The sequence below is a fragment of the Meles meles genome, chromosome 19, assembly GCF_922984935.1.
Source record: "Meles meles chromosome 19, mMelMel3.1 paternal haplotype, whole genome shotgun sequence".
In the NCBI taxonomy this organism is placed as follows: domain Eukaryota; kingdom Metazoa; phylum Chordata; class Mammalia; order Carnivora; family Mustelidae; genus Meles; species Meles meles.
This window is the reverse complement of record NC_060084.1, coordinates 34,159,362-34,290,850: the sequence shown is the minus strand read 5'-3', so window position 1 is coordinate 34,290,850 and position 131,489 is coordinate 34,159,362. Positions and strand designations below refer to the sequence as shown.

Genomic DNA, 131,489 nt, shown 5'->3' with positions numbered 1-131,489 from the left:
TCAAACTAGATAGTGGTCATTGTGACACAACTTTATGCATATATAAAAAACCACTGAGTTGCATTCCTTCAAAGGAAGAATTTTGTTCCATTGAATGACACCTCAGTTAAAAACCAAAACAACAGAAATAGCTTTGTATGCCAAGAATTAGAGATACAGAAGGATCCACCAAAAGTCAGAGCTGAAAGTGATTCCTTCTTAGAAGCAGCAGTAAGAACAAGAAATAATTGCTTTTCATTATTAGTCCTTCCATATCCCCTGATTTTCTTAAAAACATATTTGTATTACTTCAGTGAACTTTTAAAGAAAACTTAAAGGGAAAAAAAAGTGACACAAGAATATTTCTTTCTTTGTGGACTTGACTAAGCTAGAGGCTCTAGTAAGGAAGAACTTTTTCTCTCATTTCCAGGCATGTTGCCAATTTAAATCCCCTTCCTTTCCTGCTGGCCTCTGCCAACGTGGTGTCAGACACTGAGAACTAGCTTCGAAGTAAGAAAGCCTCTAAGAAAAATAAAAAGCACATTCTTGACTAAAATCACACGTTTATAATTCTTCAGGCCCATGACCAGCACTTTATTTTTAAAGATTTTATTTATTTGAGAAAGAGAGAGAGAGAGCCCAAGTGGGAGGAAGGCGCAGAGGGAAAGGGAGAAACAGACTCTCCACTGAGCAGGGAGCCTGATGTGGGGCTTGATCCCAGGATCCTGGGATCGTGACCTGAAGTGATGGCAGCCAACTGACTGAGCCACCCAAGCACCCTAGCACAACGTTTTCTCTGAGAGAGAAAAATTGAGGAGTATCCTAACTCAAAATAAACTCCCAGTCCCTTTGAGAGCTTTTCAACAAGAATAAGAAAGAAATGTGTTTGATAACAATCACCTGTCCCATCAATCCAGATCTCAGCTCCAAGCTAGTGGGACCCCTGTATGTGGTCATTAGAGTCAGAACTCTGGAGATCCCAAAGCAGAAGTTTCTGCCCATAGGTGGGCAATCTATTTTTCTGGGGACAGTCATACTTTGCTCCGCAAAAGACTGTACAGGGCCCGCAATTCCGGACTTTCAACCAAGAGATCCCTAATGAACCTCCAGCCCCAACTTCTTATAAGATGCACTTCTAGCTTAGAAGACCTGTTTTCATTAGTTGCCCTTTGATTTCAGCACCTGGTTGCATGGCTGATGGCTGAGAGTGGCCACACAGGGAGGTGGGAACCTGTCTCCCTCAGCCTGTACCCCAGCTCTAATCTCCCTGTGATTGCCACCAGGTTCATTAGCAGAATCTAAAATGAATGGAATCAGAAGTGCAGTTAACTTCTCCTGGCTAGTTTTGGGGGTTAACTAACCCCCAATATGTTCTTTTTCATATCCTCTTGTGCAGCACAAACTACTTCTTGCTTAGAGTAAGAAGGCAAAAACCTCTGGCTTTCAACATAGTCACTAAGACTCTTTTGAGTCAACCTGTACATTTTTTAATTCTTTAGGCCCAGCAAGGTCTTCTCCCATTCAACCTGCTTTTTCTAGACTCCCATGTTCTACTTTCTACAAGCTTCCTAACCTGCAGGTGCTTTCACTATCCCACGCACCCACAGGGATCTTTTTTTTTTTTTTTAAAGATTTTATTTATTTATTTGACAGAGAGAAATCATAAGAGAGGCAGGCAGAGAGAGAGGAAGGGAAGCAGGCTCTCCGCTGAGCAGAGAGCCCGATGTGGGACTCGATCCCAGGACCATAGGGATCTTTTTTAATAGGCTCAAGGACTTACAGGGATAGACAGAAGCACTTGGATGCCGTCCATTGATGCCTGTGCCAAACTCCCTGGATTCGTAGCTCCTGCCTCAGTGTTATGTTCACGAAGCCCCACAGTAAGTGGGCCCAGATGGGAGGATGTGGGTTGATTTTAGCTGTTAACCCATACAACGTATCCCAAGGGCTTTGCCCTTGTGAGTCTAGAAGGCCTACAGAGCCGAAGGAACAATCATGGTGGGATTTCCGATGCTGTGGTTGAGCGGCAGGTGGACTTCGGCTCTCACGTCACACACCATCCCCCATCATGAGAAAGAGGGGGCTGGAGTTGGGGGCAGGATGGCTGCCAACGGGCTCACCTCTTGCTGGCTTCATAATATCCATGAAAAATAGTTCTCTTTTTCAATAGTTGAACAAAAAAGTCTCGAGTTAAATCTCATTGGCCTGGTTTGATTCACGTGCTCACACCCTAACCAATCACTGTGGCCAGCTGAAAGGAATCTGACTGGCCATGACTCCGGGGCACGTCCACCCCACCCGGAATAGGTAGACTGAGTGTTGGAGAGGCGGACTGGCTACTCAAAACGAGGAAAATGACCATCAGACAGATAAAGACGGTGGTTCAGGACAGATGTTTGTGCAGTAAAACTGGGTCAAAAAGTAAGTACATTTGCAAAGTACATTAATACAAATGACTAAACCGTTCCCAGGAGGATTTCGTCAATGTGTCCCACATACAGTGCCCTGCCGTGAGCCCTTCTTCCCTACCCCCTACCCAGAAAACTGTCCTCCCGCAGAAAAGGGGGCTCTTCCCAGGAAGGGATCTTCAGGGGGCCTGAACCTCCAGCTCCGTCTTGGAGGCTGACAAATTGAGAAGGCTGGAAAATGCGCCCTTCACACCCTGTATAACCTCCTTGGGAGAGGCCCCACAGCCCCTTCTGGTGTCCTCCTCTCTTGCTCCCCTCAGTTGTTGGCTGGAGGATTAAGGCAGGACCTGACAGGGCCATCTACATTTTAATGACAGGGCCTGGGAGGACTAAGGGGTGGAATTTCAGGCAGCCACCTGCCCTGCCGGAAATCCCATCATTTGAGACTAAGCTGACCTGAGTTTGATTCCTAGCTTTCCCACATACGAAGTATGAGGCTTTGGGCAACATACTTAACCTTGCCAAGCCTCCAGTTACTTTGACCCTTAACTTAAAAGAACAACTGTATTTCAAATACCCATCAAAAGAATCTGGTTAAAATCAGGCATCCAGTAAACATAAGGTTACTATTATCATCAATACATATTATTGATTTGTTGTGTGATGCACTGGGATCAGAAACCTACTTTGCTTGCTGACCTCTTTGCCAGGTCCTTGCCCCTCTCTGGAGAATGAGGGTTGGACTGGATACTCTGCCTGCTCTGAGAGCCTGTGATTTCCAAGTGGAGGGCATGATGGAAGTCCGATGCCAGCAAGGGGCATGGTGTGCATGCACACGTGTGTGTGTTTGGCAGGGAGCATGAGTATTTCCGTGTCCCTTAGCATTAGATGGAAATATTACTCAGAACCCAAACACCCATGCAGGCAGAGAGCTTTCAACTTTCTGCCACCAGAGCCCTGTGGCAATCACTTGCTGTTTTGGAGAACCTGAGAGGCAGGCAGAGAGACCAGTCTGCAGGGAAGAAAGGTTGTGTTACCAGTGAATGCTGGTCACTTACTCTCCCTCCCCAGCTGCTTAGAAGTCACAGGGGGGGCTGGATAAGCACAGTGAGTCGTTAGCAACCCTATCTCCGTGGAAAACAGAATGGCAGGCTCAGAGCCTCCTGAAGGGTGCTGGCTGGGGGCCAGGACTTTCTGTCAATGCTCCATAGCTAAATTGGATCCAGCTGTGGCTGTGGAATCTGATATTAACAAATGTGTTCCTGGGGCAGCCGGTGCTTCCTACTACTACTACTCAGACCCCCATCGCAGCCCTGATGGAGGTTTTGGAGGGGCTCTAGGCTGATGGGACCCCCATCGTTTCTTCTGTAGGGTAGCAGGGCTAATTCACAGCCAGGTTATCATAGTCATGAGGTGTCTAGTCAAGACGCTAGGTGGGGTCTCTTGCCAAGGTCCTTGAATCTTGTCTCCCCCATCTTGGGAGTCAGCTTCAGATCAGCTTGATTTTTCATGTATTAAATGTGCTTTCCTTCACATGAGACTCTCTCTTCACCAGGCCTGGGAGGGTCAGGCTGCTTAGAGCCAGGGAACAAGAAGAGCCCAGGAGCTCAGGGACAGTGCCCCATTGCCCTCCGCCATTTTGAGCTCTACTGGGCATCACAGACAATCAGTCTTTCCTCTCCCTGGCTCCCTTCCTTCTTCCAGGCAGACCACCTGCCCGAGAGTATCTGAGGAGATTCTCACAGAGCCCGGAAAGGCAGGTTCTATTATCTGCTCACAGCAGCTGTGAGATAACCTGAGAAGGTCCCAACAGCAGGGTGGGCAGAGCCACAGATTAAGTCAGGTCTAGCTGACGGCCATGGAGGCTTCTCCCCATGCTTCCATGGCGTACTCACCACGCAGTGGGCCTGGCATAGAGGATAAAGAGATGGACTAGAACCCCTGTTTCAGAGAAGCTGGCAGTGCAGGGGCACCTGGGTGGCCCAGTGGGTTAAAGCCTCTGCCTTCGGCTCAGGTCATGATCCCAGGGTCCTGGGATTGAGCCCCGCATTGGGCTCTCTGCTCCGCGGGGAGCCTGCTTCCCTTCCTCTCTCTCTGCCTGCCTCTCTGCCTACTTGTGATCTCTATCTGTCAAATAAATAAAATATTAAAAAAAAAAAAAAGAAGAAGCTGGCAGTGCAGGGAGAGGAACCAACCAAAGGAGGCTGGAAATGCTGGTGTAGATGCGAACCCTGAGCCATCCGCAGAGAGGTGATGACCTGAGGGTGGGCACCCTTGGTTTTCCGAAGGGGAGGATGTGATGACTCAGCGCAGCGTAGTGTGAGATTCTGGGTCTGCCCTTGGATCAGGGGGAAAAAAAATGCTTCAAAGGACATTAATTAGGGCAATGGATGAAATTTGAGAATGGACTGTATTTTACGTAATAGCGATGGTACTGTATCAATGTAAAATGTCCTTAATATTTAAACTGTGGTCATGTAAGAGAGTGCTCTGCTTTTAGGGGATTCAGCAAAATATTTCAGGACGATGGGTCGTGATGGCTCCAACTTTCTGTCCTGTGGTTCAGCAGTTAATCCTACTAAGTATACATACATAGAGGTAAAGCTAAGTGGCAAAATGTTAACAATTGGTGAATTTAGATGAAAGATACAAGGGTATTCATGGTCCTGTTTTTGCAACTATTCTGTAGACTTGAAATTCTTCCCATTGAAAGGTTAGAGAAGTGGGAGCAGAGGAAGGAGGTGGCAAAAGAGAAGAGGAGGGGACAGGGCAGGGTCCTGGCCATCAAAAGGGGATGTGAGTCCAGGAAGGCATCAGAGATTGTGGGAAGGTGGAGGTTGGCAGGGACATAGGGGTGGTTGAAGAGACATTTGGGAGGCATGGGGAGGATGCTGCCAGTCTCTGAGGTTAGGGGGTGCAGGGTGGTGTGTACCCTTTCAACGTTTTCTCCAGCGACAGCATGGAGGACAGGTGGACAAGCAGGGGAGCACAGAGAGGTTGGGCCAAGCCTACTTAGGTCAGAGGCCTGAGTCCTTATCTAGGACGAGGGGAAAAGGCTGATGGGGACAGAGAATTGCTGGAGAGTCAAAGGAGCCCATGTCTTTTTCTGTCTGAGCTCTTACCACATGTAGAATTCTCCTGTCTTAGGTACTCATTATCTGCTGGTTCTTTCCCTCCACCAGGGTGTAAGCCCATGAAGCCTTCTGTTAATCTTCATTGCTTTATTCCTAGTCAGGGGCTCAGTATTTTTGAATGAATGAAACAGGGCGGGGGGCATATTCATTTGCTAGGGCTGCAGTAACCAAGGCCCAGAGATGGGGCAGCTTAATTGATGGAAATGTATTGTCTCACGGTGGAGGCTGGAAGTCCACAGTCAAGCTGTTGGCAGAGTTGGTTCCTTCTGAAGTCTGGGAGGAAGGATCAAGCCTCTCTCCTCGGTTCACAGATGGCCATCTTCTCTGTGTCTTCACGTCGTCCTCCTTCTGTGCATGTCTACGTCTGTGTCCAAATTTCCCCTTTTGATAAGGACACCAGCCATACTGGATTAGGACACACCTTACGGCCTCATTACATCTGTGATGACCCTGTTTCCAAACAAGGTCACATTCTGAGGTACGGGGGGTTAAGATGTCAACACACGGATTTGGGGGGACGCAACTCAACCCATCACAGGCGGAACAGGAGGGGGAAGAGGGAGGTTAGGGGGGAAGTTGGGGTGGGAGGGCAGGCAGGGCCCCGGGGAAGGTGGTGCTGGAGATGAAGCAGAGGCTGTTTGGGGGTGCAGTGGGGCCACCCAGCTGAACATGAAGAGAAGTGAAGAAAGTCCTTCTGTTCTGTGTGGCCCAGAAAGTTGAACTGCAGCCAAAGGGTGGAGGTTTTTGTTCTGTGAAGGGAAACTTGTATGTTAAGAGATAAGAGGTCCAAAAGGAGAAGGGAGGTGCTCCAGGAGAGGGAAGTGAGTGTCCAGCTATAGGAAAAAGGTGAGATTGGTGGCACCCCAGGGCAAGTACAGATGGCTTTTCAGCCCCGGGGATGGGGGGTTGCTCTGGACTGATATATTCCTTCCTTCTCTGTCCTGTGAGCAACTGCCTTAGGCCAGGCTTGGGACTGTGCCAAGGAACCCCTGAGGACTGGAGAGCCCCCAGCTGTCTAGCATCCAGCGAGTGGCTATCCTGGAAGTCCTTTCTGGACCCTGTACTCCTGCAGAGGTCTGGGGGCAACCCGGCACCGGATGCCAACCCCACAGGGCCCAGAGCCTGGCAAGACTCCGTACGCACACTTTCCCTCTGAAATGCCACCGGGCTGGGCTGCTTGCGAAGTGCTTCCCAGGCCGCACCCCAGGGCCCCAGTACTAGTCCTGCCCCCAAGCTGGCCCTGGGCATGATGCCAGATCAGGGCACCCGGGCTTTGGTCCCAGTTCTGTTAGGTGATGACAGGCTGGGCCTCTGAGCACTGAGGTGCCTCTCCTCTATGAGCCTCTGTTCTTCCCCTGCATGAGAGCAGGGTTGTACGTCAGGGCAGGTCGATGACAGGGTCATAGAGGGCACTGAAACGCAGTTAGGGCAGAGCTGGGTTTGCCGCTCTGTTTTCTCCCTTCTCAACCTTGTGACTGGGCAGGTCATTTAATCTCAGTGAAGCTATTCCCCATCTGTGAAATGGACATGAGGTCAGGCCCCTCCAGGGCCTCCGGCAAGAGCTTGGCCCTGGAGCAGCTCTTCCAGTGACTCATTTTGTTATGAATAATCATCTTCTGTAAACTCCGAAGGGTTGCAGACATGCTAGTCATAGTTTTTAGTAATCGACTTCAGACCATGAGCTGGAATCCTTTAGGAAGGAAGCCTGGGGGTGGACAGTACATTTGGGGGACCCCCCAGTCTGGCTGCATCCTCTTTCCTCATCATCACTGGCCTAGGAAATCAACCTCATGCCAGAAGAGTCTGTAGGGGCCAGACCAGCCCCTCTGCTTAAGGGAAGGACCAGGCCTTGCCTTTCCCCCACATACAAGAGGCCACCCTTTCCCACGGGGCCCAAACCTGCCTCATACCCTCAGTTGAGGAAAAAATTGGGGCAATCCCAGTTGAGGGACATTGTGTAAAATATATGACCGATTCTCAAGACTTTCAAGGTCATCCAAAACAAGGGAAGTCTGAGAAATCGACACAGGCCAAGAGGAGCCTAGGACACAATGACTAAATGTAGTGATGCCCTTGGGGGGCTCCTCGACCGGGAACAGGACAATTGGGTAAAACTAAAGAAATCTGAGTCAGGTATAGACGTGGTTAATAATAATGTGTCAGTATTGGTTCATTGGTTGTAACAAATGTATTACACACACCTGAGATGTTAATGATAATAGGAGAAATTGCTCGTGAGGTGTCAGGGACTGAATGTTCCGTCCAGCCCCCAAATTCCTTTGTTGACGTCCTAAGTCCCAATGTGGTGGCATTGGGAGGTGGGGCCTTTGGGAGGTAAGTCAGCCATGAGGGGAGGGCCCTCAGAAATGGGATGAATTTCCGGATAAGAAGAGACACGGCTTTGTCAGGCTGTCTTCTCTCTGCTGAGTGAGGATACAAGGAGAAGGTGGCCATTTGCAAACCAGGAAGCAGGTTGTCACCAGTCGTTGGAACTGCTGGCCCCTTGATCTGGGGCTTCCCAGCCCCCAGCACTGTGAGAAGTGAAGTGTTGTTGGTTGTTGTTTAAACCGTCCCATCTGTGGTATTTTTTTTATAGCAATCCACACTAAGGGGAGTTTATGGGGGGCTGTCTGTACTCTCTGCACATTTTCTGCAAATACACATCTATTCTAAAATTAAAAGTTTGGGGGCACCTGGGCGGCTCAGTCAGATAAGCGTCCACCTCTTGATTTCGACTCAGGTCTTGATCTCAGGGTCGTGAGTTCAAGTCCTGCAATGGGCTCCATGCTGGGTGTGGCACCTACATTTAATTAATTAATTACTTAGCTAATTAATTAATTAAAGGGTTTACTTTAAAACATGCCTGTTTTCAAAACAAAAAGATTGTCCCTAAAACGGTAATTATCTCAGGGAGTGTGGGAGTTTAGACATCTTTGTTTTCTCCTTTAGTCTTTTGGGTAATTTTTGGTATTCGTTATGATAAAAATTTTAAATTTGAAGGAAAAGGGTGGGAGGGAACAAAGGAGGCAGAGCAGGGAGAGAGAGAGAGAGAGGAAGGAAGGGGAGAAGGAAGGAGGGAAGAAAGAAAGGAAAGAGCAGAAAAAGAAAGAAAAGAAGGGGGAATCTGGGTGGCTCAGTCGTTAAGCGTCTGCCTTCAGCTCAGGACATGATCCCGGCGTCCTGGGATCGAGCCCGGCATCCGGCTTCCTGCTCAGCAGAGAGCGTGCTTTTCCCTCTGCCTGCTGGTCTGCCTACCTCTGCTGTCTCTCTCTGAAATAAATATATTTAAAAAAAAAAAGAAAGGAAGGAAGGAAGGAGAGAAGAGACAGAAGGAAAGAAACTCCAAGGTGCATTGGGCAAACCAACCAGGGCAGCGATCAGCTGTCTAGGGGTGGGATGTAAGGGGGGTCTGGGTACCTTCTTGCTAAATGAGAGCTCAGAAGGGCAGGGGTGTCTCAGTCTCCTGCTGCGACCTGGGTTCTTCTCAAACACCTGTGCAGGTCTGCCCCAGGGCCTGAAGAAGGGCTTGAGCTTCCAACTGTGGCGTCATCTTGGGCCTCCGTTTCACCCAGGAAATCTGCACCCTTGATGGCAAGGGCAGGGGTCCGGCCAGTGGCAGGTGGGTGACTCCGAGGCACTGAGAGGACCAAACTATCCCGTTGCCTTGTCTTGGGGCTTTTCAAGTTTCTCCCAAGCCCTCAGTGAATCACCTCCAACCCCGGTCACCCAAGAGAAGCAGCTCAAAGCTGTGTCACCTACTGTTGGGGAGGGGTCATCTGGTCTCTGGGGTCCAGACAAGACTTGAACTCCACTCTGCTCTGAGGAGTCCAAAGTTCTTCCCACAGTTTGGGCGGATTCCCAGAGGCCTCACTATCTCATGGCTGGTCTGGGCCCTGGTTCTTTCTCCTGCCTTTGCTGTCTATTCGGCACCTCCGGGATCCTTGAAGAAGCTCAGCACCTTGGTCAGTGTCCGGTTTCTTAAAAAAAAGCCAACCTCACCCAAGTTCACGAGTGAAGGCTCATCTGCTGTGTCCGGAGAGAAGGTCGCACTGTGGACTGCACACCAAAGTTTTCACCAACCCTGTAAAATAACCGAGGGCTTTCTTAGGGCCTCTCCCTTCTCCTCCCCTGCACTGTCTCTGCTTCCCCTTTCCGTGCTCTGCCCCCCGCTGTTTCAGAGCACGCCATCTTCTCCGTTACTCTGCCAGCTGGGGGCTCCCCCGAGGTCCTGTTCTCCCATTCCCCATCCAAACTTCTCGAAGTGCACCGGAAACAGCCCAGCTGCTGGTTCAATGGAAGTCACTCCCTGCTGGAGGCTGCTGCATTTTATTCAACCTTTTATATGAAATGGGTCATACAGAGGGAAGAGGACACATGTCCTATGTGCATTATTTGAGGAATTCATAATTTATAATCAATGCGTATGTTATGTTACTAGCACACTGACCAAAAGATAGAGGAGCGCCAGTACTCAGAAACCCTGCTCCTGACCCTTAACCCTAACCCTAACTCTAACCCTAACCCCAACGGCTGTCCTGACTTTGCCTGGCTCTGTTCTTCCCATCGGGGGCACTCACACCCTATGTGCTCCTCCCTGCTCTTGGTGAGGCTCATGGTGCTGTGGACCGTGCATACCTTAGCTCTCAATGCTGGGTGGCGTTTCGTTATGTGACTATATCCCACTTGATCTATTTGACTCCTGATGGGCGTTGGGGTGGTTTCCAGTCTGGGGCTGTTATTGGGAGTGAATCAGCTGGGCCAGGGGATCTAGAATAGGGGATCTGTTCGCCGTCTTCCCTAGCGGTTCAGCAGTTCACACTCCTGCCGTCAGTTTACGGTGCAGAGTTCCAGTGGCTCCACATCCTCACCAACGCCAACAGGTTCTTTTCCATTGTGGCCCCTCTGTTGGTTATAGTCCTGGAGCTCTGGAAAACACTTGTTTCTTTTTAATGCCTTTTGACCTTCACCCATGTCACCCCCGACCCCTGCTCCCTGCCTTTGGCAACCACTAATCCGTTCTCTGTGTCTACGAGTTTGGCTTTTCTTTTCTTTAGATTACACAGATAAGTGAGATCATACAGTATTTGTCCTTCTCTGTGTGACTTATCTCACCTAGTGTCCTGTTTCCAAGATCCATCCCTGTTGTTGCACATGGCAGGATTTCCTTCTCAGAGAGTCACAGCTGAGTCACATCCCGCTGTATCTCTCTACCGCATTCTCTTTATCCTTTCACCCATCCGTGGGCACTCAGGTTGTTTCCATGTGGTTGCTAGACATGCTGATATCTGTGGTTTTAAACAGCAAATATGATTTTTTGTTATCACCACAATGGCAAGAACCACAGAGTAAGCACTAATCGTGAGTGGGCATTGTGCTGGACACTTTCTGTGCTTTATTGTCTACAATGGACAATAGAACAAGTCTGAACTTGCCGTGGCCCGTTGCTCTGGCCCCTGCCTTGCCTCCACCATGCAATCCCAGGTCCTTCCTGGCTCTCTTCTACTGTTCCTTTCTGCCACCGTCCCTCCTGCCACAGGCTATTTCTTTCCCTAGACCAGGCTTCACCTCTCCACCTCCCAGAAAAATCCTCTCACCCGTCAGACTGCTGGTCACATGTGGCTTCCTCGGGATTCTTTCGTGCCCCAAGGAGGTCAAGTCCCTGTGCTGTTTACCCCCTGGCATATTCGTAATTTTTCACTTCTGCATCTGCTTTTCTAATTATTTCTTGCCTCCATCGGAAGCTTCAGGAGGACGGAGACTGCATCTGGTTTGGCTCTCCATATTATCCCCAGTACATGGCTCTTGCATCAGCTAGGATTTGGTGTGGCAGCAATGACTTACAGAAATACACGTTGAGTTTTGCCTCATTAAACAAGGTCCAAAGGTAAGGAGAACCATTGCTCACCCTGTGACTATGGAACAGGGGACCCCGTGATGATCAGGAACTCAGGTGTCTTTCACTTTATGGCTCTGCATGGTCTGCCCTTGGCTCTGATGTCATTCATGGTCCATGATGGCTGTTCTAGCCATCCCTGCCAAATTCCAGCCAGCAAGGGGAGGGATGCTGACCCTGCTTCCTCATTGTAAAGATGCTTCCCAAGAGTAGCATAGACCACTTTCAATTACATTCCCAAGTCCCATTACTATCTGTAAAGGAAATGGGAGGGATGTACTCCTTTCCAGGTGTTCCCAGCTAAAAGCTTGGGTTCTCTTTCCAGGAGGGGGATGATAACCAGCAGTGTCTATTGTGGCTCTCAATAAACATTATGGAGGGATGATCTCTATTTAATCCTCATGAGACCCCTCTGAGGTAGATGTTATTATCCCCATTTTATAGATGAGTGCACTGAGGCTCAGAGAGGTTAAATCCACCTCTGAAAGAGAGTAAATGGTGACTCTGGAGGCCTGGTACATGCAGTCACAAGTTCAGATGACTACTGGTCTCCTGTGGCACCCTGGACATTGTCTTACCCACTCTGGCCCTATCCTCCCATCTGTACACTAAGCCTATGTACATAGGTCCTAAAGGACCTATGGGTCCTTTCTGCTCTGACCTTCTGGGGTTCCCATGACAAATCTGAGGTCACACAACTGAGAAGAGCCAGAACCTTCCAGTTCCCAGCATGGAGCTCCATCCAGGGGATGGCAGAAGTCTAAGGTGAGCTCGGTAATGGCCTGTCCTCCATCCCCTCCTCTGAGGGCTCTGACTACCCTGGGAAGACCTGTTCCTGACATCAGCCTCCCTGGCCAGGATCCTCACTCCAAACCTCACTTAGAGCTCCACAAGCCTCCATCATCCTGCTTAGCTTCCTAGAGCTTGCTCTCCAGGATCCCAACCTTCCCCACCAACATGGAGCCCCAGACCCTGGGTCAGAGGGCCTGTTTCTGCCCCCTGCTTAGAGGCTGTCTGTGAGTCAGGAACTACGGAATGCTGACTGGTTTCTGGGTATCTGGTCTGGACAAGCTGGTCAGGACAAGCCGGGTGTCTGGTCCTCCCACTGTGCCTGCCTGCTGCCTCGCTGCCTCCCTTTGACATGAGCTACTGACTGCAGCAAAATGCCTCCTTCCCCTGCCACCCCAGGGCACCCACTACAAAACATGCCTTTGCATAATCCACAAGGAATTTGGCCTCCAGGTGCAGGATTGTCTTCCTGACGGTCTCCCTGGAAACCCAGTGAGTTCATCCCCCTAGGTCACTGCTTCCTCACCCCAGCTACTGTGTGTGTGACATGGCCTCCTGCACACATCTGGATCCTGTGCTGGCTGAGGGACTCCCTCATGCCTCATCATCCTTTCAGCCATTCGAATATTTATTGAGCACCTACTGTATGCCACATTGTGCTAAGTGTAGGGAATGCAGTATGAAAAAATGAGTCTTTGTGGCCTAGAGGGTGAGTGATAAGATGGACATTATACACAGCATCCAATGCATATTTCATTACAGTGGGAACCACACCCACTGAAGGAAGGGAACATGGTGCCATGAACTCCTTTCTGCCACAAACATTCATTGCAGACCTTCTGTGTGCCAGACCTTCTGTGTTCCTTGACAGTGTTTCAGAAAGCCCCACACTAGACTGGGGGCCACGTTGCCAGAGTTATTCTGGAGTTCAAGAGGACAGTTAGGAGGGTCCCCAGGTGAGCTGGTGGGCTGGGCGAGTGCATTAGACTGAGTATGCGCATGTCCTAGAACTCAGTGGTGCCTCCAGCAGGAAGGCAGGGAGGCCAACGACAGAGAGGAGAGAGAAGTGGGGTGGCTCTGGTTCCCTATGCCACCTCCTAGTCCACGTCCCCAGTCAAATGTAATCTCCCCAATGTATGTGCTTCACGTCCTGCCTTTGGGGCCCCAGAGAGTCACCTGCATGGGCCTGTCTGTGAGTCGGGGAAATTGCTGGCAGGCAGGCAGGCATTGGAAGGAAGGGATTCCTGTCTCCGGTCCAGCGTGCAAGGCGCTTACAAGTCACCACTCCATCAACAACAAGCAAACCGCTGAACAAACTAAAAATCAACAACTCTTTTTTGATCTGTCAGAGAAGTAAGATCACCAGGCAAATTGCTGCCCCCCACCCACACTGGGGAGACAGGCAGGCTGGATACTGGGCATCACTCAGCACGAACCCCTGACTGGACTGCTGGGGGCTCCACGAGGACAAGTCTGAGAATGAAAAACCCTAGGGGGACCCCATCATGGGGGTTCCCAAGGCTTTTGTGAGTTTCATCTCCAAATACTCTGCCAGGTTCTCACAGGGACCGTCAGAGAAAAAAATTCCCTCGTGCATATGGCAGGAGGATGGGGAAAGGAACCGTGTCGAAATCTTCCATAGCACTCGGTTCTCGACAAGCTGGGAGAAACTGCTTGACCAGAGCTTCAACCTTCGGGATTTTGTCAGAACCTAACCAACCTGGGTGAAGAGATGCACAAACTCCAGCTCCTTCCATCCCTCCTGTCCCACCTAAGGAGGGGACAAACGAGAAGCCCCGCCAAGGTTCACAGTTCAGTGGTGGGAACGAAGACAGGACAGGGTGTGCGGGAGAGAGAGGGGGTGGTCTTTGGGTCCAGACAGGCCTGAGTTGATTTCTGACTGTGGGTCTCCCCCACTGAGCCTGAGAGTCCTCCTTGGTGAAATGATTCCGTGAGACCTACGTGGCTATTCTCTTATTGATCATCAGACACACGGAGATGCTCAGTAAGTGAGGAGTTGTTGCTTGGTCCCAAGACAGAGTCTGAGCCTGCTCCATTGCCCGGGGAACCCACCCCCACCCAGACCCCAGCCCCAGGCGGCTGCGGGAAGGGAAGACTGTGACTTCTGGTTGAGGATGGAGTGGGAGCATATACAGGAGAAAGCAGTCCCCTAGAGTGCGGTGATAGTGACAGATGGGAGGTCAAGAGAAGAGAGATACCTTGGGCTGTAAAGGCTGCTTGGAACCTCAGAGCCCATGCAGGGCCCTATGAGTCAGTCTTAGCAATGAGGCTTGGCTGGAAGGCCAGAGCAGAACTCTAACTGGGAAACTTCACCCAGCTTTGGTGAAGCCACGTGCTGTCCTGGCTCCCACCAGGTCAAAGCCAGGTGACTTAGAGCACCTGGGGTCTTAAAACCCACCCCCTTCATCCACGATCCAGATCAGCCCTTGGCTTCCGGCCAGATTCAGGTCCTGAAGGGCCAGGATCCTTCAGGTTTCATTGGCACCCACCGGGTGACTTGCTGGGGCAACCAGATGGCTGTGAAGAGCATGTTGGGTTTTGTTTTAGAAGCACATGTGGGGAGGCAAGCAAAGGCAGCCTTTGTAGTCTCCCTGGGCGGTGGCTGTCTGCTGTTTTGGGAGTAGCTGGCGGGACTGTCTGTCAGGCCCTGCCCGCAGGCCTGGGAAGGGGGCTCCCTCGACGCTGATGTGGTTGCGGCTGAATTTGGCTCTCTTTACCTGGACTCTCGGAGTAGCAGGGCGGGAGGCGCCCGCAGAGGCAAGTTAAGGCATCTGTCCCTTCCTTTCACTGAGGGGGAAACCCGGCCTTGCCACACTATTACCTGCGGGCCATGCAGCAGAATGATTTACTTAAACGTGTTCCTGGGGTCTACTTTCCATGGCTGTCAACACTGCAGAATGTCAGAGTGTCCCCGGGAATGCAAAGGTCAGATCTGTGACTCACCTTAAGCCGAGAGGAAGAAATGAGTTGCTTGGCTGGTTTCCAGGCAGATCTCAGAGAAGCTTTGCTTGTGAACATGGGGACCCAGTGGCAGGACTGCACTGGCTAGCTCAGGAGGGGAGAGGATGAGCTGTGGGCCTTGAAGGAGGAAGAGGGGAGGACCCAGCATGAGAAGCTGGGCTTGGGGGGAAATGACAGTTTTCCACATGGGAGAGACTCAGAACCAAGACGTGGCTGGTCTTGGGTGGCAGGAATGTTGGGATATCCTGTCCTTGGCAGCACTGACCACACTCCTGTGGCCCATCTGGGCCTAGAGAATATATCTTCAAATGGGTCTCTTCATTCCGAACCCAGATCCCTAGCATGGGACACCCCAGCTGAGAAGTGGGGTCTTGCCTGCCAGATCCTAGGTAGCTGAGTCCTGGAGTCCTTGGATGGCCCCAGGCAGGGGAAGAGGCCACCAAACCATGGCTGAATACCATCTTTGCAACCTTGGCAAACAGGGTTTCCAAACGGATTGTATTTTATTTAGAAGGACTAAGACATGTTATGGAGAAGTGCCAAGAAACAAGACATTTACTGTGAGGGCCTCGGGAGGATTGGTACCTATTCTTCATAATTCGTAAGGTTCCATCAGCACATCAGGGGGCTTCTCAGGGCCAGCTCTTTGCTCGCAGTGGCTCCTGTCCCCCTCAGAGACAGCTCTCCCTCTTTCCCTGGCAGCACCCGCCATCCACCCGCCTTCTCCCACCTTGCCTTTTTCATGCCCCCGAAGCGGGTCCTCCTCTCTCCTCCGTTCCCAGGCACTCAGGTTCTCAGACCCATCTCTCGTCATTCATTCACTCTTACCCCTTCCAACCCATTCTCCAGACAGCAGCCCATTAAGCGTTTTAGAATATCTGCTTGATCAAGTCACTTGGTGGCTTCACAGTGCCCTTAGGTGCAGAACTTAAGCCCACTCTGGCTTCCAGAGCCCCGCACCCTCTGGCCCTGCCCACGTTTCCAGCCTCACTTTCTGGACATGTGCACCTTGTTGTAAGAAACAGGTCTTCTCTTCAGTGCTCAGATATGCGGAGCATCTCAGAGTGGTTCCCCTGCTATTCTCTCTGCCTGCAATGCTCCTTCCCATAACCTGACGAACTCCAGCTCATCCTTCAAGGCTGAAATAAATGTTGCTTGCTTCTGGGAGGTAGTCAGTATTTTCCAAAGATAGCTGCCATCCCCCATGCTCTTACAAGATGGCATTGATGTTCCTCTTCCAAGAGGTAGCATCTAGGTTTCCTATATGTCATAGTCCCACTAGATCTTTGTAACTGGCCTGATAGATAAGGAATGGCCGAAGTGACTCTGGGTGACTTCTGAAGCCTAAACAAAGCCATATGGCTTCCTCCTTGTTCTTTCTCTCTTAGAACTCAGCTACCACATTTTGAGGACTCCCAGGTCACATAGCGAGGCCACAGGAGACTGCCTTGGATGACAGCCCCAGCTAGACCGCATGGAGGTCAGTGAGCTTCCAGATGTCAGGGGATGCAGTGGGTGCATCCCCACCCAGGGGATCAGCTGAGGGCAGATCCCAATAGCCATTGGAGCAGGATAAACTTCAGACTCGGGTTCTCTGTCAGATGCTGGTCCACTTGGCAGCTCTTCCTGCACGCTGGGGCGCCCTTGGGTTCTTCCCATTCCATAGGACGCAGCTTGCTAATTCCTGCAGAGGTGCCAAGGCCTCCACCACCCACGGTCACTGCCACTTTTCAGGCCCACTCCCACATGTTTCTCTGCTAGGAAGCCTCCCAGGATGGAGCCCCCTATATCTTGGGTCACGCTTCTCACCTGTCACGTTAGGACTTAGGTACCTGGGGGCCCCTGCTCGGTGAGGCCGTGTGACAACCTTAAACCACCTCAAATGAATATAAGTTGACAAAAACTTGTTGGGTGCCCAACAGAACCAGCAAATAGTGCCTCCCCAACTTCTTCCCCAGGAGGCATTTTCATGGTCTGCTCAGTGGACCTTCTCTCCTCAACACTGTAGCAACCTACATCTGGTGACAAGCCACAGAGGTGCTGTAGGGGGACATCAGATCTCCATCTGCCCTCAGAGGTTTTCACCTCCTCTTCTGGGCATAAACCGGTCAGCTGCCCGGCATAGCCCTCCTTCTCCTTCACTGTCCCAGCCGCCTTTATTCTACTTTTCTAGCTTGCCAAAGACGGCACGTTTATGGCACTGCAGGGCGAAAAGGAACTGAGATTACATTTTGCAATTCTTGAAACAGTTTTGGTGTCCTTTGGACATTCCAGGAGTCATGGTCCCCACTCTGCCCTTTCCCTACCCATAGTCCGTGGTGGCTCTGTCCACAGATGAAAGAACAAAGGAGGGTCTTGCTGGGGACTGTGTCAGGGACTGATCTGGGGAGTCAACCAAGGCAGCATAGAACTAAGCCCTCCTTTAATCTGGGTGCCCAACACCCTCCACTGAGCTCTGGTTTTGAAAAGTACCCCTTTGCACCCCCCTGTACAGAGGTTGCTAGGGGGTCCTTGCTGACACTTGCTTGGATCATGAGCCACCCTGTTCATTTACTTGAAAGTTTTCCCATCTCCTGGTCCCTGCACAGCTCTGGCACGCATAGGTGCCTGTGAATTTACATCACCCAGGGGTCCACTGGCCCCAAGTCATCAGTGGTGACTATTTCCCTGGAGGCTCTTCTTAGGGATGGGCCATGCACTTCCTAGGTAGCCTTCTGCACCCAGCCCACACCTGTCCTTGCAGAGTTGCTTTCCAGCCTCCACAGCTGGGGCTTCTGGGTAGCTGCAGCTCCACCGGGCTTGCAGTCCCAGCAGCCTGGCAGGAGCTGGTGGTCGAAGCAGTGATGACCTAGGAGGCACTGGAGGGCCACAGGGAACCATGAAATGTGGGTGTGGAAGGGACTGGGCCCTTGAGGGCAGCAGAGGAGGTCGAGGCAGAGAGAGACCGACGTTCAGTTATGTCCATCACTACACCTATACAGTGACCCTCCTGTGGCCCTACCAGGAGGTGGCCATGGCTGACTGTGCACAGAGGTGGGAACGGATTAGAACTGGAGTGAGCATTGACCCTGGACTGGGCACCCATAAGCTGCTCAGCCACCTACAGAAGGGCTTGGGGCAAAATACTCTGACCCATGGGGGTGGCATTAGCTAAGCCAGTCAGGTTTGGACCAGACTAGAGAATACAGAGCAACTGGGCTTTGGGAGCAAGAGACCAAAGGGAACAGAGAGGCCACCAGATATCCTAGAGCTGAGCTGTGGCTGTCTCCATGCTACTTTAAGCTGCTCTGACCTCAGGTCCTAGTGGACCACATTTGTGCTCTTTCTCCATCACTGTTCCCATCTACTCCATGGCTCTCATTGTGGTCACTGCCTGTCCAAATATACCCAAGTTCAGGTTTCACCCTCTATTAGGTTTATGGTTTCATATTTAGACCTATGATCTATTTTGAGCTAAATTTTGTGAATGGTATGATGTATAGGTGGTGAATCATTTTTGGCTTACGGATTTTATTACTTTTCTATGCTGCATCATAAATCGCCACAAACTTAGTGACTTAAAACAATACACATTTTATTATCTCATATTTTCTGTCAGAAGTCGGGGCACAGCTTAATTGGGCTGTCTTTTTAGGGTTTTATTAGGCTGCAGTCTGGGTGTTGGTTGGGCTGCGTTCTCATCTGGAAGCTTGACTAGAAAGAATCCTCTTCCAAATTCACTCAAGTTGTTGGCAGGATTCCCTTGCAGTTGTGGGACTGTCCGCCCTGGCTTCTTGCTGGCCACCTTCAGCAACTAGAAGGTCCAAAGATCCTTGTCACATGGACTTTCCAAACACAACTGCTCATTCCATTAGGCCAGCAAGGAGAGTGTCTGGAGCAAGTGGGTAGCAGGATGGAGTCTTATGCAATGTAACAGTCATGGGAACAACATCCCACCACTTCACCATAACCGCTTCGTTAGAAGCAAGTACTAGGTCTTACCCACACTCAAGGAGAGAGAGTTACATGACCAGGAAGTGAGGGTATATGGACATACCATTTCTGAAAAGAATATCCTTTCTTCATTGAATATCTTTGCAGTTTTACAAAAAAGAAAAAAAAAGGATTATATATATGTGAGCCTATTTCTGCATGCTCTCTTCCATTTCACTGATCTATGCATCTGTCTTTTTGTCAAACTATAATGTCCTATTCTGATCTTTATACTAAATCTGGAAATCAGGTAGTGTGAGTCTTCTTTGTTGTTCTTTTTAAAAATTGTTTTTGGATATTCTAGGTCCTTTGCTTTTCTGTATAAATATTATAACAAGCTTGTAAAGTTTACAAAAAATCCTGCTGGAATTTCGATTGGGATTGTTTTGAATTTATAGAAATTATTTTAAAAATTGAGTCATGATTTAAAAATTGATTTGAGTCTGCATTTTAAAAACTCCAGAGTTCTAGGTTTTCTTGGAAAGCTGGATGATCAGGTCATGATCTCAGGGTTATGAGATTGAGGCCCATGTTGGACTCCATGCTCAGTATGAAGTCCGCTTGAGATTCTCTCCCTCTGCTCCTTCCCCCACTCATGCTCTCTCTCTCTCTCTCCCTCTCTCAAATAAACAAATAAATCTTTTTTAACTAAAAAAAAAAAAAAACAAAAAACCAAAAAACCAAAAAACCACAGGATGTTGGGGCAACTTTAGGCCTGCAGTCCTGCAAGGCAGCAATCACTTTCTCTCTATGCAGATGGGCCTTCTATGCTCAGTGCACCTGAGGTCCCCACCACTACAGTGACTTGGGTGTCCAAAACTCTACCTTCCACCATTGCTGTTGCTCACCTGGCCTCTCCTAGACACCTAATTTTGTGATTATTGTTTCAGGTTCTCTATGTTCTGGCTTTCAGGGCAGGATGCTCTCACGTGTACTTTTCACCTGGTTAACATCTTCTGATCATTCAGAACTCAGTTCTGTACTCATGGCCTGTGAGAGGCCTTCCTGGACACAAGTGATGGGGGAACCCCAGGCATGTGAACTTGGAGGTCCCTGTGCTTCTTCTCAGACCATGGCCCAGGGGTGAGGTGCTTTTTGGTGTGATTAATTGTTCAATGTCTCTGTCTGCCATAGATCTCCATGAGAGTAACTCATGGACCTTGGTCATTGCTGTATCTCCGGTGCCTACCACAGTGTCTGGCATATAGTAGATGCTCAATGAATGCTCAAAGAATAAATGAGCCCTTTTCCCAGGCTGTACCTAATGATCTTATAAGCTGCTCCTCATGTCCTTCCTCCCTGCTCATCTCTACCCCTATGGTCTCCTCCCTTAATGAAATGCCCATGAAAGTGGCCAGTAGGACCCTTGGTCCATGGCCTGGAAATGGCTAAACATTAACAAGACAAACAGGCTCCTTAGAGGTTGGGGCAGGCCTCAGCTAGCAACCGAGGACCAGCTTCCCTGTGTGGCTAGTTTTCTCTCTTCCTTTTTTAAGTTTTTTTTTTTTTTTAAAGATTTTATTTATTTATTTGACACACAGAGAGAGATCACAAGTAGGCAGAGCAGCAGGTAGAGAGAGAGGAGGAAGCAGGCTCCCCACTTAGCAAAGAGCCTGATGCGGGGCTCGATCCCAGGACCCCGAGATCACGACCTGAGCCAAAGGCAGAGGCCTTAACTCACTGAGCCACCTAGGCACCCCTTTTTTTAAAGTTTTAATTAACTTTTTAATATTAAGGTATTATTTACATGTATTAAAATGCACAGATCCTGGGCGCCTGGGTGGCTCAGTTGGTTGAGCAACTGCCTTCGGCTCAGGTCACGATCCCGGACTTCCAGGATCGAGTCCTGCATCAGGCTCCCAGCTCCTTGGGGAGTCTGCTTCTCCCTCTGACCTTCTCCTCTCTCATGCTCTCTCTCACTCATTCTCTCTCAAATAAATAAATAAATAAATAAAATCTTTAAAAAAAAATGATCCTAATTTTTCAGTGTTCTGACAATTGTATGCACCTATATAACCAGCACTCAAAGAAGATATGGACATTGCCATCAGCCCAGGAAGTTCCCTCTGTCTTCTCCCCTTATCCACTGCTTTCTGACTGCCATTCCCATAGAGCACTTTTGTCATTTTAGAACTTCATATAAATGGAATCATACAGTGTGTACTGATGTCTGGCTTTCTTCACTTATCTGTCCCTGCTGTTGTGTCTGTCTGTACAGTTGGGATAGTGTGGTCCAAGTACCTATTGAGTAATTCCGTCATATGAATGTTCCACGATTAGTTTATCCATTCACCTCTTGGGTACTTGGGTTACTTCCAGTTCGCTCTTGGGAATAAGGCTGCTGTTAATATTCTTGTGCAAGCCTTTTTGTGCACTTATGTGTTCATCCTCTTTGGTCATTACCTAGGACTGGGATTCCTGGGTCATAGGGTAGATATGCATCTCACTTTGTAAGAAACTTCTGGTTTGTTTTCTAAGGAAGCCTCAGCTGTTCTTCCTACTCTTGGCCTCCTCTGCTCTGGATAAGAAAAAGAGATTACAAGAGATAGGAGAGGTTGGAGCTGGAGGAGCTTTCAGAGGTCAGCCCTCCATCCCTCATCCTGAGATAGGGACACAGATCCAGGGAGGGGCAGTGTTCCTCCAAGGAACCTTTGTGAAACCTGGACAAAGCCAGAACCAGGACTGGTGTCTAGACTCTGGCCCAGTGCTTGGGAGACAGAGGGATCATGTCTTTCCAAGAGGAAAGTCGCCCCATTTACTGGAAATAAACCCTAACCCCGGCCTGGTTGGTTTAAATCATAATCATGTGTAGCAGAGTGCCCTGTCAAGAGATTAAACCTGGTTTTACTCTTTCTTTCCCCCATTTAAGACATCAAAGAGACCCTCTTCCAGGGGTGTAAGAGATAGTAGACTTGGGAGAGTTAGACTGCCTTGGTTGTCCACTCCCATGTGGACGGTGCTGGCGAGGTGAGGGTCTGCCTTCCCTGCCCGCGGGGCCTCAGCCAGCTCTGCTGTCCCAGGCTCTGAGATCCCTCAACAAAGACCTCCTGCAGGCCAAGGGACTCATGCGGCAGCAAAGAAGGAGCAGCAGTGGGCACGTGACCATGGCAGCCACTGTCCTGCCCACCTGCTCCACCGGAAGCTTCATCCTGACAATGTAGTGGAATGGTCCCTTAAAAGTACAGGTAAGCTTGATGACACCATCTCGTCCGGATGGGGGGCATTCCTTGGGCTGTGGTGTACTCCTTAAAGCAACAGCTGCTCTACAGGTAGAGGGATGGAAGTTGTTATGGCCCCGTCCCTTCCAGTGAGCTACTTCAGGGCTCAGGCTTCCTGTCCTCGTGACTTTCCACTCTTGAATCTGGAGATCCTGGCTCCCATGGCGGGTGGTGCTTCCATTAGAGACACAGTGAGAACCCTACTGACTTCAAGCTGTGGCCACCATCTGGTCACTTAGGGCCCTATGTGCCCAGGGGCCTGCAGGCACAGAAAGGAGTTAGCGTCGCTGTAGAGGGGACATTCCAGCCCAGGGGTCTCGGGGAGGATTTAGTCTTGACCATTTAGTATCAGGCCGCCACGTGCCACTGACAGGCCGGGCCTCCTGAGACAGGCTCTTGGGGGCCTAGTGGTGATCGCTCAGGCACAGAAGGTCTCCAGTCCCCATCCTGCCACCCACTCTGTTCCCCACAGGAGTGGAGATGGATTCACAGGAATCTTAGGCTGCCCTCCTGTTCCAAGAGCCGGCGAGGGCTGGACCAAGTGTTGTCTGCCAGGCTCAGACATGGGCCACCACCAGAAAAAAAAGACAGACAGAGCCAAACCCTCCTCCCTGATCTTCTCCTGAGTCCCTCTGCCTGGCCTCCCTTTCCCTGTGCTGTCTCCTCTGACAGGGGCAGTCCTTCCCATCCACAGCTCCCCTGTCCCCGCTGGCTGCCTCGCAGTCACCCCACTCACACTTCTGCTCACTGGCTCTCTGGCCCTCATCCCTCCTCCCAACAGAAATTCAGAATCGGGCAGGTCTGACTAAAGACTGACGCCGGTGGGTGAGCTGGACACCCAGCCGTGGTTCCTGAGCCGTCGCGGGAGGGGCTGAGTGCAGAGGGTTGGCTTCAGGTCTTGGCTCTGCAGGTCACAGAATGGTTCTGCCTCAGTTTCCAGGCGTGCAAGTTGGAATAACCACTCTACCCACTGGCTGCCGTGGAGTCGGTCCCAGTAAGAGGCTGGCGAGCAGCTCTGGCTGAGACTGGGAGTAGCCGTGAGGGACACCTGGAAGGACCGAACAGAGGGGGCCTGACCTCCAGTCTGGACAGGAACTTGTGTCAAGTCCCTTGCTGCTGGGACTTGTTCTCAGGCCCAGTCCCTGGCCCCATCATGCAGAGTTCCCTGGTGATTGCAGCAGACGGACCCAGGCCTGGGTGCCGGAACGGCGGAGGGAGACTGCCTCTGCTGCTGAGGCCATCTCTGCTTGCAGGAGGGCTTCTTCCTGGCAGCCATCCCAGGGGGCCCTCCCAGGGCTGGGGATCTGGGACCGAGGAACCAGGGCACTGGGGCAGTCACTGTCCAACATCCCCACCCCAGGGAACCCTTGGCTCAGGCCGGTCCTCCATGCCAATGCTCCTGGGCGAGGGTCCCTGGAAAATGCTCTTCCAGGAGGCAGTGGAGAGAACCAGTTGAGTCTTGCTTCATCCAATGCCCGACCGTCATGGGAACCCAAGCCAGCCGGCCTCTGTACACCTTGTGAAATAGGAATCCTCCCAGGCTGGACGACTCCTGTCCTTCCTGACAGTGTGTACTGCCCCCTTGGGACCCCCAGGCCCCGTCTGCGCTCTGCTGGACGGTTGACTGGGCCCTCAGGGGTGTGCGTGATGGGCAGCGTGAAGGCACGGGTTTGGCAGAGAGCAGCCTGCATGCTTCGTGGGGGACAGGCGCCCCTCCCTTCGTCCTCCTTCAGAACCTGTCCCGGGATGTGATCGGAGCCAGCTTCTGCCAGGAAGCGGATACACAGCTGGGCCGAGGGTGGGGGAAAATCAAGGTCAGTTCTGCAAATAGGAGGATGCTGGCAGGGGCTCCTGGGGCTCCCCTAGCTCAGTGCTTCTCATGGCGTCCTGCCTCAGCAGGGTCTTGGGTTTGAAAATCCCCAAAGGTAAGACGAGGCCTCGAGGAGGAAGCCTTACTGGAGCCGGAGCTGTGTGCATTGTGAGGGGCACTGACAGGCCTTCAGGGTGCATTCCTACCAGTGGGGATCAGGAAAGAGCAGCACTCGCCTGGGGGCCAGGCCGCTTCGTGGGGCTTCATCCCGGCTGCAGCAACTCTCTGGGAGGGTGTCGGTTCACAATCTGAGGGCACCCCGGGGTCACCTGGAGAGGTACAGAAATCCAGATCTTGGTAGTCTGGGGCGTGGCCTGGCCACAAGCATTTTAGAAGCTCTCCCTACAGCTGACTGAAATGTGCAGCCACGGCTGCAAGACGCCATCTCCAAGAGCAACAGAATCATCTCCATTCTGATGAGGAAACAGACCTTGAGGCTGAGTAACCTTCTCAAGGTCACACAGCAAGAAGGGCCAGAGCAGGGCCCAAGCCCTCGTGGCCAGGCCAGGATTAGAAAAAGGGCCGTCTGGCTCTTCCCCCTCCCCCACTGTCCCTTGCACACACCGGCCACTCAAGGACTGCCGGTGGACAAGGAGCTGCGGGAATCACATGGCGGGGGGGTGGGGGGTGGGGGGGGGGAGCAGAAGCAGGCAGAGAAGGTGCGGGTGTCCGAGACTCCCGCCCCACCTCCACCCCTCACGAGCCCTGCGTCAGACTCCCTAGCCACATGCTGGGAGGAAGCTCAGCACCCTGCCCATCCTGGAGGGGACCAGCGGGGTGCTGGGCTGGCCAGGGGAGAGGGACCTGCTGCTGCAGAGACACTCTGGTCCGGGGATGGCATGGGGCCCAGCAGCAGCTTGCTGCGGGCTGTGGGAGGCCCTCTCCTGCAGCCTGGTCTGGTGTGAAACTCTAGACGGAAGCTGGAGCCAGACAGGCGGGCAGACAAGCGCATTCTCTTCAGGGCGGCCTCCTCCTCTCTGGGAACAGGATGGGGAAGGGCAGGGCCTGCCCAGGCTGACCCCAGACTGGGTTTCAGGCTGTGGGGCCCAGCAGGGCTCCCTGGGGCCGTGGTGGGGGTGGGAAGGAAAGCCCCCAAGCTGGAGTCTGAGGCCTGTGCCGGAGTCTAGTGGGAGGGGCTGAGTCAAGAAGTCCCAAGGCCCCTGGGCTTCCAGCTCCAGCACTGGCCATGGGCACTCCTGCCTTGTTTCTGGCAAATCCCTGCTGGCCAGTCACGGCCACCTGCCCCGGAACCACGATGTCAGAGGACTGGAGCTGTGAAAAAGACTTCTTTCAGGTTTCAAAACTTCTTGAAGTTCCTCCTACTGATCTGCGTCGCCCTAAGTGAAATGGAAGGTGGTGTGATGCACACGTGGGCTTACTCTGGACAATGCTGGTCAACTTTTCCTTTCTGGAACTGTGCTCTTGGTACAGGAACAGTGCTGGATATGGGCTTCGCTGCGCAGGGAGAGGGGAGGCAAGAGGCAGATTCCCGTGGACCCCCTTCTGTTCACCGGGTGGGGGCAGGGGGTCCATCTCAGGGGCCATTCTGGCTGCCACGTCACCTCTGGGGAAGGTGACAAATCTGGGACACGCTGGCTTGGAGAACTGCAAATCTCTTTGTAGCCCTGTGTTCCAGCTCCTCCCAGAGACCCCAGAGGAGTGTGGTGAGGATCACAAACAGAATTAGGCACAGTGAGTGCTTGGCGCCAGCTGTCAGGGTCTGCCTTCTCATGCATCCTGTGGCCAGGCCGTGGCTCTGCCTGCTTCCCTCTCTCCCCGCCTGGGGGTGATATCGGAGGGGCCCTCCTGGCTGCCTAGCTTTTAGGAGCAGTGTCCTAGAGAGGTGACAGCTGGACTTCATGGCCCTGTTGAGGCTCTAAGGGAGGTCTGGTCCATACTCCTAGTGAGTCAGCAGGCACGGAAGAGCATCAGGAATCTGGAAGATAAGCTGAGCATCTGGAGACAAGCTCTCGAACCCCTGGTTAGATGTGGAGCGAACTGTAAAGGTGTGAACAGTATGGGTGTCTTAGAGGGGTTGTGCTGATCAGCCACAACGGTGGCTCTGAATGTCACCAAACGGGACCCAGTGTCAGGCACTGTCATGTATGCTTCATGGGTATGAACACACCTACTCTTCACAATGTCCCTGGCGTAGGATGTGGGATTCCATTACATGGGTTTTACAGATGGGGATGTGGAAGGCTACGGGAAGGGCGGGCTCCAGACAGGCCTGGTGTCTGCCCCGCTGGGGAACTGAACAAAGAAATTCACATCAGGGAATTTTTCCAGACAGCCTCAAGAGGAAGTGGGATGTTGAGAAGGAAAAGCAGCACCAGGAAACAGCCTGCTTGAAGGTGGGGGCGGAGCTCTCCTCAAGGTAAAGTTTCAAATAAATCAGAAACTGTCAGCCTCTTACCATTTTCTGACTGGGGTGAACACGCCTAAGTTCTGTTTGTACCCGTCTTTGGGATCTTTCTAAAGATACGATGGGCCTCTCTCATTTAATCTGCCGAGTCTGGGAGCCGTGATTCCCATTTTACTCAAGACTCTTGATTTCAAGGGTTGTAAACCCAACTTGAACTAGCTTAAGCAAAAGGAAGTGCGTTTCTCGACATCTGTGAAAAGGTTATGGGTGCCATCAGGCTTCTGCGACAACAGCAGCCTGGCCTTCCTGCCTGGGAATCCGGCTGTCCTGCTCCTGCTTCTGCTTCTCTACCATAGTCAGCTTCCCCCATGGCAGGAAATGGCCTCCAACAGACCTGGGCAGGACATTCCTCAGTCCCACCAGCAGGGGGAGAACTCAAGAAGTGGCTCCGACTGGCCTAGCTTGGGCCAGGTATCTGCCCCTGGCCCATCTGTGGGCAGAAGTTAGAGTACGTGGCTGGGCTCAACCTGTCCGGTGCTGACCCCTGGGCCGCAAGGTGTGTTGGGAGCCTTGGAGAGAAGGGGAAAGCCAGGCAGACACCTCCCCCCACCCTTGCGGTCTATCAGAGTGGAGTACGGATTCCCTGGTGCAAATGCCGACAGTGTGACTTCTGAAGGTCTTACGGCTGCCACGTACCGCATAAAGAAGGCACTATTGTCCAGTTCAATTGAGCAGACATTTATTGAGCACCTATTAAGTGCAAGGCACTGTGCTAGGTGCCATGAGAAATACAAAGAGTGAACACAGACGGTCCCTGCCCGCGAGGAGCTCACAGTCTAGAAACGGAGGTGAGACACAGTACACAATCAGCTGCGGTGACACCAGCCAGCGTGGCAAGTGCCAAAAGCCAGACACAAGTGCTGTGGGTCACAGAGCGCCATGGCGTTGCTTCTGGTCAGAAGCTTGGGCAAGGGTACAAAGAGGATGCAGGCTGGGCCTCTGAGGGGGAAGCCATTTGGGAGAAAGGGCATCTTGAGCAGAGCAAAGAGGTGCACGCGGAGGCAGGAGCCCACAGGTAACTGAGGAAATGTGTGTGGGCTGCAGCAAGCGTCCGGGGAAGGGCTATTCCAAGTGGGGCAGTCACACGTGGCCACGAGGTGGATGGCACAGATACTACACTAGGGAGCGCTGAGCTTGGTGCTCTGGTCGCGAGGCACTGAAGCACTGAAAAGAGATGAGGGTGTGACCAGTGGTGTGGTTCTGCAGGATAAATCTGCGAGCACTGTGGAGTCTGGGAGGGGGAGGTGAGCTGACTAGTCAGGGACCGTCACCCACAGGGAGACCATGAGAACATGACTGGTGGGCAGTGTCAGGCCATGAACAAGGGTGGATGGAGGGGACTTTGTGGCAGGGTGGGGTGGGGGTGGAGAGCAATGACAGATGTAGGCAGGGGGTCTGGGGGTGGAGTGTGAGGATAGCACAGGGCTTCTAGGTGAGCTAGAAACATGCTCCTGCAGGGGAGGCCTAGAGGTGGGACTAGAAGTTGATGCCCTGGGTTGGGGAAACACGTTGAGCTAGAGAAGCTAGGGAGGAGGAAGGCTGAAGTTAGTGAGCCCTAAGGGAGAGTGCACTTTCTTGCCTTGTGGTCCCCGGATAGCCTGCGTGGGAAACACCCAGGGAGCTTGATGAACTCTTCAATTTCCACGCTTTACTCCAGGGCCACCGAATAAACAGCTCTGGGGGCTGGCTTTGCCCAGTAATCACAATTTTTAGTAAGAGCTGCCCTCCCCACCCCACCATGAATTTCATGGCTGGTCCAAAATTTGAGAACCACCTGTCAAGAAAGAAAAGGGTCTCAAGGACTGGCCTTTCAGTAAAAGAAGAGAAAGGAATGAAGAACATTTGGGAGGGAAATTTCAGAAAATGGGGAAAATAAGGGCAATAATATCAAATATTCTGGTCACCGAGGATTAAGAAAAGGCCTCTGAATTTGGCAATTACATGGTCTCTGTGACTTTTCCTAGACTATTTCCATGTGGTGGGATGAAGGCCAAGTTTGCAAAACAGGAAGTGAAGAGCGGAAAGGTGAGGGAGAGCAGCAATGCATGGAGAGGATTCTTAGATCAGGTGATGTTCTTATTGGATCTGAACTGTAATAATGGGGAATAATGGGGAGGTAGAGCATGAAGAAACAAATGGCATGAGGCAGAGTGGCTGACGGAACAGACCACGGCTGGGAGAGGAGAGGGACACAGGAAGGAGGACAGGGGAGGACATGGCAGTGCTGGTGGAGAGCTGCGAGTAGGAAGGCCACATCTCGGAGGTGCCTGGAGGGGGCAGGCTGGAGCTGAGGGAGCAGACCCAGGCCCAGACTCAGGAGGCCCAGTGCCTGGGGCATTTCCTGTGATGGAGAAGGGTACTTGGGAGCATGGCTTTCTCCATGAATCCTCTTCCACAAATGCCATGACAAACCTAAGGAAGCAAGACCGACCCTAGCCCTGCTCTCAGAGACCAAACACTGCAACAGGCCCGAGTCCCTGGCGACTCTGCCAAGCCACAGCTGAGCCTGCCAGACAAAGCTGACCCGTCATCCAGGATGGCTGAGATGCCTTCCCACTGTCTTCTAGCCCTCAGCCTACAAGGTCTCAAAGACAGGCTACCGTACAGAAGAGTCAAACAAGGTTTTTTTCTCCCAGGGAAGGCAGCCGGGGCCTGGGGCAGAAGGTAAATCCGGGAATCATTCCATATCACCATTTACTTAATTCTCGAACCCTGGACAGACTCTCAGGGAAGCAGCCGCCTGTCTCCTGAATGAGGTGGCATCCCCTGCCCTGCCACCTCCTTCTAGGAAGGCCAGAAGTACAGGATGCGGAGCCAGGGCACGCGAATGCCTGAGGAGCTGCAGAGCGAGGAAGCACTGCTGCGACACCACCGCAGCGGTTCAGAAATCAACCACTGGGGGCAGACCGTCAAGCAGCATTTGAGGAGCGTCAACACTCAGCACAGTGTAAGAGAGGGCTGAGAACAACAAATGACCTTTTTTTTTTTAATGGTTTGAAAATTGGGTTTTTAAATTTTCAAGTTTCAGAAAGAACTGTGACTTTTGTATTATGTTGCAATTTATCAAGGCAAGTAACTGACCCACTTAATTTCCTGCATCCTTCCTTCCTGTACCCTAGAAAGAGGAAAAGGGGCAGGTAGAGCCCTCAGAAACAATGCTAAAAATACAGAGGCTTAGATAACCCAAAGGTCAAGGGTCAAGTCACTTCTGGAGCCTAGGAAACTCTGCAACCCCCAGTCTAGCCAGGCCCACCTGGTGTCACTTGAGGCCTAGTCCCCTTCCAGGAAGACCTGTGTGGCTAAGCCTGGGCCAGTAAGGTTTACCACTGAGTCCTTCTCTGCAAATAGGAGAAATACTGGATTGGGAAGGCTCTCAGACCAAACCTCAAGCCAGATCAGAGTCGGTATGAGACAGCGCTAGCCCTCACACATCTGCCACACTTTTATAAACCACCAGTTCTGAAGCTGAGGCACGGGCTGTGGCTGCATCACTTCCTGCCCGCCCCAAGTCTCCTACCTCCAAACCCACAGCTGGTGGGTGACTCTGGCCACCTGCCCCAAAGCGGCAGCTGACAACCAGTTCCCCATGAGGAGGCATCTTAAAGGCATTTAGAGAGAAAACATGATTGAAAAACACAAGTCCAGCCACCTGGAGGACTCTGGATTCATCCCCTGAGGGAAGCAAGGGTCGTACACACCGGGAGGGAGGATCCTAGGGAGGCCCCAGCTCTGCTCGTGGCCAACAAAGTCCCTTCACCATGAAGAACAGACTGGCCCCGAGTCCGCAGCAGCTGTTTCTGGGGGCTGGGAGGGGCACGACCCACAGGGCAGACACAAAACTGACCGTGAGCAGCCAGGGAAGAGAAAGGTAGAAAATACAAAGCCCTTTGAAAGTCCAGAGAACAGTAAAGATGTCACGTATAATTACCCAGGAAAAGAACTTCACTGACACAGAATTTGAGCACTGAAAACACAATACTAAGATACCAATGCTGAGACAGACTCACTGGAAGGACGGCTGAGAACACTAAAAAGACAAATCCAGGAGAAATAAATAAGGGGCTGAGCCCCCACGGCAGCTACTAATGCTATTTATTGGCTTGGGTCATTATTGAGAATAGAAAACCACTTTTTGGCAAAGCTGAATGAACGCATGGAGGTTGTGGACAAAAAATTATGTGTAACAGTGGGGCTCTTCTTGGAATTTCCTCACATCCCACTATTATTTTCAGAGGCTAAGACATGACTTCTACTCAATAGTGAGGCCTCAGTCTGGTGAGCGTGTCAGAGCACTGGACAAAGAGTCTGGTCCCTGCCCAGCTGCTCCACAGCTGCGGACCTGGGCTGTGTGGACGCAAGCATGCTGAGCCTCAGTTCCCTCTTCTGTTGGGGACGGGGGAAGTAGGGTGGGACTACATGAGTTCTAGAATCTCTTCTTGCCCTGACATTCTGGGAGTCTAACTGTGCCCTGGTCATTAACGACGGCTAGGCACAGGTGCCATCTAGTGGCACCTCCTGCCCCCTCTCACAAATGGCTCCAACAAAAGACTCACAGGAGCAAAACCTACTCCTATGACTCTAATTCAGGGGTGAGGACAGAGGAGGCTGGGGGTGGTGAGCACACTTCATGTTAGTGGACGTTACATAGTCATCTCAAGAAAATATACTTTAAGAGGTCTTGCTTTCCCTAAGAAAGCAACTCTTCTTTTTTTTATTTAGAAATGCTAATCATATCCATTTGTCAATATTTTCAGCTTTAAGGAAAATAGTTTAAAAAACATAAAAATGTAGATACACTCAAGAGTAACTGCTATTAAACAGTTCTGAACAGGCAGAAAATGTACTTTCCTTTTACAGAAAATGTTAAATCTGTAATAGCAGCATAATTTATATATAGAAAAAGCTGGTTTTGAAAACCCAGATTTTTTTATACATAAAACATCTGTTTTCTATATACTACGACAGCATTTCCACTGGGAAATCGGTCTCTTCACATTATGTTGTTTCCTGTTGCCACGTGCAGACACGAGCTAGAGTGTGACCTTCAGTCCAATACCATGGCAGACAGTGCGTTCAGGTCTTTCATGTACGGATGGGCCGCCAGTATCTGGTCAATTTTCAGTCTTTGTTCTGAGTCAGGGAAGATCTTCAGAAGGGCTTCCCTCAGCTCGCTGGTTTCCGCAGGAGACCTCTGTGCCGGCATGGGCACACTCTGCTGCATACTGGGAAGGTTTGGCAGAACTGGAAAGCGGGGCTGCTGAGGAAGCCAGTGGCTGGGCGGGGTGCCCTGAATCCGGGCGGGAGGCTGGTGACTGGTGCTGGCTGCCTGGGTGCCAGGGACTCTGAAGCTGGGGTCAAACATGCCCACATTTGGCAAGGCATTGAGTAGGGGCTGCATATCTCTGTGAACAGAATAAGTCTGGTGAGCTGGGTTAGAAAAGATGAGAAAGCTGTCAAAAATGACCTGCTGCTGACCTTGAGGCTGTGCTGCTCCACGACCTTTGAAGGCAAATTGCCCACAGATGGGTCCACGGGGATGACACCTGTACCACCCCCGACGGGTCATGACGGTGAGTGATAGCTCTTCACGAGCTACCCCACCATCCCAGATCTGCAGTGACGAGAACTGACCCCAGCCAACTGCTGGCTCTAAGCCTGAGTTTCTTCCCGGGACTCTAATTCTGTGTGGGGCCTTGGATGAGAGGGCTTAGAAAAAGGGACTCCTCTGGAGAGAGGCAGCCACTTCCGATTCCTGTAGTCTCCACCCCCTCCCCCATCACCAGTCTGGGCAAGGTGTTGGCATGCCCACACCTACATGTTCTCTGGGTATGTGTGTGTGTGTGAAAAGGGCATTTGTCTCATTAAGCAGCTTCCCAGGTGACTTGGACTTGCAGCCAAGAAATGAGGCTGGCTGAACACTTTTCCCAACTTCAAAAGCTAGACCCTTTGTGAGGGGTTATTATTATTAACTTCTCACTCAATTAGTTAACACACTATAAAGAACAATTAAGTGTGCAGGCAGGACAGACCCTGCTGCCAAGCTGCTGAGGTGTGGAAGGAGTCAGAGAACTGTCTTCCCGTGAAGTCTGATCCATGGGCCACGATGCCTGCACACAGGTACCAGGTCTTAAAAGCCCAGCAGCAATGCAACAACACTCAGTGGATGTTAAAATGGCTGTTATTCCCTTGGTGTAAGGAGAGAAGCAGAACCTTGTAAGTAAGCCCTCATCTGTGTAATAAAACCCAAAGGCTCAAAGAAGAAATGATTTCTCAGATCAAGGAGCTAAAATTGCATTGGTCTCCTCTGCAGAAGTACCTCTCTGTGAACTACCCCCAAATCCAAACCTAGAACCCCAAAGGGATCTGGTTATAAATAAAAAAGATAAGCTGTCACTGGATCATATTATCTGCCAGCTGGGCACACAGAATACTTTAGTTAACAATGTCCATTACCTGAGAATTCTGAAAACAGAAACAACCACGAGCAACATATCTTTAAAAAAACAAAACAAAACCCCAAACTACAACAAAGAAAACCCACACTATCAAATCAATTTCAGAAGAATATGAAATACCGGCTTCTCCATTCAGTTGAGATAAAGAGTTCCCCAGATAGTGATTCCCGAATAGGAAGTAAATTAACAGCAGCATAATCAGTTAAAAAAGCAAATGGTTTTGGAAAATGAATTTATAAAAGAATATTCACATGTCAAAACAAACCTACGTGGCATTTGCTAATAAGTGACTGCCAGCAAAATCTGCGGTCTTTTTAGACCTGTCCCAGGATTAAATTAAATTAAATCCTGTCCTAGGATTAAAACCAAAAGGATCACAAATGAAGAACTGGTCTTTAAGGTGCATGCTTGATTAGCTTTTCAAATATACTACACCAGCACCAAGTATAAGGCTAATAAAAATTTTAAAAGTACCATCTTTAGTCCTTTAGAGACATCACTTACACTAAAGCACAAAGAAGTGAAACAAGTATGTAAATACAAAACAGTGTGAAAAAGCAAATACCTAAGGAAGACTTCCTTCCGAAGAAAGTCTTCTAATCGAGGTCCACTTCTTCCCAGAGGGTCATCAGGAACCATAAATATATCCCCAACGAAGGTATACTGAAGCAATCTACGACAGAATATGATTACAATGCTGGAGGAAACATGAAGCTTTTACTGCTGCAGGAACTGAGAAGAAAGTAGCAGTGGCCACCTAATTCCAAGGCAACAGTCACCTATAAAATTATAAGGCTGCTTAATTGCCTAACGGAAAAAAACAACCAAGTTAAACCACCTGAATTTCTCTTGGATACAAATTCAATGAAGTAAGAAACTTTAATCAGCTGGCCCTCACATTTCTTAATGAGACTTGCAGACTTTTTTTATCTGGGCTTTTGGAAGCAGCTTCTCCTAATACAACTTTGAAAACAAGATTAAAGACTGTCAGCTTAGGACACAGCAGGTGCACAACAAAGGTTTTACTTTTGTTTTGAACAGTTGTGTCTACAGGCAAACCCACTGAAGACAACCTCTTAAAACAACAAAACAATATGATCTACGAGGAAAGAAAATCTGAGATCAGTTCAGTATGATTTAGTAAGTCTGGGGCAAGATGTAAGAAAGAAAAGAAGGCCAAGTGCTTGTGTTGGTTGTCTAGACCCCAGTTTCTGTCTTGTTTTGTGAGTTCTGAAGGCAATGGGTTGGTGTACAAACATGAGTCCTGACTGCATTTAGACCTTTCAGACACAGAGGAGTGTCCAATAAATACTGACAATGAGTCCAGGGCAAAGATCCAACAGAAACATGTCCTCAAAGATTGATGGCTTGTTAAGTGTGCCCAGAAGGTCAAAGACCAATTCTCAGTTCAGCTCTCATGAACAGCATATTAACAGCATGTGAGTCAAAATGCAGAGGGTATTTAACTCACACCTGGGCATTTACAGTAAAGAATTATTTTCCAAAATCCTCTAATGATTTAGCAAAGTACAAATATCAGACAAGGGGCAACTGTGAAACCCCAACAGAGGTAAATACCCAGTTTTTTAGGTGTTACACACTACTAATAACACACAGCTTGAGGTATGCTGATTTACGCTTTTAGATTTGTGGCATACGGGCCTCCTCCGTGGCACCATCACAGACTGGTGCTGTTAGGTAACTCGATCAGATGATGCCTGTTAACGAGAAGTTCTGGAACCCAGTGTTCACTGATCTTCAGGCAGGTGGACACATTCAGAGTATCATCATAAATAAAACATGTCTGTGAATGCTCTACTCTTGACTTTGTTCCAGATGATAAACATAGTTTCATATGTTTCAATGTACGCGATTTAATTATTGTGGTAAAGGGTCAGAAAAGCATCACAGATTAAAAAGCACAAATATTCTTCCCACTCCCAAGAAATAAAAACTCAATCAGCAGGTTGATTTTGGTCCTGACCTCTTGCTGGAATCACAGCTGTCATTAAACCCAACCTTTGTATTTCATGGTTGGTCAAGTACAGATGCCCAGTGAGTTGCCAAAGTCTCCCCTGGCATCCAGGGCAAGGCCAAGGTAGGGGCCACTTCTGCTCCACTACACTGTTAACAAGAGTTAACCGCATCATAAACATGGACCTCTTGCCTCCTGTCAGGGAACACTGATCTCTCAAAGACACCCTGCAGCCACCACAGCGTGCCTATACATCCCCTGCTGGTTTTGTGGCTTTGTACTGGGACCCCCACTTACCTAGAGGGACCAGCCATAGTACGGGATGGGAATTATTCTTATGTCCCTATACTGCTTTCTGCAGGGCCAAGGTGGACACGAAACAAAACCAACAATGAACAACAAAAAACACTTTACCAAAGACAAAGAAGAAAATATTACCTTTTTGTAATAATTTCTCTCCAAGAGAGTGACTCAGTCACAAATTCTCTGAAGTTATCATTTGTTACAATTATGCCACCAGTTTTGTCCGCTAAGTGTAGTAGAAACCTATAGTAATATAAGAGGTTAAAATGGGCAAGCAGGCATTCCTGGCTTACAGAAGCTAGTTATAAGAAAACAGAAGGACTTCCTCTTCATAGGAAAATCACCAAAGAATTTAACTATGGCTAGGAGGTAGAAAAGTTAAGTCCTTGTCAGCTGAAGATCAATCTGAAATACTGAATACCTCTGAAATTATTAGTGTGATTATAATGGTTTGGTTTTCATACAATATTCTCTTTTTTAAAATGATCTCAACCATGATTTACACATTTTTCTAGAAAAGTTGTATTATCAACAGATAGCAGTCATCAGATGATCCATGAGGACTAAAGTTGAGAATAAATTCGAGCTGACAAGCCTGTGAAATCACTATTCAAGTTTTGGTTGCTAAGCTACAGTACTCTGGTTCTGAGGTTAGCTGCTTGGTACAATCAGCCTTGCATTAAAAAAACAAAAACAAAACCCCACAGGTTCACATCTTCTGCTCGGACTTGTGATGTCTAGAACTATTATTGTCTTTAGCCCAAGTTACAGATTCACTCAAATGCCATTTCCGAGAAGCTGCACTGGTGATAAGGAAGGGTAAGAATTCAATATTGAGAATTCTATTTCATTGCGGCAGATTACTCATGCTCAAACCCTCTTAATGAGATTTGTGAGGATAATAATGTTGAGTTTTATCCCTCAGTCAGGGTGACCGCATCTGTCTAAGGCAATGCAGACAAAGACGACAAACAATACATTAAGAGAGTCATTAGAATCAAAGGTGCGAACAACTGCTTTTATTAGTGAGAGTGAAAACTTCAAAGGAATTAAAAAACAAGCCTCATTAGTTTCAGAAGTCTTAGGATGCCTTGGAAAGTATGAATACACATTTTGATTTATTATTGAATATTTTATAAACTACTCCTAGCTGGCATGAATTTTAAGTGATGAGGTTCACTCATAGGTATTAACAAAAGTAGTTAAGGCTTCTGAGTGCATGTGCTGTGAATCAAGACATAGATCCACGTCTGCTAAAAACCCAGAGTCATAACAAATTAAGCACAAGCTTATTTAGTCTGCATACTTGCACAGGCCTTCAAATTCTGCAGGTGTGCAGTTACAGTGTTAGAGATCTGAAGGCTCTTCATGAGCCCCGCAGCCCACCTGACCCTCCACCCCAGTACTGCAGGGTCTGAGGCCAGTATCACGGAACTGGAGTGGGACCTGTTCTCCCAGTACTTCCTCACCCCTGCCCCACCCGAAGTGCTGTTCTCCTTCCACTTCCTCTCATGCTGTTCTCTCACATCAACTCTGATTCTTCTCATCTGATTTGGCCTCTCATTCCAGCCTGGAGAAGGACAAGGGCTGTCAGTGAGTAGGCCCTCTGAACCTTTTGCTTAAGGAACATCTGCTGTCATCCCTGTCTCTCCCCCCACTCCCTACTGCCCGGCTCTCCTCTTTTCATCTCTCACCCATCTGACTATCATTCACTAGTTTGGGTTACAAGCTAAACACGGTCTTCAATGTGGGGGAACCACTTTTACTGAGGCAAAACCACCAGCACACTTTAAGTGCTTCAGGCCAGAATACCATAAAGGGGGTGAATGCAGGAGTGGAAAGAACAAGAGGCCACTACTTAGGTTCCCAGATACTGGTAGGGTTGCTACTTCTGAATTCACTCCAAAGAGGAAGGTTTGAAAAACTGGCTGTCGTGCCACTGGTCATGTTTGGGACCTTCTCTTATTCAACCACAACAACCCACCCCACCTTATTTATTTGTGTGCCTTCTTTGGATCACAAGCTCCTTATAGCAGGACATGTGTCTGAATCACGTGTCCTCAGAGCCTAGCTCTATGCACTGTACTTGGGTTTGGTGCTCAGTAAGGCTGCTAGGAAAAAATGTAAAAGGTGCAGATTAAAGCCTATTGTCTCCAATGCACTAACATCTGCTTTCTGAGTGACCCACCCACCTAAGAAATGCACCTTACTCTTATCACACCTTGCGTCAGCTGAGACCATCTTTTATTACATGGTAGAAATACTGAGGGCTCAGGTATGGCAATGACAAACTAAGTCACTGGCCAAAATCAACCAGGAGGAGATGGATCATGTTTGAAAAGCATTCTTGAGGCTGACATCCTAAGACAAGACAAACTTTACTCAAACATTACTTTTAGTATGCATCAAAAAAGAGAACTCAACGTCTGCTTTTACTTATGGATTCTCAGTTATGTTTTATTAAGAATACAAACAAGCATATAAACAAATATTCTAACCAGACTTAAGGTAATGTTCCTAAAACCATATAGCAAAAAAAAAATAATAACAACCCACTGAGTGAGTATATAACCTTAATGACCATAAACATTAAAATTCTCAAACCCCTGGATCTTTTAAGCCCTTTATGCATCGGGGTCCAAGAGCACCATGAACTGTCCAATGGAGCAGGTGTTGGGCTCCTCAGCACCCCTCACCCATCTCAGGAAGGAAAATAGCCTTTCGTACCTGTCATCATGAGAAGCAATTCTTTCTCCAAAGACCATCCGGGCAGGAGTTAAAGATAATATTCCAAGCTCCTGGAGCTGAGTTAAGAAGTGCTGTTCTGTTCAGGGAATAAGGTGAATACACATTCAGAAAAAGGCTATCTTCCCAGATGTTTAAATAAATGAAACTACCCCCAAATGTTTCACTTGGAGAGTTAGGAAAACCTTTACTGACTCAAGAAGACTCAATGTACTAACTCACTGGGTAGGAAAAAACAAAATAAAAATAAAAATAAAAAACAAGGAACATACATAACTAAGGCAAATCCATTGTAAAAACTGACCTTAGCTACTTTTTAAATATAAAAAAGTTCAACTCATTTGCTCCTGAAATTAAGAGTAGGCCATAAACCTGTATTTAATGTATCCTACCATCCAGGAATTTTTCACACTCATAACACAATCAGTAGGACAGAGAGACTGACGACACAAGTTCCAGAAAGAGGGCTGGGGTGGAACAGAAAACAGGGTTGGAAGCAGAGGGTGTGGCAGGGACACAAGGCTCTGCCCCATCCCAAGGAAGGCCTGTGTGGACCCCATTCCAAGAGTCTGTCAAAATATCCCTCTAGATGGCATTGTATCCAACCGCTGTCAGTTATCTGCACGAACCTTTACTGACTTTCATGACACAGAAGAAAATAGGGTCAAAGCCAAACTGTAGAAAACCAGTCAATGGGCAAAAGCAGCTAAACTTAGCTTGAGGTGAGAGAGTATCCCCTGCAACAGTACTCACTACTGGCTTAGACTAAAATACTGTCCCTCTCCCCAACCCTAGCCAGTGTTTTACTGTCCTAGAGAGGCACAGCATGGAGAGCTCACAAGATGCTCTCACAGGTCCTACTGCAAAAATTAGTGGCTCTGCCTTAGTCCTCAAGCACCCTCAGTTAAGACAAATATGCTCTCCAAAATGAGAGAAGTTGGGATACTTGAGAAATGTGTGGTCTTACCATTTCCACCTCAACAGTGACTAAGTTTCACTTCCTGTTCAAATGCTGGGTGAGCTCTGTACTCACCCTTTCTCTTCCCAATCTACCTTTTGTGTCTAGGCCCGCTGCTTAGGCCCGCTGCTGTGTTAAGCTGTCTGACACAGTCTGAACACTCCTCCTACTGTGATCTAAGAAACAACCTTAGGTTTCTCTGGGCTACTGCACGATTCACTAAGTTCAAAGCTCTGTATACGGCCTGCAGTCAACAGTACCACACGATAAACAGACGTAATTTATGTTAAGCTATTAAACAGACTGCTCAAAAAACACTCTCTATGGGGGTTCCCAAATTTATCAAGTGACCATTTTAAAAAAGACTGTTTAATGAGGCAGAAGCCTAGACTAATGGAAAGATAGATTTAACCTAGTTTTCAGAAAATATTGGGAAATATTTGTATGTATAAAGAACTCTAACATAACTTTCCATATAAACAACTATGTTAACTTTCCATCCTAATCCCAAATATTTCTTATGCTGTAACACACTCCACCTGGTGCTCTACTGGGCGCAACAGATTTACCATTTTGCTTTTAAAGCTGCTGTCTAGGGGCGCCTGGGTGGCTCAGTGGGTTAAAGCCTCTGCCTTCGGCTCAGGTCATGATCCCAGGCTCCTGGGATCGGGCCCCGTATCGGGCTCTCTGCTCCGCAGGGAACCTGCTTCCTCCTCTCTCTTTGCCAGCCTCTCTGCCTAGTTGTGATTTCTCTCTGTCAAATAAATAAAATATTAAAAAAAAAATTTTTTTAAAGCTGCTGTCTAAGGCACATGGCTCTGCTCTAAGTAGCATGTGTTGCAAATATAAGCCAACTCATTAAACATCTAGGAAAGGAGAAATCTGGATCAGTTTGCCTTACCTGTGACATTAGGATCACGCCTTGTTCTCCACTGTGGGACAAATACAGTGATGTTTCTGTTGCCAAGCTTCCAAAAATATTCAACTGCAATTGCAATTCCACGACACGAAAAGAACTTTTTCAGACCGTGGCTAGAGGAAAACAAAATTTATTTCAGCTTAAAGTATGTTAAGTTTCACCATGAAAAAGTGAAAAGGTGAACTCCATATATAACAAAAACAACTGCAACAAAAATTTCTGTAATACTCTTTTATATTCTTTGGCACCAAACTGCATAGTTTATGACTTTACAAAGCCAAGACAGAAGACTTTGCATGAGATGTGATTTTTCTTGTACTTTGTTCAATCTAACTGAACATGCTATTGGGATAGAAGGCAGTTTGAGCTTCACCGTAATACTTGTTTAGGGCTGCCTGGGTGGCTCAGTTGGTTAAGCAACTGCCTTCGGCTCAGGTCATGATCCCAGAGTCCCGGGATCGAGTCCCACATCAGGCTCCCAGCTCCATGGGGAGTCTGCTTCTCCCTCTGACCTTCTCTCTCTCACTCTTTCTCTCAAATTAAAAAATAATAATAATACTTGTTTATTGCACTTTTTATTCTGTTTTTGCTTTTTTTAGAGAGCCCATTCCAAAAAGTCCTGCCTGGTCATTTGACCTCTAAGAGCATTTTACACATTTTATTAAGGAACTGTTGCTCGGGGCACTGGAGTGGCTCAGTCGGTTAGGCATCTGCCTTCAGTTCAGGTCATGATCCCAAGGTTCTGGGATTGCTTCTCCTTCTCCCTCTGCTGCGCCCCCGCTTATGCTCTCTCCCTCTCTATCGAATAAATAAAATCTTAAAGAAAAAAAGAAACTTGCTGCTGAAGCAGAAGTAGACATGACTCTTCCATGGTCCTCACAACTTCCAAGGGCTACAGATGCCTCCAGCTCCAGGGCTCCATACCCTTTCTAGGGAACTGTGAAACCTACTCAGTTTATAGCTTCCCAGAGATAAGTTGAGGACACAATTCCAGTGGAACTAACTGGAGCCCATGGCAGATGCTTTTACCGAAGGAAACAGAAAGTCTGGGGAGCAGATGCAAACAAACAATGAACTGTATAGAATGTAAGTCAGGATACGACTTTCTGTAAAGGACCAGATAGGCCTTGCAGGCCATATGGTCTCTGCTGCTCCACTCAAGTCTGCCAACTGGAAATGAATGAGGGTGGTTGTGTTCTTTATTTACAAAAACAGGTGGTAGCCAGATTTGGCCCACAGTTTGCAACCCCTGGTATAGTGGATTAAAAACTGACCCCACCCAAAAATGTGGTAACAAATTTCAAAGAAACGAGAAAAAATATTTAAACTGTATTTTCCCACAGTTAAGTAAAAGTGGAGATTTAAAAAAAAAAAAAAGGGTTTTCAAAGTTTGGCATTTTGTTGGTGGTGATCCATTTTCTAACCATGAATATTAGAAAGAAAGAGAAAAAAAAAAACCTCAACCCCCCCCAAACTGTGAAGCTACAGTTTATGAAATGAGCATAATCTATCTTCACTATTTCAATAATCACTTAGGTTCTAGTGACAGGAAATCCTACACCTTCAGTCCTGTCTTCTCTTCATGTCTAGTGTCTTCATAGCAAAATTAACTGGTGGAGAATTCCATCACTTAGAAGTCCTGCCTCCTCAGGCACAATGTATCACAGGCTCTCCTAATTCCCATCCCTCCTCAAACTCCAGTGAGACCCTGAAATACAGCCATCAGGCCTTTGATCCTGCTCAGGGTCATCAGTGGCAGCATTCCTTTCAACAAACTCAGGGCACGGCTTCAAGGTCCCCTCCCTCCATACCTCTCTAGTCAGGAGGGATCTAGCTATCACCATGCATTATCACACTTGTTTCTGGCCAGGTGGGCTTGCCATCACCCTCTTCCTCAGCAGTGAGCTTTCTTTTCACTGCTATCTTTGTAGACCTTCTCTTATACCTTCCTCCAATGCCCTAGGCACACAATTCCAGACCTTCTTCTATGAAGCCATTTCTATAAACAGGTCCTCAATCATCTCTCCTCTTTCCTGTCTTGCTATCCTGTATGGTCTACCGGAATGACAGAATTTAGGAGATGGGATGAAGTTAGATTCCTATTAGATAAAAAGAACGAAAGCCCTGAGAGGCTGAGCAACTTTCCCAGATTGCACTGCCACAGAGTGGTTGTGCTGGGATTACTCGGGCTTCCTTACTCCTAGGCCATTGCCCCTCCTATCACCCTACACTGGGATTGTCCCCACCTAAATCTACATTCTCACGAAGGAGAAATGCGCTGGACACTCGATAAACGTCTAATACTCAGAAGAGCAGCTCAGAAACTTCTCCTTGAAGAGGCTAAAGCCCATTCTCTCTTCTCTGTGAGCCACAAATAAAGAGACTGCACCCGCATCATCTTTGCTCCAGAAAACATATGCAAGTAAACCTTCTTGATGAAGTAACTTAGCAGCGATCTGTTTATCTAAAAGCATTCAAAATATGGCAAGAATGTAGCAACAGGACATTTGCTACTGGAGAAAGGCTGGAGGTAGTTTTTGTAGGCGTCATCTTAAAAAAAAAAAAATCTTTGAAAATCATTCTAATTGCTTAACAGCAAGAACACACCCAGAGTTAAAGTCAACCACAGCCTGAACATGAAAAAAACAAAACAAAACAAAAAAACAGCCTACTGGTTCTTAGAAAAACCAAGGGGTATGTATGTTATTTAAGTCCTGAAAAGAACAATCCTTGAGAGAAATGCACTAAAAAGGCTTGTAAAGTTTGGGTTGTTCATCAGCTACAATGTGTACTAACTTTTTCACTCCCTCTAAAGCTTCTTTTGAGTGCAACAGTAGAAAGAGGGTGGAATCCAGCTCTGTCACACTGGGTACCGGGGAAAACGAAGGGAAATGCAAGTAGATACAATCCCACTGCGCTAGACCACGCTCAAACTTACAGTGGAAGAAATGGCATTTCTGGAAACATTAGCTCTGTACTAATTTCCAGTGTTATCCTCAGTGATAAGATCAAATCAATGTGGATACCTTGAAAAATCTTGAGAGCTGTTTTAGGAATAGCAGTTCAGAATTCTGGTGGAAAACACATAGACTCAGCCAAAAAATGGAACTATACAAGAAAATCAAGTGGAGCCAAATTCATGTCCTCCAAGTAAAACAGAAGGTCCCTGTTGCTCCCTACTTCAACTCCCCAACATCCTGGCTAGGCAGAAATGTGCCTCCTCACCTCTCTGCAGTCAAGTCAGAGGAACCCGTAGACAGGTAGACCCAGACCAACTATCTATTTAGACTCTGAGACAAAGGGTTTACATACCGTAACTTCTCTTCTACTTCTGGGAAGAACAAAGGTCTGGGGCTTCCAGCTCCAAATGCAGAATGAACAGATTAATAGGCCCGAGCGGCCAGGTGTGTGGGCTCTCAAGAGAGATTTAAACTCCTATTCCACGTAGTTGGAAACAAGTTACATCATTTGGTTGTTTTCCATATTATAGCAGGCATTAAACTGGAAGGAAGAATGTCCCAAGCAGAGAGGAGATGGGCAACAGATGCTTGATTAAAACTCACAGTAGTGATAGAACCAGACCGTGCAATGTAGGGGAAATGGTGAAAAAACTTTTGGCGTTATCCCGGGAAAAAGAGTCATTTCCTTCTATAGTTTCCACTAATAAAAAAAGCCATGGGACCCTGGTATAGAAGGCTAACACGAAAAAAAAAATGCTGAAAATACATAGTGCTGGCAAGTGAAGGGGCAAACCTCATCTACACGGAAAATTATCTACCCAGATAAGTCAGGTGTCCTAATGCTGAAGTTTCAAAGTGACCGAGTCTGAGTGTTATCTAGCCACCACTGTGATGTCTAGCCGTGCACCACAAACAATTTCCATTTACTCATCATTTGACTCATTCATGGTGACAAGGGGAAAAACCAAGTAGAGATACGCATAATTAGCAGTATGAAGTGGGTATTTTGGAATTTTTCACAGTGTATATGAATTGCAGACAGCATACTGGATAGGCTAATATAATAAAGGACTGGCAGACACCCAGAGATGGGTAGGTCTGAGCTGCTCCAGAGTAGGATCAAACCAACAAATCCTATTGTTTAAAAGTTCAAATTTCCTTTTTAACTACTTCCACACCAATTGGGTCAAATAAGTGAGGTTTACTCAGCAATGCTTAAGCAACTCAAGACTTAAGTACTCTATATTGCCAAGGCCTGAAAATTCCAACCTCATTTTCAATGGGAGGAGGCAGGATGTATGTATGACGGCTCTGGGAGCCTATGGGCCCACATCTCCTATCTGTGAAATCTTGGATAAGATTTGTAAGCCATTTTATGTTATAAAAGTATAGATCATTTTTATCTCACAAAATCAGTGTGAAGATTACATTTTAAAAGAGAAAAGTATCTAAAACATATTAAATCTTTCAGTTTTAAGATTTCAAATATCTGCTGAAAAATGTCTCAGTTCAACTTTAATCTACATTGATCACTGGAATAGGAAGTTATAAAAGAGTGGGGAAAAGTCATTTTAAAAATTCCAATATTTAAGTCTTTAGTTCATTCATTCAAAAGAATGTTACTGAGTGCCCACCATGTGCCAGCACCATGGACCCTGGGGGTATTTCAGTTAACAGGACACATACAAATCACTTCTTCCACAGAATATACAATCTAGAATCCACATTTACTATCAAAGTGATCTCAAATAAGGGTCAATTTTTTCCCAAATTTAAAAAATGTTGAGTTGAAATTCACATAATATAATCATTTTTAAGTAACAATTCAGTGGCATTTAGTACATTCACAGTATTGTACAATCACCACTCAGATCTTGTTCTAAAACATTCCATCATTCCAAAATAAGACCCTGTCCTATTAAGCAGTTCCCTCCAGGATAAGAGTTAATTTTAGTTACTGATATTTTCAGATCAATCTTTATCAAATTAAGTATAAGTCTGTCTTTTTTGGATAATACATCCTTATAAATAAATGTTGCTTTTAAATACAGACATCTGTGAATTCAAAGAAAACTGCAATCCTCCCCAAATAATCAGCTTTTAAAAGGAAAAGTAATGAAAGTCTGCTCGTGGTTTCCCTTAGTGCACTAATTCAGTGGTTTTCAAAAGAAATGGCACTGTACCCATGGGTGTTAGGAAATACGTGTGAAGTGTTCTGGGGTGTCATACTAAGGGCAAAGTAGGAGGGACTAGATAGGCAAAAAATCCTGTCATGAAAGGCAGTACCACTCTAAATTCCAATCGTGACCTCCCTGAGAAATACATTAGTTACTACTCCCAAACGTTTTTAAATAGTGGCATCATCACTGCTCGTTCTGTGTTAATTTACATTTCTTAGTCCTTGAACACCAATTTGGGAAATCTTTCCAGTTATAAAAATTGAAAAAGGATTACTATTACTCACAATCATGACCTAAATTTTATTATCACCACTTGGCTAAAGAAATCGAAACAATGAGGAACTGGTGCTGGGCTTGGACTGTGGGTGACTAAAACTGCACTTTACATTTTTACTTAGATAATGCTATGCGGCTGTGGGCCATTTGCTGGGTTTCCCCGAAAAGAGCTGCCAAAAAACAAAGTGAAATGACAACAAACAGTATTATTTAGAAATGAAGACAAGTATATTACGTATTTTTCCAGCCTATCTTCAAACATTAACATAGGGAATGCTGGGATTTTTCCTTCTTCCTTTTGACAGCAAAATACAGCATCAACAATTCAGTCAAAAAATAAAAAGAATCCTTATTTTAAAAAACAGACATTAAAGTATTTAAGGATAAAATGACATATCTGAGCTTTTCTTTAAAATAACTTGGGTGAAAGACAGTAGGCGGGGGTATAGGCTCAACAAGACTGGCCATGAGCTGAGAACTATTGAAGGTGGGGGATGGGCACGTGGAAATCCCAAATCCAAAAATAGATTCATTCTACTACCTTTTTATGTATTTGTTTGAAAACTCAGTAAAAAATTAACAAGACAAAAAAATAAATATATAGCACTTATAGAATCCCTAGGAGAGAGGTCACATACACATTCGCTAAAATTTAGAAGAGTTTCACTGTCTTCATCTGGCATCCAGATGCTCCTTTTCTTAAATGACAGCCACTTAAAATGCCAGACCTTGCAGACTTCTTCAAAATCAATGGAGTGACTGATTTTGAAAACTGGAGAGAGACTTTACCTACCAGTTGTTAAAATGGCATGATCAAGGTGCCCTTTAGGACAGGGCAAAGGCAACAGATTACAACAAGTGAAACCCAGCAGAGAGAAACCTACATAAGGTCAAACAGCTGGTCCACTGCAGGGCAGAGACTCCCACTTGATCCCCTCTCCTCTTCTTAGTCATTGTATTAAACCTCCCCTTAAAGAAGAAACCCAACCTTGTACCAGATGTATAAAATACAGACTCTTTAGAGGGTTCCAAGACAGGTTAAATAGAAATGATCATTTAACTCTTTTTGCTAAAAGCAAATATACAAGCTTTTCGTAGCAGCAGGGACCATGAAGAAGCTCAAACTGATGAACTTCCTTAGAAAGGAAATTGCTATCACTCTATTAACAAAGAACAACAGAAGTACAGCACATCCATTATCACTGCACTCTTGCCTAGAACCCTAACATACTGTAGCATAAAGAGATAGAAAAATCTTTTCAGCTTTAAGCTCCATCCTCATATTCAGAACCTAATGGAATTCATGGTATTAAGAACCTAATGATTAAAAAAAAAAAGCAGCTAATGCTGTAAAAATCTCTATACTGTTATCACTGACTAGGCAATGCAAAAGTGAAGACAATTTTTCTATTATCTCTCACCCTCAGGAATTTAGGTTCAGCAAGATGAAAAGCAAAGTTTACAACTCCAGAAGATGGAATAACACAACTTTCCAAACAGCTGCTTCATGTTTTTTTTTTTCCAGGTAAGAAAATAGATCAGCTAGACAGAAGCATAGCGTAAGTTCCTTCTACTGCATGTAATTCTGAGACACTGCTTAGGGCCCTATTTGCAACTATAATATAACGTGCAAATAGTGGACTTACGTAATTGCGACATTGCTCCCATCTATAACAATGTGCTTCAAATCCGTTCTCCCTGGCTCATTTTTTAATTCCAGCTTGTAGGGTACTTTCAGAGTATCTCGGAACCTTTGAACGCCAGTGACGGAGGAATCAATATGATCAGACGGTCCTGCCAACCTTGCGTCAGTAACTGAAGGTAACAGCTGGGGCAGTGGCATTGGTGGAGAAAGGGGTGGACAATTTGGCTTAGACTGGGGAGAGCTACAACACCCTGAACGGTTTTCACAGGGAGACTTCATACTACTTGGAAGTAAGGGCTCTGCTTGCTGCTGCAAACCATTTTCAGGAAAAACTGGAATTCTGGGCTGGTGACTTGAAGCTCCTCTTGAAACAAAACTGACAACTTCTTTGGGACTTGAAGGAACAACAGAGGGTGAAAGGCCATCAGTTTCAAGGTCCATGTTACAAACGTAATTCTGGTTTGAACTCCAGATTTCTTGCTTCTGTTCTATTGGCACTGTTCTGAAAGTATTAATTTTGCAATTTGAGGTACATGGTTTTGATTCTTTGAATGGTAATTGAGAAAATTTTTCCACCATATTCTGCTGTGTGTGAGTTTGTGTTTTCTTTGGAGTGGAATCTGTTGTAAGCTCATTTACACTGCTACAAACACCTTTGTTTTTGGTTCTGTTAGTCTCTGGATACACAGTACCAGGTGAAAATTCTCTGTCTTCTTGGAACCTTTTATTTTCTTTTTCAATTTCTTCTAAGAGCAATAATGGTTCAGTAGATGGCCCATACTCCCTAATGACCTTTTCAACAATTTCTTGGGAATAGCCCATGGTTTTAAAAAAGTTTACGAGGATGTTGTATTCCATTTCCTCAGTAGTGTCCTTTACATCTGGACTTAAATTTTCAGGATCAGCAGAAGAATCGGATAAGTCAATGGTTACACTTCCAGCTAATGTCTTACCATCATGGAGAAGCTCCCCCTCTTGAACATTTTCCAAAGAAAACTGTTTCTTGGTATGCCTTTCTTCAGAATCAGAAAATCTCCTTTTGTGACAAATTCTGTCTTTGGATAATGTCTCTTCATCTGGGCTTAGACCATTTATTGGAACACAAAGTACATCTTGTGAACTAGAAAAGATCGTGTCCATTTGTTTTGTAAGCTCAGAAACAGGAGTGCCAGCTTTACTTCTTGCATCTTCCTGCAAAACAATTTCATCTCTGGAAATATTCAACCCTGTGGCAGCATTCTGTGGAAACTCTGTTTGTTTAGAATCTCCAATTTCAATAACACCATCATCTCCCGTTTCAAAGAAATTCTCCTCACCTTGTGTGAGTGTCAAAAGCTCTTTTTTCAAGGAAGTGGGCAAAATCAACAAGTCCATTGTATAGTTGTCAGCCCGAGCTTCAACAAATTGTTTAAATTCCCTTTTCACCTCGGATTCTTTCTGACTGTTGGGTAGGTTCTCATTATTTTCAAAGAGCTTTACAAACTGCTGAATGTGACTCCTAGCCATGACTACAGCTTCAGCACTTCCTCTGATGCCAAGAAGACCAATGTCCAGAATGCAGAGATCGGCACAGGTGTCCTGAATCAAGCTTTTCAGAAACAGACTCTGGGCCCCAACAAAAATGCAGTGCATGGCCTTGGGGTAACATTCTCTTTCTTCTAGTTCAGGTTCACAGATTCCTTTAATATATTCCTGTAAAGAGGAGTTAAGAAATTAGATCAATTTACAAAAGCTCTTTATAGCACCGATTATGTTACACATAATGACAAATGTCAAGCTGTACAAAAATCAAAAGCATGCTAATAACTTGGGAAAAAAAATGCCACATTCTAAATAAAAGATTCAAGATAACAGATGTATGTTGCTTAGTCGTTTCTGTTAGACTTGAAAATTTTGCCTGAAAAGCCCGTGTTAACATTTTCAATAATGTATCCTACAATGTGATCTTTGGGGTATGCCCAACTGCACAGTGGGTAAGGACAAGACTGGATTTATTTATATCTATAAAGAACAAACAATTTGCTTGCCATCAGGTATTTATCAATACAATGACATAATTAAGAGATAAGATAATCAAGTCAAACAGTTTACTCCAGAATAAACCTTGACTTTTGCTTTGCTACTATTGCCCTTAGTTTCCAGATTCTGAAAGCTTTAAAAAAATAAAATAAAATAAATCCCCCAGCTGGCTAGAACAATGCATAGTCTATATAATTTTATGTCTTTTTTTTTTTTTTAATAGAAAGGGTAGACTGTTTAAATGTAGATCTAAATAGAAAGAACCAGAGAGTGCTGGATAGTACTGCCCCCTCTCAGATAGAAAACCAGAGTTTCTAGTAAATCTGGTATTAAATAAGGCCTCAGTGAGGTAAGAAAGGGAACAGGGTTCTCCCGCCAATTAGGTTGCTCCCAGAGGCCAAAGTGTGAATGATGTGAACAATGAACATGCATGCACGCACACACTCAGGCATGGTGGGATACACTTAGTAATGTGGGCACTGGAGCCTGTTCCTGGGCTCAAACCCCAGCTATGGGGGTCTGGAGGTCTTGGTGCAGTTCCACAGCCCCTCTAACCTCATGTCCCCACGTACAGGAGTGAGAAGAAGATGGTGTGATCCCAGGTGTTTTGAGGAAATTCGATGAGATAGTAAAATTCTGACAACAATGTCTTGTATCTAGTAAGTGCTTCCTAAATAGTAACACTCCTAAAATATTAGTGCAAATTTTCTGGAAGGACATTTATAAGAAATGAGCCTGGAAACACGAAAATCAGAATGGCGTTCCCCCAAATGTTGCTACTGAAGAGCTCCGGTGAGGTTCTGTAGCCCTGCCCCACTGCCTGCTTGTTGTCACAGGGGTCACACAGCTTCAGGGAGAATTCATATACCAATGAGTACATATCCCTGTGAGTAGAAACAGGAGGAAAATGTCAGAGAGGAAACATCTGATCTAAGCTGTATCATGTTCAATCACAAGATCTTTGCTTCCTTAGGTCCTCTAGATAAACCTGGCATGTAGGTGGGCTTGGTGGTAAAGATGGGAGATGACTAGTGCAGGACAAAGGTGTGCTGGTTGTTATTAGAGCAGTCTGCTAATCTTGCGACATGGTAACTGCGTTAAACACAAAGTACCGTAACTGAACATCCTTTTCTCCTGAAGGTGTGAGCAGAGTGCTAAATACTGATGTCAGCCTCCCTGAACATGTCCAAATGGACATTTTGCTACCACTTGTTTGAAACTATGCTGCATTTAGGTTGCGTTTTTGAGTTATTTCTCTTTAAAAACATTTTTATTTTGAAATAATCATGGGTTTCCAGGAGGCTGCAAAGACAGGACATAAAGGTTCTGTGTACTCTTCGCCCAGTCCTTTTCAATCACTACTTGTATCTTACCTAATTACAGCACAGTATCAAAACCAGGGCACTCACACTGATACAGTGTGTACACAGTTCTATGCCATTTTATCACATTCAAGCAAATACCACTTCAATCAGCATAATGACTCCATCACCACAAAGATTACCTTCAAGCCACCCGTTAGTCCTACTTACCCCTACTTCTACCGGCACCATCCTGACCCCCAACAATTGCTCATGTTTTTGTCTCTATCATATTGTGACTTCAAGAATGTTACATAAATAGAATTATACAGTTTCTGCCTTTTGAGATTGGCCTTTTTCTTAAGATTTTACTTATTTATTTGATAGAGAGTAAGAGAAAGCACAAGCTGGGAGAGCAGAGCAGCAGAGGGAAAAGGAGAAGCAGGTTCCCCACTGAGTAGGTAGCTGGATGCAGGGCTCAATCCCAAGACCTTAGGATCATGACCTGAGCCAAAGGCAGACGCTTAACTGACTGAGCCGCCCAGGCCCCTCCCGATTGGCCTTTTTCACTCAACATGATGCTCTTGAAACCCATTCAAGCTGTTACATGTATCAAGCTCATTCCTTTTTATTGCTGAGTACTATTCCATGATACAGATGAACTACAGGTTTTTAACCCCTATCTACTGAGTGGCATTTTGGTTGTTCCTGTTTGGAGCCATTACAAATGAAGCTACTATGAACAATTTTCATGAACAGGTTTTCATGTGAATTTAATTTTTCATTTCTCTGGAATAAATGCTGAGCCATATGGTAGGTGCATGGTTAGATTTCAAGGAACTGCCAAACTGTGCTCCAGAATAACTGTAACATTTTCCATTCCCACAACAATGTATGAGATCAAGAGATCCAGTTTTTCCTCATCCTCACAAGCAGTTGACAGTGCTACTATTTTTTATTTTAGCTGTTCTATTAAGAATATAGTGTATCTCATCATGATCTTAGTTTGTATTTCCCTAATGGCAAGTGATACTGAGTATCTCTGCATGTGTTATTGGCCATCTATATCCCTCCTTTGCGAAATGTCCGCTCAATTTTTTGGTCCATTTTCTAACTGGAATATTTGGGTTTTATGTTGGGTTTTGGGAGTTGTTGATATATTCTAGAAAGATAGGAGTCCTTTCTCAGATGTGCAGCTTACAAATATTTTGTTCTCTAGTTTGCTTTTTCATCCTCTTAACAGGGTCTTTTGTGACAGGAGACAGTTTTTAATTTTAGGGAAGTTTAGTTCATTGGCTTTTTCTTCACCAAGCCCCAGATCCCAGATAGTTCTCCTGTGTTAATCTTCCAAAAGTCTTACATTTATATTTACAACCCATTTTGAGTTGGCTTTTGTATAAGACATGAGATTTAGGGTGAGGTTCATGTTTTTGCTTATGGATATCTAATTGCTCCAGCACCATTTCTGGAAAAGAATATCCTTTCTCTAATTACTTTTGCAGGTGTCAAAAATCATTTGGTCATACTTTTGTGGGGCTATTTCTGGGTTCCCTATTCTGTTCCACTGGCTTAGGTATCTATTCCTTCATCAATGCAACAGAACAGAATCTTTTTTTTTTTTTTTAAGATTTTATTTACTCATTTGACAGAGAGAGAGAGCACAAGCAGGGGGAGCAGCAGAGGGAGAGGGAGAAGCAGACCCCCCCCGCCCCCCTGCCAAGCAGAATGCCTGACGGGGGCTTGATCCCAAGACCCCAGTACCATGACCTGAGCCAAAGGCAGAGGCCCAACTTTCTGACCCACCCAGGTGCCCCAATGCAACACAATCTTGATTACTGTAATAACAGAAGGTCTTGAAACTGGATAGTAACAGTAATTGCTATTTTATTCATTATAAAATTGTTCTTAGCTATTCTAGTTCCTTTGCCTTTCCATATAAATTTTACAATAATCTTGTTTAGGTATCATTTAGCAGTTTTGTTAAACTAGCAGACTGACTTGAGGATAACAGACATTTGCTGAGTCTCCTGCTATAAGAATAAAGTCTATTTCTCTAGATCTTTGCTTTCTTTCATCAGTGTTTTATGGTTTTGAGCATACAAACCCTGTACACCCAAATACTTGATTTTTGGAGTGACAGAACACGGCACTCTATTTTGATTTCAGTGTTCACTGCTAATAAATAGATTTTGACCTTGCTAAACCTATTTCTAGTTCTAGGATTTTTTTCTTATAGACTCCTTGGGATTTTCTCTTTTTCTCTTTCTTTCCTTTTTTTTTTTTTTTTTTTAAGATTTTACTTATTTATTTGAGAAAGAAAGAGTGAGCACACACAAGTCGGGGGGACCCTGCGATTACAACCCAAGCTGAAGGCAGAGACACTCAACTAAGCCACCCAAGCACCCCTTTGATGTTAGATTTTTATATATTAAAAAAAATCATGTTGAGGAGGTCATCCTGTATTCCTACTTATCTAGGAACAGGAATATGAATAGGTATTGAAACTTGTTAAATGCTTTATTTACTGTATCAAATGTTCTCACGTGACTTCACTTCTTTAGCCTGTTAATATGGTAGTTGCACTGACTGATTTTTTGAATACTGAACCAGTCTTGTATCCCTGGAATAACTGCCACTTGGTCCTGATATATAAATATTTTGATGAATGCTACCTGCTAATATTTGTTAAGAATTTTCACATTTTTTGCAACTATATTCATGAGGAACTTTAGTCTGTAGTTTCCATTTGTACCATCTTTGTCGGGTTTTAGCATCAGGATAATAATGAGTGACTGAAGAAGGTATTCTCTCCTCTTGTATTTTCTAGAAAAGATTGTGTAGAATTGACATTAATTCTTTTCAAAACATTTTGTAGACTTCCCCTGTGAAACAATCTGGGCCTGGAGATATCCTTTATAAGAATTATCAAATTATTAATTCAACTTCCTTAATAGCTATAAGTCTATCCAAATGATCTATCTAATCTTGGGTAAGTTATGGTAGTTTGTACTTTTTGAGGAATTGGCCCATTTTTACTAAGCTGTCAACTTTATACGTGCAGAGTTGTCTGTAGTGTTTTCTTATCTTTTTGATGTCTGCAGGGTCTATTCTACAGTTGATACCCTGTTTCATTCCTGACATTAGCAATTTCTGTCTGCTTTCTTAAGGGTTACTAAGAGGTCAATTTTATTGATTTTTTTTTTTTTCAAAAAACAAGCTTATTATTTCATTGATTTTTCTCTATTCTTTCAGTTTTCAAATTCATTGACTTCTGCTACTCCCTCCTGTTGCTTGCTTTGCACTTATTTTGCTCTTTTTATTTTTTTCTCATTCCTGTAAGTGGGAGCTTCAATTACTGATTTGAGACTTTCTTCTTTTCTAAAGTAGTTATAAATTTGTCTTTCAGCACTAATACTTTATTTAAGCTACATCCCATACATTTTCATATGCTGTATTTTCATTTATTTAGTTCAATGTATTTTTAAAATTTCTCTAGAAATTATTCAATATTCAGAGGAATGTTGCTTAGTTTACAAATATTTGAAGATTTTCTGGTTATCTTTGTTATTGATTTCTAGTTTGATTACTTGATAATTAGAGAACACACTCTAAATAACTTCTATTCTTTTAAATTTGTTGAGATTTGTTTTATGGATATGGTCTATCTTGACAGACGTTCTGTGGATACCTGGAAAGAACGTACATTCTGCTATTGTTGGGCAATGTTCAAAAAACAACCATTTGGATCTGTCTGGCTAATGATGTTGAGTTCTTATTCTTGCTGATGTTCTGATGGTTCTGTCATTTGTTGAGAGGATGCTGAAGTTTCCAATTATAATTGTATCCTTTTCCCCTGTCAGTTCCCCCAGGTTTTGCTTCATATGTTTTGTAGCTGTACTATTAGGAATATACATATTTAAGCACTGTTAAATCTTCTTGGTGAATGGACCCTCTTATCATTATGTAAATATTCCTCTTTGCTCTGAAGGCTTTGTCTGACAGTAATATTGTCACTCCAGCTCTGTTCTGATTAATAGCTGCACAGTATGTTTTATTCTCATTTGAACTTAATCTGTATCATTATATTTATTTTTTTTTTTTAAATTTTTTATTTATTTATTTTTTTATAAACATATAATGTATTTTTATCCCCAGGGGTACAGGTCTGTGAATCGCCAGGTTTACACACTTCACAGCACTCACGATACCACATACCCTCCCCAATGTCCATAACCCCACTCCCCCTCTCCCAACCCTCCCTCCCCCCAGCAACCCTCAGTTTGTTTTGTGACATTAAGAGTCATTTATGGTTTGTCTCTCTCCCAATCCCATCTTGTTTCATTTATTCTTCTCCTATCCCCCTAACCCCCCATGTTGCATCTCCACGTCCTCATATCAGGGAGATCATATGATAGTTGTCTTTCTCCGATTGACTTATTTCACTAAGCATGATACCCTCTAGTTCTATCCACGTCATCGCAAATGGCAAGATTTCATTTCTTTTGATGGCTGCATAGTATTCCATTGTGTATATATACCATATCTTTTTTATCTATTCATCTGTTGATGGACATCTAGGTTCTTTCCATAGTTTGGCTATTGTAGACATTGCTGCTGTAAACATTCGGGTGCGCATGCCCCTTCGGATCACTGCGTTTGTATCTTTAGGGTAAATACCCAGTAGTGCAATTGCTGGGTCATAGGGTAGTTCTATTTTCAACATTTTGAGGAACCTAAATGCTGTTTTCCAGAGTGGTTGCACCAGCTTACCTTCCCACCAACAGTGTAGGAGGGTTCCCCTTTCTCCACATCCTCGCCAGCATCTGTCATTTCCTGACTTGTTAATTTTAGCCATTCCGACTGGTGTGAGGTGATATCTCATTGTGGTTTTGATTTGTATTTCCCTGATGCCGAGTGACGTGGAGCACTTTTTCATAATCTGTATCATTATATTTGAAATAACTTTCATGAAGACACCATAGTTTGGTTATGTTTTTTAAATCCACTCTGACAATCTCTTTTAATTGGTGTGTTTATACTATTTACTTTTAATGAAATTGTTTGGATTTAAGTCCACCATTTATTTATTTTCTGCTTGTTCTTGACTTTTAATTCCTTTTTTTCCCTACATGGCCTTCTTTTGCACTATACAAACATTCTTTAGTATTATAATTTATTGTATTTTTTACCATATCTCTTTGTATAGTTTTTAAAGCAGTCATGCTGTCAATTATAACATACCTGATCCACTTCAAAGTCATTATTTTATCATTTCAAGAATGTATAAAACCTTATCATCTGCACTAGTCATGCTTTTATTTTCTCTATCTTATGATGCTCTGACATCTTAGGGGGCCTGTCAGACCTGAGAAGAGACTTACCTCTAATTTCTAGCAGGGCTGAACATGTGTCCAGATTGAATGATCTAGTGCTATGCCCCCACACCCATCTCTTTATCTAACTCATACACTAACCAGTATTTCCCTTACCTTGTATCAAGCCTGGGCCAGGAACCAGACAACTAAAACCAGCCTTTATGCCCCAAAGTCACTGAAATTACCCAAAGTAGTCAATTCCAAATGGTTTATTCTATCCTGCCTTGCCCTCCCCCTTGCTCCTGCTTCTGCCTCCTGACCAAAGCCCAATGCTTCACCTACAGCCCAGCATAATGAAGTATGCACCCTTCTCCCAGAAGATATAATCAAAATCTTCCTGCAGTGGCACTGACTTCTCTGGGTCATCATTCAGTCACTTCCCTAACTTAAAGCCCCTGGGTATAAATTTTAGAACATCACTATCATCCTTTACCTTGGTCTCTATTTTCTCTGCCCTCCCTTGTACGTTACAGTTAATCACATAAACTACATGTATACACATTTGAAATCCCATCAGACTACATTATAAATTTTATTTTCAACAATTAACTCATTTTAAAGAACTCAAGAAGCTAAGGTAATCTATTACATTTATCCACGTATTTATCATTTCTGTCTGAAGAACTTACCTTACCAATTCTTTTGGAACTGGCTACTGGCAATGATTTCATTTTAGTTTTTGTTCAAATGAGAATTTTTATTATGCTTTATTTCACTTTCATTCTTGAAGGATAACTTCACTGGATAGGGAATTTTTGGGTAACATTTTTTTGTTTATTTTTTACCACTTCAAAAATATTGTGTCATTTCTCTGGCCTCTGTAGTTTCTGATGAGAAACTGTACTTATTCTAGTTGCTGTTATTCTACATGTGTTTTTCTCTAAATGCTTTCGTAATTTTTCATTTGTCTTTAGTTTTCAGCACTGTGGTTATGATGTCTGGGTTTGGAAGTCTTGGAACTTAATCCATTTGTGTTCACTGAGCTTCTTTTTTTTTTTTTTTTAAAGATTTTATTTATTTATTTGACAGAGAGACATCATAAATAGGCAGAGAGGCAGGCAGAGAGAGTGAGAGGGAAGCAGGCTAAGAGAGCCCAATGCGGGACTCGATCCCAGGACCCTGAGATCATGACCTGAGCCGAAGGCAGCGGCTTAAACCACTGAGCCACCCAGGCGCCCCTTCACTGAGCTTCTTAAATTATGTTTACATCTTCTGCCAGGTTCTGGAAATCTTTAGCCATTATTTCTCCATATCTTTTTTTTTTTTTTAACGCCACACTCCTGTCTCCTCTCATTCAGACTAGATAACTTCTACTTTCTTTTTTTAAGATTTTATTTATTTGATACAGGAAACAAGATTGTACAAGCAGAGGGAACAGCAAAGGGAGAGGGAGAAGCAAGCTCCCCACTGAGCACAGAGCCCAACGATGGCTTGATCCCAGGACTCTGGGATCATGCCCGGAGCCAAAGGCAGACGCTTAACAATCTGAGCCAACTGGACACTCCTAGACACCTTCTTTTTTCTGTCTTCAAACTCAGTGACTCTTCTGTCATGTCCATTTTAAAATCAAGCCTATCCAGTGAGTTAATTTAGGTTACTGTATTTTTTACTGCTAACCTTTCCATTTGGTTCTTTGTATCCTCTATTTCTCCGCTGAAACTTTCTATTTTTTAATTACTTTTAAGAGTATTTGTGATTGTCTGCTGGAACATTTTTATAATAGATGTTTTTCAAGTCTTTGTTAGATGGGGCACCTGGATGGCTCAGTCAGTTAAGTGTCTGAGTCCTGATCTCAGCTCAGGTCTCTTGATCTTGGGGTCATGAGTTTGAGCTCTGCACTGGGCTCCACAATGGGTGTGGAGATAGGACAGACAAAGGATGCCGGGGTGGCTCAGTCGGATGAGGGTTGATTCTGGGAGGGATGAGCTCTCAATTCTGGTTCAGGTGATGATCTCAGGGTTAGGAGATCCAGTCACAGGTTGGGCTCTACGCTTTGCAGGGAGTCCGCTGGAGAGTCTCTCATGCTGCCCACCCCCCACTAGTGGGCATGCTCTCAAATAAATAAATTTTTTTAAAAAAGTCTTTGTTAGATGATTCTAACATCTGTGTCATCTTGGCATTGGTGTCTGCTGTCTTTCCTCTCAGTAGAGTTGATATTTTCCTTGTTCTTCGTATGCCAAGTGATTTTGTATTGTATTCATTCTAAATATTATGAGACTCTGAGTCTTATTTAAATCCTAGGATGAATGTTGATACTTCTGTTCTAACAGGTAATTGACCTAGTTAGATTCAGACTGCAAGCTGCAACTTTTCTTCAGTGAGCTGTGTTTCTAGTGCTAATTCAGTTTTTAAAGTCTCTGCAATGTTATCCTTATCTGTCCCACATGTGTGCTACCAGAGGCCAGTCTGGGACCTAGATGGTAGTTTTTCTGTTAGTTCAGTTTTTAAGTCTTTGTTATGCTGATGAAAAGCAGATCCACACATGTGTAGCTTTGGGATAAACCCAGGAGATCATCAAAACTTTACAGAGTCACTTTTCTGAGCTCTACCCTCTTTGCCATATTTTTATGGTTTCTTTCTGGTTTCTGGTTCCCTGAGGCTCTTTTCTTCAGTCTTCCAGTTACAAAGCTGGGGCTTTGATTACCCTACTTTGCCTTGCACTTCTACAGCTCTGCCTGGGTCATCCCAGAGATACACGCAAAGTAATGAGGCTGGCCCCCATCCTCTTGGGACCACAACTGCACCAACTGGAGAGGAAGGTTCTCCTCCCTCAGAACTTTGGTTCCTGCAACCTCCCCCTGTCACCATCACAGGATTGGCTGGAAGCTGGTATGCACTGGAATGAAGAAAAAGGCCTTTGCCCTCTATTAGGTGCTCCCTTTTCTGCCCCTGGAGCCTAAACCAGAGGGCTTCTCCTACTGCTCTTTTCATGCGCTGGTGATCATTTCCACCTTCAGGCTGAGTGACGCTGAATCAGGATAAGGGACCAAAAAGAGGAAAAAATGGCAAACTCACCACTGATTTGGTGGTGCTCTGAATTCTGGTTTTCTAACCCAGTCTGCCTACTATTTAATTTAAGAGCCCTCGTATTAGCTGCTCCATGGATTCTGTCCAGGTTTTCTAATTATATTCAGTAGGAGTGACAGGGTTGTTCTATCTTACTCAGAATGGGAATCTCCTGGCTACCTGTTAATATTTAAGTAATACTGCCTGTTTAGCATAAGTGCACGGTTGAATTCTTGAGTCAAATACTGTTGAGACTACTGTGCAGCCACCAGATGAGAAAAAGCTGATCACACCCACTCAGTGGAATGCCAGCAATTATTAGCCAACCCAGAGAGAAGAGGTTTCTTCTCCAGATAAAAAGCTTCTGAAACAAGTATCCTCTCAAATAGGGGTTCTCTCTCCAATTGATCCAATTTGTAAAGCCCACATATCAGCAGATCCTGCCCAGACACAAGGCTTCCAACTAGTTTTTCAGATTCCATATGAAATATAAAAAGGACCCCTGCCAGATTAAGATCTCAAATATGAAAGTCAGGTACCAACAGAGTAGAACATAAACTAAAGGGAAAACAGGTAATAAATGCAGGGTAGCAAAGAAAAGTTCAACAAAAGTTTAATTAGTGCTTTCAAAAACATATAATCTGATAATGAGTTCATCTAACAGAAATCAAGATGCTAAAGAAAGACAAATAATCAAAGTCAGAATACTAGTAAATTAAGGATATGATGGCCAAAATACAAGTCAACAGAAGAATTTCAAAGACACAGTGGAAGAAACCTCTCCAAAAGTACCACAAAACAAACGGAAAAACAGGAGGGAAAAGAAACTTTAAGGGTCTATCTAGGATATCCAAAACCCAAATAAGTGACACTCCAAAACAAAATCAAAATTAAAACAAAAACAGAATGGCAATTAATAAAGAAGTAAAACAAATAATTTCCCAGATAAGACCCCATGTATGATTAGTGAAAAAATTACATCAAATCCTGTTTGGGAACTAAAGCACACAGCTACTATTCTGAAAGGTTCCAAGGAATATCCAAGCATGATTACTTTTTAAAGGCCCACAAGAAAAAAATCCTGGGGGCAGGATGGGAACAGGGCACATACAAAAGAATCCCAATCAGAATATCAGAAATTCTCAACATAGATCTGGACAACTGGGGGAAAAAAAGGATAGCAATACATTCCAAATTCTAAGGGAAAGTGATTTTCAATCTATAATTCTAAACCATTCATATTAAAGACATTTATAGATATGCTAAAAGCCAACAAAATCACTCTCTCAGTTTTTTGAGAAACTATCTGAAGATGAAGGCCACCAAAAATAAAGGAGATGAAGTAATTAGTAAATCCAATCCAAGACTGGCAAATAGAAGTCCAAAGACTATAGCTGTGCAGCAAACACGCTGAGGAACTAGCTGAGTGGAGGAGGGAAGGAGGCTCAAGGAGTGTTCTCCTGGAAAAGGAAGTTCAATGAGTATCTGTACAAAACTAAGGGTGTTTAAATCATATTTCACAAGTAAATGAAAACAGGGCAGATAAATTACAGTAAAAATTAAAAGCTGTATCAGAAGGAATACATAATGTAATACAATACTGGGCTTTGCAGTAATATTTACATAAGTCATAAAACTATATAAACCTTGCTTCTTGCTTTAGTTAAAAACAAAATAACTATATAGGTATCTTAGTCCATTCATACTGCTGTAACAAAATACCAGACTGGGTGGCATAGAAACGACAGAAACTTCTGACAGTTCTGGCAGCTGGAAACCTAGGATCAGAGTGCCAGTGTGCTTGGGTGAGGGCTTTCTTTCTGGGTACAGACCTCCTGTTGTATTTCCATGTGGTGGAAGAAGCAAAGGAGTTCTCCTGGGCCTCTTTTATAAGGGTATTAACTTCATTCAAGCCCCTTGTGGCTTAATCACCTCCCAAAGGTCCCACCTCCTAATACTGTCTTTTTTTTTTTTTAAAGATTTTATTTATTTATCACAAATAAGCAGAGAGGCAGGCAGAGAGAGAGAGAGAAGCAGGCTTCCCGCCAAGCAGAAAGCCCTATGTGGGACTCGATCCCAGGACCCCGAGATCATGACCTGAGCCGAAGGCAACGGCTTTATCCCACTGAGCCATCCAGGCTCCCCTCCTAATACTATCTTAATCAGGCATTGGGATCTCACCATTTGAACTGTGACAGAACACAAAGATTCAGACCATAGCAAATGGGAAAATGGAGGGTAGTTTTTGCTTCATTGATTTTTTTTTGGGGGGGGGGAGATTCTATTTATTCATTTGAGTCAGACTGAGAGAGTCAGTTTGAGGGTGAGGGAGAGAGAATCTGAAGCAGACTCTACAATGAGTGGAAAGCCCAGTGAGGGGCTCCATCCAGAACCACGAGATCATGGACCCAAGCTGAAACCAAGAACTGGATGCTTAACTGATTGAGCCACCCAGGTGCCCCACCTCATCTATTAAGGAAAGTAGATAATGCCTAAAATTTATAAGAAACAGCAGTATATTATTTATAATTCTTTAGGTAACCATCAAAACAAACAGCTAAAAACAGTAAAAAGTAGTTGCCTTTAGGAAGTAAGGGACTGTTACTGTTTCTTACAAAAACCCTCAGTACTATTTTAACCATGTGCATATATTATTTTGGTATTCTCCTTATTTCCTAATTTAAATAAAAAATATTTAAAATGGATACATAACACACTGAGATGCTACATTAGTGATAGCTTTGGTGTTTTGTTTTGCTTGATTCTTACCTGACATTTAAGATAAGAAATGTTAGCAGTTTTGAAATATTTTGAGTGATTCATCTGTGAAACAAATATTTCCCACTATTTCTGGAGTGGTATAATCTTCAAGAAGAGCCATAACTAATTAATTGTAATTGTACTGACTAATTTAGGATGTTCTCAATGCTATGCAACCAAAAAAAAAAAAAAAAGGAAAATTAAACTGGATGCTGACACAACAGGTAACTGCAAAGATGAGTGATAATCCTGACTTCGGTTTTTTAAAAAAGACTTTATTTTTTCAAGCAGTTACAGGTTCACAGCAAAATTGAGAAGGTACACAGATTTCCCACATATAATTTGTTTAATGATGATCACAGAAGTCTGTATGTTTTTATCAACTTCATCGATTTTATACATTTGAACCTACAGAAAATACACACTCTAGAATTATAAATCTGATGTGTTATTTACAAACAAATCAATTTACATTTCATTGCCTATGCATCATTTCACAGCAAGAAGTATTCTTGGGGAGGTATCCAGATACTATTTAGATTACCATCTTTCAGAGAAAAAAATTAAGTAAAAGTTAGATCCTCTGAAGAGATCATAGAAGGCCTCAGGAGAGCTCCGGTGGCTCTCAGTGTATAAGCACCAGGACAACTGGCAGAGAAATGCCCAATACAAGCAGTCATCTGACATTATTCCCTAAGAAACTAAAACTATTACTACAATATTAAATACATAGTTTTGAGGGACAGTTGTGCTAAGAGCTTGTTACAGCTTCACATGCACAAATCTGGGTGTACTCCCCAAAGAAAGGAATAATTATCCCTTGAGATTCAGACTCCCACTTTTTCATTAATAATTTACTCTTGTGAATTACTAAGTAGCAACAATTGATTTTTATGTTCAAATTCAGAAGTGAACAATAAAGCATACAAATATACAGTATTACCGCAGTCTAGATGTCGAGCCATCAACTGCATGGATAAGCATCTGTGGACCCAAGTATCCATTATTTGCATTTGGCTGTAACTGGTTATCTCAACATTTGAATGTTAGTCAAAAACTGTCTCCCCCACCTTGCAATATTCATATGCTATTTACTTGGGCTTTTTAGTAAAAAAAGGTGGGGAGGAGGCAGCATATATATATAATAATAACTTTCCTTTCATATAGTAAAGTGACTTTCTATTATTCTACCCTCTACAAACCAGCTCTTTTCAACTCTATTCTAACATTTCACAAATCCAAACAGAAGTTCCTGGCAACCTGTGCCATTCAGAACATATCTAAAACCAGGAAAGATCAGAGTGGCTACTTAAGAGTCCACAGGTTTGACCGGGGAAAGGTTTCTCTGCACCACTGTTCACCATCTACCATCGCTCACTATGGGCGCACACGTGAGGGGCTCTGTCAGCTTGTCTCCCAGGTCACATACGGTTTGAAGCAGCTGGTTCAAAGTATAGAAGGAACAACATGGGGTACTACTTGCAGAGCCCGTAACAGCAAATGACAACTGACAGCACAGGTGCAAAAACAAATTTAAGGAAGACATAATGGTTAAAAGCCACAGCAACTCAAGATCAGGTAGCATGAGTGCAGATCTAACACATTTTGGCAGCTGCCGGGAGCATAACTGTGCTAACAGAAGACACTCAAGTGGACCACAAATCATCAAGGAAAAAGAAACTATGCAGTCAAGGAGGCTCTTAATACATTATAGAGATTCCTATAATGTTTTGAAACACTTCCCATCTCTGGCTGCACACTTTAGGATTCTAAAGATTTCTTATACTTAGGAGACTCTTACATAAATGGTGCTGTATATTATCTCTAAGAGAAAAGAAAGGAGGAGTAATATGATTTTTAGATACTGACACGCATCGCACAGAATATGTCTAAGTTCAAAGCACCATATAAGACTTGGGAAAAAAAAGAGTTTTAACATCATTAATCTACAAATTTGTAACAGATCCATTTTAGGTCTCTACCTGGTTATCTATATTAATAATACTGCTATAAAATGAACCACCATATTAGCCATTTTTCCAGTGCATTTCCAACATCTGCTTTCTGTTCCATCTTTCTCTTCAATCTCATTCTAAAATGTCTACCAAGTGCTCTCCCAGGAGGGGTGCCTTAACAGCTCCACAGGTTAGAACTTCCTTCGTACTCAATCTTGAGTGTACTTCTTGACTCAGGGCCAGGGACCATACTCAGTATTTACCCCTGACTTGATCCCCATTCCTGTAAATCTCTGAAATTCCTACAGCTTCCAAAACTCTTAGCTCTCCTGGTCAATTTATTCTTCGTTCTTACCCAAATAATATCTTCAGGTACCGAACTTCATTTGTTACTCTTCTCACTCTTATTTTATCACAGTCCAAAGCCAACATTGTGAACGTCTTCAACTGCCTCTCCTTTTTTCATCTAAAAAATTCTACCTTTCATGACTTTGTTTTCTCCTTCCTTCTGCTTCAAAGCCATGCCTCTTTCCCAGGTCTTGATTCATCATTCTTTTACTCACCCTGCCCACATACAAACCTGTGTGGGTTTCCCTGATCCTACAGAACACTTTCTTCAGCCTTACTGCCTTGGCATAGGATTGCTCCACCTCTGTCTTTATTGCCACACTTTTTGAAAAAAGTAGCTTAAACTCCATTTCACTGCCAACCCTTTGAAATCTGGATTCTGCCCCCATTCAAACTGAAACCACTTTCCTGAATGCCAACAATGACAACTATTGTCAAATGCAAAGACCCATTTTCTGTACTCTCCTACTCAGGCTCTCTGTAGCACGATGTGGTTGCCCAACTTCTCCTTGACAAGTTATTTCCTCTCCATACTTTGGAAATACCGCTAGCTGTCCACTTCCTATCTTTCTGACTACTTCCCAAAATCCTCTGCTGCCACTTCCTACTGCACCTTAAATCTATGCCTTCCCCAAGGTGCCTTTCTTATCTTCTCCCTCAACTATACTCTCAGAGACTCTTCAGGTTCCTACCATAACTTTTATTTCTATGAGGTCAACTCCAAGTCTCCATCTCTAGCCCTTAATACTATTAAGCTGCAAACTATCCATCCCCTGGACACTTTTACCAGACAGTGCCTCAAGTTTAATGATCTGCATCAGAGCTCAGAGCTCTCCACTTGTCTTTGGTCCAAGTTCCCTTGAAAATGAAACGCAGTTGCCTGGATTCAAAGTTTTCTTTCCTTCTCATCACCTGCAATTTTTCACAAATCCTGTCTCACGTGAATATTACTGCAACCAACTCTAAACCCTTCTTTCTGGGTCTTGTCAGACTCCACCCCCGGGGTTAACAGTATCAGAGACATGTGAAAACCTACCTGTTTCACTTCCCTACTCAAAAACTTTCTAAAGATCCTCACTACAGAGCATTAATGTTCAAGATCCTCAGACCCATACTGAAAGTCCTCTGTAGTTTGGATTTTAGTCTATCTTCTTATTTCTGCAGCCTAATTTAACCTTTCCTTCCTTATATTCTTCCAAAAACATTTTCCAAGAACCGGGTGAGGGAGATGTTAATGTTTTCTATGCACATCAGTTATCTCATTATTTGTACTACATCATTTATACAACGCGAAGAGACAGTGTGGGGCCTGGCCTTGGTTATTTAACACAGTGGTTCTCAACCATGGATAATTTTGCTCTTCCTGGGGGCACTGACAATGTCAGGAGACACTTCTGACTGTCACACTGATGGGGTGCTCCTGGCATCTCGGGGGTAGAGGTCAGGGATGCTGTTAAACATCCTAGAAAGCACAATATAACCGAACAACAAAATATTCTCAACCAAAATGTCAACAGTGCCACTACTGAGAAACCCTGAACTGAACAATAAACGTTGAAAATATGCACTCAAACAGAAATTAGGAAGTTTGAGAACACAGGTTGACATCCAGCCTAGTACCAATGACTGGGTAACACTGTCAAAGAGAAAATGGCCAAGATGACCAAAAGGAGGTGGGGAGTGAGGTGTCCCATTTTAATAGTTTGTATAATGTTAAGAAAAGTTCTGGGGTGCTGGGTGGCTCAGTGGGTTAAGCCTCTGCCTTCGGCTCAGGTCATGATCCCAGGGTCCTGGGATCGAGCCCCGCATCAGGCTCTCTGCTCAGCGGGGGGAGCCTGCTTCCCCCTCTCGCTCTGCCTGCCTCTCTGCCTACTTGTGATCTCTGTCTGTCAAATAAATAAATAAAATCTTTAAAAAAAAAAAAAGAAAGAAAGAAAAGTAAAGTTCTAAATACTCCTAAATAAGGCAAAAGGATAGCCTTTCAATCATAATGGAGCACTGTCTTTGGCCCACCCACAGAGTATTTAATTCTCTGGGAAATTTAGTTTTGTCTGACACACCATTCATTACTCATCTGGGCCTAAACCAGGATGCTACATATTAAAATGTAGATTTTTTTTGTCCAGCAGAGATGTCAGTATCTCCATTTGACTGAAAAAAATATTATGATTATACTGCTCTGAGAGATATAAAGCAATCTGTATCTCATCAAGTAGTTTTACTCCACTATTCTTTTAGTGCAGATCCATACTCAGATCCTCAAATGCTCTCTGAACCAGTTTTATGTTCCTGCTGGTTCCCTCACTCATGAGTTATCTACCTGAAAGTCATGTTTACAGCTTTTTTTTTTTTTAATTTACACTTTGGCAGTTTATAGGACTCATGGAGATGTCCAAGTGGACTCCTCTGCCTAGAGCTATTAAACTGAATGGCCCACAAAGAAGACTGCATGGTTGTGTAAGCCCAACCATGTCTCATTTTGGGTCCCAGAGTGAATCCCAGCAGGAACAGATTTTTATGGGTGCTCTTTCCTTGTTTTTTATTCTTCTGATTTTGTTTTTGCTTTAGAGTTCTTGGCCACATATCCCTTTCTATACCTACACCGTGGTTACATACTACCAGGTCAGCCTCAACTACATCCTTGGTATACACAAACCTAGACTACAGGAATCTGATTTTACAGTGTCTGACCAAGGGATCTGTCAGTGGATAATGGATCTATTTTCTGTTGGATGAGAGACTACAAGAAAATCTGTTCTTTGTCTTTTCAGTTTTTCTGTTTGTGTAAAACATGTCTCAGCACCAGTGAAAAAACAGCCTTTTTGAAATCTGTACCAGTTTCGTGTCTTTGGATTACTTTTGACATATGTCTAACACTGTGGAATCAGAACTGAAAGCTCTCTGAATGCTTGTATCTATAAAATGAGAAAAGCCTTTATTTCTCATGGTGTGAGTATGAAATATATTCCCACCTCCAGGGGTATTAATAAATTAGATTAAAAAGTTTCCTAAAGAACCACTGTTCTAATTGGTTTATACAGAGTAACAAGCTTTTACTTAAATTCATATACCTAGAATTCCTAGAAAATAAAGGAACTAAACATCTAATATTTATGTTAGTTTTTTAAGAACCAAAAGAAAAAATCCCACAAACTCACAGAAACTGACACTTCAAAAGAATTTTTATTTAAGAATCCCATTCATGTGGGCGCCTGGGTGGCTCAGTGGTTTAAGCTGCTGCCTTCGGCTCAGGTCATGATCTCAGGGTCCTGGGATTGAGTCCCACATCGGGCTCTCTGCTTGGCAGGGAGCCTGCTTCCCTCTCACTCTCTCTGCCTGCCTCTCTGCCTACTTGTGATCTCTCTCTGTCCAATAAATAAATAAAAAATCTTAAAAAAAAAAAAAAAGAATCCCATTCATGTAATGAAAATAATCCTTAGGTCAGTTTGATTTGATAATTCTAATGCTAATTTAAAAACAGATATCCTTTTCCTGATTTCACCAGTGTAGAACACAATGCACTCATGTATTTTTTTTTTAAATGTATTTTTTTTTCCTATGAAGAGACACATCTGAACTTTCTAAACTTTGCTGGTTTGCTGGTCAGATAAGCTATATTACTCATGATTACTCACATTTATAATTATGAAAAACACAAGCTTGGGCGCCTGGGTGGCTCAGTGGGTTAAGCCCGCTGCCTTCGGCTCAGGTCATGATCTCAGGGTCCTGGGATCGAGTCCCTCATCGGGCTTTCTGCTCAGCAGCGAGCCTGCTTCCCTCTCTCTCTCTCTGCCTGCCTCTCTGCCTAGTTGTGATCTCTCTCTGTCAAATAAGTAAATAAAAATTAAAAAAAAAAAAGAAAGAAAAACACAAGCTTATATGTTCAACTAAATTGAATTAGAACACTGACAACTTTTGTAATATCAGAAGTTATATGCTGTTCAGTCATCAGCATATGCATAATTTACAGTATCCTCAGTTACCTTTATCTTGATTAGACTAATAGTAAATGATTAACTAAGGTCCTCTTCAGATACATCGTTAAATTTCCAAATGAGTCAGACACCAAATGCAATGTAAGCACATACATATACAGGCTTTCTAATATAGCCACAATGTCATTACAGCACCCAACAAAATGAACAGTGATTCCTTAGCACTGGTAATACTCAGTCTATGTTTAATGTCCTTTTCCAGCTGTTCTGCTCTAATTATTCTATTTTTTCACAATAATTACACAATTTTTTGCCCTATCTAGTCTTTCATACATATAGAATTATCTTATGTAAATCTTCTTTCACTCGACTTATCTCTGGAATTCATCTACATTAGTACTGTGCAGTATACCACTCTGAAAGCATTAACTCCTAAATTATCTCTGGGGTTTCCCAAAGGTCCCCAGCAATCAGTCACCAAGATTTGTCTTTTACCTTCCAACAAGAAGGATGCTAAAACTATTTCTTACGTGGGGTAACACCATTAATTCATGTCAAGTCAAAAGGGAAGTCTGGTTTCTTTTACTTTTTCATGGCAATGTAGTCATTTGCGTAGGGATCAGTGACAATCTGTCCTCAGTTTGACTAGGATAAAATTAGACAAATTCAATATGCAACCCAGGCCATAACTAGAATGTCATATTTACAAATCCTGCTGAATCATACATGGCAACATCACTATTACAAAACAAGGACTGTAGTTCATGCATAGAACCAATGCTTAGGAAACTGCTGTGGTACCTGTTCTGTGGCATACAGGGTCCCAGCCTTACATATAGTATAAAGAGAGTGACTTCCTGACAGGCCAGAAATGTTAGCATATTTTGGGAACCTTGGGAAGAGAAGAATTCATGCAAATGTACAAATACTATAGGTGAAATATGAAGACATGACTTTCTTGATTTTTTTGGAGGTCTGCTTCCTCACTTTAGAATAAAAGAGCCATAAAAGGCAATTAAGAACAAAAACCACCTGGCTATTAAAAATGCAACAGAAGGTTCCTTATGAAATTTTCTCAGAGGATAATTCTCCAGGTTTACTAATTGCTAATATCTCCTATCATATTCCAAATACAATGAAGCTAGTCCGTATTCATGTGTCTCTATGATCAAGAGTCCTCCTTGGAAGTTATGATTACAAGGGACACAATTAACAAAAATTACAGAAATTCAGGAAACAAGGTAAAAGGATGGCTGCATGTCCTTTCAATGTCATACCAGAGAATTGTCAGGGAGGCCCAACCAAGGATTAGTTCCTATCTAGGGTGGCACGGTCTGACAGAACTTCTGGACAAAATAGCACAAATGTTCTATAACTGCACTGCCCACACTGGTAGGCACTAGTTACATGTGGCCACAGAGCACCTGAAATGCAACCGAGGAAGTAAATATTTAATTTCATTGAACTCTGGCTAACTTAAATAGACACATGTTGTAGTGGCTACATACTGGACAGTGCAAATACAGCTTCTGGACAATTTCTGTGTAGTCCCCAGGATAAGAATCGTTTTTACCTTCAGAAAGGTTGTAAACAAGCAAAAACAAAAACAGAGTATGAGACAAACATTGGGTACAGTCCACAAAATCTAAAATATTTATTATGTGGTTCTTTATCAACTAACATAAATTACTAATCCTCTCAGTACTAAACTGAACAAAACCCTCCAATTTGAAAGGAACCTCATAAAATAACAAATAATAATTCAGTTTCTTTTTTTTTTTTTAAAGATTATTTATTTATTTATTTGACAGAGAGAGAGATCACAAGTAGCAGAGAGGCAGGCAGAGAGAGAGAAGGAAGCAGGCTCCCTGCGGAGCAGAGAGCCCAATGCGGGGCTCGATCCCAGGACCCTGAGATCATGACCTGAGCCGAAGGCAGAGGCTTAATCCACTGAGCCACCCAGGCGCCCCTCTTTTTTTTTTTTTTTTTTTAAAGATTTTATTTATTCATTTGACAGAGAGAGAGATCACAAGTAGGCAGAGAGGCAGGCAGAGAGAGAGGAGGAAGCAGGCTCCCCGCGGAGCAGAGAGCCCGATGCGGGGCTCGATCCCAGGACCCTGAGACCATGACCCGAGCCGAAGGCAGCGGCCCAATCCACTGAGCCACCCAGACGCAGTTTCTTTAAACAAAGAAGTTTCCTATGTTGTTTCCATTGGACATAACTTATTTAAAAAAAAAAAAAAAAAACCATTCTTTAATTAATGACTCTTAAGTATTGCCCTCCCCCCATCTTTGGTTTTGAAATGCAAGATTTCTAACTTAATACAGTTACATTAATTTAGTAAAAAGCCAACACAGAACAAGAATGTTGTCCCTGATTTAATTAAAACCCTACAATACTAGCTGGTAAATGGGGAAGAGGAAACTACGGTCATGAGCAATCACTTTGACCCCAATATAACCAGTCTGAGTATCCCTTATTTCAACATTCTGGTATAACCCCAAAATATTAACCATAAAAAGAAACTGAACAAACCACCATTTCTTAAGAAGATGATTTTCACAACCATAGTGAGTTAAAAAAAATCATTCTAGGAAATGCAAAGAGGCCACCAACCTCCTTTCTGGTAAAATCAAAACAAAAACTCCATGTCATTACCCAGTATTACATCTACAAATTATTTCCTCCATGAACAAATCAACTGTTCAAGAATTCATTCATGAAACCAGGTACCAAACTCTCCTAACAGAAAAGGAAATGAAACAATACAGTGTCCATTTTAACTCTGAAGTCAATGCAGTAATGAGCCGCTTCCACTCGAATTCCCTTTTTTTTTTTAATCCTTATCTTACTCCTCTCTTACTCATAAACATTTAAGTAAAAACCCTAAGGATGACTGTCAACTCTTCATATGGCGCTCTTTCTCCCTTTCTCTCTTCCTCACAAATTAAAATGGACCAGATGTTTGGTTTACCTTAGCATAGCTTCTTAAGTGTACTGTAATTTCAATGTTTAAGATTAATCAGTCCTCCAAATACCGCCCCCTTTTTTAAAGATTTTATTTATTCACTTGTCAGAGAGAGAGAGCGCGCCGAGCGAGAGCACAATCGGGGGAGCAGCAGGCAGATGGAGAAGCAGAACAAGGAGCCCAATACGGGATTCAATCCCAAGACCCAAGGTTCACGACCAGAGCCAAAGGCAGCCGCTTAATCAACTGAGCCATCAAAGCTTCCCAGTCTTCCAAATTATTCTTTAAGTCCTCCAGACTGGTGTTCCGGCTATGGCTCATGGTGGCTCCTCACTGTCACGAGGTAATGCCTGAAACACCAACTGACAGGCAACTGTGGTTAGCAAATCTAAGCCCCCCAAAAGCTGATGGACAGTTTTGTACAAGCAGCCAAGCCATTTGTTTCCCATTATTCCCTCTTGTTTGTTAACCTCCAGGACAGGCTCCGGGATCAACCAACTAAACTAACGTTAGCACCCAAATCACTGTTATGAACCTTGCTGAACTCAGGACTGTATCTCCAGATGCCTCACACTTCCATTCATACCCAGACTACTGAGGCACCACTCCTTGGTTCTCAGAATTCCTCCATATCCAAGATTCTAATCTGAAATTCCTCCCTCACTTCAACTTCTACAATTCCCCAATACTCAATGAACTTGCCCTATCTGTATGATTCCAAGAGTCTAGGAGGGGACAGGGTCTAAGGTCTTACTCCTACCCTTGTTCTCACAGTTCATTATGCCCCTTTCTGCCTTCTCTTCTCCAGTCTGAACCTTTATGGCTGTCAGGTCACTAAAAGTAAAGGTAAGTCTTATACATTTTTGGATTATTCTAACCCAAATAATGCTGACCACTCAGAAGCATTTCCTGGGCCCCATTCTGCCTTGTTCGATTACATCTTGGATTCCTTTAGTCCTTGGTGTGTTAGCTTTACCAATACCCAAAGTGGGGGAAATCATCACCTCCTGGAGAATTTCTGGATCAAGTGATATTATAAATTCAGGCCACTTAAGTTCCCCTGGTCCTTACTTCAGTTCTAATACCTTTTTGTTCTTTTCCAATGTACTTCCAAAAGTTCCACTGCATCCACCCTAACATATTCCACCATCTTCCAGCTCTCACCCTCCCTCTGCAGGCATGAACTGGTTTCCTACTTTACTGAGACAAACTATAGGCCATTAAGGTGTTCAACTGCCCTCTTCACCAAATGGGAGGGGGGGAGCATACCTTCACTCATCCTGTCTCTTTCATCTAGAAGAGGTCCTAAAAACTGAACCTGGTCCTCTGACATGGATTTAGCATGCATGATTGCTTTTTTTCCCCCCAGAATACACACTTTCTTTTTCTTAAGATTTTATTTATTTATTTGACAGAGATCACAAGTAGGCAGGGAGGCAGGCAGAGAGAGAAGGGAAAGCAGGTTCCCTACTGAACAGAGAGCCTGATGTGGGGTTCGATCCCAGGATCATGACCTGAGCTGAAGGCAGAGGTTTTAACCCACTGAGTCACCCAGGCGCCCCGCAGAATATACACTTTTAACAAGGATACATTAGTGCCAATTTTACTGAGATATCATTCACAGCATGAATGGTTTTCAAGGCATAAATTAGTTGCCTCTTAAAAAACAAAATAGATTGGGGCACCTGGGTGGCTCAGTGGTTTAAGCCTCTGCCTTCGGCTCAGGTCATGATCTCAGGGTCCTGGGATCGAGCCCCACATTGGGCTCTCTGCTCAGTGGGGAGCTTGTTTCTCCCTCTCTCTGCCTGCCTCTCTGCCTACTTGTGACCTCTCTCTCTGTCAAATAAATAAATAAAATATTAAAAAAAAAACAACAAAAAACAAAACAAACAAAAAAAAATAGATTTCACATTATGAAATCTAAACCCCTGACTTTTCTCAGATAATGAGATATCACTGGGCCCCTACTATGTCATTGGCTAATATCAAGCATTGGCAGTCACCTTCTCGCACAGAGCATAAGCACGTTCCTTATTCACCAGGTCCTCCCTATCAACCACCTGCTTCGATATGCAGTCTTCCTACATGGACCCAGGGAGCACGGAATTCGTGCCTCCTAGAGCTAAAGGAAGAGTTCTATTTTCTTGCTCCCAGGGCTGAGATCTTTTCAGCCTCACCTCTCCCCATCACTATCTGACTCCAAGGATCCCTCTGAGGCACTGCATCTTTGATCTCTCTATGAATGAGGCAGCATCGAGTCAGTACGTACACTTCCTCTCAAAAATTCAGTCCTCATTCTCCTTTGTTTCCACGTCAGCCACCTCTGACTTCAACCCCTCCTGCTGGGTCCACATGTAGAATGCTCTCTACTGGTATTCTGCTCTTTGAGACACTGCCTCTCCAGCCCTCATGGTAATGTCACACTGCCATAAAAGCCACTAAACACTTGTCTCCAATTTTTGCCCTTACATCAACACAAACCAGCAATGGACCACACTGAGAAAAACAAGCCTAGGTGTATAAAAACTGATATGGAGAGATTTCTTAGAAATGTAAATCTGATTGCATCACTCTTGGTCTCACAACCCTCCCTGACTCCCTACTACCTGCCTGCTTGGTAAAAATTCATGTTCTTCTGCAGGCCCCAAGTGTCTGTGACTTGGCCCCTTTCTACCAATCTACTTCTAGACTTGAGGAATCAGTGATAAACTGGCACTATTTCACATCCCTGTGGCTTTACACATGCTCTTCCCTCAGGAAAACTCTTGTTTATCCTTTAACACCCAATTAGGCAGAAAAACCCTTTCTCTCCTGTATGAACATAAACACCTTGCACATACTTCAAATTGTTAACATGTATCATACTGTACTATTTGTTTCCAAGTTTGTCTCCCCTACTAGGCTGTGGATTACCTGAGGCCCAGAGGCAACCATTAATGAACTTCCTGGCACATAAATTTTCTTTAAATGTTGGCTACCTGGGCCTACCATCAGGTCAAACAACATACCCACCAATCTTCCTGACACCAAGGTTTAAAACCCCTCCCCTTAATCCCTACATCCACTCAGTTGCCAAATTCCAGTGAAAGCTTTGTCACCCACCCATGTCCAACTTAAAACATGTCTCTTCCACAGATGGATCTTCCTGCTTTCCAAGTAAAAAGAAGACAAGTTCTCCTCTCAAAAATCCTGACTCCTTACTAAGGCCCAACGGCTTAACCTGGCATTAGGGTCCCTCGAGGGTCTGACCCTTTCTGGCTCTTTCTGGCCCAGCTCAAGTACGGTTTCCCCCAATACATCTCCCTTCGACAAAAGTGGCCACTCTTCTAGAGTGTGTCGTTTGTTTTGTTTTGTTTTGTTTTTAACGTCCTAGGGCATTATCAATTTTTACCTATAGGCCCCCTTCTCGCTAGCCAATGGAGCCCTAAGTAAATCTCCACATTCTCCTCTTCCCTAGCATTAGCTAAATGTAGTAACTTAACATTTAAAAGCAAGAAAGCAGGGGCGCCCGGGTGGCTCAGTGGGTTAAAGCCTCTGCCTTTAGCTCAGGTCATGATCTCGGGGTCCTGGGATCGAGCCCCACATCGGGCTATCTGCTCTGCAGGGAGCCTGCTTCCTCCTCTCTCTCTGCCTAGTTGTGATTTCTGTCAAATAAATAAAATTAAAAAAAAAAAAAAAGGGCAGGAAAGCAAAGTAAACCACCTGAAGGGACCTGAAACAGTAACCTGCATCTTATCTTAATCAGACTTACTTACTAGTTAGCTTAAACACTTCTTATTTACTCTAAATCTTCCTTCCCGAAAACCACCTTCTCCTCCACAACTTAACTTAAAATATTGTAGATGCTGAAGTTTGCTTCCTGTTCTTAATTTTTAAGTTAATGGTTTTCTCTTCCTCAAAGGAATGTAAAACCAACTCCAAAACCAACTAACTATGGCATTCAATGCCTACCCATGAGTCTCAAGGGAAAAGAAAAGGATTGCTTACAAGTGGGAGGACTGGATTATGAGTAATACACATCACAAAGATATATGGGCAAGTGACACCTACTTCCAAGATACTGTAAGGCACACCTTTTCCAGATAGCTTATGCTAAATAAACTGCGGGGCAGGACAGGCAAGAGAACAGCCCTTGGGAGGGTCTGGCAGAATATGCTAGGGTTTTCTGTAGAGCAAAAGAAGCACTTTCCACACTCGGAATGAAAACTGAGTAAAACTGAACTGGGAACAGGTGAGGCAGAAGTAAAAGCAGTGAGACTAGGCAGAAGACAGCAGAAGTTTAAGCTTGAGAGTTGGGAAAATAAGGTGGGACTGGATTAGTAAATGTTTTGTAAATCTCCAGAGTTTAGAATGAATGAGATAGCCAGCAGGACGTCCTAGTAGTTTCCTGCGAAGGAAAAAGATTTTCTGTGGGAGGATCAGTTAAATGCAAGTTGTACTAGGGAGGGAGGGAAAGAGGGAGGAATGGAGTGAGGGCAACGAACTAAGGGAGGGGCACATACCAAGAATGCAGGTCTTAATTGCAGCAGACGTAATGGAAGGAGAGGAATGACTGCATCTAAGAGATTTTCAGAAGCACTGACAGGACTTAGTTACGTCAAACCTTTTAGCTCTGGGGAGTGGGAAGAAATTCAGTCGCCAGGGAGAAAAGAACGAGGGGCCTAAGAAGTCAAAAATTAAAAGTTAGGGGCGCCTGGGTGGCTCAGTGGGTTAAGCCTCTGCCTTCAGCTCAGGTCATGGTCCCAGGGTCCTGGGATCGAGCCCCGCATTGGGCTCTCTGCTCAGCCTGCTTCCCTTCCTCTCTCTCTGCCTGCTTCTCTGCCTACTTGTGTTCTCTGTCTGTTAAATGAATAAATAAAATCTTTAAAAAAAAAAAATTAAAAGTTAGGGGGTGCCTGTAAGCTCAATCCATAGAACGTGTGGCTCTTGATCTCAGGATCTTGAGTTCAAGCCCCACTTAGGGCATGGAGCCCACCTTAAAAAATTAAAAATTTTTTAAAAACTTAGAAAATTTAAAGTTAGGAAAAATTAACTACAGGGAAGTAAATCTACAATGTTTTAAGTTATGCTGTGAAGAAGAATCACACAGAGTCCGATCCTTCTGAAGATATTAAAACAAACAGCACCCAGGCTTTTTTTTTTTTTTTTTTTTTTTTTTCTGTTTTTTATCAAAGGGAGTCAGGAATTACAGCTTGTCCAATTCTCCAAGGACACTGTGAAATTTCTGAAGTTGGGTGCCAAAAAGAGATCCTTTTCTTTCCAGCCAGAGGGCTCATCATTTAGGAGCCGGGTATCAAGAACAAGGGCTCTAAGCCTGAATCCGGGCGCCTCCACGTCATGGACGGGAAAACCTAGAGAAACTTGCATACCTGGGAAAGGGGGGTATGTGCTTTGTTACTGTTTCTTGGCTCGGGAAGGAAGGGGAATAGTTGAAGGTGTTGCGTAGTTATAAGGCTGAAATGCTGATTCTGAGAGAAGGTGAGTCACCACTTGCAGAGTTTCAGTTTCCCCAGCTGTAAATTTACAGAGAGGAAGATAATAAAATCCACCTCACTGGATTTTTTAAGAGCTGCATTAGACAATCCTTATGAAGTGTTTAGCATAACGTCTGATGTGCTACAACCATTAAATAAATGTTAGTTGAACATAATATCGACACAATGAATAATGCTCTTTTTAAATACTATTATTAAACATCCCTATCTTTTCTTGATATCCTGTGCATTTTACCGCTAGAATGGTTTTGTCAGATTCTCAAAAGGGACTGAAATCCCAAAAAGGTTCAGAACCACTGTACTGGAGATCTGGGAAGGAAAGGTGGCTGATGTGGTTAAGAAGGCTGTGGACCCTGGTATCAGGCCCTGCGCACCGTCCTGAGGGTCGGGAGAGGAAAGATAATAGGCAACATTCGCAGCGCGCTCACCCCAAGCCAGTCACTGGGCTCTGCGCTTTACAACAGCATCTACTCCAATCCTCGCGACAGCCCTCCGAGGGAGGTGCTTTCGTCAGCTCCACTTTACAAATGGGGAAACTGAGGCGCCCCAGGACTGAACCGCTAGCCCAAGGTCACATGGCTCGAAAAGCTGAGAACGCAGGTCCGTGGGCTCTGGAGACTGCGCTCTTAACCACCGCGCTTCGCTGCGTCCCAGTACGAAGAGCAGGGAGGAAGGGGGTGGGGGCGCCCTGGGAGCCCTGCTGAGCCGAGGCCGCGGGGGCCGGGCCGCGGAAGGCGGGCGCGCGGGGGCGGCGGCGGGACTCACCTTGGCGCTGTGCACCGCCTCCTGCGCCCCGCGGAGCTGCAGCCAGATGCGCGCAGGCAGCGGTTCTTCGGTCCCGAGCGCGCCAAGCACCGCCAGGCTCACGCCGAACAGGCCCTCGATGCGGCCGCGGCTCCGCTCCAGCAGCGCCGCCTTCTCCGCGGGCGCCGTGAACTCGTCCAGCACCACCCGGGCCGCCATGGCGGGCGCGGCCTCCCGCGGCGGCGCCGGGGGCCGGCGGCGGCGACGCCCCCTCAGCGTGCTACCGCTACACCGGAGCCCGTCAGGAGGCGTCGGCCCTCGCGGCCGCCTCGCCCCCGCCCGCGCCCCGCCGCCTTCCCGCAGGCCTAGCTACACCATCCCAGCACGGCCGCCGCAGCTTGGCAACTGAGGGCCGAGAACCCCTCCGCCCCTTCGCCGCCGCTGCCGCGGGCCGAGCCCCACCGCCGCGCATGCGCCCAGCCTGCCGCCGTCATTGATGCTCGCCACCTCCGAGGGAAGGAGGGAGGGTGGAGGCGACGGAACTCGACGTCACGCGAAGTAGCCATGTTTGTTGAGGGCAAGGCGACGACTTCGGAGAGGGGCCTGGGCGGCCTTCTTTGGTGAGGGCAGAACGCTTTGGGGCGTCTTGATGCATGGTGAATCTCTGGTTTTAAGGTTGGGGAAATTGAAGCTCTGAATCAGCTGAGAGGACTAACCCAGTATCACAGGGGATTTGGCTTGTCTTCCTACATCTTGAAGCCCAAATTAGGGCTCTAGCAATTGAAGTTTTCTAGCTTCTCAGTAATTGATAGGCAGATGGTCTCTCTCCATCCCTTCCTCTCTCCCTTCCCACCTTCCTCCCTACTTTCCTTCCTCCTCTCCTCTCCTCTCTTTCCACCTTCTCTCCATCCTTTCTACCCTCTCTCCATCCCTTCCAGATTCTTAATAATTGCCAGGCAGATTTCCTTCCTCCCTCCCTGCCTCCCTCCCTTCTCTTTCACCCTCTCTCTCCCCCACCCATCTTCTTCCTTTACATTCTCTTCCTTCTTTCCTATTGCTCTTTCGGTAAAAATGGTAACAAGAAGAGAAAAAAAAATGGGAATAATAAATATGGAGAATTGAAGAGCAAAGAAATGATTAAAAAATTCAGGAGAGTGATTTCTTTTGGGAGGGAAGAAGAGGAATGTATCATAATAGAGGTACAAAAAGTGAGGGACTAAGGATGCATCTGTTTTTCTGTGGTTCTTGAATAAATATGCCCTAACCCCGCTCCAACTTTGTTTTCTCATCTATAAAATCATGGGTTTACTCAGTTATCTTTAAATAAGGACTTTTCCAGATCTTACATTCTCTAAGTCCATAACAAGAGATTGTGGAAGATAAAATGTTGGTTTCCTTTCCCTGGGCTAAATGTCATGGATATAGTAGATAGATAGACAAGGCTCATGGGAATATTAACTTCTCTATGTCTTAATTCCTGATCTGAGAAATGAGGGCAACAATAGTGCCTCCTGTTGTGAAAATTACTGCACTACCTGGACACGGTAAGTGATCACTAAGTATTAGCTATTATTATTGCTGAATTAGCAATGCATTTAAGGTTTTATTTTCATGGAAAAGCTTTGTATGGATTATACAACCGTGCTGAACTTGTGGGCCTGGTAGCCCCCTCCATCTGTGTAGATTTCCCCTTAAGGAGAAAGAAGGGGATCTAAAGATGTTACTGTTGGAAATGCCAAAGGTAAACCGTCTTGGTAAGAGGGATTACCCAAGGTAAAACCTCTCAGGGATCCTGGCTGCTGGGGTTTTCCATTTGTATCAGAAGCTTAGGCAGGTGTGGTTCCCTAGTGCCCCAGTGAGAGATGACTCAACACAGGGACGAGAACCTTAGGCTCACAGACCAATGACTTCCTGTTCCCCTGGGCTTTTCCCTTGGTGTCTACACAACTAGAAGTCTTCCTCCAATCTTCCTCCACCTCATCAGGTAGGTGACCTGAGACTGGCTGAGACAAGGCAGGTGGTGAGCATGGCCTTATGAGCATAGATTGCACTCAGAGCTAGAGTCAACACGTGTTATTTCCTGTTTTCTTGCTGTACTCACCTTAAAAGGAATTGCTATTGTTCAGTGATTGGACAAGGTTTTCCCCAGGGCTTTCCTGTTTGCTCCCAGTGACTTCCTGGCCAGTGATTCTTAATTGCTTAATTGTAAAGGGTGAGGAGAGGTTGCCTTGAAAAACATACAACAGCTCCTTCCCGTCCCCCAACAAAAACCCACCCTATGCCAACAAAAGTAGTGCATACACACGCACCCATAAAAGATAGCTGATACATTACATTATAATGTATATTGTGTTCATAAGTCACTGGATGGGTGTATCACCGGACATAGAGCTGTTGGCGGGTTTTCCCCCCTATTTAAAAGACTTGTCAACTCATATCTGGTCAGCATTTCCTTTTAGGGAACTCTCAAGGTTTCCTGAGTGTAGGGAACTAGGAGAGAGGGAGAAAGAGAAATCCCCCTTTTAAGAAACTCCCTTGATTCCTGCAATTTCTGAACCACAATTTTCCTCAGTTGACCAGCCTAGCCTGTCTTGGCAAGTCTCACCAGCCCAGGACAGTTGATGCCAAGGATGAGACCTTTATGGAGTCTATATTCCAAATCCTTTACCTATATTTTTTCTCTAATATCCCATGAAACAGTGTTAAGAGAATCTCTTGTTTCCCCTTGGAGGTGGGGGTGGATTCCTACTTTATCCCTAGCAGAGCCAAGTATGGAGGAACACATCCCAGCTTCCATCTACTTCTCCCTCACTCTTCCCCAGGGCAGGAGGAAGACTTACTGGATCCAACAGACCAATGGCTTTCTGAGAGAACTAAGTTGGACCATCCTGCCCCCAGAGAAGGTGTGTTATTGTGTGCTGTCTGCAGTTGTTCACTGGGTCACTTCAGCCACATCCTCCAGGCCAGCTTACTCAGTACAAAAAATGACCTTTTGACCTCCACCTGTCTGACACTTGCTTTTAATTCTCAGTTCTGAATGCAGGAGGAGCAGAAAGTGTGTATTGGTCTTCTAAAATGCCAACAGTGATTGCTATTATTATCAGTTCTATTTTAAAGGTGAGGAAATAGAGGCATGGAGAGGTTTGGGAATGTTTCACAGATCTGGGAAGTTAAGTGATAGGAATAAGAATTTGAATCCAGGCCCTCTGTGCTGGGGCACCACTAACTCTTGGGCTCTGCTTGCCTTGGAATGTTGTCAAAAATAGACAGATTTGGGGCACCTGGGTGGCTCAGTGGGCTAAAGCCTCTGCCTTCAGCTCAGGTGATAATCTTAGGGTCCTGGGGTCGAGCCCCGCATCGGGCTCTCTGCTCGCAGGGAGTCCGCTTCCCTCTCTCTCTGCCTGCCTGTCTGCCTACTTGTGATCTCTGTCAAATAAATAAATAAAATCTTAAAAAAAATAGACAGATTTGCACAAGTAACATTTCTTGGCACAACCAGCCAATCTGATAAACTGATTCAACATGCCCTCTAGCCATCAGTCTCTAGGGTGGTGAGTCCTCCTGGGTTCTGTTCTGTTCTGTTCTTTCTTTCTTTCTTTCTTTTTTTTTTTTGTATAATGACACCTACAGCTTTAGAGTAAGAAACAGGAATATAATTGTGTCTTAGCCACACACATTTTAATATATTTACAGACTGTTCAGTTTTTCTCATCTCCCTTGTCACTAGTCCAAGCCACTATCATTTCTCCCTTTGACAACTATGGGGTCCAGTCCCCACATTCTTCCTGCCCTCTCTCCAAATTTCAAGAGCTACAACTGCCATCTGGTTGGGAGAAATTATTTACAAATATCGATGCTGCAGCCAGAGTATGTTCTCAAATTGCAGATTTCATCAGTCAGTCTCTTAAGACCCCTCAAGAGCTTTCCCTTATGCTCAAAATAAAATCCAAACTTCTTTTTTTTTTAAGATTTTATTTATTTATTTGACAGTGAGAGAGATCACAAGTAGGCAGAGAGGAAGGCAGAAGGAGAGGGGGAAGCAGGCTCCCTGCTGAGCAGAGAGCCTGATGCAGGGCTGGATCCCAGGACCCTGAGATGGCAGAGACCCCAGAAGGCAAAGGCTTAACCTACTGAGCCACCCAGGTGCCTCCAAATCCAAACTTCTTACTGTAGGTTTCAGCTTTTACAAGAACTGTCTCCTGCTTATTCCTCCTGTACCCTTCTCTCCATCTAGCCTTACTTACACTGCCTGAGGGCATTTGCACAGGCTGGCTTTTTTCCCTCCTGTCTTCTTTTTACTCAGTTGATGCCTGCTTCTCCATCAGATTTCAGCTCAAGAGCCACTTCTTTTAAAAATTCAATCGGGGGCGCCTGGGTGGCTCAGTGGGCTGGGGCCTCTGCCTTAGGCTCAGGTCATGGCTCGGGGTCCTGGGATCCAGCCCCACATCGGGCTCTCTCCTCGGTGGGGAGCCTGCTTCCCCCTCTCTCTCTGCCTGCCTCTCTGCCTACTTGTGATCTCTCTCTCTGTCGGATAAATAAATAAAATCTTTAAAAAAAAAAATTCAATCGCTGGGGACGCCTGGGTGGCTCAGCTGGTTAAATGTCTGCCTTCAGGTCAGGTCATGAACCCAGGGTCTCTGCTCCGCAGAAGGCCTGCTTCTCTCTTTCCCTCTGTTGCTCCCCCTGCTTGTGGTGTGTTTGCACACACGCGCGCTCTCTCTCTCAAATAAGTAGAATCTTAAAACAACAACAACAACCCACAATTCATTCACTGGCTTTTCTGATTGATCAAATTGCCTTGTCACAGGCTCTTGGGGGCACTGGGCCCTCTTGCTCATATCACTGATCAGTCTTACATATGCTTGTGTGATATGATTGATTCACATCCATCTCCAGATGTCATCAGACCATCAGCTCCATGGGGCTGTCCCAGAGGCTGGAATGAGCTTGAAGTATTTCAGGGCAGCATGTAGCCCTTTATGGCTAGAGAGTGCTGAGGCAGGGGGACACCCATAGGTAGGATGAGGTTGGAGCTTCCTGAACCAACCTGGTGGGCCACAGATTTTGTGTTTTAAGCACACTGGGAAGCCTTTCTGGGTTTTAAGCAGCAAGTGCTCCATTCAGTGTGTGCTTTGAGATTCCCTGCCTTCGCTGGGAGAGGAAGCATGGAGGACCAGAGTGGACCTGGGAATAGCACTTAGTTGGTGTTGATCCAGTAGAGGGATAGTGGTGGTTTGGATCAGGGAAGCTGGAGTGGAGAGAGAGAGGAGGAATCTGAGAGGTGTTTTGGTGGCAAAACCTCAACAGCAAAGTACAGGGGGCTTGTTTCTCCTTAGCTGAAGAAAAGTCCTAGTGTTTCTGCTGCTTTGGTCTTATGCTTCTTTCCCTTTATAATTCCTCTGTGTTGTTATTACCCACGTCATTGGAACTCGTCTGACCTTAATTCCAAACTGCTAACCTGCTACAGCATGGGAAGTCGTTTATAAATCTCAGTCGTCTCGGGCGGGAACGCAGTTTCTAGGCCAGATTTGATATGCCATGATTGCCTGCAACCTCCCGCTCCAAGATGCCCTGGATCTACAGTGTTTTCCTGTCACCTTTTACAGCAGGCTTTATGAATAATGGCACAATTGACATTTGGGTCCAGATAATGCTGTAGCATCCTTCCAGCCCAGTTATGACGACACCAAAAACGTCTCCAGACAGTGTGTAATGGCGTTGTCCCTATTAAGAACTGCTAGTCTACACAGCAATTCAGAGAAAGCCTTATCCCTGGGACTGAGCCAGTCAGAATTCTGTCTCCTCCTTTCTTCTGCATTCTCTCTAGGGGACACACACACACACACACACACACCCCAAATCTAATGAAAGGTCTCTGAGTTCCCTCTGATACATTGTCCTGCATAGACTGAGTATGGAACAACATGGATTAAGAGGGTCCTGGTCTTGTGTGTGGCCACCAAACTAGTGACCAGGCAACTGGCTGCCCATTACCCATCACTGCTTCTCATCAGCTTACCCATAGGGCATGTTCTTGCCAGGCCTGCCTGTCTTTAAAGCCCAGCTTAAGCCTCATTTCTGAGAAAACATGCTGGCCTGTTTAGCTGACTAGGGCAATTGAATAACTGGTTGTTTAATTCATTTGTTCATTAACAAATAGTTACAGAATACCTATTATGTACCAGGTACTGCCTGAACACATAACAATGGACAAAGCAAAGTATCTGCTTTCATAGGCAATTGAATGACTGGTTGTTTAATTCATTTATTCATTTAACAACTAGTTAAAGAATACCTACTATGTGCCAGGCACCAACCTGAAAACATAGCAATGAACAAAGCAAAGTATCTGCTTTCATGAACTCACTAGAAGGGAAGAGACAATGAATGAATGAATGGTATAGTGCTGGGAAGGGGCTGTGGGAATTTAGAAGCTCAATATTCTGTCCCGTATCTGTAGTAGCTAGTCTCCAGAGATGGCCCTCAACAATGCTTTTCCTCTCCGTGTGGTCATGCTGCTCTTTATATCAGGAATCTGGGCTGCTCTGTGATTGCATTGACCAATAGCTTCTAGAGAAATGATATTCCAGGATATCCAAGACCAATTCTTAAGAAGACTGTTAGCTTCTACTTCCTTCCTTTTGGAATACTTGCTTGTGGAACAGTCCTGACTGGAACCTAGTTACCATGCCAAGAGGAAGCCCAAAAAACTATGTGGAGAAAGGCCAAGGTCCTCATTTTCCCTGCTGACAGCCCCCAGATGAGCTCTCAGCTAGTGACCAATAACCAAGTACCAGTCATGTGAGTGAGGCCATTTTGGACTTCCAGCTGGTTCAGGGTTCCAGCTGAGAGACAACTTGTGAAACAAAAGAACCATCTAGTCAACCCACAGACTTATATGAAATGGTAAATAGTTAATTCAGCTACTGAGTTTTGCGTGATGTGTTATGCAGATAAAAGAAAACTTGAAATTCATAACCAACTGATAGGCAACATAGAAGCCAGATACTGAAACTTATAACCGATGGTGTTGAGTGGAGGTTGTGACTAGTTATTGCCCTACTCATGAACCAGACGAGTCCGGTGACAGGCACTGCTGGTCACCCTCCAGTCTTCTCTTCTTTCCCTATCCTCTGGGCATGTGGGAAGTCCCCTTTCTACAAGTCAGAGAGCAGTCAAGGGTGGTCTCTCTGCAACGAGGCTGGCTCCCCTAGAGAAGAGGGCTGAGCTGCACGTGCTCAGTGTCTTCTCCCAAACTCATCAATCAGGCAATTCAATCTTCCCATAGAGAGGAGGGAGAGATCGGTAGGGACATAGGCCAAGAGAGATGGTCTGGCTGGTCTCCTTCGCAAGAAACATGAAGAATAGAGAAAAAGGGTGCACCAGCAATAATGGGGATTCTGAAATGGAGAAGATGCATTTGTGATCCTTTAGATGGGCTGGATAAGGAAAACCTCTCTGAGGAGCTGACATTTGAGCAGGCATCTGATCAATATCCGGGGATATCTGGAGAAGAGCTTATAGGCGGAGCGTGGTTAGTGTGTTGGCAGAGCAGCAAGGAGGGCCATGTGCCTGGAGCTGGGTGAGCACAGAGAGGAGGAGAAGATCTTGAGGTTGAGACATGGGCAGCGGCCAGAGCATGGGGCCTTGTGGGCCTGGGAAAGTGTGGGACTTTATTTTACATGTGATGGGAAGGCATTAGAAGGTGATCCGTGCTCCTTGATCGATAGATTCTGCAAATCACAGAGCAGCGAGGTCTTTTTCCTACTTGACCTGTCTCTCCTTTGTGCTCTGGAAATGTGCAAGACAGGTCTGGACGTCCTGTTATAAAACTCCTGAATGCTCTGGAAGACAAGAGTCGGCCGGGGGACATCTCCTCCTGACAACTCCACCGTGTTGTACTCTGGAGAGGCGCTTGAGGCTGACCCTAACTTAAGATCCCCCTTGTTGTATAGATGAGAAAACCGAAATTCAGAGAGGGGAAGTGGATTATCCACACCCATGACTGTCTTTCCCTACAGTCCAATCCAGAGTGGACAAACCTTTTTCACAGCCAGGCTCACCCTTGTCTAGAGGAGGGCCCCGTCTTTCTCCACCCCCATCCCTAGGTCCCACGCATCTTTTCCTGCTATGCTGGCAGCAGGCACTGTGCTGGTGTAGATGCCCGAGCACCCCTGCCACCCAACGGGGAGGGAGAGAGATCAGTCCAGCTACAGGGGACTGGCTGGGTGACCTCTTAGGACCGCCTCATCCTGAAATGCTATTTTATGCATTCCCGAAGAGCTCCAGGGTGGGGCAGGCTCACAGGAAGCTAGGTCTCCACCCTTTCCCTCCAGCTTTCCAGACTAAAAAAGAACTTGCAGTTTTCAGTAGTGTGTACTGCTGGAAGGCCATGGAATATGTCAGGGTTCCCCTTGTTCACAACAAAGTCAACATTGTGGCCACCTCGCTCTCTGGCTCTCCCTCACCACCTCTTGCTTCATCTCCTTCAGAACTCCTGGGAGAGGTAGTTCTAGAAGCCCAGTTTTTCCTAAAGCATGGAAAACGCCACTGATGGAATGGCAGATGAGTTTTATTGGTAAAGAGCCAGACTTCGAAGAAGTTGTAATTGTTATGTATTTATTTTTTACAGTCCTGTTTTTGGCAGAAATACTGAGCTTCCAGCTGTAGCAATGAAGTATTTCCCTTATAATTATATTTAACTTTAAAATGTGAGTTGATTCAAGAAAATGTGTTAACGGAATGATAACTGGGGTGGTGTGTGGAAAAGGCCAGAATCACGCAAGGGGACATAAAAAACTCAAGTGTGGGAAATACTTCCGATAGTTGGTGCTTCGGGACCCTGTCCCTTGTCCCTTATGCAAGGGCACGTGCTAATAGTGGCAAATCTTTCGGAAGACCCCCGTCTGAGGGTCTAAGGGCTGGCTCTAGGCCGGCCAAAGGACCGCAGGGCAGGAGTCTTGGCTCCACCCTTTTTCCGTGGGTGTCTGGGCGAGCCTCCCCTGCTGTGGGCTGAGTTCCCCATTTCTGCAATGATGAGGTTGCGGCCCTTCCAGCTGACACGTTCTCATTCCTGTCCCCCCCTGCTAGCGTTGGAGCTTGGACCAGGGGATGGAGTGTCACGGGAAGCGATTCCACGTTTCACGCGCACACTCGCTCCCTTATCAAGTGTTTACTGAGCCCCTCTCTGACCCAGACACCTCTGCTCTTAAGAAAACTTGCTTCTCACCGGCTCCTGGTCTAAGCCACCGAAGGCCGTCCGGGGCGCCACCTGCTGTCCCAGCGGCGCCAGTGCAGCTGCCGACAGCTGCGGAGCAGGCTTGATTTCAAGCCTCCCTTGCAGGGAGCGCGCGCTCTCTCGGGAGAATCCCCTGGGGAAACAGGGAAGGCAGTTCTTTTGGGAACAAAGGGTCAAACCGAGGCCGAATGGGGATGCAGGTAAATGGATCTGTGTGGTTGGCAGAAAAGCGTCCCGTGGATGGAAGGGCCTCAGAGGGAACCAAGAGAAATAGGCAAGCAGTGACAGCCCTACTTGGCCATGCTTTTCACGGACATAAAGGCTTACAACAAGCACCTCGAGGCAACGCAAAGGGACTGGGTCTGCCCCCCACCGCAATTCTGGGTGTGGAGAGAGCAGCTAGGGAGCTGCATCAGAGGTTCAATTAATTTGTTTGGGACTTTTCATTCTGTTTTTACTTTAAGTGGAAAGAAAGGTGATGCAAGGTGTCAGCGCACAGAGGGCATGCTCCGCTCCCACATGTGGGGAAATTGCTTCCCAAAGCTCACTCGCTGTCTTTCTTTCTTTTAAATTTTATTTGTTTGACAGAGATCACGAGTAGGCAGAGAGGCAGGCAGAGAGAGAGAGAGAGAAAGAGAGAGAGGAGGAAGCAGGCTCCCTGCTGAACAGAGAGCCCAGTGCGGGGCTTGATCCCAACACCCTGAGATCATGACCTGAGCAGAAGGCAGAGGCTTAACCCACTGAGCCACCCAGGCGCCCTCCCCAAAGCTCTCTTTCTTAGCAGTCTCAGGGATGGGGCTGGAACTCCTCTGTGTTCAGAATGCAGCATCTGAGTGCCAGTCTAACAGGGACTCCACTCCTCCATCGTGCAACTTTTGAGCCAAGATTCTCAAAGTCCACCAGGGGGTGCTGTCTGGGTGCACAGAAGCTTTTCACCTTAGTTGTTCTCTAGTTTTGGTCTATCTGAATTAAAGGGACGGTAGTGTTGAAAGAGAACTGTCTGGTGGGTGTGCGGTGGAGGGGGGTTTGGACGGGGTCCAAACAAGCGCCCTGGGTGATGCTGGTCCTCCTAAGGTAACAAAGCACTTGCACAGGCTTAAAAAGCACTCTTTTGTCCAGCTTCTTCCGGATGTCATGGAAAATACCACTGTGGACTGAAAGCTCACTTGGTGCTCTCTGAGGATTCTCACTTAATGCTCATCACATCGCTGTAGGGGGATATTCACCGTTTTTTGGTGCATTGTAGAGGAGGGACAGACTAAGGCTTAAAGAATTTACTTGACTTGCCCAAGACCAGCAAATGGCAAGGACAAAGATTTGAATTCAGTCCGTTTTGATTTCAAAGCACATGTTCTTTTATCTTTTTCCGGTACAATGATTCTCTTTATTCCTATTATCTGGGCATGATGATTTTAAAGTTAATTTTTAAAACATAAACAATACAATTATGGGGCTCCACAATTCAAACAAATACTAAAATATATTCAGTAGCATCATGCAATATTGTGAATACACTTAACACTACTGTACACTTAGAAATGGTAAATATGGTGAATTTTATGTCCTCTTTTTATGTTTTTTACTTGTAGTAAAAAGAAAAAAGGCATTCAGTGGAAGAGTTCTCTCTTGCCTTTGTCCTTTCTCTGCCTGGTGGCTCCTCACCATGGAAACCTGTGCACTATTAGTTTTATAGGGATCTTTCACTTCTTAAAAATACACACAATACAGGGGCGCCTGGGTGATTCAGTGGGTTAAAGCCTCTGCCTTCGGCTTGGGTCATGGTCCCAGGGTCCTGGGATTGAGCCCCACATTGCTTTCTGCTCAGCAGGGAGCCTGCTTCCTCCTCTCTCTGCCTGCCTCTCTGCCTACTTGTGATCTCTCTCTCTCTGTCAAATAAATAAATAAGATCTTAAAAAAAAAATACACACAATACAGGTAATCCTCGACATCAACCAAAACGAGCCTCGACCCTGGCTCTTTTTGCACAAAGAGTAGCAAACTATCCATTCATACCAATCATCGTCTTATTGTTGTCTGGGGACAGTGATATCTTGGAGATCATTCTACATCAGAACATCAAGAACCCCTCATTCCTTTAAAAATTTATTTATGCTTATTTATTTTTAATTGAAGCATAATTGACATATAACATTATATTAATTTCAGGTATATAGCCTAACGATCTGATATTCATATATATTGTGAAATGGTCACCATGATAAGTCTAATTAATATCTGTCACTGTACATGGTTATAGAATTTTTTTTTCTTGTGATGGGAACTTTTAAGATTCTCCTCTCTCAGCAACTTTCATATATGCAGTACAGTATTATTAAGTATACTCAGCATGCTGTATGTCATATTTCCAGGACTTAACTTATTTTATTGCTGGAGGTTTACACTTCACTCATTTTGTCTCCGACTGCCCAACCACCAATCTGTTCTCTGCACCGATGAGCTTGGTTTTGTTGTTGTTGTTGTTTTGGTTTTTTTTTTTTTTGGTTCCACGTATAAGTAAGATCGTATGGTATTTGTTTCTCTATCTCAGATTTCTTTCACTTAGCATAATACCCTCACAGTCCATCCATGTTGCAAACAGCAAGATTTGTGTGTGTGTGTGTGTGTGGCTGCATAGTATTCCACTGGATGTATATACCACATCTTCCTTATCCATTCACCCATTGATGGACTCTTAGGTTGTTTCCACACCTTGGTTATTATATACATATATATATATATTTAAAGATTTTATTTATTTATTTGAGAGAGAGACAGTGAGAGAGAGCATGAGAGAGGAGAAGGTCAGAGGGAGAAGCAGACTCCCCATGGAGCAGGGAGTCGCTTAACCAACTGAGCCACCCAGGCGCCCACACCTTGGTTATTATAAATAATACTATACCTCATTCTTTTTTTTTTTAGCTGCTATAGCAGCTATTGTCCAGGGACTATATTTTCTTTCACCACTCCCCAGCTGACAGGTGTTGAGATTGTTTCCAGTCTCTTGAAGACATTGTTAACTACCACCCAAAGGAATCAGCTCAACTTACCAAGAGTTTAAACTGTGACTGCAAAGTAAAATGTGTTATTTACACTCACCCTTTAAAATAGATAGGCCTGGGGTGCCTGGGTGGCTCATTGGGTTAAAACCTTTGCCTTTGTCTCAGGTCATGATCCCAGCGTCCTGGGATCGAGCCCCGCATCGGGCTCTCTGTTCTGCAGGGAGCCTGCTTTCCCCTCTCTCTCTGCCTGCCTCTCTGCCTACTTGTGATCTTTCTCTGTCAAACAAATACATAAAACCTTAAAAAAAAAAAAAAAAAGACCCACAGTCAAGACTGGCCACCTTGTCTCCGTAAACCCCAGGCCGCTTTTCCTCTAGCATTGGAATGGATCACGGCGCCGTGTAGCAGGTGTGCATTTCCAAGTCTTGGGGTAAAAATCAAGGGTCTACACATGGCAGTGACCCACATTGTGGTCAGCTCACACTCTGAGAGGCTTTTGGAACAGCGGACCCAGCAGGTTCATGGGTCCTGTCTCATGTCCTCTCTGGGCTTGTTGGGTCAGGTAGTGGGTTGCATCAGTCAAGCTATTAAGCTTCTTGTGGGAGGAGGGGGCATACGGGTGAATAAATGTAAGCTGTGTGTGGAGGGGGTGCTGGAGGGCTGCCTCTCGCTGTGCTGCATGGTGATGATTGCCCCCCATGGATGCTCTGATGGCTCGCTTTTTAGCACTTTCTCTCCCTTTCCTTCATGAAACTATGTGACAGAGAAAGAGAGAGAGAGAGCTTGAGTGCACAAGCAGGGGGAGTGGCAGGCAGAGAGAAGCAGGCTCCTCCCTGAGTAGAGAGCCCAATGCGGGGCTCAGTCCCGGGACCCTAGCATCATGACCTGAGCCGAAGGAAGACACTTAACCGACTGAGCCACAGGTGCCCCTAACACTGTGAGTTCCTTAAAGTCCAAAGTGGAGACTCATTTGTCCCTGCAGTTCTCACTGCCTTGGAAGAATGACCTGGGAGCAGGCAGTGCCAAGTACTTATCTACCAGGTGCCTGCTGAGCGCTGTATTCAATTACCTCACTTAATCCTCCTAACAACTCCCTGAAGTTGGTGCTATTGTCATTCCAATTTTGTGATGAAGAAAGTGAGGCACAGAGAGGTCAAACCACCCATCAAAGTCACATAGCTCCTGAGTGGCAGAGCTGAGATTGTGAATCTGGGTAATTGGCTCCGGAATCTGCCCTCTACACTGCTCCTCTGTGCTGCTTCAGTGATCTTTCCTCTTTGTCCTGGGAAGTTAGGAAGGAAAGCTGGATGGTGTTTAATTCAATGTTAAACAGTAACATCCGATTTAGCAAAAGTATACTGTGAGTTCTGACTCTGTTACAGATGAGCTGTTATGGTTTTGGAACTGTTACTTAATGTTTCTGTTTTTCATCTGTCAATCAGGGACAATAGGACTGACTTCGCAGGGCTATTGTGAGGGGGAAATGAATTAGTGTACAGAAGGGGCTTACACATGGTCAGCACTCGGAAAGTGTCTGCTCCTTCCATGTGCCAGGCACTGGGTCAGGTCCTCCAGGTTCTAGGTGCTCAGACCATGGTGCATGGATCAGCAGCATGGGCATCACCGGAACACTTGTTAGAAATGCAGAATCCCGGGTGCCTGGGTGGCTCAGTGGGTTAAGCCTCTGCCTTCTGCTCAGGTCCTGGTCTCAGGGTCCTGGGATGGAGCCCCTCGTCGGGCTCTCTGCTCAGCAGGGAGCCTGCTTCTCCCTCTCTCTGCCTGTCTCTCTACTTGTGATCTCTCTCTTTGTCAAATAAATAAATACAATCTTAAAAAAAAAAAAAAGAAAGAAATGCAGAATCCCAGGCCCCACCCCAGACCAGCTGAATCAGAATCTGTATTTTAGCAAGGTGCCCAGGTGATTTGTATGCGCTGTAAAGTCCTAGAAAGCCCTGCTCTTTCATAGTGGCTTTCAAACACCCTTTTCCATCAGATTCCCAGGTGCAACTTCTGACCCCGCAGGACGGTGTGCGGAGGCAGGGCCAGACAACACAATTTTACTAACTCCCTTAGCCTCTTCTCAAGGTTGGGGATCAGCCAGGCTGGGGAACCCAGCTGTAAGAGGCAGCAGAGATGAGAATGAAGCAGTATCTGCACTTTTGATGTGACAGAGAAGACATCTTTTTGATTGGAGTGCTCAGACTTTGTCATCCTTTTCCAGGTCCCCCTTCCATCTTTGCCCATCTTGGCATTTTGAGAAAGGGAGCTTTAGAGACTCAGGAAGGAAGGGTGACCAGAGACAAGTGTGCCACCTTGTGGCAACAGCCTGGCATTACCATGCAGAGCCCCTCTGGTAAAGATAAGGACAGAGTGAAGAGTGCCTTCCATCTGTGATAATAGGGACAGCCATAGCTAAGTTGTATTGAGCCTTTGTTATGTGTTATGACACCATGCCAGGGTCCCCTCATGGATTCATTATGTAAAGCTCACAAGGAGAGAATGAAGTAGGTACCGATTGTTGTTCCCATATTGCAGGGCTGGGGGAGCAGAGGCGGGGAGAAATGTAGCTACTTGCTCAGGGATCCTGGGTCCTAAAGGCTGGGGCTGGAAGGAACTCAGGGTAGCTTGGCTCCAGAGCTCACCATTTTATGTAAGTTTTGATATATTTCCTTGGTAACAAGAGAAGGATCCCTTTCTGGTGCAGACCCCCCACACTGAGACTATATTTAGACCAGTGCTAATTTATTTCCTGGAGCAGGCAGTGAGCACTCCGTCAGGTGTCAGAGACAGAGCTGGGGCTAGCGTGAGCTCTCCTCTCTCCTGCCCAGGGAGTCTCAGGCAAGACATTTGTGTAGTTTTTCTGAGTTTGTAGGAGAGGGAATAATATGATCTGAGCCGTTTATCTTATAGCATTTTTACAATCATACAAGGAAACTCCGGGGAAACATAAAATTTGGTTGAAAATTGCATGGCAGTGGGAAAGGCAAGGAGGTGTCTGATATTCTCAGGAAATAGAAGGTTAAAAATGTGTGATTTTTTCCTTCAATACTTCAAACCAGCTGCGTTAGAACAGACATAACTATGCTGGGTTAGTAATAAACCCTAACATCTCAGCAATTGAAAAGAAAAGTGTCACTCTCATTAATTCTGTAAGCATACTTCAGGTCATACTTCTGCTCCCCTTAGTCTCTCAGGGTCTGGGCTGACAGAAGCTCCATCTCAACAGGCAGCAAAAAGAGCCTGGAGGAAACAGGCTGCCCCTTCAGCTTCTGCTCAGTAGTGACATGTGAGTGACATTCACGTTTCATGGGCCATAGCAGGTTACATGGCCAAGCATGAACTCAAGGGCTCAGAAGACAGCTGCATGTTTGTGACCCAGTGATTTCCCTCCCTCCCTCCCTCCGTCCGTGCCTCCCTGCCTTCCTGCCTTCCTCCTCCTCTTTCTTCCTGCATTCCTTCCCTTTTCATTTGCTGAGTGCCTACTGTGTGTTGGTGCTGCTCTTCACACCGGGGTTATAGGATAAGGAAAATTCCATCTCAAGGCACATATGGTCTCATGGCAAAGTCAGAAAGCTGATGGGGATAAATATGGGGTGATATGTGAGCACAAAGAGGTGGTAGCTCGCTCAGCCTGAGGAGCAGTTAGGGAAGACTTCTGGAGGAGGCGGTACATAAGTTCCCAAGGACAAGCCAGAGCAAGCCTGGTGAAAGAGGTAGGGGAAAGCATTTTTAGCAGATGGGGCAGAAGATATAAAGGTGTGTAGGAGAGCTCTTTGGACAACAGTGAGGAGTTGTCTAGGTCTGGGATATGTCGGAGGTGGATGAGAACATAAGGAGGCCTGGTAGGAGTTGGGGCCAGATTGTGTAGGTTTGTGGATGGTTGTAGAGTTTGCACTTTAGTTTGAGGCGATGGAGCCGTAGAAAGGTTTTAAGCAGGGCAGTGATGTGGGATGTCCCCTGCAAGATGGGAGGGGAAAGTTTGGGAGCAGGAAGATGGTTAAGGTACTGTTGTAATACATAGAGGGAGGTGAGGGAGAGTCACATGCAGGTGGTATTTGGGGGGGCAGAGGGCAGAGGGGCACATCTGAGAGGTGATATGCAGGTGCAGTTTATAGAACTCAGTTTAAACTGAAAGTAGGGTTAATGCCAAACCCTTAAAAATGCCCGAGTTTCAATTTGCATGAAATGGAGGAGGGTTATTTATTCATTCAAGATACGTATTCACATATATCACAGGTCTGTTCTAGATGCTTGGGATACATGGAAAAAAATCACAGACAGCTCCCTGCTCTTGCTAGCCATGTATTCTAATGGAAGAGCAGGCAATAAATAGTCTAATTTTATACACTAGATGGTACATTAAAAAGTAAGTGCCATGTGAGGAAAGGGTTGGTAAAGGGTAGTCAGGAGTGTTGGGAGAGGGATCAATATTTTAAATAGAATGGTTAGAGAAGCTTTCACTTAGAGGTGGCATTCATGAAGGGACTTGGAGGTAAGAGAGGGCACATTCCGTGTTCTGGACTGAGGGCAGAACAAAGGTGGCAGTGAACTCCAGTTCCTGGTGGAGACATTTCCCTTTAAGCAGCCTTCCTGGAAGCCCACGGCATATTTCCACTTTCATCTCATTTGCCAGAACTTGGGTACAAGGTTGTCCCCGACTCAAAGGAAGATAGAGAGCTGTAGGAAGGGATGATGGATCTCAAGGTTGATATCTGCTGCCCTAGAATGTGGTATTTGTACTGGGCCTTCATAGAGGTCAGTAGAGATGATGAAGACATTCTAGACAGAGGAAGTAGAATGGAAAGGCATAGAGGATTGAAAGAAAATGTAAGTTAGATGGAGTGATTGGAAGGGTGTGTGTGTATATGTGTGTATAAGGGACAAGAGATGGCAGTACACAGAGAAGTTACAAACAAATGCTTCCAGAATTCAGGCAGGTAACAAATCAACAAAGCTAACAGAGGTTAAGACAATAGGAAATCCTGGGGACTGTGACATTCTGGTGCTCTTGCTTCCTGTGTGTAGAAGGTAGCTCTGATTTTGCTTCAGGTCATGAGAATGCAGGGTAAGGGGGCTAGATATTCTAATACCTTCTGACTACCCAGATATCTGGAAGGCGGATTTTTATGTAAAATTTTCTTATTTTAACTAGTTAAGAATTTTAAGCACAGCTAAAGGAATATGTCTGCAGGTTGGTTATGGCCCACAGACAGCTGGTGTGTATGGGGTGATACAGACTTTTTTCCATAGTTAGCTGCTGTAATGAAAGCAAATGAAAGACCTCAAATAGTCATGGTTGCAAGTTGAAGAGAAGAAAGGCTAGTTAGTCACTCAATACTGGTTACTTTGTCTCATGGTTCTCAGCTTTGTTATTCGGAAATTCTATTTTTCTTTACCAGGAGATGAGAAGACTCATCTGTATTGCCTTACATAATTTTATCAGTAAGCATGGGCTAGGTTCTGCTACAGTAACAAAGAATCCCCAAGTCTCAGTGAACACGGAGACTAATGCTTATGCTCACTTATGCTACATATTCAGTGCACTTTGGCAGAGGGCTTCTCCCCTCATTGTCCCTGGAGAAGCACAGGCTGATACAGGTCCCATCTTAACAAATACAGAGGACGGGAGAAGACCAACGTAATCCCTTACTTCTTCTGAAACTCTTCACCTGGAGGTGACCATGTTATTTCCACTCACTGGGGGAAAAAAAAAAAAAGACTTTGAGGGTACCTCGGTGGCTCAGTCAGTTGAGTATCTGACTCTTGGTTTTGGCTCAAGTCATGGGTTCTGGGATTGAGCCCCATGTCAATCTCCATGTTCAGTAGGGAGCCTGCTTGAAGATTCTCTCCCTCTGCTCCTCCCCCTGCTCTTTGTTTCTCTCTCAAATAAATAAGTAAATCTTAAAAAACAGATTTAATTTTTTTAAGAGCAGTTTTAGGTTCACAACCTAATTAAATGGTGGTTAATTGAATTGAAGGTGATTCACCACCACCTAAAATTGAATGGAAGATAGAGAGATTTCTCATCTACAACATGCCTTTAGACATGCCCAGCCTTTTCCATTATCAACATCCCCCATCAGAGGGGTACATTTGTTGCAACTGAAGAACCTACACTGACACTTCATTACTACCCAGGATCTATGGTTTACATTAGGATTCACTCTTAGTGTTAATTGCATTCACTTTTCATTGGCCAAAGCAAGGCAAGTTGCTACACCTAATTTCAGAGGAGTAGGGAAATGCAGTCCTAACAGGTTCTTGGAAGGAGAGGACTGGAATATTTGGGACTAACCCTAATAACTACCCTGTTAACTATTCTTATAGGATATGGATGGATAAAACATGAAAACATTGCATATCAAGCTAACTGGACCCCATGCTCACTGATACAAACATTTCCTCACCATTGTCAGTTTTGTAGGAGGGGCAGTCAGCGGGTTCTTCCTAATAGCAACATCAGACTGGGCTGTCCTGATGCATCTGGCTGCACAAAGGTAGCTCTAGATACTGGTGTGCCTGGGAAAGTCATCAATTCTCCCCCCACATCCCTGCCAATCATCCACCCTGACCCTCACACCTTACACCTCATTTATGAACAGTGCCCGAGACACGGAGAAACGTGTTTCTCTCTTACATTCTGAGACACCCTACACACATTCTCTTTGGACAAGGACCATTTGATCTGTTGTTTATGCCTTTTTGGTTTCAGTTGTACCTAGACAACTTTTGGGTGGTTTTGACTAGATTTGGGATCTTCTAGTAACTCATCAGTCTTTTGGTATATAAACACTTCTTGGCCATGAATAATGTCTTCAGATGTTTGGATATGTTTTTTTGTTGTTGTTGTTGTTATTTGTTTGTTTTATTGTTGTTTGGGCCCCGTTTTTCACTTGCTGCTTTTTTTACTTCTCATTTCATTTTCAGAGCTTAGCTTTCCCTTTGAAATGCCCTGCGATCTGACTCTCCCAGCCATTCCCCTAAGTCACCATTCTTGCTCATCCTGTTATGAGCTGAATTATGTCCCTCCAAATTCATACATTGAAGTCCTAACCCCCACTACTTCAGAATGTGACTGTATTTGGAGATTGGGCCTCAAAAGAGGTAATAAAAGTCATATCACTTACCACCAGGGAAATACAAATCAAAACCACAATGAGATACCACCTTACACCTGTCAGAAGGGCTAAAACCAACAACACAAGAAACAACAGGTTTCTAGTGTGAAGCCAAGCATGTGAAGAAAAAAGAACACTCGTGCACTCCTGGTGGGAATGCAAACTGTTGCAGTCAGTCTGGAAAACAGTGTGGAGTTTCCTCAGAAAGTTAAAAATAGAACTACCCTACAATCCAGCAATCACACTACTGGGTATTTACCCAAAGAATACAACCACGCTAATTCAAAGGGATACAAGCACCCCTACGTGTATAGCAGCATTATTTACAATAGCCAAATTAGGGAAGCAGCCCAAGTGTCTACATCGATTGATGAGTGAATAAAGAAGATGTGGTATATATACACAATGGAATATTATTCAGTCATAAATAAGAATGAAATCTTGCCATTTGCAGCGACAGGATTATGCTAGAGAATATAATGCTAAGTGAAATAAGCCAGTCAGAGAAAGACAAATACCATTTGATTTCACTCATATATGGAACTTAAGAAATAAAACAAATGAGCAAAGGCAAAAATAAGAGAGACAGAGAGGCAAGTCCAGAAGCAGACACTTAACTCTAGAGAATGAGCTGATGGTTACCAGAGGGGAGTAGGGGATGGTCGAGATAGGTGATGGGGATGAAGGAGGGCATTTGTTGTGATGAGCCCTGGGTGATGTATGGTATTATTGAGTTGCTATATTGTAAGGATAAAACTAATATTATGCTGTGTTAACTAACTGGAATTGAAAACTTAAAAAAAGAATAAAGAGATAATAAACTTTAACCAAAGTCATACAGGTGGGCCCTAATCCAGTATGACTGGTGTTCTTATAGAGAGGAGATGAGGACACAGACAAGCACAGAAGGAAAACCTTACAAAGACACAGTAACAAGGCAGAATCTATAGTTAAGGAGAGAGGCCTCAGAAGAAAATAACCCTGTCGACACCTTGATCTGGGACTTCCAGCCTCCAGAACTATGAAGAAATAAGTTTCTGTTGTGTAAGCCAGACGTTCTGTGGTACTTGGTTATGGAAGCCCTAGGAAACTAATACAACCCCCTACAGGCAGTAACCTCAATCCAGACTGAGCACACACAGCTGCAGCTTATTAAAAAATGGGGTCTGTGGGACACCTGGGTGGCTTAGTTGGTCAATTGTCCCACTCTTGATTTTTTTTTAAGATTTTATTTATTTATTTGACAGAGATCACAAGCAGGCAGAGAGGCAGGCAGGGGAGGGGGGAAGCAGGCTCCCCACAGAGCCCGATGGGGGGCTTGATCCCAGGACCCTGAGATCATGACCTGAGCTGAAGGCAGAGGCTTTAACCCAGTGAGCCACCCAGGCACCCGCCACTCTTGATTTCTGCTCAGATCATTATCTCAGGGTTGTGAGGTGGAGACCTATGTCAGGCTTTGTACCGGCGTGAGCCTGCTTAAGTTTCTCTTTCTCCTTCTCCCTCTTCCCCTCTCCTCCTTTGCTCTCATGCTCTCTCTCCCTAAAAAACAAACAAACAAACAAACCAAAAATCCAAAACCAAAAAATGGGGTCTGGAATAATGAGTGTTATTGCAATGTTGAGGTGTAGGCTCGGATCATGGCAGTGCCTTTAGGAGGTGTTACCCAAAGTGAGATATGTGGAACCTTGGTGGGATGGACTATAGATATGTAATTATATAAATATATGTAAATGTATGTATGAATTATAAATATGTAATTTCTTAAAATTAGAAAAATGAATTACTAACACATCAGACCCATGATTTCACAATTGGGTGAGTGAGTGAATATAGCAAAATACTCAGGCAAGGGTGCCTGGCTGTGTCAGTTGGTTAAAGCATCCGCCTTTCGCCCAGATCATGGTCCCAGGGTCCTGGGATGGAGCCCCAAGCTGGGCTCTCTGCTCAGCAGGGAGCCTGCTTCTCCCTCTCCCTGGGCCTCCTCACTAGAGCTTGCTCTCTCTTTGTAGTGCTCTCGCTCTCTCAAAAAAATAAATAAAATCTTAAAAAAAAACATGTCCCGGTAAAATAATGAAGGTATATGGGAAGATGCTGTTCTGGGGACTGTGAAATGAGGGTGCATTGAGGCAGGCCCCCGGCAAGTACCCTCCCCCACAAAGTGCTACAGTCCTGCTTATGGGAATGACATTGAATTTTAAAATAATTAGATACAACGGGATGGTAACTGCTGCAAACGACTAGCTCCAACCTGGATTACATCACACAGTTCTTGACATTATACTGGAAAGAGGGAACAGGGCTGGCGGAAAGGAATGGACTCTAAGAAGGGGAATTACTACTTAATAAGACAGCCCTTGGAGCCTGCCTGTTCCGAGTGCAGCACAGACGTGGGGGCGAGAGCTATCTTGTCAGATCAAGTGAGGAAATGGGAGATGGGAGGAGATATAGGAGGGGGACAAAGTGCCAATCTTTTGCAACTGCTCAGCCCTTAACAGTTGTCATTGGGCTCACATGCCTGTTTAATGGGTTAAGTCAAACCTTCTCCCGTCGTTAAGGGCTGCGGTCACGCTGGAGGAAACATCAGAAACACGAAGCATTTTATTTTTCAGAAACTCCCTGCAGAATCCCCTTTGGCATGGCTCCTGCCTCATCATTCCAGTGGCTGCCCTCTCAAAATCCACCAGGGCTGTTGGTGGTTGCCCCAAGCTTGCAGATAAGGGGTCCAAGGGTCACCGATAGGAAGCTACTTCCTTGACTAGGGCTGCCTGGCGGGTCAGGGGCAGCACTGAAGGGCTTTTGGTTCCTCAGTGTAGGGCTTGTTACAACATACTATTTCCCTCTCTTTATGTATTTTAAGGACTATTGGACAGAAGTGTCATTTTCCGTGTAGGCAGAACAGGAACACAAATCTGGGCCTCACTGGGAGAGGGTGCCCACAGAGGGTGGAGCTAGTAGGAGACAGGAGGCAGTTTTCAGCTCTGTTGTCTCACTGAGAAAATTCTCCTGACGTGCTTATTTTAGCAGTGTCATGCTTTCAGTCACCAGACCTGGGATTTTTTTTTTTTTAAATAACTTCCTTGAAGCAATATGCATACAACGAAATGTATACATTTCTTTGTGTGGGGTTCCGTGAGTGTTGACAAATGTTTACACCCAGGTGTACACTGCTACCACACTCAAACATAGACCACTTCCATTACTCCAAATGTTTCCTTGTGCCCACTGGTCTTTCTGCCACTAGAGATTGGATTCCCCATTTCTAGAGCTTCCTGGAGGTAGAATCATGCAGTAGGCATTCTTTTATGTCTGGCTTTTTCTCTCTTAGTATCATGTTTTTGAGATTCATCTGGGTCCTGTGTGTTAATTTATTTTTTCTGACTAGTTTCCATTTATATGCGTGTATATACCCCAATTTTTTCATTCATTTATCTGTTGGTGGACATTTGGGTTGTTTCCAGTTTTTGGCTATGATGAAAAAAAGCTGTTATGAACATTCCTTGTGTAAGATCTTGTGTGGACTCTACTTTCATTTCTCTTAGGTAGATACCTAAGGGTGCGACTTCTGAGTCGTATCGCTACAAGTGACCTTTAACGGAAAGGCCAAGTGATTTTTCAAAGTGATTTCGGCATTTTGTATTCCCACTGGCAATTTTGAGAGTTCTAGGTGCTCAGCGTCCATACGTATGCTTGATAGTGTCAGTCTTCTTAATATTAGCTCTTCTCTTGGGTATGCAGGGGTGCCTCCTCATTTTGATATTCATTTGCACTTTTCTGATAACAAGTGACATGGGGTATCTTTCTCTGTACTTATTGGCCATTTATATAAATCTTCTGTGAAGTGTCTGTTCACTTTTTTTTTTTTTTGCTCATTTTTTAATTGGGTATTGTCTTATTTGGAGTTGTAAGAGTTTTTTTTTCCCCTTCAAAGAAATCTATCCAGACCCAAGTCCTTTTTCAAATACGTATATTGTAAATATTTTCTTGTACTCTGTGACTTGCCCTTTCATTTTCTTTTTTTCCTTTCATTTTCTTTTCTTTCTTTTTTTTTTTTTAAAGATTTTATTTATTTATTTGACAGAGAGAGCGATCACAAGTAGGCAGAGAGGCAGGCAGAGAGAGAGAGGAGAAAGCAGGCTCCCTGCGGAGCAGAGCCCGATGCGGGGCTCGATCCCAGGACCCTGAGATCATGACCTGAGCCGAAGGCAGCGGCTTAATCCACTGAGCCACCCAGGCGCCCCTCCTTTCATTTTCTTAATGATATTTTTAGATGAACAAGAGTTTAATTATTATTATTATTATTTTGCTAAGTGAATCTTTAAGATTTTATTTTCACATATTCTTTTGGTGATGAGAATTGGGAAGGCTATTTACTTATTTATATAACATGCCCTGGACCCCGGACTGCCTCTGGCCAAGCCTCTCTTGCTGTAAGTATTTTGCCTGTCTGTGTGGGAGAGATCCGTTTGTCTCCCCCACTGGCTCCCAGTTAGTGATGGCAGCTAGACGTGCCTTGGCCCCAAATCTCAGCTCAGCCCCAAATCTCAGCTGCCAAAGAGAGGGCACAGAGCTGAATCATGGGTGGGTGAATGGGGTAGGCTTGTTGTCCCTCCTGGGGCCCTGCATTGGCAACATCTGATACCAGGAATCTAAATTAGAAACATCATCTTCTTTTTCTCTGTAGTACTTATGCTGGTTTGTAGTTTTTATCTTTTTTTTTTTTAAAGATTTTATTTATTTATTTGACAGAGATCACAAGTAGGCAGAGAGGCAGGCAGAGAGAAGAGGAACAGGCTCCCTGCCTAGCAAAGAGCCCGATGCGGGGCTCGATCCCAGGACCCTGAGATCATGATCCAAGCTGAAGGCAGAGGCTTTAACCCACTGAGCCACCCAGGCACTCCAGTTTTTATCTTTTTTTTTTTTAAAGATTTTATTTATTTATTTGACAGACAGAGATGACAAGAGAGGAGAGAGAGGAGGAAACAGGTTCCCCGCTGAGCAGAGCCAGATGTGGGACTTGATCCCAGGACCCTGGGATCATGACCTGAGCTGAAGGCAGAGGCTTAATCCATTGAGCCACGCAGGCGCCCCAGTTTTTATCTTTTTTATATATGTCTTTCCACTTGCCTGTCTCTGAGGGCAGGGACTGTGTCCCTTTTAATGCACAAGTATTTGCTGAATTTGACTTTCAGACCTCACTTGCCCAGCACTGTGGGAAGAAGGCAGATAGTTCCCATTCCCATGGTCCACAATGAGTTCCGACTCTTGGCAGAGAAGAGTCCTTCATGGTGTTCACTCCCTGGACCAGCTAAAGCCTAGTTATTCTCTTTTGCAGTGGGGCTGTAAGAGCCCCCCTCTCAGTCATATGCCTGGGGTCCCAGTCTTAGAAACACTAGTTGTTGTCTTTGCCCTCTTCCCTCTTAGGATCCTCTTCTGGTCTGTTGGGCGATGCCAGGAAGAGTTGGGTGGTAGCCATTTGTACTTCTCTCCTGTCCTCTTGTCCATCTCTCCTGCCCCTTGCCTTCTCCCCCATCCCTCTTTCCAGCAATAAGATATAGGACAAGACCTCAAAGATTTCCAGGAACAAGTTCAGCTGTTACGACAATAAATATAAGCCTGGAGAACTCCACAGATTCCAAGATATTCATTTTTTTCAGTCAAATGCTCTGCCCCTGAGCTATCCCCCCACCACCAAGATATTCATTTTTTTTCAAAGCAATCCCATTAAATGGCAGTTCTTGTAGTGCATTATAAACTTGCTTAGACTGTATTGCCATGTGTAACAGTCCATGTCTCAGCCTCATGTTTCACCTTAAATGACCAGGGCTGAGACTGAGGCTTTCTGCGGAGGTTATCCTCGGGTAACCCAACAGAGCTGAAGGTGTAAGACTTGAAGACACATCCAGTTTTTATATAATAGTGAGAAGTTTTTAATTTTGATGAGGTCCAATTTATCAATTTTTTTCTTTTATGAATTTTGCTTTTCATGTCCTATCAAAAATGTTTTTGGCCCACTCCAAAATCTTGTTTTCTTTTCTTTTGTTTTAAGATTTTAAAATTTTTATTTATTTTGACAGACAGAGATCACAAGTAGGCAGAGAGGCAGGCAGAGAGAGAGGGGGAAGCAGGCTCCCTGCCGAGCAGAGAGCCTGATTGTGGGGCTTGATCCCAGGATTCTGGGATCATGACCTGAGCCGAAGGCAGAGGCTTAACCCATTGAGCCACACAGGTGCCCCTGTTTTGGGTCTTTTTTTTAAATCTTTAATTCATTTTGAGTTGCCTTTTGTGTATGATGTAATATAAAGGTCCAGTTTCAGTCTTTAGCATGTGGATATGAAGTTTTCCCAGAACCATTTTTTTGAAGAGACTATTTCCCCCCATTGTGTATTCATAGCACTGTTGTCAAAGACTGTGACCATATAGGCATGGCCTTATTTCTGGAATCCTCATTCTGTTTGATTGATCTATGTGTCTGCTTTTATGTCAATACTGTACTATTTTGACTAGAATAGCTTTGTAAAATAGTTTGAAATCAGGAAGTGTGATGTCTCCAGCTTTGTTGTTTCTCACGATTGCTTTGGCTATTCAGGATCTTTTGTGATTTTGTAAAAATTTCAGAATTGTCTTTTCCATTTTGTGAAAAATGCTATTTTGATTTTGATAGGGATTGCATTGAATCTATAGATTGCTTAGGGCTCTTATTTCTTTTGTTCTGCTTACTTTGAATTTAGTTTGCTCTTTTTCTAGATTCCTAATGCAGAAACTTAGATTATTGATTTTCGGTCTTTCTTCTTTTCTTTTTTTTTTTTTGTTTGCCTTGGTTTTTTTTTCCCCCATTTTATTTATTTTTTTCAGCATAACAGTATTCATTGTTTTTGCACAACACCCAGTGCTCCATGCAAAACGTGCCCTCCCTATTACCCACCACCTGTTCCCCCAACCTCCCACCCCTGACCCTTCAAAACCCTCAGGTTGTTTTTCAGAGTCCATAGTCTCTTATGGTTCGCGTCCCCTCCCCAATGTCCATAGCCCCCTCCCCCTCTCCCAATCCCACCTCCCCCCAGCAACCCCCAGTTTGTTTTGTGAGATTAAGAGTCATTTATGGTTTGTCTCCCTCCCAATCCCATCTTGTTTCATTTATTCTTCTCCTATCCCCCTAACCCCCCATGTTGCTTCTCCATGTCCTCATATCAGGGAGATCATATGATAGTTGTCTTTCTCCGATTGACTTATTTCACTAAGCATGATACGCTCTAGTTCCATCCACGTCGTCGCAAATGGCAAGATTTCATTTCTTTTGATGGCTGCATAGTATTCCATTGTGTATATATACCACATCTTCTTTATCCAGTCATCTGTTGATGGACATCTAGGTTCTTTCCATAGTTTGGCTATTGTAGACATTGCTGCTATAAACATTCGGGTACACGTGCCCCTTCGGATCACTACGTCTGTATCTTTAGGGTAAATACCCAGTAGTGCAATTGCTGGGTCATAGGGTAGTTCTATTTTCAACATTTTGAGGAACCTCCATGCTGTTTTCCAGAGTGGTTGCACCAGCTTGCATTCCCACCAACAGTGAAGGAGGGTTCCCCTTTCTCCACATCCTCGCCAGCATCTGTCATTTCCTGACTTGTTAATTTTAGCCATTCTGACTGGTGTGAGGTGATATCTCATTGTGGTTTTGATTTGTATTTCCCTGATGCCGAGTGACGTGGAGCACTTTTTCATGTGTCTGTTGGCCATCTGGATGTCTTCTTTGCAGAAATGTCTGTTCATGTCCTCTGCCCATTTCTTGATTGGATTGTTTGTTCTTTGGGTGTTGAGTTTGCTAAGTTCCTTATAGATTTTGGATACTAGCCCTTTATCTGATATGTCGTTTGCAAATATCTTCTCCCATTCTGTCAGTTGTCTTTTGGTTTTGTTAACTGTTTCCTTTGCTGTGCAAAAGCTTTTGATCTTGATGAAATCCCAACAGTTCATTTTTGCCCTTGCTTCCCTTGCCTTTGCCGTTGTTCCTAGGAAGATGTTGCTACGGCTGAGGTCGAAGAGGTTGCTGCCTGCATTCTCCTCAAGGATTTTGATGGATTCCTTTCTCACATTGAGGTCCTTCATCCATTTGGAGTCTGCTTTCGTGTGTGGTGTAAGGAAGTGGTCCAATTTCATTTTTCTGCATGTGGCTGTCCAATTTTGCCAGCACCATATATTGAAGAGGCTGTCTTTTTTCCATTGGACATTCTTTCCTGCTTTGTCGAAGATTAGTTGACCATAGAGTTGAGGGTCGATTTCTGGGCTCTCTATTCTGTTCCACTGATCTATGTGTCTGTTTTTGTGCCAGTACCATGTTGTCTTGATGATGACAGCTTTGTAATAGAGCTTGAAGTCCGGAATTGTGATGCCACCAACGTTGGCTTTCTTTTTCAATATTCCTTTGGCTATTCGAGGTCTTTTTTTTTTTTTTTATTCGAGGTCTTTTCTGGTTCCATATAAATTTGAGGATTATTTGTTCCATTTCTTTGAAAAAAATGGATGGTATTTTGATAGGGATTGCATTAAATGTGTAGATTGCTTTAGGTAGCATGGACATTTTCACAATATTTATTCTTCCAATCCAGGAGCATGGAACATTTTTCCATTTCTTTGTGTCTTCCTCAATTTCTTTCATGAGTACTTTATAATTTTCTGTGTATAGATTCTTAGCCTCTTTGGTTAGGTTTATTCCTAGGTATCTTCTAGTTTTGGGTACAATTGTAAATGGGATTGACTCCTTAATTTCTCTTTCTTCTGTCTTGTTGTTGGTGTACAGAAATGCAACTGATTTCTGTGCATTGATTTTATATCCTGACACTTTACTGAATTCCTGTACAAGTTCTAGCAGTTTTGGAGTGGAGTCTTTTGGGTTTTCCACATATAGTATCATATCATCTGCGAAGAGTGATAGTTTGACTTCTTCTTTACCAATTTGGATGCCTTTAATTTCTTTTTGTTGTCTGATTGCTGAGGCTAGGACTTCTAGTACTATGTTGAATAGCAGTGGCGATAATGGACATCCCTGCCGTGTTCCTGACCTTAATGGAAAAGCTTTCAGTTTTTCTCCATTGAGGATGATATTTGCGGTGGGTTTTTCATAGATGGCTTTGATAATATTGAGGTATGTGCCCTCTATCCCTACACTTTGAAGAGTTTTGATCAGGAAGGGATGCTGTACTTTGTCAAATGCTTTTTCAGCATCTATTGAGAGTATCATATGGTTCTTGTTCTTTCTTTTATTAATGTGTTGTATCACATTGATTGATTTGCGGATGTTGAACCAACCCTGCAGCCCTGGAATAAATCCCACTTGATCGTGGTGAATAATCCTTTTAATGTACTGTTGAATCCTATTGGCTAGTATTTTGGTGAGAATTTTTGCGTCTGTGTTCATCAAGGATATTGGTCTGTAGTTCTCTTTTTGGTGGGATCCTTGTCTGGTTTTGGGATCAAGGTGATGCTGGCCTCATAGAATGAGTTTGGAAGTTTTCCTTCCATTTCTATTTTTTGGAACAGTTTCAGGAGAATAGGAATGAGTTCTTCTTTAAATGTTTGGTAGAATTCCCCTGGGAAGCCGTCTGGCCCTGGGCTTTTGTTTGTTTGGAGATTTTTGATGACTGTTTCAATCTCCTTACTGGTTATGGGCCTGTTCAGGTTTTCTATTTCTTCCTGGTTCAGTTGTGGTAGTTTATATGTCTCTAGGAATGCATCCATTTCTTCCAGATTGTCAAATTTGTTGGTGTAGAGTTGCTCATAGTATGTTCTTATAATTGTCTGTATTTCTTTGATGTTAGTTGTGATCTCTCCTCTTTCATTCATGATTTTATTTATTTGGGTCCTTTCTCTTTTCTTTTTGATGAGTCTGGCCAGGGGTTTATCAATCTTATTGATTCTTTCAAAGAACCAGCTCCTAGTTTCATTGATTTGTTCTATTGTTTTTTTGGTTTCTATTTCATTGATTTCTGCTCTGATATTTATGATTTCTCTTCTTCTGCTGGGTTTAGGGTTTCTTTCTTGTTCTTTCTCCAGCTCCTTTACGTGTAGGGTTAGGTTGTGTACTTGAGACCTTTCTTGTTTCTTGAGAAAGGCTTGTACCGCTATATATTTTCCTCTCAGGACTGCCTTTGCTGTGTCCCACAGATTTTGAACTGTTGTGTTTTCATTATCATTTGTTTCCATGAATTTTTTCAGTTCTTCTTTAATTTCCTGGTTGACCCATTCATTCTTTAGAAGGATGCTGTTTAGTCTCCATGTATTTGGGTTCTTTCCAGCTTTCGTCTTGTGATTGAGTTCTAGCTTCAGAGCATTGTGGTCTGAAAATATGCAGGGAATGATCCCAAATCTTTTGATACCGGTTGAGACCTGATTTGTGACCCAGGACGTGATCTATTCTGGAGAAGGTTCCATGTGCACTAGAGAAGAATGTGTATTCTGTTGCTTTGGGATGAAATGTTCTGAATATATCTGTGATGTCCATCTGGTCCAGTGTGTCATTTAAGGCCTTTATTTCCTTGTTGATCTTTTGCTTGGATGATCTGTCCATTTCAGTGAGGGGAGTGTTAAAGTCCCCTACTATTATTGTATTATTATTGATGTGTTTCTTTGATTTTGTTATTAATTGGTTGATATAGTTGGCTGCTCCCACATTAGGGGCATAGATATTTAAAATTGTTAGATCTTCTTGTTGGACAGACCCTTTGAGTAGGATATAGTGTCCTTCCTCATCTCTTATTATAGTCTTTGGCTTAAAATCTAATTGATCTGATATAAGGATTGCCACCCCAGCTTTCTTCTGATGCCCATTAGCATGGTAAATTGTTTTCCACCCCCTCACTTTAAATCTGGAGGTGTCTTCGCGTCTAAAATGAGTTTCTTGTAGGCAACATACTGATGGGTTTTGGTTTTTTTATCCATTCTGATACCCTGTGTCTTTTGATTGGGGCATTTAGCCCATTAACATTCAGGGTAACTATTGAGAGATATGAATTTAGTGCCATTATTAGTCTGTAAGGTGACTGTTACTGTATATTGTCTCTGTACCTTTCTGATCTACTACTTTTAGGCTCTCTCTTTGCTTAGAGGACCCCTTTCAATATTTCCTGTAGAGCTGGTTTGGTGTTTGCAAATTCTTTCAGTTTTTGTTTGTCCTGGAAGCTTTTTATCTCTCCTTCAATTTTCAATGATAACCTAGCTGGATAGAGTATTCTTGGCTGCATGTTTTTCTTGTTTAGTGCTCTGAATATATCATGCCAGCTCTTCCTGGCCTGCCAGGTCTCTGTGGATAAGTCTGCTGCCAATCTAATATTTTTACCATTGTATGTTACAGACTTCTTTTCTCGGGCTGCTTTCAGGATTTTCTCTTTGTCACTAAGACTTGTAAATTTTACTATTAGGTGACGGGGTGTGGACCTATTCTTGTTGACTTTGAGGGGGGTTCTCTGCATCTCCTGGATTTTGATGCTTGTTCCCTTTGCCATATTAGGGAAATTCTCTCCAATAGACCTTCTGCTCCCCTCTGTTTCTTCTTCTTCTGGAATCCCAATTATTCTAATGTTGTTTCGTCTTATGGTGTCACTTATCTCTCGAATTCTCCCCTCGTGGTCCAGTAGCTGTTTGTCCCTCTTTTGCTCGGCTTCCTTATTCTCTGTCATTTGGTCTTCTATATCACTAATTCTTTCTTCTGCCTCATTTATCCTAGCAGTGAGAGCCTCCATTTTTGATTGCACCTCATTAATAGCTTCTTTGATTTCAACTTGGTTAGATTTTAGTTCTTTAATTTCTCCAGAAAGGGCTTTAATATCTCCAGAGAGGGTTTCTCTAATATCTTCCATGCCTTTTTCGAGCCCGGCTAGAATGTTCAGAATCGTCATTCTGAACTCTTGATCTGACATAGTACCAATGTCTGTGTTGATTAGGTCCCTAGCCTTCAGTACTGGCTCTTGTTCCTTTGTTTGTGGTGATTTTTTCCGCCTTGTCATTTTGTCCAGATAAGAGGATATGAAGGAGCAAATAAAATACTAAAAGGGTGGCAAAGACCCCAGAAAAATGCGCTGTAACCAAATGAGAAGAGACCCCAAATTGTGGGGGGGAGAAAGGGGATAAAAAGAGGTTCAGAAAAAAAAAAGAAAAAAATTTAAAAAATAAAACAAAGAAAGAAAAAATATAAAAAAGAAAGAAAAATATATATATTTAGATAAACTAGTCAAAAAAACTTAAAAAAGAAAAGGGTAAAAGTTTTAAAAAATTTAGCAGAAGAAGAAAAAAGAAAAAAAATTGAAAAAAGAAAAATGAAAAAAAAATTGAAGTAGTCGCAAGACTAAAGAATCATGGGGAGAAAGCCATGAGTTCCGTGCTTTGCTTTCTCCTCCTCTGGAATTGCGCTGCTTTCTTAGGAATTGAACCTACTTTCCTTGATAGATGAACTTCGTCCTGGCTGGATATTTTGTTGATCTTCTGGGGCCTGTTGTAGTGACTCTCAAGTGTCTTTGCCCTAGGCGGGATTGCACCGCCCTTACCGGCGGCCGGACTAAGTAATCGGCTCGGGTTCGCTTTTGGGAGCTTCTGTTCCCTGAACGCTTTCCGTAGAGTTCCGGAGGACGGGAATGAAAATGGCGGCCTCCCAGTCTCCGGCCCGGAGGAGCCGAGAGCCTGGGGCCCCACTCCTCAGTGCGCCCCCAGAGGACAGCACCCAATCACTCCCGTATCCCCAGCCTCTAGCCGCGCTCCGAGCTCACCCAGCCCGCGACCAGTTCAAGGTAACCCCTAGCTGAGAGTTCAGTCCTCGGCTCTGTCTCTGCAGCCGGCTTCTCCGTTCTAATACCTGCGAGCTCTGCGACACTCCAACACCCCCGATCCTTCTGTGACCCTGCGGGACCTGGGGCCACGCTGTCCCTGCGTGGGCTTCACCCTGGTTTAGCCTCTGGAGCAATGTCCCTCAGTGGAACAGGCTTTTAAAAGTCCTGATTTTGTGCTCCGTTCCTCTGCTGCTTCCCGGGAGCCGGCCCCTCCCCCCACGGTCTATCTTCCCGTCGTTTTAGATTCACTTCTCCGCCAGTCCTACCTTTCAGAAAGTGGTTGATTTTCTGTTTCTAGAGTTGCTGTTCTTCTTCTCTTCGATCTCCCGTTGGATTTGTAGGTGTTTGCAATGTTTAGATAAGCTATCGAGCTGATCTCCTGCTACCTGATGTAGTCTCAGCCTGCTACTTCTCTGCCGTCTTGACTTCTCAATCCGGTCTTTCTTCTTTTCTAATACATACATTCATTTCTACAAGTTTTTCTCTAAGTACTTCTACTTCATCCCACAAATGTAGACAGGTGTGTTTTCATTTTCATTTAATTCAAATTACCTTAAAATTTCTCTTGAGTTTCTTCTTTAGCTGTGTATTATTTTACAAGCATTTTGTAATTTCCACATATTTTAGGATTTTCCAATTATCTTTCTTTTATAGATTTCTAGTTTAATTTCCTGTGGTCTAAAAGCAGCCATTGTATGATTTATGTTCTTTTAAATTTGTTAAGGTGTGTTTCATGGCCCTCAATGTGGTTTATTTTGGTGAATGTTCAATGTGAGCTTAAAAATTATATTTTTGGAAGGAATTAAGATGGCGGAGGAGTGGGGAGACCCTAAGTTTGTCTCCTCCCTTGCAAACAACTAGATGGTTGTCAAATCATTCTGAACACTCAAGAAATCAATCAGAGATCTAAGAAAACAAATGCTGCAGATTTACAAGGAGAAAAGCAACCACTGTTTGGAAAGCAGGAGGTGCATAGACTTGAATTTGGTGTGATATAGTTGAGAACGTGGCAGGGAGGCTTAAGGAGGAGGCTACTGCAAAATATTATAAGCTGCAAAGTGCAAAATCAGAACTTTTAGAAGTTTGCTACAGTGGAAGACATGCCTGGCTTAAAGGTGCTCAGGTGGTGAAGCAGGGCGGAATCCCAGGTATGAGGGCGTGGTCTGACAATCCCAGGGTTGAAGAAGAATGATGGTGCCTAATTGCTGCAGAGTTCTCAGGTATAGGAATGGGGAAGCCAGCTTTCTGCTCTGTGTTGCCATAAACTGCGAACAGTTGAACCATCTTGTGATAGCTTTCCTGGTACAGGTCTAGTAAAAGGTAGATTATAGATTATCTCTGTTCCTTTCTGGGCTTTGTTACTTTGTTCCCTGGGAGGATCAGCGTAGGTCCCACCAGGGGAGTCCCTAAAATTTGGAGTTTTGAAACTCAGTTGCATGCTTAAGATAAAAACACACAGGCAGGACTCTGATAGAGACCAGGGAGATAAGAGTGGTTGATTGGTCTTCTGTGAGGGCTCAATAAAGAGTGGGGGAGTGAACTTTCAGCTCCAGGACTAGACAGCCAGGGCACAGCCATTTTCATCCCTGCCCATCAGTGCTAAAAGCCTTCAGGGAGCAAAACAGTACCACCTAGTGGATTCCAGAGCCACTTACACCGAGTACTGCCTTCCTGCCCACTGAAGGTACATTTCCACTAGGGCAAGTCCATTTGAATGAGAATCAGCGCAAAAGGCCCCTCCCCCAGAAGTCCAGCAGCACAAACACCTCTCACATACCAAGTCTACTAACCATAGAGTGCTGCAAAGTTTCAGCTCTTGGGGAAAACAGTATAGAGCATTCTTTCTATTTTTATTCTTTGGCCTTTTATTATTTTTTTAGTTATTTTCTTAATTTTTCAATTTTTACTTTATTTTAATTTTTTATATGCTTTATATCTACTTTTTGTTTCCTTTCATTGTATTTTATATATATATATGTGTATATATATATATATATATATATATATATATATATTTCTTATTTTGGGATCTAGTTTCTTTCACAAGCAGACCAAAACACACCCAGGATCTAGTGCTTTTTTTTGTTTTGTTGTTGTTGTTGTCATTCTGGTTTGGGTGGTTCTTCTTCTTCTTCTTGTTCTTCTTTTTCTATTTTGGACGAAATACAAGATAAATTCACCTCAAAAGAAAGAATAAGAGCTAGTACTCACAGCCAGGGATTTAATTGATATGGATATAAGTAAAATATCTGAACTAGAATTTAAAACAATTATAAAGATACTAGCTGGGCTTGAAAAAAGCATAGAAGACACTAGAGACTCCCTTACTATAGAGATAAGAGAACCAAAGTCTAGTCATCCCGAAATAAAAAAAATGCTATTACTGAAATGCAGTCCAAAGTGGAGGTCATATAAATGAGGATGAATGAAGTAGAGGAGTGAATCAGTGATACAGAAGATAAAAATATAGAAAATGAAGAGGGACGAGGGAAAGAAAACTATTAGGAAAGGGAAAGAAAACTATTAGTTCATGAAGGTAGACTTAGGGAACTCAGCAATCTCATAACGTGAAATAATATCTGTATTATAGGGGTCCCAGAAGTAGAAGAGCAGGAAAAAGGGGGCAGAAGGTTTATTTCAATAAATTATAGCTGAGAACCTCCCTAATCTGGGGAAGGAAACAGATATTCAATTTCAAGAGGCACAGAGAATTCCCCTCAAAATCAACAAAAATAGGTTAACATTTTAACACATTATAGTGAAGCTTGCAAATTACAAAGATAAAGAGAAAATCCTGAAAGCAGCTCAGGATAAGAGGTCTTTAAACTATAAGGGTAGACACATAAGGGCAGTAGACCTATTCACAGAGACATGGCAGGCCAGAAAGGACTGGTATGATATATTCAATGTGCTAGGTGCAAAAAATATGCAGCCAAGACTACTTTATCCAGCAAGGCTCTCATTCAGAATAGGAGAGATAAAGGGTTTCTGAGACAAACAAAAACTAAAGGAATTTCTGAACACTAAGCCAGCCTTCCAAGAAGTAATAGTGGGACCCTTTGAGCAGAAAGAGAGACAAAAAATAATGAAGGCCAGAAAGGAACAGAGATAATCTATAAGAACAGTGACTTTACAGGTAATACAATGACACTAACTTCATATCTTTCAATAATTACTCTGAATGTAAGTGGACTAAATGTTCCAATCAAAAGAAGTAAGGTATTAGAATGGATTTAAACAAACAAAAAAAAGACCCAATATGCTGCTTATAAAAAACTCATTTTAGACCCCCAAACACCTCTAGGCTGAAAGTGATAATGCTAATGGACATAAAAAAAAAGGTGGAGTAGCCATGCTTGTATCAGAAAAACTAGATTTTAAACCAAAGACTGTACTAAAAGATGAAGAAGCGTACTATATCATGATAAAGGGATCTATCCAACAAGAAGCTCTAACCATTGTAAATATGCTATATAATTTGGGAGTAGCCAAATATATAAACCAATTAATAAGAAACTTAGAGAAACTCATTGATAATAATACAGTAAAAGCAGAGGACTTTAACACCCCACTCACAGCAATGAACAGATAATCTAAGCAGAATACCAACAAGGATACAAGGGCTTTGAATGACACACTGGACCGGATGGACTTTACAGATCTATTCAGAGCATTTCATCCTAAAGCAGCAGAATACACATTCTTCTAGAGTGCACATGGAACATTCTTCAGAATAGATCACATACTGGGTCAAAAATCAGACCTCAGCAAATACAAAAAGATTGAGATCATTCCACACATATTTTTAGACCACAGTGCTATGAAACATGAAGTCAACCACAAGAAGAAATTTGGAAGGACCACAAATACGTGGAGGTTAAAAAACATCCTACTGAAGAATGAATGGGACAACCAAGAAATTAAAAAAAAAAACAAAACAAGGAACCAAATGAAAACACAACAGTTCAAAATATTTGGGATGTGGCAAAGGTGCTCCTAAGTGGGAAAGATATAGCCATATATGCCTTCCTCAAGAAGCAAGAAAAATTCCAAATAAATAACTTAACCTTACGCCTAAAGGAACTAGAAAAAGAACAGTAAAGAAAGCCTAAAAACCAGCAGAAGGAAGGAAATAATAAAGATAAGGGGAGAAATAAATGATATAGAAACTAAAAAAACCCCCAGCAGAACATATTAATGAAACCAGGAGCTAGTTCTTTGAAAAAAAAAACAAAAAAAACCAAAAAACAAAAAAACAAACAAACAAAAAAAAAAACAACTTACAGCTAATATCCTTAATGGGGAAAAACTGAGAGCTCTTCCCTTATGGTCAGAAACAGGTATGTTCACTCTTAACACTGTTATTTAACATAGTACTGGAAGTCATAGACACAGCAACCAGACAACAAAAAGGAATTGGAAAAGAAGAAGTAAAACTTTCACTATTTGCAGATGACATGATACTCTTTATATATAGAAAATCCAAAAAAATCACCAAAATATTGCTAGAACTGAAACACAAATTTAGCAAAGTCGGGGAACACAAAAGCAACATATAGAAATCTTTTGCTTTTCTATAGAAACAATTATAAGAGAATATTATGAGAAATTATATGTCAAAAAATTAGGCAGTCTGGAAGAAATGGGTAAATTCCTAGAAACATATAAATTACCAAAACTGAAACAGGAAGAAATAGAAAAAGTGGACAGACCCATAATAGAGTTTGCAATATACATTTATAACCAATCCAAGTCCACTTTCAAATAACACTGTATCACTTCATGGGTAGTGCAAATACTGATAATAACAAATTAATCCTAATTCTCCTTCCTATCCTTGTATTATTGCCTTTATTCATTTCATTTATGTATAAGTACACATAAGCAAATATAATCAAATATATTATTGCTATTATTATTTTGAAAAATTTATCTTCTATCAATCAATGATAAGAAAAACAGAAGTTTTTATTTCACCTTCTCTAATTCTTTCTTATTTTATGTACATTTGAGTTTCTGGCTTGGATAATTTCCCTTTTCTCTGAAGAACTTTTAATGTTTCTGCAGCATGCAAACTGTCAAAAACTTTCCTCAATTTTTGTTTGTCTGATAAAGTGTATTTCCCTTTGTTTTTGAAGGGTAATTTCTCGGTGCAGAATTCTAGATTGGTGTTTTTTTTTTTCTTTTCTTTTCTTCTCAACAACTTAGATATTTCACTCCATTCTCTTATTGACTGCATGGTTTCTGAGAAGTTGCCTGCAATTCTTATCTTTGTTCCTAAATAGGTAAGTTTTTTTTTTTTTTCTTTCTTGTTTGGCTTCTTTGAGAATTCTTTTGCTATCTTTGACTTTCTGTAATTTGAAAATGATATGCCTAGGTATAGTTTTTGTTTTTCACATTTATCCTGATTCATATTCTTTGAGCTATTTGGACCTATGTTTTGGTGTCTGACATTAATTTTGGGAACTATTGTTTCAAATATTTCTAATTTTCCTTTTTCTTTTCCTTCTGGTATTCCCACTATGTGCATGCTACACCTTTTTAGTTGTCCCACAGTCCTCAGATATTCTGTTCTTTTCAGTCTTTGTTCTCTTTGCTTTTCAATTTTGGGGGTTTCTATTGATATATCTTCAAGCTAAGAAATGCCTACCTCCCTTTAGTCTACCCTGAACCCATCAAAGGCATTCTTCATTTCTGTTACAGTGTTTTTAATCTCTAGCCTTTTAAATTCTATCTTAGAATTTACAACTCTGTGCTTACATGCCCATTTTTTCTTACACACTGTCTACTTTATTGATTAGAACTCCTAGGATATTTATTAATCGTGTGTTAAATTTCCAGTCTGATAACTTTAACATCACTGCCATGTCTGGTTCTGATGCTTGCTCTATTTCTTCCATTATTATTATTATTATTAGACTTTAAGTATGCCTTGTAATCTTTTCTTGATAGGTGGGCATGATGTTCTGGGTGAAAGAAACTGCTGTAAATAGATCTTTAATAATATGTTGGTAAGGTGTCAGGGAGAGAAAACATTCTATAGTCCTATGATTAGGTCTTGGTCTTTTATTTTTTAAAAAATTTCTTGGGGTGCCTGGGTGGTTCAGTGGGGTAAAGCCTCTGCATTTGGTTCAGGTCCTGATCCCAGGATCCTGGGATCGAGCCCTGCTTCGGGCTCTCTGATCAGCAGGGAGCCTGCTTCCCACTCTCTCTCTGCCTGCCTCTCTGCCTACTTGTGATCTCTGTCTGTCAAATAAATAAATAAAATCTTTAAAAAAATTATTTTTCAACAACTTTTTTTACTTATTTAAATTCAATAGCCAATATATAGCACATCATTAGTTAGTTTTTGATGTAGTGTTCAGTGATTCATTAGTTGCATATAAAATCCAGTGCTCATCAGTCTTTTAGTGAAATACTGTATCTGGACTGGCCCTGACAATCTTCTAGTAAGTTAGGCTCTGATTTACTATTTCTCCTGAGTGCAGGTCTTATTTAGAATAATAGAATACTCTGGTTATTTCAAAATGGTTCTATTTCCCCAACCTTTGCTGGAAACATGGAAGAATTTTCCTCTGATACTTACTGTGAGAGCCTGGAGGTTCTCCTAGAGGTCAAATGCACAAAAGTGTGGGAGCTCCTCTATGATGCGATTCTCTTGGTATTTTAAACTCTAGAGTTTTTCACACTGAATCTCCAGAAATTTGTCAATTACAGTTCAGGGTTTCCTCCCCACTTTTCCCCTGCTCTCTCACTGGTTCTCACGGTGGTTCCCACATGTGAGTGTCTGGTGTAGTTTGCCATGATTCCTTATGTCTGCCCATTTGTCTCTCCAATTTTGGGGACAGTGATCTGCCTTTGACCTCACCTCTCTTACTGATCCCAGAAGAGCTGTTGATTTTCCAGTCTGTTCTGCTCTTTAATTGTGGAACAGGACAGTCCACTGGAAGTCTCCTTTTCCCATTTTTAATTGGATATTTTGTTGTTGTTGAGGTGTGGGAGTTCCTTATAATTCTGGATGCTAACCCCCTATCAGATATATGGATTACAAATATTTCTCTCATTTCATCGTCTGCCATTTCACTCTGTTGATAGTGTCCTTTCATGCACAAAATTTTTAATTTTAATTAAGTCCTATTTATCTATTTTTTGTTGCCAGTGCTTTTGATGTTGTATCCAAGAAAGCACTGCCAAATTCAATGTCATTAAGCTTTCTTCTGTGTTTTCTACTAAGAGTTTTATAATTTCAGCTTTACATTTGGACTTAAGTCATTTTTTGTCTATGGTACAAGTAAGGGTCCATCTTTATTCTTTTGCATGCAGATATCCAGATTTCATAGCACTGTTTGTTGAAGAGATTGTCCTTGCACCATTGTGTAGTCTTCGATGTCCTGTTGAAAAATCACTGACCATATATGATGGTTTATTTCTGGGTTCTTCTATTTCAGTAGTCTGCCATTATGCCAGCACCAGACTGTTTTGATGACTGTAACTGTAATGCTTTGAAATCAGGAAGAGTGAGGTCTCCAATTTTATTCTTTTTTTCCAGATTGTTTTTGTTATTTGGGGTCCCTTGAGATATCACAAATTTTAGGATGGATTTTTATTTTTGCAAAAAATTTATTGGGATTTTGATAGGGATTGAATAAATTTATTGACTTATTTGGGTAGAACGGACATTTAAACAATATTAAATCTTCAGTCCATGAACATGGGCTGAATTTTCACTTATTTGTATATTCATTAATTTTCTCAGCAATGTTTTGTAGTTTGCAGGGTACAAATCTTTTACCTCCTTGGTTGAGTTTATTCTTAAATATTTCATTCTTTTTGATGCTATTACAAATGGGATTGTTTTCTTAATTTCTTTTTCAGATTGCCCATTTTTAGTGACTAGAAATGCAATTGATTTTTGTGAGTTGATTTTTTTATCCTACAACTTTACTGAATTTACTCATTAGTTCTAACAGATGTGTGTGTGTGTGTGTGTGTGTGTGTGTGTGTGTAATATTTAGGTTTTCTACATATAACATTATATTGTCTATGAACTGATAATTTTATGTCTTCCTTTCCTGTTTGGATATATTTTTTTCTTCTCTTACTTTATTACTCTGGGTAGGACTTCCAATGTTATGTTAAATAAAAGTGGTGAGAGTAGACATTCTAGTCTTAGAGAAAAAGCTTTCAGGTTTTCACCATTGAGTATGATGCCAGCGATGAGCTTGTCTTCTATGGCCTTTGTTATACTGAGGTAACTTCCCTTTATATCCAGTTTATTGATTTTTTAAAATCATAGATGGATGTCGAGTTTTGTCAAATGCCTTTTTGGGCACCTATTGAGATGATCATATGATTTTTATCCTTTATTTTGTGAATGTGGTGTATCACATTAATTAATTTGTAGATGTTGAACCATCCTTGTATCCCTGGAATAAATCTGACTTGATTATGGTTTAGGATCTTTTTAATGTATAGCTGAATTCAGTTTCCTAATTTTTGTTCAAGATTTTTGTATTTATGTACTCAGGGATATTGGCCTATAATTTCCCTTTATTGTTGCATCCTTGCCTGATTTTTACATAAGAGAAATACTGGCCTCATAAAATGAGTTTGAAAGTGTTCCATGATCTTCTATTTTTTGGAAGAGTTTAAAAGGTTTGTTATTCATTCTTCTCTGAATATCTGGTAGAATTGAACACTGAAGCCATCTGGTCTTGAACTTTTATTTGTTGTGAGGGTTTTGATTACTGATTCAGTCTCCTTATTAATAATTAATCTGTTAAAATTTTCTATTTTTTTTTCATGTTCAGTCTGGGTAGGTTGCATATTTCTAGGAATTTATTAATTTTTTTCTATGTTGTCCAATTTAATTGTCAGCATATAATGGTTCATAGTAGTCTCCTATGATCTTTTGTATATCTGTGGCCAGTTGTAATGTCTCCTCTTTCACTTCTGATTTTGAGTCCTCTTCCTTTTTATCTTGGTGAGTCAGTCTAACTAAAAACTTGTCTATTTTGTTTATCTTTTCAAAAAAAATCTTTTAGTTTCTGTGATCTTTTTTATTATTGTCTCATTTATTTATTTCCACTATGATCTTTTCTATTTGCTTCTTTCTACTCACTTTGTACTTTATTTGTTTTTTTTCTAGTTCCTTGAGGTGCAAATCCAGGTTGTTTGAGATCTTTCTTATTTTTTTATTAGGTAGTTATTACTATAAACTTCCTTTTTATAACTCCTTTTGCTCTATCCCATAAGTTTTGGTAAGTTTTATTTTCATTTTCATCTGTCTCAAGGTTTTTTTTGTCTCAAGGTATTTTTTGATTTCTCTTTTGATGTCTTTTCCCCACCAATGGTTGTTTAGTAGTATTGTTTAATCTTGCATATTTGTGAATTTTCTGGTTTCCTGTAATTGATTTCTAATTTCCTACCATTGTGGTTGGAAAAGATTTTTTTTTTAAAGATTTTATTTATTTATTTTTTTAAAGATTTATTTATTTATTTGACAGACAGAGATCACAAGCAGGCAGAGAGTCAGGCAGAGAGAGAGAGGAGGAAGCAGGCCTCCTGCTGAGCAGAGAGCCCGACGTGGGGCTCGGTCCCAGGACCCTGGGATCATGACCTGAGCCGAAGGCAGAGGCCTTAACCCACTGAGCCACCCAGACGCCCCTTATTTATTTATTTGACAAACAGATATCACAAGTAGGCAGAGAGGCAGGCAGAGAGAGAGAGAGGAGGAAGCAGGCTCCCTACCAAGTAGAGAGCCTGATGTGGGGCTTGATCCCAGGACCCTGGGATCATGACCTGAGACGAAGGCAGAGGCTTTAACCCACTGAGCCACCCAGGCGCCCCAGAAAAGATCTTTGATATGATTTTAATCTTTTTAAATTTATAAGACATGTTTTATGGCCCAACATATGACCCAGCTAGGAGAATTTTCCATGTTCACTTGAGAAGCATGTGTTTCTGTTGACATTGGAAGGAATGTTCTGCATGTGTCTGGTAAGTCTATCTGGCTGAACAAGTCATTTAAATACAAACTTTCCTTCTTGATTTTCTGTATGCATGTTCTATCCATTGGTGAAAGTGGAGTGTTAAAGTTCCCTACTATTATTGTATTGTCTATTTCTTTTTAGGTCTGTTAATATTTGCAATATATATTTAAGTGTTCCTATGTTGGATGCACAAATATTTCCAAATCTAATATTCTTTTGTTGGATTGTCCCCTTTATCATTATGTAATAATCTTCTTTGTCTCTTATTCTTTTTCTGATATAAATATAGCTACCCCAGCTTTTTTTGTTTGTTCATTTCCCATTTACATGGAATGTCTTTTTCCATCCCTTCACTTTGAGTTTATGTGTATCTTTGTATCTGAAGTGTGTCTCTTATAGGCAGCATATAGATGGGTCTTGTGTGTGTGTGTGTGTGTGTGTGTGTGTGTTTTCCCATTCAGCCACTCTGTATCTTTTGATATGAGCATAGTCTGTTTTAATTTAAAGTAAATGTGTATACTTAATGATATTTTAGTATTTTCTGTTTTGTAATTCCTATTTCTTCTCTTATTCTTTTTATGATTTGATGATTTTTTTAGTGATATGCTTAGATTCTTTTATCTATATTTTTTATTTATCTTTGATAGTTTCTTGCTTTACCATGAGGCCTACATAAAATGACTTATATTTATAGCAGCTTATTGTAAGTTGATTACAACTTAAGCTTGAATGCATTTGAAAGCTCTACATTTTTTACTTCCTTCCACATATTTTATATTTTTGATATCACAATTTACAACTTTTTATCTTGCATATACCTTAACAAGTTGTTGTAGTTATAGTTATTTTTGACTACTTTTAGCCTTCATACTAGCTTTATATATGATTAACCCACCACCTTTACATTGTTATTATGAATACACATTTTTAAAAATTTACTTTTACCAGTGAGATTTATTGTTTAATATGATTTCCTGTTACTAATTAGTACCCTTTCATTTCAGCTTAGAGAAGGCCCATTAACATTTCTTTTAAGGATGGTCTAGTGGTGATGAACTCCTTAGCTTTGCATGTCTGAAAAACTATCTCTTCTTTAATTCTGAAGAACAATTTTGATGAGGACGTATTTCTGGTTGGCGGGGTTCCCCCCCCCCCCTTCAGCACTTGGAATATATCATGTCACTTTTCTCTGAGCTGTAAAGTTTCTGCTGAAAAATCTGCTGATAGTCTTATGGGGGTTGTCTTGTATGAACTTGCTGCTTTTAAGATTTTTTTTCTTTGTTTTTAAATTTTTTCACTTTAATTATGTCTTAGTGTGGGTCTCTTTGGATTCCTCTTCTTTGGAGATTTCTAGGCTTTCTGGATCTGGATCCAGATCTGCTTCCTTTCCCAGGTTAGGGAAATTTTCAGTCAGTATGTCTTTAAAATTAAAGTCTGCTGCCCTTGTCCTCTCTTTCTTTTTATTCTGAGATCCCTATAATGTGAATGTTGTTTTGCTTGATGTTGTCATATAAGTCCCTTAAACATTTTACCTCTTTCCACCTTTTGTTTTGTTTTGTTTTGTTTTTGCTGCTGATTGGGTGGGTTCCGCTGTCCTGTTTTCAAGTTTACTGCTGCTTTCTTCTGCTTTATCTATTCTCCTGTTGAACTCTTGTATTTCTTAGTTCAGTTATTGTATTCTTCAGCTCTGTAACTTTATTTGATACTTTTAAAGTATTTCCTATCTCTTTGTTGAAATTCTCAGTTTGCAACTATATGTTTATGTTTATGCTGTTATGTTTCAGTAAACAACTATATGACTGTTATTTTGAAAAATTTGTCAAGTAAATCACTTATCTCTGTTTCATTAAGGCATTTTTCTAAGGTTTTATCTTGTTCTCTAGCTTGGAAGATATTCCTCTGTTTCATCATTTTCCACACTCTGTTGGTTTCCATGGGTTAGATAAAACAGCCTCTTCTCCCACTTGTGAAGGAGTGGACTTGTGTGGGAGATGAGCCTTATCATTCAATTCTTCCCTACCTCTTGGTTGTCTCTCAAGTCTTTGGGTTTGCCCAAGTGGCCCACTTTAATTTTAGTAATTCCCTATAGTAGGGGGTATAACAAGACCTGTCAGTGTTCTGAAGGGGAGAATCTCAGACAGCATTTGATTCAGGCTGATTGGAAGTCAAAACCTCAGGACGCAGGCTTTTTTTTTTTAAAGATTTTATTTATTTATTTGACAGACAGAGATCACAAATAGGTAGAGAGGCAGGCAGAGAGAGGGGGAAGCAGGCTCCCTGCTGAGCAGAGAGCCCAATGCGGGGTTTGATCCCAGGACCCTGGGATCGTGACCTGAGCCGAAAGCAGAGGCTTTAACCCACTGGGCCACCCAGGCACCCAGGAAGCAGGTTTTAAAGCATGTAAATATGCCTCTTTCAGAGGAAGACTGGAAAATGGGTGTTTCTGTTTATTACCTATGTACTGAGACCTATAGGGATAGCCAATTAAGAAGTTTTTTTTCTTTTGCTACTATCCCATTGAACTCATGAACACAAACTCTACTGGCCGCCAAAGCTTGATGATCAAGGGGCCTTCCCTAGCTGGCAGCTATAAAAACCGAGGCACCAGACATAAAAATTGGGGCACAAGGTACATGTACAACTCCCTTCTGGGATATACGAGCACTCTGGAGTGTGGAAGAAAAGAGAGCAAAGATAGTGTTTGTCCCCTGAAGTGTCTGGAAAGGATTACAGTTGACTCTTAGATCTGTGTTTATTTTTCCCCCCAGTTTTGTCCATCCGTATGGACTTTCACTATACACAGCCTTGTATCTAGCCAAAGACTCAAGGGAATCCCTGTGCAGATATTTGGAGCTCATTTTATAATTGCTTCCTCCTTTTTGATATTCTGTCTCACAAATTTTAGCTATTTCAGTTTCCCCAAACTCTGATCTCTATCATCCCAATTCAGCAATACCTAGTGTGATCTATTCAGGTTCCCCTTCCCTGTACTACAATCCAGCAATTGACTCCAGGCAAAAAGCTGGGGGTAATCATGGAATTCACTTTGCTTATTTCTTTTCTCTCAGGGATCACATTCTTTAGTTTTCTGATATGCAATATCTGAAAATATATTTTGTATACATTTCCAGTTGTTTATGGTAGAATGGTAAGTCTAGACACTGTTATTCTCTCATGGCTGAAGTAGAAATGGGTCTGGTACTTTTGACTCTTTCTTTCTTTTGTTGTGTACTATCCCTTAGGTTAAGCCCTTCACCACTCCCCTCTTTATTCTAAAAGTTCCCTTCTTTTCCCCCCAACCCATCCCCCCCCGTGTTCTATTTTTATTTTTATCTCGTTTCCCCCTTGTTTTATTACATTTCATCCTGTTACTCATTTGCTCAAAAATATTTAGTGACATTTGGAGTAATATATGGGGTTTTTTCCCCTACTTCTCTGTCCTTTCCTTTGGGAACCATCCTTCCCCCATTTTATTCTAAAGGAAATGTAGTCTCCATCCCTTGACCCAACTTTACACTCTTCACTCTGATTAACCAATGTTGGTACTTTGTTTCAAAGCAACAGTGCATAGTCTTCTCTGGGACTGATATATGGACATTGAGACAAAGGGATGCTTTTCTGGCTAAGTATGTAAGGCTGGGAGAATGTGAATGTGGGCCTGTCAAATTCCATCTTCCTCTGCCTCAATGGAAAAAGATTAACTGCTATAAGAGAAAATATGAAGTCAACATACTGAGTGAAGAAGGGCAAATATATATATTTGGGGGAGAGAGAGCGAGAAAGAGAGATTGAAAAGAAATGAAAGGAAACATTGTTAGATCTCTGGATCCATATGTACATGAAACTAGCAAATCCCCACACCTCCCAGTTCTTTGAACCAATTAATATCCTCTGTGATAATCTAGGTTGAGTTGAGATCCTTACTGACATCTGAAAAAAAAACGGGGTTAAGAGAGTTTTCTCTGTTTTTGTAGTAAAATGTAGCTTTAGGAAAGCTACTCAGTAATACTGGAAGATTTCCCAACTTTTGGTATTTTGTGCTGACATTCCTATCAGGTGTGTCATTCTCACGCTCATCATAATGCTTGTTAGAGCAGCTCTGTGATACTGTGGAAAGACCTCAAGTTTCAGAGTCAGAGACTCCTGGTTTGGAGCTTTTTTGCTGCCTATTAGCCATGTGGTTGGAAAGGTCAGTGCATGTATTTTACTTCTTTCCCCAGCAAAGAGTGGAGGAAGTAGGAAGTCCCACGATACTAGTAAGAATTAGATTTAACCACATAAAACTGAAAACCCAAAATAAGAATACTTTGAACATATAGAAACTTCTTTCTCATGTAAATGAAATCTGGAGTCACACATCCAGACTCTACAAAGTCACCAGGCAGTCATCTCTTGTACGTTTTTGCTCTACTGTGCTAACATATGGTTTGATCCAAAAAAATATTTCTCTTTGTTGAAGACAGTAGGACCTATCATGCATAATCAATATGTTATTTCCACCTAGGTATATGGAGAGATGGTTAGGGGAAATGGATGGGCATTTTTCTGTGTTGGAAATTTTGTCTTCAGAAGAACGTTTTCCTTTGGTCCTATTGTTCACTTCAGTTAATAGAAACTGCCTAAACAGAGTTGGATGCTCTCTGAATTTCCAATAAACAGGAAGAAATATGATCAAAGATTATGTGACAGTAGCAACTAAGACGAACTGCAAATTTTTTAATCAGCCAAGGAAGATGGTGCTTTGCTTAAAATGATTAGGTTTAGTTAGGGTTGTGGGATGACAAGGAAGGGACAAATATAGAGAAACTAAATGATTTGGGGAATCTAGAAGTATGGAAAAATATAAGGTCAAGTTTCTCATAGATCTCTGGAGTGGCTTCCTCCCACCATCTGCCAAGATTCTCAGTATGCCTGTAGCAATACTTTTATGGTCTCTCCTTTTCTATCTTTATCTTTTCTAGCCTCGGATTTGTTCTCCTTTCTAGTCCCTATGTCCTCCAATATATCTTCATATCAGAATAAGAAAGGTCTTCCAAAAATATAGTTTTCAGGATGCTGCTTTTCTGTCTTGGTAACTTATAGGGTCATATATTTAATTATTTTTGCATCATGGCTGCTGTATTTTGATCATTAGGACCTGTCTATTTAGGAGCTATGACCCGTATAATCATGGAATAGTATAATCTTAGAGATTAAAACAGAGACCAAATAATTAGATTCTCAGGAGATTTTATCGATACTCAACATGCAGCATGTCTTTGGAACTAAGCTGTTTGCAGTTCATATCTGAAACACAGAGTCAAGATGGTCTAAGTCATGTTATGTTCACAAAGAATCCTGAAATCTTGTTGGATCAATAAAGTAAAGGTGTTTCTGTTGGTGCTTTGTTGTTTATTCTAAGTGAGCAATGTGGACTTGCAAAGGGCTCTATTGCACACAGATGTTAAGGGAACCAGGGATCTCCATCTTACAGCTTCACCACTCAGACCATGTGGTCTTCTCAATCCTTGAGGCAAAAGAGACCACTGCCAAGTGTCTGTCCTAGAAGATAGGTCTTCTCCCCTAATCAGACATGTAAGTTCCCTGAGGACAGCAACTGTGTCTTATATTTATCTATTTGCTCATTTTGTCAGAGACCTGGGTGGTAATAAGGTGAAATTTGGCTAAGAACACAGGAAGACCCAAATTCTGCCTGTTGTTTCTTACCAGTACCCTGAGGGAAATGAACAGTGCAAATGGGAAACTGGTACTTACATCTAAATGCAGAGGACTCTGCCAAGCTGTGCTGGGCAACATGGACCAACTTTTTCACTTGGACTACCAAGAGAGTGCAGTAGATTTTGGGTCCTGCTCTGCCTATGTGGTCCTCCACGATCAAGACTCAGTGCTTAGTTCTTACCACAAAGAGGAAAGGCTGGACCACTCTTCTTCTTCCAGAGCCAGAAGATTTTAATCAGGGACTGGGGTTATAGGAAGCACTAATTTTCAGTACCTGGTACTGAGCTGACCCAGTCCTGTGCCAGGGCTGATGCCATGTGAGACAGGAAGCAAGAGGTGAAAGGAGGTTGACTGGGTCTCAGCTCTGGTCTCCTTACCTCCTCACCCCATGTGCACAGATCTGCTGACATACAGTGTCTCTGTTCTTCAGCCCAATCCATGTTCACAAATCTGACCAGTCCATGGAGATTCCTCCTCCCTGGGCAACTGAGGAAGAAGATGGAGAAAGGAAAGAGGTCTTGAATATTAATTAATTAAAAGCAACATATTAATTAACTACATTAAAAAACTTTCATTGCACATTTCCTATTGGCCAAACATACCCATATCAGGACTGGTGGCAAGTAGTATATATCTAATGATATAGCAGGACATAATTTTTATTTTCCTAATAAAATGTGTGTATTTTCAAAATTAAATCTGCTTGGCTGCCACCCGGTAGAATTTGCAGAAAACAGCAATGATGCTGATGACAGGACAACCCATTAGAGTTTGCAGAAAACAGCAATGATGATGATTACTAGGACAACAGTAGGAATTGCTTATTCAGTGTTTACTGCGTACCAGTCTCAGTACTAAATGCAATGCTCCACTCAGTTCTCACAACAAACTAGAGGATGTGAATGTTACCACACTCCCTTCCATAGGTAAGTTCAGAGAGGTGCAGTGGCTGAGCTAAAGATACACAACAAGTGACAAGCAGATTTGAATTAGTTCTGCCTGGGCTTCTAGCCCAGGTTTTTCTCTTGCCTCCTTGAGAAAAACGTATTTTTGAGGAACAACAGTAATAGTTCATGTTTACATAGGGGAAGATTGCATTTGAATGGTACAGACTGTATAATGATAATGACATACAATTATAGCAATCATGTGTATAAATAAATAAAACTGTATGTGTGTGCATATGTGTGTTTAATAATCGTATACACACCTTGAAGTGAAGTTGCAGAATAATAGGGCACATTTCATGATGGGCTTCCAGGATTCACTTTATACCTGTGGTTAGCCTCACATGACCACACACATGAATGGAAGCTGCAGGAGGCAGACCTCTTTCTTCTATTCCCTGCTGTTTCTGAACTGCTAGTATGGTGTTCTTCACATGGAGGGTACTCAGTGGGTCAGAGCTTCCCCTGCAGTTCCTCTGTGTATGTATCTGGTAGTATTTATATGGTGACAAGAGAGAGAGCACTGGACTCAGAGGAAGAACTGGATATGGCAAGTCTGCCTTGACTTACCTTGCTCGTCCTTGTGTGAACGCGGCCAATTTCTTCACTCTGTACTGCTCCTCCCTCTCTGGGCTGCTGTAGGACTTGGTGCCAATGGGCTGTGAGAGATCTGTGTAAACTCAAAGTAACATTATTTGCACCTTAGAGTTACTTGCAAATAATGCAAGTTACAAGCCCTAGCTCATTTCACTGCTTTAGTGTAAGGAAGAGAACCTGTAAAGGTTACTATAGCAGTGAGGTTTTTCTAAGAGGATATATATGGCAGACTTGTCCCAGGAACCATCAGATGGTCAGAGTGAAGCATAGTTCAGGGACTAGAAGGGTTCAAGGTCTTTCTACTGAAGGATTATTTTGGCCCCTATGTTGGAATTTGCAGATACACCATCTTAAGGTGATGTACCGTCTCCTCATATTTGCCTTTACCATTCCTGCTCTTACTGACATCCTTCCTCTCTCTATTCCCTCAGTGCCATTCCCCACCCTCATGTCTTTCTTTTGTTGATGGCTCCTGCTTCCGATAACTTCAGGTCATTTATAGCCCTTGCTGCTTTAGGACACCCCTCTGTGTGTGTACCCTTAGAACTTAGGTTTGGGCCACCAAAGTTTCCAGATCAGATTCCTGAGGGATAGAATCTGAAAGGCTACCTTGTCTTTATCTCTCCCCTGCCCGACCCTCTCTTTTTTAGCAGAGCTTTTCCTTCCAAGATACCTCATGGGTCAGTGTCCACCCATGGTCTAATCACCCGTGCACAGCTAGGGGATGGTGCTGTGGCTTCATTGTACTCCGTGCTGGATCACTCACTCTTGGGAGAGCCAGCCACCATGTTGTGAGGACACTCAAGGAGCCTTGTGGAGAGGTCCTGGTTGAGGAACTGATTTCCTCATCTGCTGTAACAGCTAGCAATGATTTTTCAGCCACAAGGGGGCGTCTTTTTAGAAGCTCCACCAGTTCACAGTCAAGCTTTCAGTCAATTTATCCTTTGTTGACACCTTGACCACAACATCATTAGAAGAATTTCTCAGTTAAGCTGCTCCTGAATTTCTGACTCACAGGTACTGTGAGATGTGATAAAAATTTATTATTGCTTTAGGCCAATAAGTTTCACAGGAATTTGTTGTGCTATAATAGTTAACTAATACTGAGTGACCCTTGAGGAAAATAGGCATACCCTTGCCAGACAGCTGGTGAACTTTTTGTAAGGTCTTCAAGTAGGGGAAGATGAGTCTTCTAGATACGGGAGGACGTGCCGCTCCTTTCTTTGAAAAAGAGCCTCAGAAATAATTTTGGCTCAGGAGCCTCTGCTTCATCTAGATCCACCCAGATATCCCTATTTTAAGCCCAGGGTTCCACTCCCTCCCAGTCAGTGTCAGAACTTTTCCATGAGACTTAGTGAAACTGAGAATTAAGGTTATAATTCCGTAACTCACATAATTGAGTTTCGGGGTGGTGGTTGTTGTTGAGGTGGGATCTGCCTGTGAAAGAAATAAGAATTTCTTTTAGGGTTGCCATCAAAGCTCTCTGGTTCTCCAAACATGAATTTCCCTCAGCATTTAAAGTCCTTAGTTTGTCATTTTCTTTCTTTCTTTTTTTTTAAGATTTTATTTATTTTTTTTGACAGAGAGAGAGAGAGATCACAAGTAGGCAGAGGCAGGCAGAGAGAAAGGGGGTAGCAGGCTCCCTGCTGAGCAGAGAGCCCCATGTAGGGCTCGATCCCAGGACCCTAAGATCATGACCTGAGCTGAAGGCAGAGGCTTAACCCACTGAGCCACGCTGGCTCCCCTGTCATTTTCTTTCTTATTCTCTTCAGTGCATTTAGAAGTAACCATCTCACAGTATGGTCTTTGAAGTGATTGTCATTTCTCTAAGAGTCAATTGCAGTAGCCACTTAGCCCCCAAGGCGGTTGCTTCAGTAGGCACCCCATCACAATCAGTTACAGGTGATAATTTGATTCATCATGATGTCACTGCCCACTATATGTTACTATTACTAACATCCCACTTCTCAGTGGGAACTCAGCACAGCATTCAAGTCCAAGCACATGACCAAACCCATGACCAATCCCAGGATTCCATTATGGAAGATAAATTTAGGCCAATAAGTTAGGCCAATAGGGTTAGTCCTGGTATCAAATATTGGGTCAGTCAGAGTCAAGTTGGGGGGGGGGAGCTCACTAATTTTCTCTACATTAAGTTTTCTCTTTACATGGACTTAAAAAGCAAAAAGGGAACACTGAGGTATCAAAAGATAGTAACTGCAGAAAGCATAGATTACTCTTAAGGCTTGAGAAACAAAGTTAAGGTGATGTGGTTATCGATACCTAGATTCTTAGAGCAGCAGCCCTCTGGAACTGGGAGTTAGACCTCTGAGAAAGGTGTTCTGCCACCTGGTATACCTGAGTGGGTGGGTGGGATGCAATGAGGTTACTTCTGAGAGTGCTGGAAGAAGCAGGAAAATGGGACCAGGTGTTGCTCTTGGGATGAAGGGCCATACGTGGGGTGATGCCAACAGGAAACAGCTAAATAGGAAAGAGCAAATCTCTTCTCCCTCTTCCAGCTTTTCTGTCTCTCTCTCTCATCAGAACCAGACAGGAAACCAGCTGGCAAAGGAGATGTTAGGTTGGAGACTTTTAGCCCCACATCACAGAGAAGAGTATTGAAGTGGATGTGTTGCTGAGAACAATAGCTTAATAACCTGAATACTGTCTTCTGGAGGTTATGGCATCTGTAAGGTCTGGTATACATCCTGGTATAACCCCCCAACTAAAGGAATTTTACTTAAGACGATGGCTTCCCTAAAACATGTCCTGGAAGCCAAAGAACAAGAGTATAAGAGAGACTCCATGCTATTTTGTCTCCATCCTCCTTCCTCCAATGGCCTTCTCCACCTTCCTCCTGCTCCCAGCCCTGGCCCTACAGACCGTGTGAACTCAGTTAAGGTGCGGGCACTCATTTGTGGGTTACCTCTGCAAACACTGACCACTGTGCACCCCAATTAGAGCTCTGAAGAATGTACTGCAGGGGAACATTTTTGTGCTTTTGAGTAACATGAACAGACTTCCTTTCTTTTTTTAGCACTTAAACTTTCTTTTCTCATTAGCACCGTCTTCTGGAGGGAGAGGAGGGGCAGAAGAGCTAATTAGTGAACCTGGGTAACTGCCTCATACCTCCAGCTTTTCCCAAACATCTGCCCCCTACCCCTCCCCCAGCTAGAGGAAGCCAGAACCTGCTGCTAGCTGACATTCTCTTTTGAGAAACTATCAAAAAACATTTGCAAATAACTATGATTGCCTTAAAATGAAGGAAAGAAGCACATTTTCCAATTACAGCCTGGGTGATTGCTCCGGCTTGTTTAATTAATGGAGTGTGCATCTGTTTGCTGAGGCCCTTTTGAATGTGTTTTCTGGAGTTCCTTAATTAGTTACAAAAAGCTGCAGGTGTACTAACAGGGGAGAAGAATAGATCTGGGATGTCTTCCAGAAGAGAGAATCTTTTTTAATGTAAATATTTAGTCGTATGATGATGAGGTTCATTTTAAAGTTCTCTTCCCGATTTGGTCTGCGTGCACTGGTGTTGGAAGATATATTCAGGCTCCATTTGGATTGTTGACAAAATAAATTGAAATGGAAGACACCAATTTTCATTATGACAGACACTTATATGCAGTTAGACCATTACCAGGATGACAAGTTATTCTCGTGCTGTCACTATGAGGCTGCCGCCTGGTTTTTCAGGCAAAAATGCTTGCAAGGGGAGATGAGATGTTGCATACTAATTCTGTGGATTGAACTGCAATGCTATTCATGTTATAGCATGTTAGGGGGCCCACCAGGGGAGCCTTTGTCCTCTTGGTAACTAAGGATTGTCTCGGCAATGTGGATGTGTTGGAAAGGTTTACCCTTTCGTAAACATGGCTTTCTGCCTATTGTTGTTTATGAAAAGCTGGAAATGTTGCCTCTTACCGGAATAATTACCACCCGTGGATCTGAAAGACGATGCTACTGTTTGAAAGGTGTTCACGGCTGAGTTTAAAGAGATGGTGATGATAGAAGGTGTGGGTGTTGGAAGGTGCACGCTGATCAACTGTAGCAGTGGGCTGCAAATTATGGCCCATGGGGCAAATTTGGCCCACTGTATTTTTTTAAATTTAATTTATTTTTATTTTTTAATAAACATATAATGTATTTTTATCCCCAGGGGTACAGGTCTGTGAATCGCTAGGTTTACACACTTCACAGCACTCACCATAGCACATACCCTCCCCAATGTCCATAACCCCACTCCCCCTCTCCCAACCCTCCCTCCCCCCAGCAACCCTCAGTTTGTTTTGTGAGATTAAGAGTCACTTATGGTTTGTCTCCCTCCCAATCCCATCTTCTTTCATTTATTCTTCTCCTATCCCCCTAACCCCCCATGTTGCATCTCCACGTCCTCATATCAGGGAGATCATACGATAGTTGTCTTTCTCCGATTGACTTATTTCACTAAGCATGATACCCTCTAGTTCCATCCACATTGTCGCAAATGGCAAGATTTCATTTCTTTTGATGGCTGCATAGTATTCCATTGTGTATATATATACCATATCTTTTTTATCTATTCATCTGTTGATGGACATCTAGGTTCTTTCCATAGTTTGGCTATTGTAGACATTGCTGCTGTAAACATTCGGGTGCACGTGCCCCTTCGGATCACTGCGTTTGTATCTTTAGGGTAAATACCCAGTAGTGCAATTGCTGGGTCATAGGGTAGTTCTATTTTCAACATTTTGAGGAACCTCCATTCTGTTTTCCAGAGTGGTTGCACCAGCTTGCCTTCCCACCAACAGTGTAGGAGGGTTCCCCTTTCTCCGCATCCTCGCCAGCATCTGTCATTTCCTGACTTGTTAATTTTAGCCATTCTGACTGGTGTGAGGTGGTATCTCATTGTGGTTTTGATTTGTATTTCCCTGATGCCGAGTGATGTGGAGCACTTTTTCATGTGTCTGTTTGGCCCACTATTTTTTAAATAAAGTTTTATTGGAACACACCCACTCCTGTGTGTTCACATTTGTGGCCGATTTCATCCTACTGACTGAACTGAATAGTTGTGACTATATGGTCTG

At 43.8% G+C, this 131,489-nt stretch overlaps 1 protein-coding gene across 1 annotated transcript; it reads right to left on the bottom strand.

The window, feature by feature from the left end:
• Window positions 1–27,327: 27,327 nt before the first annotated feature.
• On the bottom strand, window positions 27,328–77,439 carry N4BP1 (NEDD4 binding protein 1). The gene is made up of 7 exons (XM_045987314.1): window positions 77,015–77,439; window positions 47,088–48,778; window positions 40,008–40,138; window positions 38,131–38,227; window positions 35,539–35,646; window positions 33,691–33,798; window positions 27,328–32,072 (listed from the first exon to the last, which is right to left on the bottom strand). The coding sequence occupies exons 1-7, from the start codon at window positions 77,210–77,212 to the stop codon at window positions 31,715–31,717; spliced, it is 2,691 nt and encodes an 896-aa protein (XP_045843270.1). The 5' UTR covers window positions 77,213–77,439; the 3' UTR covers window positions 27,328–31,714.
• Window positions 77,440–131,489: the final 54,050 nt, after the last annotated feature.

Coding starts and splice junctions, on each gene's coding strand:
- N4BP1 (XM_045987314.1), bottom strand. CDS start 77,212: ATGGCGGCCCGGGTGGTGCTGGACGAGTTCACGGCGCCCGCGGAGAAG. Junction 40,139..47,087: donor GGGAGCAATGTCGCAATTAC/GTAAGTCCACTA, acceptor GTTTTCCTCTAG/CCACGGTCTGAAAAAGTTCT. Junction 38,228..40,007: donor GCGTGATCCTAATGTCACAG/GTAAGGCAAACT, acceptor TTCCCTGAACAG/AACAGCACTTCTTAACTCAG.